This window comes from Canis lupus, chromosome 6, assembly GCF_003254725.2.
Source record: "Canis lupus dingo isolate Sandy chromosome 6, ASM325472v2, whole genome shotgun sequence".
NCBI classification, from domain to species: Eukaryota; Metazoa; Chordata; class Mammalia; order Carnivora; family Canidae; genus Canis; species Canis lupus.
The window spans coordinates 22,301,624-22,411,163 of NC_064248.1; the positions used below are offsets into that span (position 1 = coordinate 22,301,624).

At 48.3% G+C, this 109,540-nt stretch overlaps 1 protein-coding gene, 2 long non-coding RNA genes and 1 other non-coding gene across 6 annotated transcripts; 2 read left to right on the forward strand and 2 right to left on the reverse strand.

The window, feature by feature from the left end:
* Positions 1–2,281: 2,281 nt before the first annotated feature.
* Positions 2,282–62,731, reverse strand: SCNN1B (sodium channel epithelial 1 subunit beta). Its single transcript, XM_025416188.3, has 13 exons — positions 62,677–62,731; positions 25,476–25,794; positions 22,514–22,790; positions 19,809–19,999; positions 11,726–11,829; positions 9,281–9,444; positions 8,914–9,021; positions 6,692–6,809; positions 5,644–5,719; positions 5,227–5,284; positions 4,537–4,598; positions 3,438–3,513; positions 2,282–3,201 (listed from the first exon to the last, which is right to left on the reverse strand). The coding sequence occupies exons 2-13, from the start codon at positions 25,784–25,786 to the stop codon at positions 2,821–2,823; spliced, it is 1,926 nt and encodes a 641-aa protein (XP_025271973.1). The 5' UTR covers positions 25,787–25,794; positions 62,677–62,731; the 3' UTR covers positions 2,282–2,820.
* LOC112640244 (uncharacterized) lies at positions 25,642–27,998 on the forward strand. Its single transcript, XR_003123927.3, has 3 exons — positions 25,642–25,817; positions 26,311–26,464; positions 27,423–27,998. It is a non-coding gene; the product is annotated as an uncharacterized LOC112640244 (long non-coding RNA).
* A 19,309-nt stretch (positions 62,732–82,040) lies between the features above and the next one.
* Positions 82,041–95,507, forward strand: LOC112679068 (uncharacterized). 3 transcript variants are annotated; one of them, XR_004816742.2, is made up of 4 exons: positions 82,041–82,259; positions 82,356–82,421; positions 86,097–86,236; positions 94,170–95,507. It is a non-coding gene; the product is annotated as an uncharacterized LOC112679068 (long non-coding RNA). The 3 variants fall into 3 exon arrangements; XR_004816743.2 differs by lacking the exon at positions 94,170–95,507 and adding an exon at positions 86,567–87,027; XR_007411238.1 differs by lacking the exon at positions 94,170–95,507 and having other exon boundaries at positions 86,097–87,027.
* Positions 95,508–104,450: 8,943 nt separating this feature from the next.
* Positions 104,451–104,557, reverse strand: LOC125755348 (U6 spliceosomal RNA). The gene has a single exon (XR_007411636.1). It is a non-coding gene; the product is annotated as a U6 spliceosomal RNA (small nuclear RNA).
* Positions 104,558–109,540: the final 4,983 nt, after the last annotated feature.

Here is a 109,540-nt window from a genome sequence, read left to right on the forward strand (position 1 = left end):
ATATCTGTCTGACTCAGAGCCTGCTTTCAGAGAGCTTCACATGCTCTGAAATGTTCCCCTGAGAGCAGGGAGGGCAGCCGATGCCTACTGTTGGCCTGGAACCGGTCTCACACATCCACACACAGCTCTGGCAGCAGGGAGCACCCTTCCCACTCCTGCTTCAAAATGTCTCTGACCAGAAGCTCTCAGAGCTCAGGATGACTATGTGGCCCAGGCTGATTCAGTGACCCTCATTCTCGGGGCTTTTGCGGGGACACTATGAGGGAGGAGCTTCCTTCCTGCTATTTAGTTGCTGAGCTGAGGAGATAGAGCCTGGAACGGTGCAGGGAAGAGCAGCACAGGAGAGAACTTATTTGAGGGGGACAGCAACGTGGAAGAAAAGAAAGCCGGGGAGATGGAGAAATCACCATATCTAGGTGAACCCCTGGATAAAGCCATACATGAAATCCTTCGACTCTTATTACAAGGACCAATGGATTCCCTTTTCTTAGTTTAAGTCAGCTTGAATTAGTGTGACCGAAGAGCTGGTAAAGGGAGCTCAATAATAATCATTGCTTTGCCTGCCCCACAGCGTCAGATGAGACTGCAAATACGAAAGCTCTGGGCTCCTATAAGGGACTAGTGTTCTCATGACTACTGGCCGCGAGGGGCTGAGGCTGGAATTTTGCCTTCGCCTCTTACTGGAAGAGCGATCTGGGGCATCCGACTTTACCCCTCGGAGTCTCCATCTACGTATGCATACGATGGGATGGCAATACTTCTCAGTCATGAGAATTAATTGGAAAAAGACCTACTAAGTACTTGGCCTGGCGCCTTGCCTGTGGTAAGTGTCTGATACAATGTTGCCATTGTTTGATAACGACAACAAATAATAGTGTGATGACAACTATCACTCATATAAAAGTAGTAGTCATGGGAGTCAGCGTGGTAACCACCAAGAGCTGGCCTCCAGCCTGCAGACCTGCCTGGCCCCAAGCTGGGAAACACTCTTCCTCCAGGCCCTCCCCACACCGTCGCTCACAGCGCTGCCTTTGGCTGGAGTGGCTCCAAGTCTGTGGCACCACCTTCCCCCACAGGTGCCACTGTGGGCACTTAATGGGAGGCCTGCTTGTTTGCCTTCCCCGCCAAGGACACAGGTGTTTGGGACCAGCAGGGTTGGGCCCTCTGATGCCCAGGCTCTAAAGCCAGAGCTCCTCATTACTGGGGCTGGCACTGGTCAGCTGTGCCAGACCCCGTTCTTCTTTGGCAATGGCTCCCTGATCTCTCTTTGGAGAGCCATCCGGGTTCCCTTCTTGAACAGTTAAAAATACAGGACACTCAGTTAAATCTGAATTTCAGAAAAACAACAAATGATTTTATTTGATTTTTAATATGTCCGAAATATCTTTTTTTTTTTAATTTTTAAAACATTTTTATTAAAACAGCAAGAAAGCAAGTGTGTGTGCACATGCACGAGTGGGGGAGGGGCAGATGGAGGAGAGAGAATCTGAAGCAGGCCCCACACTGAGCACAGAGCCTCACATGGGGCTCTATCTCACCCCCTGAGATCATGACCTAAGCAGAAATCGAGTCAGAGGCCAAACCTACTGAGCTTCCCAGGCACCCCTGTCCCAAATATTACATGGATGTATTTATACTAAGAAATCAATTCGTTGTTTATCTGAAATTCAGATTTACCGTGGGGGTCTGTATTTTATCTGGCAATCCTTGGAGCCATGTCCCCACCATCCGGGACCACATGATTCTGCTGGGGACCACCTGGCCTCAGGTATGGGCAGGGTCTGCCCAACCCAAGCAGCCTATCCAGCCGGTCACACAGATTGTTCAGAGATGAGCATGTGACCCAGTCAGTTACCAACGACAGTCAGCCTGAGACCTTGCTGAGACAATTGAGAACGAGGTATTCTCCTAGCTGTTGGCTGAGCTGGAGAGAGGGTGAGTTTGGACTTGCCCATGGGCTTTCAATGTGAGGGGAGCCCGCCTGGGACAGACTGGGTGACCGGGAGACATCATTTGAGCTGGTTGAGGTTCTTTCACTTGAAAGAATCTTGGGTATTACTCTCTTTCTCTCTTTCCTTGCAACCCAAAGAAGTATGGTGGATGGCATTAAGTCCTAAGACCACTGCTTTGGGGACAACTCGAAAGGGACTTTAAAAATCACCTGCTTGGGAGCCTTTCCTTGGCCAGGCCCTGGCTTTCAAGCCAGTAGGAATGCTGTCCCACCCCTGGAGATGCATCAGGGCACTCCAGCTGCCCAGTCCGACAAAGAACAAAGCTCAGCTGCATGTTTTCTACTTTTATTTTCTAGAACAAAATATATGCCACCTGGTAGCAGCCCCCCTCCTCCACCCCACCCCTGGGCCTCATGCTCTTTCTGCTTTCCACAATTGCTGCCCTTACCAAACCCATTCGCAGAGGTCAGCCAAGGCCAGGACAGAAAAGATTCTGGGGACAGGCAGCACAGCATGTCTGCCTGTTTTTCCCTGGAGCAGATGGTGGTGGCACTGGGAAGAAACTAGCCAGCCTGCAGGTGAGGGTATTCTAGGGTCTCTGGAGCCTGGCTGCGGACATCCCGGCCAAGGATTGGGTCAGGTTGGAGGTGTGAGCAGGAAACCAAAGGAGTATGCACTTCCCACATCTATACCAGCACCATGACCCTACAGAGCCCTCTACCTGGGACTGGCCAGGAGCTGCTGGTCTCTCTGTAGAGGGAAACAAGACTCTGGCCTCAGATCCTGGCTGTTTGGAGAGAGCACCCAGAAGGGAAGCCTTCGGGCAACGATCTCAGCTTCTCGGGTTTGAGTTCTGAGCTCCCTGGGTCTAGATGGCATCGCCCTCACTGTCAGACTCGATGACATCCAGTGGCTGCAGACGGAGGGAGTCATAGTTGGGGGGTGGGGTGCCTGGGATGGGCAGAGTCTGCTCATCAGGGTAAGTCCCAGGATCGGGGCCAGGCCTGGCCACATCAGGCTGGAAGCCAAAGTTGGTGTGAGCCTCCACCAGCTCAGCCACGGTGGGCGGCGGGCCAGCATAGCGAGCCTGGGCTCGCTTCTGCCGCAGACTCTTGGCGAAGGCCACCAGCTTGATGATGGTGATCCACACAAAGTCGATGAGAATCTCTCCAAATTCAATGAGGCACAGCACTGAGCCTCCCATCCAGAAGCCAAACTGGCCACCCAGGTTTGAGAGCAACCAAACGATCTGTAGGGAGCAGGGGTTTGACAGCCTGGTGGGGTTAGGGGTCAGGCTGCACATTCCTGCCCTAAGCCTCCCCTTACAGCTTCCTGTGAGGTGGGCTATTGGCCAGGAAGGGGGATGGGGTGACCATCTCGGCACAGGGAAACCAGTTGGGACTCCTTTAGGGACTCCCCACCCTCAGGATGCAGGGGGGAGGGGCAGCAGAACAGGGTTGAAGCGTTGGGAGCCCCCAGACTCACATTATTGGCTGCCGACTCCTCAATGGTGCGATAGTTGAATTCTTGGAAGTAGATGTTGAGCTTGACAACTCCCTTCCTGTAGGGGCAGCAAGAAGGGCTGGTGCCCCCTCTCCAAGACACACAAACACACATATACAAGCACCCACGCTCACAGGAAAGGCAGCCAAGGGGCTGCCCCAGTCCTCTGGCTGGGCTTCTTGCATGTCCACAACCAGGGGCGGTGAGGTCCAAGCAAGAACCCAAAGTGCTGCCCCTCCTGGGCCCTCTGGACCTTGGAGGGCCACAAAGAGCATCTCTGCCCAGCATCCTTCCTGTGGGCCCCAAGGAACAGCTCTGAGCTCCCCTCTCCCACCTCAGGGGGCCCCAGCCTGTACTCAGTAGGCTCTGCATAGAGTCCTAAGCCTTGCTCTTTATCAGGGGACAAATAGCTCCTTCCCTGCTGTGCTCCCCAAGGAAGGGTCTTCTGCAGACTCTCATCACTGCTGGCATACTCCTGTCCTCTACACTGGAGCTTCCCGAGGGTATGAACCTGTGTCTTTCCTGTGCTCAATTTGTGTTTGTGTTTGATGGATGAAAAGATGGAGAAATGGGTGAAGGATAAGTGGGTGGATGGATGAGTGGAAGAATGGATGACTGGATGATGGGGGGATGAATGGCTGGATAGATGAATGGGAGAAAGATTAGATGGATGAATGAATGATGGATGGGTGGAAGACTGGAAGGATAGGTGGATGGGGGAATGAGTAGGATAGATAGGTGGGTAGAGGAGCAAATGGATAGATGGATGGATGGATAATGGAGGGATGAATGGATGGGTGGGTGGATGGATGTATGAGTGGGTGGATGGATGGATGGATGGATGGGTGGATGAACAGGTGACCTAAGGAGGAACAGCCTCTCCTTTGGGAGGTGGTAGACCCTGAATTCCATTGGCTGGCTTCTCTCTCATTCCCCAGTCCTCCTCCTCCAGGGTTCCTCCTGGATCTGACCAGTTTGAGAAGGTGTCTGAGTAGCTGCCCTATATCCCAACCCCTCCCCTGAGGCTCAGGTTCCTCCCATTTTCTGCATTTCCCCAGCCCCACCCAGACTCTAGGCTCACCTGCTCAAGGTGATATTGGTGCTTTGGTCCCGCTCCTGAGACAGGACGTGGAAAATCCAATCCTGGGATCCAAGAGGGCAGCTGAAAACTATGGCACCTGCAGCATCCCCTCCCAACCAGGGGCCCTGCTGTGGGTCAGGGGCCTGTAGACCACAGCCCCGAAGCTTCCGAAGGCCCCCTGGGACCATGTGTTGGCACCAAGAGGAGGAAGGTAAGAGTGCACGCTGGCTGCTGTTACAGGGAGGAAGCTCTCTGGGTTCCAGAAGCTTTCCCCAGAGGCCTTGCCATCCTGCACCGGCTCTTTCCCACCTGGGGCCCTGGCATGGGCTGTTCCTCTGCCCAGGCTGCCTCAGCCCCTCTAGCTTTAACTCAAATGCCACCTTTGCAGGGAGGTCTTCCCCGACCCCTCTGTCTAAAGCGCTTTCCCCTGGTTACTCTGCACGCATCCTCTTTACCTGCTCCCATGATCACACTTGGAAATGGTCTGATTTCTGTACGTTGTCTATCTCCCCCACTAGAACGCAAGCTCCCTAAGAGCAAAGGACTGTGCCCTTCTCGTTCAGTGCTGTGTCCCCGGCACAGTGCCTTGGGGGACCCTGGTGGAAGGACCAATAGCCTACAGACCTAGGCCCAGACCTGTCCCCAGCCCAAAGATGGGTGGCCAGGAGCCGGGCCACCCCAGTGCCTCACCTCAGAGGCCTCAGAAGGCCAGTCGGCCATGGAGATGGTCATCTTGTACTGGGTGTCACTGGAAGAGAGAAGGCAGCTCCGTGGCTGTCGCTGTCCCTGCCAGCACCACCCCTCCCCCAGGCTCCCCAATCTCCGTGCCCCCACCCCTAGCCCCTGGTCTCTGTGCCCCCCACCCCCGCCCCCCTAGTCTCTGTACCCCTATCCCTGTCCCCCAGTCTTTGCACCCCCATCCCTGCCCCCCGAGTCTCTGTGTCCTCCCCCTGGTCTCCATGCCTCCCACCCCTGCCTGCCCTGGTCTCTATACCCCCAACCCTGCCCTCCAAGTCTCCACGGCGCCTATCGCTGCCCCCTGAGTCTCTGCACCCCTCACCCTTGCCCCACCATGCCTTCCCCTCAGGTCTCTGCATCCACACTTACTTGCAGGACTCCTTGCACATGTTGATGCACGTCTCCCTCTGGGCCACGCTCATGCGCAGGTGTGAGTAACAATAGGCTGAGCAGGACGGGGTGGGGGGTGAGAGACTTAGATGAGGGTTTCTAGAGGTCTTCCTCTCTCCCTTTGAGCCTCTGGTTCCCCCTGCCCTCCTGGCCATGGCCCCCAAGGCCCATGATTTGGTGGTAGGCGGGGAGCTGTCTGTCCAAGTTCTCCTGCCATAGAGGGTCAGCCCTTCCCTCCCTGTCTCCATGTCCAGCTGTTTCACCCCAGTCTGGCCTGGAGGAGCCTCTCCCCAAACATCCCAGACTCAGCCCAGCAGGGTGTGAGCAGCTTCCCCTCTGCCGGGGGGCTGGGTGCTGGGGTCCTGCACCTTGTGCATGAAGAGATGGGAGGTTGAAACGGAGAGGCTCCCACTCTTGGCTGCATATTTCATTGGTTTTAAGCGGGGCTGGGCCTCTCTCTGCCTCTGACAACATCCATTATATTTGGACAACACCAGGGCTCCTGCTTCTGTGGCTTAGGGCCTCAAACTCTTGGGGGCCACTTCAGTCTCCCTTCCCACCCAGCACCCCACGGAGAGACCCGGTGAGCCCACAAAGACACAGACAGCATGCTGTGGCCATGTGGGTGCATGCACGCACACATCTGTGTGGGCACACGAACCAGCATACACAGATGCAAACGCTGGAAACAATCCATACACGAGCATGAACACACGTACAAATGCATTGCAGTCCCGAGTGCTCCTGTGCATTAAGACTCAAACATACAGATGCCCTCTCCTGTGTGCATGAGGAAATGTCAACACACACACGTGCCCTCGCCAGCAGCTGCACACCCAGCTCACGTGTGTGTAGGCATTTACGTGGCACACATAAAGCAGGAGGGAGGGGGGCTGCGGGCCATGGAGGCTCAGGCCTGGCCACACCCCTGGCCCCGCTGAGGACACACAGCTCTGTCCCCTGCTCTGTGGTCACAGCCCGGGCAAGCAGGGGCACAGCTGGCCAGCTGCCCTGGCCCCCAACTCACCCCAGTCTGGAAACTCCCGGTTGTTGCAGTATCTCTCCCCACGGGGCAGCGGGTATAGGTAGTGGGCACAGCTGCAGTTCTGGATCATGTGGTCTTGGAAGCAGGAGCGAATACAGGCCTGTGGTGGGAGGGCGGGAGAGCACGGATGTGACTTGATGTCCCCAACCTAGCCCCAGGGGGAGGGCGTCCCTGGAGCCAAGGAGCCAGGGGAGGGGTCCCTCTGGCTGAGGAGCTGCACCACCTGACCCTCCCACCCTCAGGATGTCGCTGTCCCTCTCATTCCCTGGTCCCCGCAGAGGGACTCAGGCCAGACCCAGCTCTCAGAGGATGGCCCCGCCACCTTTCAGAGCTGGGGTCTGCACGTGACATGGAGAGGGGCAGCTTGTTCCAAATCCTACAGCCAACACTCTGATGGTTCTTATTAACAGGGCTGCCAGCCTTGATGGGAGAGGAAGTGAGCAGAATGTCCCCTGGTAGGGATAGGGGGAGGAAGAGTGGGGATGGCACCCTGGGGACTTTGTGGGCCGAGTCTCTACTCGTGCTGGGATTTCAGGTCACCCCGACCTGGTTCCAGTGCACTCAGAGCCCAACTATATGTCCTGCGGTCACTTGTGGGTGGAGCAGGGTGACAGTTGCACCTGTGGGCTAAGCCAGAGGGTCCTGGCGCCGCCTGGGGATGGAAGTGGCTGTTACTCATGTGTCTCTGCTTGTCCAGTTTCCCAGGTCCTGCATGTGGTGGATCCCTCGCCCCAACCCTTGATATCTCCTGCTCCTGGCTCTGCTTCGGGCTTTTCCCCTCGCAGCCCAGCACATCTGCTGCGGGCTTCTTCCTTCGCAGCCCAGAACAGCCCACAGGTCTGTTCTCCCCAACAGACCTGTGGCCTCCCTGCGGGCACAGCCAGGAGGAACAGAGCTGGGGCGAGGGGGCCAGTGGGGTCGGACAGGGAGCTCTGACTTTGGGCAAGGGTCTTGCATTCTTCCAGACTTCACTGTCTCGCCTGGAAAGGAGGAGTCCTCTCCAGGCCCCATGACAGAGGCTGGTGGAGGGGCTGGGGGTAGGGGTGAGGGATGCAAGCAGAGCACGCGACCAGGGTCTGGGTCTTTCCCAAGGTCTCTGGCCAGAGGGGTGGCTGCCCTGGATAAAGCAAGAGCTGAGCTTTTTCTGGAATGAGGTCTCTATAAGGCTGGACCTGCTTGATGCCTCTGTGGCCTCCCTCTGTGCTGCCTGTCTGTCTATCCCTTCATTATCCCTTGGAAGGTTCCCCCAAGTTCCCCATTGCAGGCAGAAGCCCCTCCAGATAGAAGGCTGCCACACTGGCTGGGTCAGGGTGTGGAGCGCACAGGTCAGCTGGACAGGGTGGGCAGGAGGGTAGGCGGGTGGGGGGCGCGTGGATTTCCAGGGCCCACTGGCAGAGAGGCAGGCCTCAGTTTTCTTATCTGCAAAGGCAGCCTGGGCTGGGAGAGAAGTATACACCAGTGATCGCATTCATCACCTGTGCAGAGATTTTAGATTGTCCTTTCCACTGGGGTTGGGTCTTGGGACAGGCCTCTCGGTGGAAGGAGAAGGGATGGAGGCCGGATACCAAGAGGGACTTCCCAGGTAAGTTGATGAGGCCTTTGTACTGGAGCCTATACACCCTAATTTCCTCATTCCTAATAATATTATCTACATCTTAGCATCATTGTGAGGATTAAGTAAATCTATGTATGTAAAGCACCCAGAACAGTGCCCGCCTAGCACATGATGAGCCTGCTACTCTCTGTATATTAATACTTACATCAAATAAATTATATATATATATATATAAAATAAATGCCATTACTAGTATGTTAATAAATGCTATTACTCCCCTGTGGGGCATAGAAAGGACCAAAGGATGACATAACACATGTGAGCCCCTTAGCACAGCATCTCTCCCACACCAGAGTTCTTCCAGGGAGACCCCAGAGTGAGATCCCTGTGTTCTGGGCATCCCCAAGGGCACAGAGGGGTGGGGACGAGCAGTGGCCAGCAGCCCTGGGCCCTGGTGAGCACCCAGGGATGGGACTGGTTCCATAACCCCAAAGGCCACAAAACCCGCCAAACCACCCTGTGGTCACCAACAAAAATCTAGTAGAGCCAGCCCTGCCAGGACCAGCTCCCCCAGAGCCCTGAGGCCTCGGGCCTGGTCGATGTGGACGACCATGGTCCCAGGGTCCTGAGGCCTGCCCTGTCTTCCCACCTGGATTGAGTAGGTCGTGTTGTAGTCACTGTAGAGGTTTCGCACAGGGACGTCGGAGCCGTTCACGGTGCACTGGCTGTAGGGCTCCCCTTTGCGCTCCAGCCTGTCCTGTGTCCAGAGAGGTTGCCTGGAGGTCTCAGTCACCCCTAGGAAGCCCCCATTGTACCTCCCTCCCATCAAGCATGGGGGTCAGTGGGGATGCCAAAAGGGGATGGAGAGCCACAGGCCCTGGGAGGTGCCAGAGGATGCCCATCTTCCCCCCAGCATGGCTGCCCTGGCAGGGGGGCTCCAGCCAGAAGACAAGGCAAGAACAGACCCCAAGGGAGGTGGGCTTCCACCCTTAGCTCCCCTAGGGCTGCGGCCATACCACCAGCACTCCGATGGATGTCTCTGTCCCCGACATGGCATAGATGCCCTCATCTTTGATGAAGGGGTACGATCTCTGCTCATGGAGCATCAGCCGGGCACCGGCCGTGGACGTGAGGAAGGGCACATAGTCTTCCTGGCCTATGTCCAGGATCAGCTTCAGGCCTGTGGGAAGGGGCTACTGAATTCGCATCCCAAGGCTGAAGGGAGACCCACCATCCACCTGTCCAGGTCCCCTCCCCACCCAGCCAAGGCGACCTCCAGGGTCCACCTAGGAAGCTAGCTCTATCTTGAGAAATTGAGACTTCTTGCCTTCTCCGAGGCCCCCATCCTAGCTCAAGCTACTATGTCTCTTCCCAGCCCCATAATCTCTTTTCCATATGGCAGGTAAGTCTGGGGGTGCAGCACTGTACCACCCTACCTCAGATCACATGGGTCCTTGCTCTCCTCCCTCAATCTCTATTGGCTTCCAAGCTCCTTCTTGCTGCTGGGACTTCACAAATGCTGTTCCCTCAAGAATGCTCTTCCCTTACTCTGGAATTATGTCCCTGCCTTCACCCTTCACCCTTCACCTAGAAACCCCTGCTCTTCCTTTGGATCTCAGCCGAAGTGTCACTTCCTCCAGAAGCCTTCCCTGATTACTAAGACTAGATCTCCTAGCTCTGGAAATTTCCTCCCAAGTACGTGCCTCAATTATATGATTCTTTTACTGTTTGTTTTCCCCACTGGATGGTTCCCTTCTTGAGGGCAAAGATTAGACTGCATATTTGATGCACCACAGGGCTGTGTTGAGTGGGTAGGACAACAGGCTAGCATGTATCGAGCACTTGCTAGGTGCTGAGTGCTGGGCCAAGTGATTTACCATACATCACTGGTGCTCACAAGAGCAAAGGTATTATCATAATCCCGATTTTACGGGGAGCAAATGGAGACACAGAGAGGTGAAAGGACTTGTCCCGGGTCACCCAGCAAGGAAGGGGAGTGGTTGGGGCTCTAACATAGGCAGCTGAGCTCCTTGGTCTTAATCATCTGCCCCCATGAAGTGAGTTGACCGATGTTTCTGATACATGGTGATCTTAGGGACATGCGGCTGGATGAAGGGAGGTCAGCACCCCCACCCACGTGCCCTCTTGACCAACAGCCTTGATCCTGAGAATAACAACCTGCCTCCTGGAAGCCCGAGAAGTTAGAAGCTGATGGGGTAGGGGAGGGAGGATCACTCCCACTTGTGCTTCGCTCACAGCCAGGCTGCCAAAGCCATCCTGAGGCCACCGTGAGTCTTTTCCCAGAGACAGGCCAACGGTGTGGCCTCTGTCATCAGCCATTTCCTGCTTCCCTGCTTCTCTTTACTCCGTCACCCTTTCTCTGTCTCACTTAAGAACCACGTAGCAATGAGGCTAAGAGTGTGGGCTCTGCCAAGTGTCCACTGTGTGCTGCTGCTGGGCAAGTTCCTTAAGCCTTCAAAGAATATCCTGCATGTACTGAGCACTTCCTACTTTGCCAGGCACCGTGCGAGGCGAGTGACTGCCTTATGCCGCAATGACACAGGGAGGTGTATGTGATAGGCTTTCCTGTGCTACCTGTCTTTGAATGGGGAAACCAAGACTTCAAGATGTTCAGTCCTGAGCTCAGGATCACCTGGGGGGGTGGGGAATCAGTGGTGGAACCGCAGTTCCCCCCAGGTACAGGAGCTTGAGCTCTGATCCCTGAGCTATACTGCTTCTGAATCCTCACCTTCCTCATCAGCAAAATGGGAGCACTGGTCCCTACCCCGGACGTTTAGAGGAGTTCTGTGAGGCTGATAAAGAAAATTTGCAACTTTTAATATTTGTGAGCCCTGCTCCTAGGCTCCCAGGGAAACTATAACATTTACCAAGGTCAACTGACTTCGTCAAAACCTCAAAGCATGGGCCCTATTTCTGCCCCCAACAGCACACATTGTATATCTACTTTGTTAAAACAACCAAAAAGGAGCATTCCAAACATAAAAAGAAAAAGAAAAAAGCCCTGGTTCCCATAAGGTAAAAGCCATACAGCCTCGCACATACTAGATATAAGATAAAGTCTGTAACTTTCTAGAATGTCCTGATTATGATTATTTGCAACCCTTTAGGTAAAAAACATATGTAATGCTGCTCCAAACGTTCCCTTCCCAGGCACTCTCCTCCTTGTGAAGACTGTATCCTAGGCAGCTCTCCTAACTTGGGCTCAATTTAAACCCTTCCTTTGTTTTTTAAATTTGTAAAACGTTTTGTTCATTTTGCATGGACAAGGGAACGGCTCCCTGCACACAGAAGAGGCCCAACCATGACCACTTCCCCTTGTGCCGCCTCCTGCCTGACCCAGGCCCTCCCCCTCCGCAGCTTGTGGTCACTTGGTCTTTTAGGCCCACTTGGTGGGGATGCCAAGCCCCACGGCTCCGGCTCCAGGATGAACCAAGACTCACCGAACTCAGCTCCAGGGTTGGCCGAAGGGAGCGCCTTTTCCGTCATGCCCCAGTTGAAGATGTAACAGTTGCCATAATCAGGGTGGAAGATGGACGTGAAGTTCCTAAAAGAAACACCATCAGCCAGAGAGCGGGGCTCACCCTAGCAGGTGTCTCCTTGATGGTCTGCTGCTCAGGACTCACGACCTGCAGGGAGCCACAGCATCCAGCCAGATGCGATGGGCAAACTGGAAACTCTCGCACGGAGGGAAGTGCTGACGTGGTGGGTCAGAGAGGGGATGAATCAGGAGAGGGCCCAACAGAGCTCAGGAAAGACTGAGCTTTACCACGAGGTGTGCGGGACCCTATACAGGGTCCTCTCCTATGTCCCAGGAATGTTTCCTCAGGAAATAAGTCAACAGCAACAAGAAATGTTTCCATAAATTAGCTCACGGCAGTAGCAATGGTATAACATGTTTCAAAGAATTCAGTTTAAAAAAGACTTTTTGGGATACGGAACATTTCAAACACAAAAAAGTCTAGACCGTGAAGACCAGCTTCAAGAATCATCACAGCATAGCTACTAATGCTTCATCTCCACCCCCATCACCCTTCCATATTATTTTCAAGCAAATCTCAGACAGCATGATTTTATTTGTAAACATTTCCAGATGTATCTTGGAAAGTAAGAACTCTTTAAATTTTTAAAAAATATTTTTAAAATTTATTTGACAGAGAGAAAGAGAGCACAAGCAGGGGGAGCTGCACCCAAAGGGAGAGGAAGAAGCAGCCTCCCCACAGAGCAGGGAGCCTGATGCGGGTCTTTTTTTTTTTTTTAAGATTTTATTTATTTATTCATGAGAGATAGGAAGAGAGAGGCAGAGACACAGGCAGAGGGAGGAGCAGGCTCCACGCAGGGAGCCCAATGTGGGACTCGATCCCAGGTCCCCAGGATCACGCCCAGAAGGCAGCGCTAAACCGCTAAACCGCCAAGCCACCCAAGCTGCCCCTGATGCGGGTCTTAACCCCAGGACTTTGGGATCATGACCTCAGTTGAAGGCAGATGCTTAACCCACTGAGCCACATAGGTGTCCCAGTAAGAACTCTTATAAAAATACTGCTATTACCAATGTTAAACGTAACTAACAAAAAGTCCTTAATATTATTAAATATTTAGTTCAAACTTCTAATCATCTCATACATGTTGATTTTGTTTTTACAATTTATTTGTTTAAACTGGGATCTAAATGAAGCTAATATGTGATTGGTTGATGTCTTTCAAGTTTCTTCTAATCTAAAGCTCCTTCCATCTGACTTTTTTTTTTTTCTTTTAATATAGCTATTAAAACAGTTCTGGTTTGACCCAGCTAATGCTTGGAGAGGCAGTGAATTGATCACTGTTTCACAGCCCGGATAAATCCCGGATAAATGAATGGCCTTGGGGAATGCACACTGGTGGTGGCCAGTGCTGCCCGTCTCCTGATGGAAGTGCAAAGGCTGCCAAAGAGTTGGTATTGCTAGTAAAACATAAAAATCTTCCCCGGACAGGACCGAGCATCTGTCTTGAACCACCATTTACAGGAAGTACTGGAGACAGAGGAACACGTTCAAAGACACCAAAGAAAGTCAACCTGCAAAATCCAGACCTTGGGGAATGCAACAGGAGAAATAACCCAATTGTGAGGGAAGAAAAGAGAGACAACCTACTAAAGAATAGAAACTTTAAAGATCTGGGTCGCAATCACAATGTGCTGTCTTTAATTGGATCCTGATTCGCACACACCAACAAGCAAAAAGATATGACATTTGTGAGTGAACATGACCGGATAGCTAAGGGTACTGAGGAATTATTGTTTTCTTTTCAGGTGGGATAATGGCTTGGCGGTTTGGTTGGGGGGAAAACAGTCTTTCTCTTTGGCAGATATGTTCTGAGCTCTTTACAGGTGAAAAGACCCTGGAGTCTGGGCTTTGCTGCAGAACGGACAGGAGGGGAAGTGAGTCGTGGCTGTGGGATGTGGATGGCGCATCGCGCTCTCTGCTGTCTGTAGGTGTGTCCTCGAGGCTCTGTAAGGAAGAGCTTTAAAAAGTCTTTGCATATTTTTTTTTCTTGCAGAAATAGCCACTGAAATGTGATATTGTCTTCTAAGCCCCATATTTTGAAATACTGCCTGCCACTTTTAGGAGCCAGCCCCATCCGTGCTGCACAGTTCTGCATACATCCTCTCATTCAATCCTCAGAGTAACCCTGTGAGGTCAGCTGTTATTTGCTGCATGCTGAGATTAGGAAGCCATGCCCTGCACCTTTGGCGCCCCTGCCCCCCCTTCGCTGGCAGAACAAGATGGGTCCCACGCCGGCTGGGACATCTAAGCCGCGAACTGACCCTGGGCAGGTATGAGCAGCTTACTCCACCTCTGGGCTCCGGTGTCCTCAGGAGTGAAAGGGAAATCAGGAAGAAACCACATTTCTCCATTCAGCAAGTGTTTCCTGAGGCAGGTGCTGGGTTGGGGACAGCTGAGGTGAACCAGAGAGTCCTGCCCTGGAAGTTCACCGTGTGGCCAGAGGGGAGGGGACCCAGCAGGGCGGGGGACTCGAGCAGGTTCTGTCAATGCTCCCCTTCCAGAATGTGCCTCTGGCTTGTCCTCCTCTCTCCATCGCAGGCTCCCTCTGCAACCACAAGCCACCAGCACCCGGTCCTGTGTTCCTCCTGCAGGAGCCTCTGCTTCCCCTCTTGTTCTCAATGTTCCTCTGCGCAGTGGTCAGGGCGGTTGTTTGAACTGTGAATTGGACCAGGGTGCACCCCTGCTTGGGACCCTCTGGAGGCCCCTTGTTGCTCGCAGAAGGAAATGCAAACGCCCTACGTTGGTTCTTCTCTCCCTTGTGTGTTACACTTCAGCAAGATTCTGAGATATTTCCAAATTCAGGGTCCCTGTGGCCACTGCCCCATGTGCCCAGAATATTCTCTGGCCAGCTGGCCAAATAAGCGGCTTCTCCTTATCCTTCAGGATTCAGCTGCTCTGAGCGAGACACCCCCACCCCCACCCTCCTGCCAGCTCCTGCAATCCCCATGCAAAGCCACTTCCCTACCCAGTTACTTGATCATTTCTACCTGCTTATTCCCTGATGGCATGTGTCAAAATGTCAGAACTGGAAATTATGTTCTTTAGTTAACTGCTTGCTTGTCAGCTGCCTCATGCTTTGGAAGGTAGGCCCAGGGAGGCCAGTTGTCTTGTCTTGAGGGAGGAAGCATTTAGAGGCCAAGATCCCAGGCCTGGGGGCCTCCCTGCCAGGATTCAAATTTTGGCTTTGTCACTGAGTAGCTGGTGAGCTTGGGCTCTCTGAGCCTCGCCTGCCCCACCTGTAACGCCGCCAGGACAGTAATAGTATGTACCCGAAAGGACGAAGGCGAGGGTTGGATGGCGAGTACGCTGAAATGCTCAGCGAGCGCTGGCTGCCGCTCCCCGCTCTGTCTGCAGAGCCTGGCCCACGGTAGACCGACGCTCAGTAAATATTTGTTGGGTAAATTATAATATGTGATAAGTGGATCGCCAGAGATAAGCACGGAGGAGTGATACTCATTCTCCCTGGGGTGTGTGGGGAGTGTGTGGGTCATGGAAGGGTTCTTGGGGGAGGGGAGGCCTGAGCTGAGACTTTTAAGGATGGGGAAGAGGTAGCCGAGCCACCCAGGGAGCACAGGGGAGAAAGGGCACATCAGGCAAAGGCCCAGAGGGAAGCAATAGCTTTGGGAGGGTGGAGCACACATCTGTGTGGGATCAGGGCTGTGGCCACAGGAGGAACAGAGCAGGGCAAACCAGCTGAAGCCGGGCACTGTTCTGGAGGGAGAGCCCCCGCCCCAGGGGCGTGAGGACACAGTGTTCCCGAGAAACCGTCTCAGACATCTGCAGCCCAAGAGCAGGAGGCCGCTCCGGGTGTGGCCGGATCCCCTCCTGCCCAGGCTGTGCTCTCCATCCCCGATGCTGTCTGTGCCAACTGTTTGCTTGTTGATAATGCTCTTTGCCTGGAGAGGCTGCTCCCAGCACCGGGCGACTCTTGTTCCAGGGCCGGGCACGTTCCCAAAAACACCTTGCCCGGGCCAGGCGTAAGGCGTGCAGATCCAGACGGGTGCAAACCTCCAGAAAAGTCTGGAAGCAGTGGAACAGCAGTGGTACCATGTGGTGGGCATCAGGAAAGGCTTCCCAGGGCAGAAGCCAGGGAGCCGATCCCTGAAGCAGAATAATAAGCTGCTGCTGCTGCTTCTCTATGCCTAGATCTTGGCTTCTAAATACCATCCTCCAATGAAAGGAAGCAGAGCTCCCCGGAGCAATGGTTGAGTCTCGAGCTGGGGTGTCTTGCAGTGCCAGAATGTAGGGAAGCACCCACCAAATAAAAGAGAGATGGGGACGTGTCAGAGAGACACAGGAGCCCAACACGAGGAGCTGCTACTGGTCAGAGCTGGAAGGATTTGAGTAGAATAAAGAATGTGGTATGGATCACAACGCAAATACACACGAAGTCCCTCCTGGTATAAATGACGGGATGACATGAACGAGCGGTGGAGAGGGAAACCTTCCCCACGGAGGAATTCCAAATAGTCTATATTCCCATCTCCAGGAGGCCAGGAGCTGAGACCCCCCTGTCTCCCTGCCACGCTGTCCCCCTCTCAGAGTGTGGGCTCAACTTAGTGACTAGTTGCACATGGACATGGAAGGGAAAGTGGTCACCTGGGGCCCTGTCCATGCTTTGACCACATGAGGAAGGTCAACATCCTAGGCGGTGTCATGTGGCCAATGTGTCCCTCCCGGCGCATGATGTGATGAGGGGGGCACTTTACTCTGTGCTCTTCTTCCCCCAAAGCCATATTTTTTAAATATTTTATTTATTTATTTGAGACAGACAGAGAGAGAGAGAGAGAGAGCAAGTCCAAGCAGAGGGAGGGGCAGAGGGAGAAGCAGACTGAACAGGGAGCCCGATGTGGGACTTGATCCCAGGACCCCGGGATCATGACCTGAGCCGATGGCAGGTGCTTAACCAACTGAGCCACCCAGGGACCCTTGACCAAACCTGTCTTATCTGTATAAACCCAGGTCAAGGACCTGCTGTAATGCAGCTGACCAGTACTTTGAAACAGTCCTGGTCACCCGAAACAAGGAAGTCTGAGCAATTGTCACAGTTTCTAAACGAAATGTGGTCTCCTAGATGGAATTCTGGAATCCCAGAGCAGGAAAAGGTCACCGGGAAGCACTGTGGGAATCTCAGTAATGTGTTACATTTAGTTAATAGCAACAGGCTGATTATTGGTTTCTTAGTTTTGACAAATTACCGTGATGACACAGGATGTTAACAACGGGGGTTACAAGGGAATTGTGTGTGATGTCTTTGCAACATTTCTGTATATCTAAGGCTATTCCACAATAAAAAGTTTATTTAAAAAAATGCTCAGTGGCAGCCCGGGTGGCTCAGCGGTTTAGCACCTGCCTTCGGCCCAGGGCGTGGTCCTAGAGACCCAGGATCGAGTCCCACATCGGGCTCCCTGTGTGGAGCCTGTTTCTCCCTCTGCCTGTGTCTCTGCCTCTCTCTCTCTATGTCTCTCATGAATGGGTAAGATCTTTAAAAAAATAAAATAAAATAATGCTCATATAGGGGCGCCTAGCACACAGGCTAGCATTCACATCCAGGCAGTTTGGCATCAGAGTCGACCTGGATGCGAACGTGGCTCCTTTTGTCCTAATTACAGCTGCTGCTTCTTGAGCATTTGCCACGTTCGAGGGAGAGAGGTCGGAGTCAGAAGGACAGTGAGGCAGCAGGGACATAGCGTTTGGAGCCCAGCGTCGGGAGGACAGAGAGAGGCACGTGTCCTCTGGCACCGCGTCTGAGGCTGACTCAGGAAGGCAGGTGACAAAGCACAGGCTTGGGAGAGGTGGGTGGGGAGGGAAGATGATGCTCTGGTTTTCTGATGGGCGAGTACGGTGATGCGGGGCGGCCCAGGCTGCCAGCTCTGCCACTCACCGGCTGTGTGACCTCGGAGACGTTGCTTAACCTCTCTGGGCCATGGTTGCATCATACAAAATGGGGTGACATAATAGCACCTTTCTCATGGGCTTGTGGCCAGGGTTAAAATAAGTTTATACCTGTGAAGTGCTAAGAATAGCATCTGGCACATCAGAAGTGCTCCATGAACTTTAGCATCATTACTGAATAATGAGTTCTTTGTCAAATGTGGGTTTAATGACAATAATAACTATTACGTATCGGGGCCAGCCCTACTGTCGGCATATTAACTTTAATGCTCAAAATAACCCCCCAGAGTAGGCATGTTATTACCCCACGTTACGGAAGAGGAAAACTGAGGCCCATCACGGTGAACCTTGTTTAAGCTTGTAAGATGGAGCGAGGATGTGAACCCAGGGCTCTGACCGCCCAGCCCGGCCTTGACCCCTTCACCAGAGTCCCTCCCCAGCCGCAGCCACACCACACAAGTTGCGTGGCCGATGCTGGCTGCTTTGCCTGCCCCGAAGCTATCCGTTCCTCCGTCTCTGGGAACAGCTCAGCTTCTCTTTGGGGGACCACCTGTTGCTCAGTCTCAGTCCCCGTAACCCAATGGGACCTGCTTTGCTTTTTGGAGGGTGCCACGTTGGCAGCAAGTGTGCATCCCCAGTGCTGGGGCTGCCCGCAACGGAGCCATGCCGTAGGCACAATGGGTATCTTCCCACACCGAGACCCCCCGGTGGCAGGGGTGCACACTCCAGGCATCGGGGACCTGAGAGTAGATCCCTGGAGACCCTAGCGGACCCACTTCCGCACCTCGCCCCCAGGCCAGGGCCACTCTCCCTGGGCAGGTGGGCCATATACTTGGAGTCAGAGCCTGACATCTCTCACTCACTGAGAGGGCAAAGGTGACCGTGCGGATGTGACACACCAGTCCACTCAGGACTGCCGCCCGATGGGAGGGTTGCCAGGAGCCGCCGGGCAGGGGTGCGCTGAGCAAAGGCCACCGGCTGAGAGCGAGGGGTTGGAACCCAGCCAGCGAGGAGCCAGCCAAGCTGCCGCCGTGGGCACGCCACGTCCTGTCGGCAGGGACAGTGTGCCATACTTTTCCGCCCGCCGGTCACACCTTTCCAGTTCACACCATGCGGCCAGGGCTGCAGCTCTGCGGGCTCCACAGCCCTGGGGTCCTTGGCACTGCCTGCACAATGCCTGCTCCTGTGCGCTTGCGGGAACCGAGGGTCCCCCAGCGATCAGCAGACGCTCATTAGAGCTTCCTGGGGGCTGGTGGGTGGAGAGAGCTGGGCTCAGGCACAGTCCCTGGAGGGTGACACCAGAAGTGGCAGGACTCTGTGGACTTCTCCAGAGGCCTGGAGCGCGAGACCATGAAGCCCCAGACCACCTGGGCCCCGCACACCTGGGCCCCACACACCTGGAGGTCTGGCCTGAGGCCTGGGGGGCCCTGCGGCCACAGCAGCTGTGCCCGGGCCCAGGCTCCAGGCCTGATCCTGCTCTGGAGATGCCGGGGCGCAGGGGAGGCAAAGGACGCGGGGGCCTGGGGACCCACTCTACGAGCCGCAGGCTTTTGGGGTGAATGCTGTTTTCACTCTGCCATCCTCTCAACCTTGGGGGCTGCCAGGGATGACCGCGAAGGCTCCCAGGGCCCTGTTCTAATGCTGACCTGGGCCCACTCCGCTGTCCTCCTGGGGGGCTTCAGAGGTGGACGGTCAGGGATGGGACTCAGGGCTGTAGGTGCCAGGGGGCCCACCCAGACCCCTCAGCCGCCGGGTGCTGGAGGCTAGGCCCCTACAGCTGCCCCCTCTGCAGCCCTCCAGCCTGGGAATTTAGGGGGCCCCACCCCATCCTTCTGGGGTGGCACATGGCCCGTGAGGGACCGACGCAAGGGGGACAAAAGGCTGGCCCCTCAGGAGTTCAATCCCGTGGTGCAGCTCATGCTCCAGATGCCCCACGGATGGAGCCGACGGCCCCTGAGCCCATGGCCGCACTTAGCTCTTTCCCCCTTCCTCCTCCTTTCCTTCCAGATGTGTCCTGAAGCGATTCCCTCGTCCTCACGGGCCTCCCCCGTCCCCGCCTCATCGCCCGGGCTGTGGGGGCAGCTCTCACCTGTAGCTGCAGGGCTCGGCCCCGAACAGGCAGGCCAGGATCAGCCGCTCGGCGGGGTAGCTCATCTCCACCAGCTCGCGCTGTGGCACCTGCGAGAAGATGTTGGTGGCCTGCAGGAGGTACCACTCCGTCACGGCCTGGGTGGCGCTGGTGAAGTTCCGGAAGGTGCACACAGTCCCGTTGAGGCTGCACTGCAGAAGTCAACGGGGGTCCTTGTGGGTGCAGGGTCCCCCCCACCCTGGCTCTGCCCCTAAGGCCAGGTCCCCCAGCTGTCCTTCCCCAGGCTGCACAGCTGTGAGCCGGTGGGCAGTGTGCTCACACTCACGCTCGCAGTGCTTGGGGCTGTCCCCTCCCGCGGGGTCGCCGGGGACCCCCACACGTAGCTGTATGCATGAGCGATGACACGCATGCACACATGCACATGCGCACACATGTACACGCAGACAGATGCCCATGTCCTGATAACCACAGCCACGTGATCTCATGGCCACAGCTACACATGCCCATATCCAAACTTTCTCCCGGCCCACACCTAGATGATCCCCATTCATGCTCCTGTGGGCACAGAGACAGACGCACCCGGGCCCTCCTCCTTCCCTGACTCCTTTCCTGGCCTCCTCGAGACTTCCAGAGGCAGCTCTCTGGAGGCCGTGTGGCCCATGAAGGACTCGAGGCTCCAGGCTCCCTCTCTCTCACTGGGGGAAGGACATGGGTCTTGTGCAGGACCCCCCCTCCCTGTCACCACAGCTGGCCCACCATGATGCCCAGGTCGCTGTGCAGATGCAGCACGGACACAGGCCCAGGACTCTGGCCTCAACTACTCTGCCTCTATCTGCCCTCACAGTAGGCCTTCCTTCTGGAACCCAGGAGGCTGGGAGGAGCTTCTCAATGTTCTGAGATGACTGCCCTCCCCAGGGCCAGCCAGGGTCACCACCCTCAGGCCCGCTCTTGGAGGTCTCCTTGTCTCTCCTTAGGGAGATGACCATAATACTTTTAAATTTTTTTAAAATTGTTATTTATTTATGATAGTCAGAGAGAGAGAGCAAGAGAGAGAGGCAGAGACACAGGCAGAGGGAGAAGCAGGCTCCATGCACCGTGAGCCCGATGTGGGATTCGATCCCGGGTCTCCAGGATTGCGCCCTGGGCCAAAGGCAGGTGCCAAACCGCTGCGCCACCCAGGGATCCCTGACCATAATACTTAGTACTCACTATCCCAGGCTCTGTGCTGAGGGCTTGCTTGTTTTTTTGTTTTTTTTTCTTAGATTTATTTATTTATTTATTTATTTATTTATTTATTTATTTATGACAGAGAGAGAGAGAGAGAGAGAGAGAGAGAGAGGCAGAGACATAGGCAGAGGGAGAAGCAGGGATCCCGATGCAGGACTCAAACCCAGGACCCCAGGACCATGACCTGAGCCAAAGGCAGATGCTCAACCACTGAGCCACCCAGGTGCCCCTGCTGAGAGCTTTCTATTACCGCATTTGATTTGTACAGCAACCCTACTCCATCATCATGAGGGAACAAGGCCAGCAGACCCCCCTCCCCGCTACACATGCATACGCATGCACACACCGCATGCACCCCGCGTGCACACACACAGAGCCTGACCCTGACAGCTGGTGCGGCCAGCGGGAACAAGCCTGCTTCACAGGTGAGGAGCCAGACACAGAAAGCCAAGTAACTGCACCAAAAAAATAGCAGAATGCTGGGTCAGAGCTGGCATGGGGACTCTGGAGTCTTGCACTGTCTGCTGGTTTTAGGGGGACGCAGGTGGAGTCCCATCCCAGTGGAGGTCAGGAGCCTCCTTCTGGGGAGTGTATGGTCACAGCCTGGGTCCCCAACCAAGGGGACCATCAGAATCACCAGGGAGTCTGTTAACAATACAGATTCCTAGCCCCGTTCAGATTCTCCGGGAGTGGGGACCAGGGGTCTGTACAGTTAGGGAGCTCCATAGACCTAGAGGCACAGACAAGGAACCTTCTCACTTGCGGGCTTGCAGGCATCCCTGCATCAGACTGTACTGCGTGGCTGTGGGTTTTTACCTGCCCCACATGTATGTCCCTGTCTTTTGATAGTTAAGACTTAATTCCTTCTTCTGTGAAGCTCCCTTTCCCCCTCACTGGGTCCATGGGGTCGAGGCTGACATCACCTCAGCCCCAGGACACAGACCTGTGACTGGCAGATCAGGAAAGCCCATTCTCCGGCCCACGGGGACTGGTTGAGGAGTGAACATGTGACCCGATGAGACAGTCCCAGGACTTTTGCTGGCACAGTAGGGGAAGAGGAGTTCTGTTTCTGGGGTGAGTGCTGAGCCGATGGGGTGTATGTCTGGCGTTGCCAAGACCCCCCACATGGAGAGAGCCTGCCAGGGAGTGGGGTCAACTGGGAGAAACCTGAACAAAAATGGAGAGGTAGAGTCCTGATGGCAGCATGTGAATGCCTGGATCCAGCCAGACCTGAACCCAACTTCTCAGCATATGAGCCAGTGAATTCTCTGTTTTGCTTGAACTAGTTAGACCTGGGTTACTGGCATCCAATAGGATCTTGACTAACATACTAGCTACTTCTATTAAAAAAAAAGAATAAGAGCTTTGTAAACATACAAAATAGGCCCTGGCTTCCAGCCTGCCTTACCCCCCGCAAGACCCAGATTACAAAAGGAAAGACACTCCCACCCGCCCCCCTGGGTCCAGGGCCCACTTACTAGTCTCATGGCCACTTTGCACCCGTGCACAGTGCAGGACCTTGCTGGTGCTGGGCTGCTGCTCGCTGAGCCATTGTGGATGTCCCCAAAGAGGTCAAGGACCACCGGGCGGTGGGGGTTCTGCTCGTTGATAAGAACCAGCGGCGTGTAGTTCCACATGGTGACGTTCAGGGTCCTAGTGGCATTGGCATCGCTGTGCTCGGGAGCCAGGATCCTTTCCAGGACAGCTTCCATGAGTTCATCCAGATCCCTCAGCAAATGCTTGACTTTGGAATACCTGGGTGGGGAGGGGGCCGGTCAGGGGGCAGGGGCCTCTGGGACTCCCCCCTCGCTCCAGCCTGGCTGCCCCCGAGCCCCTGCCTCTCTGCCCACCCGCCGGCCCAGGCGTCCATGTCTCCTTCCACCCACCTGCTCACCTAGTCATTCACCGAGTACGCACTGAGCACCTACTATGTGCCGGGCACCGTGCAGAGCACAGAGATACAACAGTGAACAAGACACATGGGGTCCCTTTCCTTATGTGTGTGTGTGTTTTTTTTTAAAGATTTTATTTATTTACTCATGAGAGGCAGAGAGAGAGAGGCAGAGACATAGGGAGCCCGATGTGGGACTCGATCCCCAGACCTGGGATCACGCCCTGAGCCGAAGGCAGGTGCTCAACCGCTGAGCCACCCAGGTGTCCCGGTCCCCTTCCTTCCGAAGGTCACATTCTAATGAGAACAACTCGAAACAGCCCATGGTCAGCGATTGCTTGCCGTGTGCCAGCGCTAGGTGCTTCGGACGCTTTATTTGATCTTCCCCACAATTCTGTGATGCTCCCCAGGGAAGGATCAGGAAACCCTGCAAGTCGCTGTGATCTCCCGAGCCCACCCCGCTGTAGAGCGGTAGAGCTGAGGAGGGAACCTGGGTTTGGAGCAGCAGGCGTGCTGCTGTTCCTGCCCAGAGGTTCTCGAGCTCCCTCCCAGGAGGACACAAAAAAATGTAGGGAGGAGGGACAGGTCTGTGATCCCGAGGTCCCAATTCTCCAGCAGTGACTTTGGGAAGAGGATCCAGTTTCAGGAGGCAGGAGGTGGTTGGGAGCGTGGGGCTGGGCTCCCCCCATGTTGCAAAGGGTGACCGGTCAGTCTGGAAGAAATGTGTCCACGCCAGGGAGTGACCCCTCCGGATCTATCCCAGCCTCTGCCACACAGTGTGGTCACCAGGGCAGTGTGAAGACATTAGCAGGAGTGAGTGTTAGACCCGGGCCACAGGCTCACGTCCTGGTACAAAGGGGCAGAGCACCCCGAGCTGGCATCAGCTTCAGCTGTGGACACCTCCTGTCCCCTGATCATTAAACCAGCCTCCTGTGTATGCACAGGACGAGGAGGACTGGGGAGGGTGGCGGGCGGTGGGGATGCGGCTGCTATTAGGGCCTGGATGTCCACAGCTGCTGTCAAGCGTGGTGGGGCCTGGCAGGAGGTCTGGGTTCGAATCCTGACATGCCACTCAATATCTCTGTGACCTTGGGCAAGTTAGCACCTCTGAGGCTCCGATCTCTGTCTACAGAATGAGGGGGATTAGAGAGTATTTACCCTGGAGGGCTGTTAGGAGGATTCAGTGAGGTGATGCTTATAAAGCGTCCAGAACAGGCGCTGGACAGGGTGGGGTTGGTACTATGATTACTCCGGGTTCTCTTGAGCAGCCCCAGGGATCCACCCCAGTAGGCAGGAGCCCGATTACTAGAAAGAAGGGACTTGCTGATAACTAGAGACAGAATCAGGAAGTATGAATTCGCTTCCAGGACCTTCTTTTGGACAAGAATGTTCTCTCTGACTCAGCCATGCTGGCCCTTCCTTCGGTTCCTTGAAAGCACCAACTCTGTCCCATTCCAGGGCCTCTGCAGGTGTCCTTCGCGTGGGGCCCTCTTCATTCCACCTTGCTAACTGCTACTCATCCCTTGGGGGGTGTTCTCTGACTGACCCCCTGCCTCTCCTCAACCCTGGCCAGGTTGGGCCGCTCCGTGTGTCCCTTTCAGAGGCCTTGCCATCAAGTGCTTGAACAGTGGCACCTCTGCAGTCACATCAGGCCTGGGCTCCAATTCCACAGTTGTTCGTTGTGTGTCCCTGGGCAAGTTCCCTCACCTCTCTGAATCTCCATTTTGCGGACCTCTAAGCTGGGGCTATCACGGTAGCGCCCACCCCCTAGGTGGTTGTGTGGGTGAGAATTCCACAAATCAACCAAAAAACACTCAGCACGCTGCCTGACAACTCATAAGCCCTTGATGTAGCGTTGCTATATATTGTTTATCATCATAATTGGAATTAATTCAATATTTATGGGGCAAAAAACATTAATGTCCTTTTGCTCTGGGAGGCTGGGAAGAGGGTGGGAACCTCGTTTTATCCATTGCTGCGGTCCTCCTGCCCTGGCACAGCCTGGGGCACGCAGCAGGTGCTCAGAAATCCACACTGGTTGATTCAGTCCCGGGCACCGGTGAGCCTGACGGCAGAGGCCACCAGGTATATTTTTAGGTTCCCTTTAAAGACTTTATGTTTAAGTCACCTTTACACTCAACATGCGGCTCCAACTCACAACCCCCAGATCAAGAGTCTGCACGCTCTACCCACTGAGCCGGCCAGACGCCCCTAGGTTCTCTTAAAGCCCAGGACGAGCAGGGATTTTGCAGGGATTTTGCGAGGTGCTTGCTGCAAAGGGCTGAAGCAAAGAGGGAGAGAGAGAGAGAAAGAGCACAAGGAGGGGAAGGGGAGGGAGGACGGAAAGAAAAGGAATCTGGAGGGAAGAGAAGGAAGGAGAGGGAAGGGCGGGAGAAGAGAGGGGATGGAGACAGGGAGGTGGATGAGGAGGGCCAGAGGGAGGGGGAGAGAAAGGAAGGGGGGCAAGGAAAGAGAGAGGGAGGGAGGGGGAGGAGGTGGGGGGAGAAGGGGGGAGGGAGGGAGGCGGAGAGCTCCCCGGGAGCACCTACTGGAAGGGGCTGGCGTTGCAGATGGTGACGGCGGGGAAGTCCATGGTCTTGAAGCCGAGGGAGAGGGACACGCTGACCTCCCAGCTCAGGTAGGTCCTGATGAAGACGCCCCACTGCCAGCAGACCAGGGAGGTGAAGAGCAGCGTGATCAGGAACCACATGGCCTTCTTCTTGGGCCCCTCGCAGATGATGCGCTTGGGGCCGTGGGTGTTGGTGTTGTTACAGTACCACACCAGCAGCTCCTTGTACGAGTAGCCCGGGCCCTTCTGCAGCCGGTGCAGGCCCTTCAGCAGGTACTTCTTCAGGTGCATCGTGGCCCCTGCACGGAGACACCAAGGCCAGGTGTGTGTGGGGGGTGCTGCGCAGGGGCAGCCACATCCCAGCCCTCCGTCCCCCTTTCTCCCTGCCCCCTCTCCATCCCGCCCCTCCCCTCCCTCCACTCCTTCCCTCTCTCCTTCCCGGCCATCTTTCCTCCACGCATCCAACCAAAAAAAAAAAAAAAAGAGCATGTATTGAATGCCTGCTGTATGCCAGATACTGAATTAGTCCCTCTGGATTCAACAATGGGCAAAACAAGCAAGGTTTCTGCCTCCTGGGAATTTTCAGCCTAGTGGACAAGTTACTTAAACTCTCAACTCCTTAGGAACCCTGTCTGTAAAATGGGGTGATTGTACCTAATGTACAGAATTGCTGACAGGGTGAAACGAGGTGATGCATAAAATGGGCTAATACAGTGCCCGGCTCAGACTAAGTGCCCAATGTGCTGGCTACCTTTATTTATGTATGTATGTATTTAATTTATTCAATTCGTTTTATTATTTATTTATTTCTTTAGAGAGAGTATGGGAGAGTGGGGGCAGAGTGTGGGTCGTGGGGCTCGATCTCACGACCCTGCCATCATGACCTGAGCTGAAATCAGGAGTCCGAAGCTTAATCGACAGAGCCACCCAGGCACCCCATCAGCTACCTTTATTACAAGCTGTAAGCAGGTGGGTGAGACAGATGTTCGTCAAATAATCCATCCAAAGTGTGTAGCTATGAAATATGGTAGGAAGGCTTGGGACCCTGTGCTCTGAGGTCCCAGAGGCAGTAAGGGGTGGTGGTGAAGAACCAGCTGAAATGTGTGCTTTGAATCTCAGCTCCACCACTTTCTAGCTGGGTGACTTGGGGCCAATCACTTTCCCAGTGCCTCTGGGTCCTCATCTGTAAATGCGGATAATAATGCCTCTCCTGGGACCCTGGGTGGCTCAGTGGTTGAGCGTCTGCCTTTGGCTCAGGGCATGATCCTGGGGTCCTGGGATGGAGTCCCAGGTCGGGCTCCCTGCAGGGAGCCTGCTTCTCCCTCTGCCTGTGTCTCTCTGCCTCTCTCTCTGCATCTCTCATGAATAAATAAATAAAAATCATTAAAAAAAATGCCTCTCCCTCATGGGTTGTTGTGAAGATTGAATGAAAATATGTAGCGTGTGGATGGCTACCTGGCACCCGTCAGCTATCCTTCTTACAGAAGCACCCTCCACCCCAACCCGTCAGCTGAGAGTCCCCCGAGAAGCTGAGTTAACTAGGTGAAGAGGAGTGGAGGGGGTCACTCAGGTGGCAGGGACGGCAGGAGCAAAGGCTCTGAGGCGGAGGGAGCCTGGAGAGGTGAGCAGGACCTTGTGGGCCACGTTTAGGATTTGGAGGCGTGGAGGCGTGATGCCCTCAAACCCGCCATCTGGAAAGACACGGACAGGAAGGTGGGGGGGGTGTGTGAGGGTGGGCCCAGGAGCAGCATCAGGGCTAGCTGTGGGTTGTTGAGAAGGATCTACTCTTTCTTTCTGAGACTCTGATCCTCACCTGCATGAGGAGACAGCGTTCTTGTGAAGATGAACCAAGATACTTGTCACAGAGCCTTGCACCTGATGGCTTCTCAGGTAGTTTTAACCTGTTTCCTCCCTCCTTCTCCCGCAGACAAAGAAGGAACCTGCTTCTGGAGCACCCCAGCTCTATCCCTGGAGCCCCAATTGGTCAAAGGCCACCTCCTGCCTGCAGCTGTCCTGACTCCCTGGCTGGAGTGACTCTCTCCCTCTTCTCAGAGCTGCTGCCTCTTGTGGGGCGGGGGGGCACTGTGGTGGGCGGTGCAGTGTCTGCTGGTCCAGCGTCCTTTCCCCCTGGCTCTGTGTGTCCTCAGGGGAACCGCCCCTCCCCCAGCCTCAGCTGCTGTGAGCTGCCAGGTTGACTCCGCCCCTAATCTGAGGGTACTCATATTAACCCGTTTGGATGTTGAGACTCAATTTTATTACTTTATGCCATTATAACTGAGGCAGAGACTCCTTTTATGCTATCTCTCTTTTTTTTTAAAGCTATTTGGTACCACAAACAGGGAGACTGCCTGAGAATACAGCCAACACAGGGGAAAACAGAGCCACACGATGGAGAGAGTGATTTCTGACATTTGAACACCTGGATCCAGCCACTCCTGAAACCATTTATTTTTAGACTCAGCAGATACAAGAACCAATACATTTTCTTTCTTACTTATGCTGATGCAGACTGGGTGTCTATCATTTGTAACCACTAAAATCTTAACAAAGAAAGAACTTCACCTCATTCTACCCTGTATCATACTTCTGCCTGTGGCATCTCATTCCTATGAGATAATAAGTCCTGTGAGAATAGCAGCTCTGTATTCCTGATAAGCCCAGCACGGTCCCTGGAACTTCACCAAACAGCAAATGGGTAATGCCAGACCTTCATATCTAAACAGAGATCTTAAACTTGCTCAAGCATGTTCACTGCTGACCTACCTTTCTGACACATTAATATCCCCCACTTTCCTGGCCAAAGCATTAAAGGCTTTCCCCTCCAATGCCTCTGCTCTCTGATGGAAATCAAGCTCCGTGTGCCTGCTCAGGCCATCATGGCTCTAACAGGGACGTTCGCAGATTAACCCACCCCCCATCTTTCCCTAGAGGGCCCATTCCCTGCTCTGGGAAAATGAAGTTATAGTGATCACAGTAGTAACAACTCCAAGGGCCCTGTCAAGTACACGTGTTTATAATGACCCGGGTACTGCAAGATGGTGCGTGCATTATTTAATTCTTAGACATTATTATCCACAACTATAAATTTGGGAAGAACTGGAGCTTTGTCTGTCTTCATAGTCTGGCACCCCAAGGGCTAATAGGTGAATAGCACGTGAGGCTCCAATAAACTGCCATGGGAGAACCAGACAAAGGGCCTCTCTGATGTCTCCCTTTGCCATTCTCAGTTAATCATTCTGGTTCATCCAAGGAGAAAGTCGGTTTGGTATGAACAGGCCCTTAGCATCTATTTAACCCCCAATAATCTCCCGGATTAACAATGAGGCCTCAGGCTCAGAACTTTACAGGTGACAGTATCTAGTTGGAATTAACATCATTCTGTTTTCACCAGGTTTCTTTTTAAGAGAGGGATCTCCTATTCATGGCAAGATCTCTTGTCACAAGAACACTTCAGTTAAAAAAAAAAAGTGGGGCGGGGGGAATGTGTTTAAAGAAAAATAATCAGGGGGGGATCCCTGGGTGGCGCAGCGGTTTGGCGCCTGCCTTTGGCCCAGGGCACGATCCTGGAGGCCCAGGATCGAATCCCACGTCAGGCTCCTGGTGCATGGAGCCTGCATGGAGCCTGCTTCTCCTTCTGCCTATGTCTCTGCCTCTCTCTCTCTCTGTGACTATCATAAATAAATAAAAATTAAAAAAAAAAAAAAGAAAAATAATCAGGGGGTGCCTGGGTGGCTCAGTCGGTTAAGTCTGTGCCTTCAGCTCAGGTCATGATCCTGGGGTCCTGGGATCAAGCCCCAGGTCAGGCTCCCCACTCAGTGGAGAGCCTGCTTCTCCCTCTCCCTCCCCACCTGTGCTCTCTCTCACTATCTCTCTCTCAGATAAATAAATAAAATCTTCGGAAAAAATACAGAAAAATATTCAGTAAACAATTGCATGCCATGTAGCAAAAGCTGTGGCAGTGGTAGAGGAATAACAGAGGTTTGTGGAGTGCCGGCTTCTCTCCTACCTCGTTTGGTCCCGTGGGCCATCAACTAAGTAAAAATCAATGAATGCTACAAACAGCTTTATGTTGTTCCCATCAGATTTACCCCCAAGGGAGGAGATGGTCTGTGTTTGGAATGTATACACAGCTTGTGTAGGAAGGTTTAAATCAGCTTACAGCTGAAACCAACCCAAACAAGCCAAGGGGAGACTGCGTCCACTTATGGACTCGGGCACAGTGGACACGGTCACACTTCAGAGAATCCCAGACTGGGTTAGCATCTTGGCCCCAAACTGGGTTAGCATCTTGCTCAACGTTCCTGGCCACAAATACAACAGTAAGTGTTGTGTGCCCCGAATTCTTGTAAGAGGAAACACACACTTGCTTTCAGAGACAAATCTGTCCTGAGGTTTTTTTTTTTTTTTTTTTTTTTTTTTTTAAAGATTTTATTTATTTACTCATGAGAGACACAGAGAGAGAGAGGCAGAGACACAGGCAGAGGGAGAAGCAGGCTCCCTGTGGGGAACCCGATGTGGGACTCGATCCCAGGACCTCGGGATCACGTCCTGAGCCAAAGGCAGATGCTCAACCACTGAACCACCCAGGTGCCCCTGTCCTGAGATTTGACTCAGTGTCCTGGTGGCAGGACAACGGGGAACACAGTGCATATCTCTACCCATTACCTTGACAAGGGACACGGGAATGCTCGTCCTACGGTCAGTTCTTCCAAACCTTCTGAATGAGAGGTTGCAGATCGTGACCTAGGAGCTGTACTGGGTTTGCAAAAGTGGTTTCTGTTGTTGGCACGGTATTCATTTTTATAATTCTCATTTAAAAATAATGGCTTGGGGACGCCTGGGTGGTTCAGCAGTTGAGTGTCTGCCTTCGGCCCCAGGGTGTGATCCTGGGGTCCTGGGATCGAGTCCTGCATCGGGCTCTCTGCATGGAGCCTGCTTCTCCTTCTCCCTGTGTTTCTGCCTCTCTCTGTCTCCCTCTGTCTCTCATGAATAAATAAATAAAATCTTTAAATTAAAAATAACAGCTTTATCCACATATAATTCCAGTACCACATAACTCATCCATTTAAAGTGTAGAATTCAGTGGGGTTTAGTATATTCACAGAGTTGCTCAACCATCCAAATAAATTTTCAAACATTTTCATCTCCCCTCACAGAAACTCTGTATCCACTAGGGTCTCTCCTCATTTCTCCCTCCACCCTTCAGCCCCAGGGTCTGTCTCTATAGATTTGCCTATCTTGGACATTTCATATAAAGGGAACCATACCTAATGTGGTCTTTTATGACTTTTTTTTTTTCATTTAGCATAATGTCTTCAGGGTTCCTCCATGTAGCATGGATCAGTATTTCATTTTTTTTATTGCCAAATAATATTCCATATTATGGATGGTGAATGGATAAATAAAATGTGCCTCTCTCTCGGTGTCTCTCATGAATGAATAAATAAAATCTTAAAAAAATAATAAAGTGGCTGTACTATTTTAAAATTCCACTAGCAGTGCATGAGGATTCCATTTGCCCACATCCTCTTCCAACGCTTGTTATTATTCAATAAAAAAATTATTCTAGCCATCCTAATGGGGGTTTCATTTTTATTTGCATTTTCCTAAGAGCTAGTGATACTGTCCGTCTTTTCATGTACTTTTGGCCAATATATCCCACTATACGGTCAACATATCTTTGGAAAAATGTCTTTTCAGGTCCTTTGCTCATATTTTAATTGGGTTGTCTTTTTATTATTAGGTTGTAAGAGTTATTTATGTATTCTGTGTAAGTCCTTTGTCAGATATAAGATTTGCAAAAATATTCTGTTCTGGGGTTATGAAAAACTTTTGATGATGCCCAATTTGTCTATGTTTCTTTGGTTGCTTGTGCTTTGGTGTCACAGCTAAGAATCCATTGCATAATCCAAGGTCATAAAAATTTATTCCTTTGATTTATTTATTTTTTTTAAATATTTTATTTATTTATTCATGATAGTCACACACACAGAGAGAGAGAGAGAGAGAGAGAGGCAGAGACACAGGCAGAGGGAGAAGCAGGCTCCATGTACCGGGAGCCCGACATGGGATTCGATCCCAGATCTCCAGGATCGCGCCCTGGGCCAAAGGCAGGCGCCAAACCACTGCGCCACCCAGGGATCCCTATTCCTTTGATTTATTCTAAGGGCTTCATAATTTTATCTCATATTTAGATCTTTGGATCCAATTTGAGTTAATTTTTTAAAGACTTATTTAAGTAATCTCTACACCCAATGTGGGGCTCAAACTCACAACCCCCCCAAAAAAAAACCAAACTCACAACCCCGAGATCAAGAGTCACACACTCCTCGGACTGAGTCAGCCATGTGACTCTAATTTGCATTAGTTTTTTGTCTGTGGAGTGAGGTAGGGGTTCAAATTCGTTTTTTTGCATGTGGATACCCGCTCATTCCATCACCAAGACTGTTCTTTGCCCATTTAATTGTCTTGGCACCCTTAGTGGTTTTTTAAAAAAATATTACTCAAATTAAGGGCACCTGAGGGGCTCAGTTGGTTGAGTGTCTGACTCTTGATTTCTGCTCAGGTCATGATCTCAGGGTTGTGAGATCAAGCCCCATGTCAGGCTCCGAGCTGAGTATGGAGAATGCTTAAGATTCTCTTTCTCTCCCTCTGCTCCTCCCCACCACCTCTCTAAAAACAAAAGAAAAAAAGAAAAAATTTAAGGAAAGCCTAGTGAAAAGATATGCCACACTCATGGGTCATAAGACTCAATATTGTTAAGACCTCCATTAACCCTAAATTTACCTCTGGAGTTGATTTAATTCTAATCACTAAAATAGAAAAAAACAACAACTATCCAGTTTTGAAAAGGAAGAACAATCTATAGGGTACCAAGGCGATTCAGTGCAGAAAAGATTGTCTTTTCAAGAAGAGATGCTGACATGAATGCATATCCATGTAAGAAAAAATGAATCTAAACTCCTACTTCACACTACATACAAAAATTAACTTGAATTAGAGACTTAAACATGAGAGCTAAAACTATAAAACATTCAGAAGAAGCGTAGGAGAAAATCTGTGCAATCTTAGGTAGGCAAATGTCTTTTAGATAGGACACTAAAATCATGAATCATGAAAGGAAAAACAACCCCTATAAATTATACTTTATTAAAATACTAAAATTAAAACCTGCTCTTCAAAACACACTGTTAAGAAAGAGCAGGACACTAGGAGAAAATACTTGCAATAATATGTCTGAAAAAGCATTTGTATGCAGAATAAAGAATTCTTACAACTGAGGAAGGAGACAACCTAACAAAATAATGGGCAAAAAATTAGAAAAGATGCCTCATACAAGAAGATATATGAATGGCCCATAAGCACATGAAAAGATGCTTAACATCATTAGTCATTGGGGGAAATGCAAATCAAAACCGCAGTGGGACACCATTTCCCACCCCCTAGAAGGATGGACAATACTCAATGTCAGCGAGGATGTGGAGCAATTAGAACTCTCCCGCCCACCCCTGTTGGCTGGGATGCAAAATGGCACAGTTGGGCAGTTCCTCAGAAAGCTAAGTGGACACTTATGACGTACCAATTGCACTTTTAATTATCCAAGAGAATGGAAACATGTTCACGCAAAGACTTGTATAAATTCACAGCAGGCTTATTCATTAATAACCCCAAATTGGAAACAAGCCAAGTATCCACCAGCAGGTGAATAAATAAATTGTGGCACATTCATACAATGGGATACTATTCAGCAATAGAAAGGAACCAACTATTGAAAAATAGAACAAAATAGGTGGGTAGGAGAAAAAGGAAACATGCTAGTTTTAAAAGCTAGATGTAGAAGAGTACATAGTACCTGATTCCATTATACGAAGCCCTAGAAAAGACATACTAATCTATAGGAACAGAAAGCAGATCAGTGATTCCCTGACCCTGGATTGACTAAAAGAGCATACAAGAGAATTTTTGGGAGGTGATCTTGGCTGAGACGGTGGCTAACTGGATGTATACATTTGTCAAAACTCATCAAATGCTATTATTTATTTATTTTCAAACACAATATTTAAAATGGAAGTAATGTATGTAACTTATATTTAAAGTTCTAGGGCCAGCCCAGTGGCTCAGTGGGTTAGTGCTGCCTTTGGCCCAGGGCGTGATTCTGGAGACCCAGGTTTGAATCCCACATCGGCTCCCTGCATGGAGCCTGCTTCTCTCTCTGCCTGTGTCTCTGCCTCTCTCTGTGTGTCTCTCATGAATAACTGAATAAAATCTTTAAAAAAAACCCCATAAAATTACAAGAGTTCACATCTTAAAAATCTAGACTTTTATGTTTTGAAAACTAACAAATATCTGACAGTTGTCTCCATGTGGCAACTTTCTGCCAGAAATGAAAAGTGGCAGCGCCCTCATTAAGATGGAACGTGTGCTCCCCCCACCCCAAATCCCCTGGGTCCCTATTTTCTTATACTCAGCTCATCTTACTCCCTTTTTTAAATTCTCTGCTTTGGCTCCTATGGACATCTGACTTTGTGAATCCTGTAAATTGTAGGTCAGATGCTTTCATTAAAATCCCCTGTACTTATTTTTGCAGTAAAACCTCAATTATCTAAGGTTATGAGGGAATAAGAGTTCTGGGTAGCGGGATTTTTATGGTTAATTGAAGGTTAGCCTGAAAATGGATTGGACTCTGGTTATTGGAAAATCTCTCATGTTTCTGCCTCTGCCAGGGCAGGCAGCATCAGAACATGACTGACTCACTGTTTCCAAGCCAGGCTGAGATTCCTGGCCAGGATCCGAGTCATGGATGGGGATCAGCACGGCAGGCTGGAGATGGTGAAGAGGGATTTTTTAGAGGGGGGGTCGGAATCTCTCCAGGGACCAGGACATACCCTGGGCATCATTTCTATTTATATGTGCAAATATTACATGCATTCTAGGCACCTAGATTTTGGTCTCTAAATATCATTCCCAACTAAAAGGAACCAGGGCTTCTTGGAAAAATGGCTGATAACAGTTTTTTTTTTTAAGATTTTATTTATTTATTCATGATAGTCACAGAGAGAGAGAGAGAGAGAGAGAGAGAGAGGCAGAAACACAGGCAGAGGGAGAAGCAGGCTCCATGCACCGGGAGCCCGACGTGGGATTCGATCCTGGGTCTCCAGGATCGTGCCCTGGGCCAAAGGCAGGCGCCAAACTGCTGCGCCACCCAGGGATCCCCTGATATCAGTTTTGGTGCAGGAAATGTAGAGGCTAAGCCTGGGATATCGTGTCATACCCAAAGCAAAGGAAGGCATCAAAGACTGGGGTCAGTTGAGGACTCTTGAAGGGGTCCTCACTGGCAATGATGGGAGAATTTGAGCATCTTTAAAAAACTATGCAATTAATTGAAACATATTAAATGCATAAAAATCCATGAGTTCATTACAACACTGGAAAGGCAGGGAAATAAGTAGAACATTAACGTTATTAATAGATAAAGGTCTGGGTGCCTGGTTGGCTCAGTTGGTTAAGCGTCTGACTTTGGCTCAGGTCATGATCTCAGGTTCCTGGGATGGAGCCCCAGGGTCACGCTCTGTGCTCAGCAGGGAGTCTGCTTGGCCCTCTGCCCCTCCCCTCGCTCATGTTCTCTCTCTCAAATAAATAAATAAAATCCTAAAATAAATAAATAAGGGGTGTCTGGGTGGCTCAGATGGTTAAGCCTCTGCCTTTGGCTTAGGTCATGATCTCAGGGTCCTGGGATCCAGCCCTGCATCGGACTCCTGACTCAGCAAGGAGTCTGCTTCTCCCTTTCCCTCTGCATCTCCCCCCTGCTCATGCTCTCTCTCTCTCTCTCTGCCTCAAATGAATAAATTTAAAAATTTTAAATAAATAAATAAGAATCATTAATACATGGATCCCATTCAGGTTGTTTTACCTGTATTGGGGGCACTAGCAGCTACTATGTTCCATAAGCTCCTTAATTTACTACAAGAACCTACAAATCTCAGCTCAAAATCTAGCCCAAGGCCTGTTTTTGTGTGAAACCAGAGGCTAAGAAAGATTTTTACATTTTTAAAGAATTGTTAAAAAAAAAAAAAGGAATATGCTGCAAATGGGGCCAGTAAAACCTAAACTATTAATAAAGTTTATTGACATCTGATTGAAGACATCCTTAAAATGGGTTTCAGATAAGTATTTTTTTACAGGATTTTCTTTATTTGTTCATGAGAGATACACAGAGAGAAAAGAGGCAGAGACACAGGCAGAGGGAGAAGCAGGCTTCTCACAGGGAGCCCGATGAGGGACTCGATCCCCAGACCCCAGGATCACACCCTGAGCTGCTGAAGGCAGAGGCTCAACCGCTGAGCCACCCAGGCATCCCTCAGATAAGTATTTGTAAGTTTGATTTTACTTTCCTCCCACTTGTTAATTCAATGTTTCCCAAACACCAGTCCTTTGCATAATCACAATTTTCACTGACTTGCTGGAGCACCTGTATCATTATTCATTTAATGTATAACACCACCGAACTCCCTTTTTTTTTCCTTAAAAACATTCAGCTTTGTCCTAAGCAATACTATGAGCCCTCAGCAACACCATATCTGTGAAATATGGTTGATGTGTTAGCCATATTTTCCTAATGCCTAGTAAAATAATTTAATTATTTAAAAAAGAGTATTTATTTATTTATTTATTTATTTATTTATTTATTTATTTATCCCTCTTTAAAAAAGGAACTTAAAATCATCTTGCTTTGGGGAATCCCGGGGTGGCTCAGTGGTTTAGCGCTTGCCTTCGGCCCAGGGCATGATCCTAGGGTCCCAGGATTGAGTCCCACATTGGGCTCCTTGCATGGAACCTGTGTCTCCCTCTGTCTATGTCTCTGTGCCTCTTTCTCTCTCTCTCTTTCATGAATAAATAAATAAAATATTTTTAAAAAATCATCTTGCTTATCACCCTTTAGAAAATTCTCTGTAGGTTTCTTACCTAGCTGAACCATTTTGTCATGTATCCTCATGCCCTCCTTTTAAGTAGGTTGGGGTAGTTGTAATTATGCCCATTTCACAGAGAGGGCTTAACTAGAGCCAGAGGGACTTATCCACCGTCAGAGTGAGTCAGAGGCAGATCTGGATATAGAAACCAGGTCGCCTGGCTTCCAGCCACTTCTACCAACAGACTTGATGGGACACCTGACTTCTTGACCCCACTCTGGTGGGTGTTGGGGAAGTTTGCAGTGTAGCAATCAATGGGCACAGCCGCCTCCTCCACGAGTACACACACACCTCATTTGCCCAAGGCTACGGCACACCAACATCTAGGGGTCCTCCCATAAAGTTACACTCAGTGTGACTAATGGAGAGGATAAGTAAGTGGCTCCTCCAGGAGGGGAGACACGGTCGTCTTATTTGAGATCACTGAATAGTCTGATCAGAGACAGAGAATGCTCCCAAGGTATACCAGTTAGAGAAAATAGAGGGAATTAGAGTATATAACGCCCATGCGCATTTGTGTAAAAAAAAGAAAAAAAAAAGAGGAAATAGAAGTATAAAGGCATTTACTTGTGGGCACAGAGCCTATCCTGGAGAGGCTGCCTAGGAAAGCAGTAACATGAATTGCCTTCGAGAAGGAGACCTGGGTGGCTGGGGGCACAGGCAGGGAAGGAGGCTTTTGAAATGTGTTACTCCTTCTGTACCTTCTGTATTTGGGATCGTGTCAATGTTTCATCTATTCACTTATAAATATTTACTAAACCCCTACTGTATGCTCAGCACTGTTTAGGCACCGAGCATGCCGCAATAAACAAAGAGTAAAGAAATAAATCAAGCCCAGCCTTTATATAGATAGCCTACATGCCCACAGGAGACAGAAGCAAAAAGTTAAAAAGAGCCATTAGATTTGAGAATTTATGCAGGTGGGAGTTTGATCAAAAAACTCTGTATGGCAGCCATTAGATGCACAGGGATTAAAATGTTTTGTAACACCAGGCATACTGGCCAAGCTTTGGGAAAAAGCAAAGCTTTGTGGTGGGGCCATGGAGGGGGTCACTCCCCTCTCCCTCTATGCATCTATCCCTCTATCCCAACTCCTGCACTGTGTGGAGATGTCCTTGGGGGTCACTGCTCCACATTGAGGGGTGGCATCTGGGGGTGGCATGGGGTATGTGGGTAGGTGTCCCAAAGCTTCACTCTGTGGTGGGGTGATGGTGGATTCCATGGGGCACGGAGCACCCTCAAAGGGCAGTCAGGAATTCCCATCCGTGGCACAGATAAGCGCATCCCATAGCCCTGGCTAGGTCAGCAAATGCTGGATGTTTCCATCAGGGGGTGGATGGCATAGGGTTTGGCCTATGTTAGGGCAGTCAGACCCCCAGTTAGGGCCTGGCTCTGCTGTCTCCCCAGGGGAGGGCCCCCATTCTTGACAACAATATGTTGGCCTTCCAAGTCTTAATTTTCTCTTCTGTCAAATGGGACTAACAGTACCTATGCCCCCTAGGTTGTTGGCAGGATTCAATGAGATAATGTGTGGGAAGCACTTTGCACAGTGCCCGTCACATAGTAGGTCTTGAAACATGGTAGCTGCGATTACTATCACCGTCATTATTATTTTAAGGAGCAGAATTATTCAAAATGACCCTGGGTATTCACCCTAGGTTACTGGGATTGTCATTCGTGGAGAAATGACCCACTGGAAAAGTGGCACCCCGACTACTTCTTGTGGGACTGGGTCCTTCCCTGGCAGGGAAATCCCATGGTCTCCATCAGCTGGCAACTGGCTTTCCAGACTTCTATAAATAGCTGCACCTAAACCCAGCCTGGTGGGCACCAGCAGCCATGTACACAGCCACTGAGAAGGTCACTTGCCACACTTGTCCCATATGAAGGAAGACCCAGGGGGTTGGGGGTCCCTCCTCTGGAATGGAGCCCTCACCACTTCAGCAGGTGCCCTGGCCCCAGCATGCCTCCCTGCAGGATGATGGGGAGCCTCAGAGATCAAAAACATCTCTGTGCTGCTGACTCTGGCCTTTGGGTTTTCCTATAAAGCTCTTCGCTTATCCCAGATCTTGTGGTGGTGGATTCATCCCAACCCTCACGCAGCCAGTGGCATCATCCAGTCAAGGATGTAGGTGGAGAGGCCAAACCCAGACCTGCAATACGGAATCCCTTCCTGCTGTGCTAATTCTAAGCCATCTTGGGAAAGCACAGCTGTGAGCTCCCTGCGGAAGGCTGGCTGCGTCCGGCTGCGGGACTGGGGACCCCAGCCCAGCCCATGCACTCTTCTCCCCACACCTCCTGGGACATCCTGCAGATGACTCACGTGCCAGCACTCTCCCTTTGTCCCCAAGCAAGATGAAACCAGCTTTCCTGAAGAGGCCAATTAGAACATGAACCTTGTGATCTGGGGTGTTGGGAAGAGCAGAGCCCACTGGAGCCAACGTTGCAGGCACTGAACAGAGCCCAGGAGGGCGCAGAACAGAGCAGTGACCCCCAGAGAAGCCGGCGTGGGGGTGGGCAAAGCATGTGGGGCCAGGGCCCGCCGCCACCTCCACCCTAACCTGGTGCCAGGCTCCATCCTGTCCACCTGGCAGCTCCAAGCGGCCTTGCTGTGCCAGTCTGGCTGGTCCTGGGATGAAAGATGAGTAATGGTGTCAGATAAGTGCTCAGAGCTGCTGCTGCTGCTGCTGCTGCTGCTGGAAAGAACCCCGGCCACACCTTGCAGGGACCGTGCACTGGAGTCCTTGGAAAACCCGGTCTGGTCTCCAGATGTGATGCCGTAACTGGGGTCCTCCTCACCCCACCCCGCCACCCCCAGCCAGCTCCATGGAGGCCTGGGGCCCTGCAGACCCCTCTGCTCAGAGCTCTCACACCACATGCCCTTGCCTCTCAGCACCGCAGAAAAGCAATCACAGCATCCGAAAGAGAGAGGCATTTGGGAGGGAACGCTTCGTGCACACTCATGGTGAACTGCGGCTCTTGGTGCTAACAAGGCATCCATGGCCCCAAGAACGGCTGCTTACACCTACTTTCCTCCCTCCCCACCCGCAATAATGGTCAGGAGAGCCCTGGGGCCCCTTCGTATGCTAACGTGACAATGCAGAGGCTAAAGAAAATCTCAGATACACAGATCTATTTAAAAATCTCACTTCAGGGGCACGTGGGCGGCTCAGTGGTTGAGCATCTGCCTTTGGCTCAGGGTGTGATCCCGGGGTCCCAGGATCGAGTCCCGCATCAGGCTACCAGTGGCGAGGCTGCTTCTCCCTCGCCTATGTCTCTGCCTCTCTCTCTGGGTCTCTAATGAATAAATTTAAAAAATCTTTTTTAAAAAATCTAAAAAAATTAAAAAATCTTACTTCAAAAATAGATGCCTGACTTAGGGTGCAGGTGCAAAGCCATCAGAGGCATTTACCGTGTTGCAGGACAGGACTCCCATGTTCAAAGGTGACCAGACCAGAGCAGCTTGCAGGTTTTAGGAACTCAGATGATGCACCTGTGCTGACTGTTTGTTTCCAGTACCTTCTAGGTTCTCCATCCAGCTTACGCTGCAGGAATGAAGAAGGTCTGAAAAGCCGTCTCTGGAGACAGAAGCCTCTGGTAGCAAAGGCAGGTCAAGAACTGGACCTGAGGATGGCCGGCTGGCTTTCGTTCCCGGGGATGAACTGCTCACTGCCCAAGGGCCCACGTTGAGTGGTGCCTTCACGGTGTGGGCTGTATCTGGGTACCCATCTTTCTTTCTGTTGACTCACTCTTGTTTTTACTTAAACACCTACTTTAGCTTTGTCCTAAGCCAGAGTGTCCCCAAAATCACAGGTTCGATGTCACCAATTATATGTGTTCTAATACACCTCAACATAAACAATTACTGATGAGATGAAAGATGTTTGTTTGCACAACATCTAAAAACCATCTCCACACGCCACACTGCACAGGGAGACAGACTCAGCGAGGCAAGACTCCCTTGCCTCAGAAACTCACCAGATTAGATAAAACACCTCACCATCTGCAACCCAAAGACAGCCCCCCAGCAATGTGCATGGCGTGCATGGCACGTGGCGGTGGGTGTTCTTACCAAACCTGTTCTGTCCGTCGGTTCCTTCACTACCAGACCTAGGTCTCTACCCCAGGAGAAGCTTACCCCTTGTCCTGCCATCCCAGCCCGAAAGCCCACGAGCCCCAAGACCGTAGACGTGGCTACAGCTGCAGAAAAACCCGCTTTCTTTTTGAATGGCCTTTTAAAGGAGAAACAAGCATTCATCTGGCCTTTGGCCAATATGCTGAACCTTGGAGGACCTGAGTGCTCCTGGTTTGTCATTTCCTTGCTCACCTGGGGATCTAGTACCACAGGTGGGCTTGAAAGGGGACCACCCTTTATAGCAACAAAACCCTCACTGCCTGGCTTCTCTGCACGGACACAGATGCCCACAGCAAGAAAACCTAAATGTACAACAGGCCAGAAGCATGGGACAGACCACCATACAGGCACACAATAAAAGGCTGCAGAGCTGTTAAGAAGGATGGTGAATTATTTCTGTTTAAAACAAACTATGGGGATCCCTGGGTGGCGCAGCGGTTTGGCGCCTGCCTTTGGCCCAGGGCGCGATCCTGGAGACCCGGGATCGAATCCCACGTCGGGCTTCCGGTGCATGGAGCCTGCTTCTCCCTCTGCCTGTGTCTCTGCCTCTCTCTCTCTCTCTCTCTCTGTGACTATCATAAATAAAAAAAACAAAAACAAAACAAAAAACAAAAAACAAACTATGGATGTATAGGTAACCATGTGCATAGAAAAAAAGTTTGGATAAGATTAACCAAAGTATTTAAAGTGATTATGTTTGGGTGGAAGGATCTTGGGGCATTAAAAAAACATTTTTAGTTTAAACTGTATATTGTAATGTTTTTGCAAGGAACAGATACTGCTTGTATAACAAATGAGGAAATGATTTTTTATGGCAACATGGAAAAAAGAGGATTTTTTTATGAGAGAATATTACTCAATAAAAGCAATATCATACCTACAGATCTTTCTCAACTTACAGTGGGTTACGTCCTGATAACCCCGTGGTAAGTTGAAAATATTCTTTTTTTTTTAACTTTATTTATTCACGAGAGACAGAGAGAGAGGCAGAGACACAGGCAGAGGGAGAAGCAGGCTCCATGCAGGGAGCCCGACGTGGGACTCGATCCCGGGTCTCCAGGATCAGGCCCTGGGTCAAAGGCAGACGCTCAAGCACTGAGCCACCCAGGTGTCCCAGTTGAAAATATTCTAAGTCAAAAATGCATTGAATACAGCTAACCTCCTGAATATCACAGCCTCTCCTAACCTGCCTTAAAGGTATTCAGAACACTGACATTAGCCTACAATTTAGCAAAATCGTTTAACACAGAGCATGTTTTATAAAAAAAGTGTTGAATATGTCATGTAACTGATGAGGTACTATACTGAAATCGAGAACAGACTGTCGTACGGGTATAGAATGGTTTGAGCGTATTGACTGTTGACTCTCAAGATGCCACTGCCCAGCATCATGAGAGAGGATCATACTATGTGTCACCAGCCTGGGAAAAGATCCAAATTCAAAATTCCAAGTATGGTTTCTACTGAACATGTATCACCTTTGCACCATGGTAAAGGCAAATAATCATAAGCCGGACCCCATGTGTATGTGGAAAAATCGATTGTCAGGAAAAATGCTAATTAGGGCATTGGCTAATGCTAATTAGGGCAGCCCTGGTGGCTCAGCGGTTTAGCGCCGCCTTCAGCCCAGGATGTGATCCTGGAGACCCGGGATCGAGTCCCACATCAGGCTCCCGGCATGGAGCCTGCTTCTCCCTCTGCCTGTGTCTCTGCCTCTCTTTCTATGTCTCTCATGAATAAATAAATAAAATCTTTTTTTAAAAAAATTAGGGCATTGGGAATTATGGAATAATTTTTTTTAAAGATTTTATCCATTCATTCATGAAAGACACACACACACAGAGACTGAGGCAGAGACACAGGGAGAGACAGAAGCAGGAGAAAGCCTGATGCAGGACTCGTGATCCCAGGATCACACCCTGGGCTGAAGGCAGATGTTCAACCGCTGAGCCACCCAGGCGTCCCTGGAAAAAAAATGTAAATAAGATTTTATTTATTCATTAGAAAGAGAGAGAGAGAGAGAGAGAGAGCATGAGCAGGGGGAGGGGCAGAGGGAGAGGGAGAAGCAGACTCCTGGCTGAGCTGGAAGCCTGACATGGGCTTGATCCCAGGACCTGGAGATCATGACCTGAGCTGAAGGTCATGCTTAACCAACTGAGCCACCCAAGTGCCCCAGAATTTTTTTTTTATGTAGGCTTCCTAGAATGTAGATGGACCTCTGGGGGGTGGGTGGATTCTGGACTGGTTGGGATGAGTGTAGGCTTGAGAGAAGTACACTTGCTGGATGCACACTTCAGCTTGTGCTCTAATATTTGTAACTGCTTTCCAAAAATTTCTGTTATTTAGAGTTTGTTGTTGTTATTGTTTTTTGTAAATTCAGAATGTTGAATGAACCCCCAAAGGGAAGGCTATTCTATCCACTAGGCAAATTTGCCTGGGGTTTCTGGCATCTTGACAATTCCTGCCACAGTGTCTGCAGGAGGACCTTTCCTTTCCTCTCGGGGAGGGGGTGAGCCGAAGATGGGTTTCAGAGGGGGTGGCAGGCTCAGAACTTGTATGCCCTGGATGGCTCCTACCTTCCAAACCCTTGTTGACAGAGTCTTAATGCTATGTTTGCTTTCCTTCTTGCTGAGGACTTGGCTACACCAGGCTTTATCTCGTACGATCAGAGTTACATGAGAAAACACCTCACCCACCAGGCCCGCTGCCAGGAGCTGTGTCACCTCGTCCGAAGGGGCAGATGACTTGGGGGTGCCAATGGTGAGGACACGGGCCCTCAGCCCCGCCCCTCCGCAGCCCCGCAGGTGGCCACTTGCCCAGGGTGGATGATGTGTGTTGACAGCCGGCAGGGAAGAATGTGGTCAGCTTCATGTGCTCCCTACTTCTCTCCCTGCCAAGGCTGGAGGTGACTAGGAGTGGGGAGCTCAGCCCAGCCCTGGACGATGCCAGGGGTGCTGGGGGTGGAGGTGGAGGTGGGGGTTTGTTATTCCACTAGGAATAAAATGCTGTGCTCCTGTACAGTCCGAAAGGTAATGTCAACCTGAAAATATTTTGAGGATCCCATAGCAGGTCCAGCTCTACAGCCTCTCTCTCTGTTTCCTGCTGGGACACACAAATTATTCTATTATTATCAGAATGGTGCACTTTGGAATGAGCCCACTTTGGACTTGGGTGGCACCTGGACCCATCCTATTACCTCTCTGAACCTCTATTGTCTCATCTGTGAATGGGGTCAGCAGTAGGGCTGCCCTCACTGGGCTTTTATTTTCAGGGGGGATTACAATGAGATAATGCTCATAAAGCCCTTGGTACAGCGTTGACTGACTGCTGGCTATCATTAGGGGAAAGAGGAAAACATGGGGGTGGCTGCTAAGGTTACATTCTTACCTGCGAGGCTGCTTTAGGAAGGACAGGTGCTGCAAGGGGAGTTTCCCGGCTTGGTAAAGGAATGATTCCGTTTTGGGGACTGTACTTCCCAGAGGCTCAGCTGCCTGTGTCACATTCCTTTCAGACACTTTCAATGGCTCCAGATGTCTGCAGAATGAAGGCCAAACCCTCCGCTGGCTTTGAAGACGCCTTACATTCGGCCCCAACCTACATGTCTCCTTTTATTCCCCTCACTTCCCTTCAACGTGGGGTAGTGGCTAAGAGCCTGAGTTCGAATCACAGCTCTGTCACTTTCTCGCTGTGTGACCCTGCAGAATTGACTTATCCTCTCTGTGCACCTGATTTTCCCATCTGTGAAACAAGTGGAGAATATTGCCTACATCATTGTAGGTTGGTGTGGAGATTAAATTGCAAATATGAAGCCTCTTGCGAAGTGTCTGGCACATGTAGAGGGGGATGTGTGTCTGTGAGCAACTTCTCTTGTGCTTCTCATACCCGTGTCCAATAGGACCACTTGCTGAATGCCAGGGATACTCCGGATATTCCCATCAGCACACGTTTACTCATGCTGCTTCTCCCCTGGGGTGCCTTTCCCCCAGGCCCTGCTCTGATGCCATGTCTTTTTTTTTTTTAACATTTTATTCTATTTATTCATGAGAGACATGCAGAGAGATGCAGAAACACAGGCAGAGGGAGAAGCAGGCTCCCTGCGGGGAGCCGAAGCGGGACTCGATCCCAGGACTCTGGGATCATGACCCAAGCCTAGGGGAGATGCTCAACCAGTGAGCCACCCAGGTGTCTCTCTAATGCATGTCTTCAAAGAAATGGCCAGCTCCCCACTGAATGGAAGTGATCTTCCTGCCTCCATAACCCAGTATATTCTGTGAACCAACCCCCCTCCTATTTTATTTGGTCCCATCTGCTTTGTATCATGGCTCTATACATCATTCTCTAATCTATCCTACTGGGTATGGAGGTCCCTGGACAGATTTCCCCAAGAACTTGGAACTTTGCCTACAGTAGGTGCTCAATAAATATGCCTGGACTTCAGGGCTGGGGGACAGGGTTGACAATCAGCTGCTATGCCTTGGTTGGTTTGCAAGGGTTGTTTATGGCTGAAGACCTTTCCAACTGGAAGGTAGCTTTCACCTAAACATTCCAAATATCACCATTGCTTGTAGCCAAAAGGTGAGGTGGGAAGCACCTGGTCCCCCTCTGTCCACCTGCCACTTTGAGCTATGTTATAGGTTGACTTGTGTTCTCACAAAATTCCTATGTGGAAGCCCCGATCCCCAGTAGCTCAGCATGGGACTGTATTTGGAGATATGGTCTCTAAGGAAGTGATTAAGTTAAAATGAAGCCAGGAGGGCGGACCCTAAGCCAATCTGACCGGCCTCCTTATCTGGACACCTCAAAAAACACCAGGGATGTGTATACTCCCAGAGGAAAGACCACATGAGGACACAGCGAGAAGGCGATCATCTGCCAGCCAAGGCTTCGGGGAAACCAACCTTGATTTTGGACTTCCTGCTTCCAAAAACCATGAGAAAATAATTTTTTTGTTAAGCCACAAAAATCTGTGGTATTTCGTCATAGCAGCCCTAGAAGCCCAATATATGTCATAAGAGGAGAAGTAAGCAGTAGGCATGAGGGTGAGTAGGGGTGAGGAGTGAGCATACTGGGAGACCCCCTCCTGAATCTGGGCCTGGGGATGACCAGGTCTGTAAGTTCACCCTGCTGCCCCCAAGTAGGAATGGTTTATGCTTATGCATGAAGCTAATCTTTTCCTCCCCAACCAAGGGATGCTTTAGAAATCCTTCTTTCCAGGTGAAGGGCAAAAGGTGGTACTGTGGTACCTTAAACTTTTTTTTTTTTTTTTAATAAGGCAGAGAAAAAAGTGAGCGTTCAGCACTTTTGGCAAAAAGACCTTCTAGTTTTCCTTCTACCAGCCTAGCAATGGCTTCCTGTCACATTTAGAATAAAACCCAGGGGCACCTGGGTGGCTCAGTGGTTGAGCGTCTGCCTTTGGCTCAGGTCATGATCCTGGGGTCCTGGGATCGCATCCCACATCGGGCTCCCCGCAGGAAGGCTGCCTCTCCCTCTACCTATGTCTCTTCCTTTCTCTGTGTGTGTCTCTCATGAATAAAGAAATAAAATTTAAAAAAGAATAAAACCCAAAGTTCTAGCATGGGCTCAAGGGCCTGTGAACCTGGCCCCTGCCCCCTCCAGATTCACCCCCTACTCCTTTCTCCTGTCCTCATTTCTGTTCTTCCAATATGCTGGGGTCATTCCACCTCAGGGCCTTTGCACTTGCTGCTCCTGCTGAGTGGAACAGGAAAGCTGGCCATGCATCAGGTCATTCGCCAAGCACTTAGAAGACATAATGCCAGGGCCTTATGCACAGTGCCTATGGCTCTGCAGGTGGAGGCAGGGCCTGGCATCTGTACATTTAAAATTTTTTTTTAATTTAAAATTTCTGCACAGAGTCTGATACACAGGCAGAGTTGAGGACTATCACCCTGGATCTGTCTTCATGGGGCTAGCTTCTTCTTTGAAGCTTCAGCTCCAACACCACCTATCAGAGGTGACCTGACCCCCCAACCCCTCCAGAATGCTCCAGCCCACGGCCCTATTTACTTTCTCCATAGAACCTAATGCCCTGGGAGACTATCTAATCTATTCATTCATTTCATTCATTTGCTGTCTCTGACCACTGGAGTTTTAAACTCCCTGTGGGTACACACTACACTTCTCTTGTTTCCAGTTTCACCCCAGTAATGGAGCTGGTCTGTCCAGTACAGAAGCCACTACCACGCTCGGCAACTAGTGAGTGCTGGAAACTCCACTAGTCCAGCTGAGAACACAATTCGGATTTCAAAGAAACCATACGAAAAGTAGAGACATAACATATTAAAATTGTGCAGGATGAAAAGAGTTCTCGAGACTGGGTGCGCAATGTGAGTGTCCTTAATGCTGCTGTAACACACACTTAGACATGGAGAAGGGGGTAAGCTTCGTGGTCTATGTTTTTAGCACAATTAAACATTTTTAAATGATGTGTGGAATACTTAAAAAATCTCATTAGTAATTCTAAACGCAGATAATGTTGATAATACTTTGAATGTGTGGGTTCGGTGAAATATATTATTAAATGAATTTCCCCTGTGTCTTATTTCGTTTTCAAAAAAAAAAAAATAATACGGCTATCAGAAAATTTTAAGTTGCTTAGGTGGCTCATATTTGTGGCTTGTTCTATTTATACTGGGCCGCATTGACCTAGAATCATGGCTGGCACACAGGAGGCACTTAAATATGAATTGAAAAAAAAAAAAAAGAAAAAAAGAAAAAAAAAGAAAAAAAAAAGAAAGAAAAAAAAGAAAGAAAAAAAAAAGAAAAAAAAATATGAACTGAATATAAAAATGAATACAGCTGCTGCCAAATACGTGCTTTTTTTTTGAGCATAAGCAAGGTTCTGTCTGCCAGTCTGCAGGAAAATGGGAGGGAGACTGCGGCAGAACAGTTTACATAACTAAATAATCATAACTAATATCTACTGTTACGCTGATAACAGCGGCTACCGTCTGCTGAGCACCTAACATGTGCTGGGAATGGTCACGGCACTTTACCCACACCTTCTCGTTTCACCCTCGAGTCAATCCTGCGAGGAGTCACGGCAGCCAGAGCACAGCTGACTGCCCAAGGTCGCCCAGCTGGTGAGAGGAGAGTTAGAGTTTGCACAAGGGTTGTCCGAGGCTCCCCAATGCACCTGCCCGCTGGGGGGCCACTGGGGGGCCATCCTGATGAGTTGGACATGAAGGCTGTGCTGGACTGGCTGCAGGCAGGGGTTTCTGGCTTCTGGATGCAAAGAGCTTCTGAAATCGGTGAGTCCCTGCTCTCCAGGGTCCAGGAAGCGAGTTAAATAATTCATAATCTCTGATCTGCCTAAGCTCACCCATCCAGATCTGGCTGCCAGCCCTCTCAAGTTCAAGGACTTCAGGGAACTGGCCCTGGCCTGGGTGGTCATTCTTGTTCGAGGCAGTTGTGGTGGATGGCGCAGGGCCCGGCCTGATCAGAGAGAGGGCCCTGCCCATGTCCCTGAAGCTACAGCAGCCACAGCCTGGGGCTGGAAGCCGGGAGCTGAGGGCCCAGGCCCACCCAATACCCCACATCTGGGGCCCGGATCTGCTTGAGCAGGGCCCCCCTGCAGTATCTAATGCAAGACCTCCCTGCAGGTGGCCTGTGTTGTGAGATGCACAGATCAGAACTCCTTGGAATGGGGAAGAGGTTTGCAACACAAGGACAGAACGTTCTCCAGGCCTCCCGCTACGTCTTTAAATAGTGGGTTTGAACTTGGGTCTGCTCAAAGAGACAATTGCCCCAAGAAGTCAACAAAAAACTTTATTCCCTTGGCAACAGCTGAGTGTCAAGGAGTCTGACCTCAGAGGGAAAAAACATCCGGCCATCTGGGGGACCTCGGAGCACCCTCACCCCAGGTGAGGGCCAATGGGTCAAGTGCACAGCACATAGTTGAGAACAATGGCTCCTGGAGTCTGCTCCCAGCCCCATGGCAGCCAAAACACCTGGGAACTGGTCAGAAAGGCAAATCCTCGGGCCCTACCCCAGACCTCCTGAATTGGAAACTCTGGGTTTGAACAGCACCCCCAGGAGACTCTGGGCCACGCAAAAGTTTGAGAATGGAGGCCTTCGGCTTACTACTCAAAGTACAGCACCAAGGACCCCCCAGATCAGCATCCTCTCGCAGCCTCTTAGAGACACAACATTCAGGCCCCACTTGCGCTACTGGATCAGAATCTGCACTTGCCAAGACTCCAGGGCATGCGTGTGCATGTTAAAATTCAAGATGCCCTGGCCTGGACTCCCCTACCATCACGTCAAGGAGTCTCATACTCAAATGCTTTCAGGGGCCAAGCAGGTGATGCACCAAAAAATGAAGCCACATCAGATCCAGCTGATTATTGCCATTGGGAAATGTGAGCTCAGGAGGGCCAGATCTTCCCATTTTCCAAGAGAATCTGGAAACCCGGATGCCAAAATGAAATTTCCTAATTTAAACATGACTCTGTGGGTAAGACCCGTGGTGCGCCAGCCTGCAAACGTGCTCAGAGGCCTCGGGGCAGGAGAAGTGCCTTAAGCTCTGGGCAAGCTTTCTGAGCTTGGGCACAGCCCTCCCAGACATGGCCATAGGCACACAGTAGGGACCCAAGAATGGCTGACAAAGGTTCTCAAACTCGGTTGCATAACAGAATCATCTGTAGATCTTTAAAAAATACTGACACCCGACTCCTACCCCCAGACAGCCTGATATCCTTGGTCTGGGGAATGAGCCCAGCGCTTTGGGAAAGCTCCCCAGGAAAGTCCAATGTGCAGTAGAGTTTGGGAACCTTCAGGCTACAGCAGGAGTCTGCAAACTTTCTCAGTAAAGGGCCAGACGGTCCTAGCTTAAACTCTGCGGGTCACACAGTCTGTCGCAGCTCCCCAGTGCTCCGTGGTACTGCAAAAGCAGCCCCAGCTAAGGGGAAATGGTTGAGCGTGGCAGTGTTTCAACAGCAATTTGTGAATGCTACATTTTCAATTTCATTTAATTTGCATGTTAATAGAATATTACTTTTCTCTTGATTTTTTTCTTTTTTTAAAGATTTTATTTATTTATTCATGAGAGACACACAGAGAGGGGCAGAGATATAGGCAGAGGGAGAAGCAGGCTCCATGCAGGGAGCCCGATGCCGGACTCGATCCCGAGACCCTAGGATCATGATCTGAGCCAAAGGCTCAACCACTGAGCCACTCAGGTGCTCCTGATTTTTTCTTTTTTAAAGATATTATTTCTTTGCTTTTGAGAGAGAGACAGCGTGCGAGCAAGTGAGGAAGAGAGAGAGAGAGAGAGAGAGAGAGAGAGAGAGCTGACTCCCTGCTGAGTGCAGAGCCCACTGCAGGGTTCAATCCCAGGACTCTGAGTTCATGAACTGAGTCAAGATCAAGGGTCAGCCACTTAACCAACTGAGCCAGCCTGGGAGCCCCTCTTGATTTTTTTCAATCATGATAAAACCATTTTTAGCTCATGGGCTGTGGTGGGCCGAGCTTGGTCCTGGAGCCATAGGGTGCTGACCCCTGGGCTACAGGACTGAATGGAGGGCATGAAGGCTGGGAATGCAGGCCTTTCTCCTTCCTGGTATTTGCCCACACAACCTCCCCTACACAATCCCCGAAACCTTAGTAGCACTTGATTCTGAAAAGGTGGTGTTGACAAGGCCTGGTCAAGTATTGGCTTGATCTGGCTCTGGGCCACAGACTTTCAGATTGGGCCCCCAATCCTTCATCACCCAGGCAGGATTTCAGGGAGCTGCCTTCCAATGGGCGACTCCAAGCCCCACCCTCCGGGCTGGTGCCATCACTGAGCTTTAGCATGTAGTGACCATTTTAACTGCATGGCAGGTCCTGTGCTTAAAGCTTACCCTGCATCGTCTCATGACCTCACAGCAGCTCTGCGAGAGAGTAGATACATAGTACATACCCATGTATGTTATTAGATACCTGTTTTTAAATTTTTTACATACCCATTTTTTAGATGAGGAGACTGAGAGACAGATGTCAGATGACTTGCCCAAAGTCACACAGCAAGAGTAGTAGAGCAGAACTGAATGCATGTCTGTCTGACTGTAGAGCCTGCTTTGTCTATGTTAAGGACAATCAATAATCCATCACAATCTTCTCAAGGACAAGCCTTAGGCAGCATGCCTGGTCTCTCTGTATCTCAGATGGCATCTAGACACCACTCAATCTTTTCTGCCTTGAGTTGCAGCCAGACCTGACTCACCCAAGATAGATTCTGCACCCTTTCCAGGAAGGAGGCTCAGAGAGCTGCCCTATACAGCTGTGAAGGTTGTGTACTGCACAACTCTAGGTGGCATCATTCACAGTGTAGTCTATGTGAATGACACCCATGGAGTTGTGGAGCACACAGCCCACACAGCTGCTCACAGCAGCCTCAGAGGCTGGCAGTGAAATGTTCACAGTTGCTTGGATGCTCGCTATTACTGCTGCTTGGGACTATATTATCAAAGGGGGAGAAGGGCCCAGCAGGATCTGCCACCATGGATGGTAGGGAAGCCTGTGAGTCAGAAACAGAAGTGGCTGGTGCCTCCTAGGACCTCCTTCCTCCACCCTCCTCCAGTCCTGTCTCCAACTTGCCCCGAGGTGGCCCTCCAGTGCCGTTCTCACACTGGGCAGCTCCTGCCCCTCAGCAGCCCAGGGGTGCTGGGAACTCCTAACCAAACACTCTCCCCTTACCAAAGTGTGACCCTATGTTTGCTTTGCTGTTATGACCTGATCCAGGCCCTGTGCCAAGGCTTATCTGCACCACCTCATGTGACCTACATCACAACCCCATGAGGCAGGAACTGTGCTCACCCCCATTTTACAGACAAGGACTCTGAGGCTCAGGGAGGTTAGATTACTTGCTCAAAGTCACACAACTAGAAAGTGTCAGAACTAGGAACCAAATTTGGGTCTGTCAGACTTTAGAGCCCAAACTCTTAACCATCTTCCTAGGGGATGGATGGGTCATGTCTTCTGGGTCTGTTTCCCCATCTGCAATGTTAGGTCTTGGGTCTGGGAAGCCATGCGGGTGGCCATGATGTTGCTGCTGGTGATGACAGGGATGATGGCGATGATGATGATGGAATAACATGAGGATGATGGTGATGAAGGTGTTGAAGGTGTTGAAAGTGATGATGGACATGATGGGGATGATGATGATGGAGATGAAGGTGTTGAGAGTGTTGAAGGTGATGATGGAGATGATGGGGATGCTGATAGTGTCGAAGGTGATGATGATGATGGGGGCAGGGATGACAACGAAGGAGGTGATGACGGTGATGAGAATGGTTGTGATGGTGGAGAGGGTTACTGTGCAGATTAAATGAGCTAAATCAGGCCAAACATGGCTCACTATGCTGGTCCTATGTCAGTGCTCTGTAAGTGCTGGGGCAGCTGGGCTTCCCGGGCCCTGGATCCACAAAGTGAGTTCCACTGGAATTTATGAAGTAAACACCTTCTTCCTCAAACACTAGGTGAAAGGCATGAATCAAAGACAAGAATGGGGGAAAGTGGGCAGCCTGGGTGGCTCAGCGGTTTGGCGCCCGCCTTCAGCCCAGGGCGTGATCCTGGAGTCCCAGGATCGAGTCCCACATTGGGGTCCCTGCATGGAGCCTGCTTCTCCCTCTGCCTGTGTCTCTGCCTCTTTCTGTGTCTCTCATTAATAAATAAAAATCGTAAAAAAAAAAAAAATGGGGGAAAGTGGCCCTCTTCTTCCACCTATGTCTTCATTTCCTGCCAACCTCTAAAATCTAGTATGGTGTTCTGGGCCTTGAGCCCAAATTTGGGAACTGAGTTGGTGGGAGGCAGACCCAGCCCCTGTGGGCTTCCTGGATCCCTGGGTGGCCGACTGGCAGGAGGAAGTCAGGCTTCCAGGGAAATTCAGAGGCTGCGAATCAGGTGCCCAGGAAGGTGAGGGGCTACTGCCCCAAGAGTCAGAGCCACACGCAGGCTGGGCTCTGGGCTGCCCCTCTCTGTTGGGGGCTTCTGGAATCGTTACCCACACAGTGACCCAGGGTAGTTCCTGGGAAGCAAACAGCTGAAACCTTATACTTGGCTGCAGGTGAGCCAAGGGCTTCAAGAACCATGTCATGGAGTAAAAATTTCCACTCTTCCTCCGCACCCACTTCTCAAATAACACCTGGAAGCCAAGGAGAGGCAGGATGGGGAGAGCAAAGTGGGCTCTGTGGTCAGAACGGTTGCTTGGGTTTGAACCCCAGCCGCACCACTTGCTCGTTCTGTGTGACCTTGGGCAAGTGACTCAACTTCTCTGAGCCCATTTTCTTATCTGCAAAACAATTACACCTCCTGTTTCACTGGATTGTTGGAAAGCTGCAATGAGATCATGCAGTGAGTGAGAGAGCTGGGCTTCTCCAGGGGTCAAATGGGAAGAATATTTGTACCAACCCTTTATGGTTGCTGAAAGATCTCTGTGAAATAATGCGCGAGCCTGGCATGTAATGTAGGCTTAAAACACACTGTTTTTATCATTATTACTGTAGAGGAGAAAGCCACGCGGGCCTCAACAGCGTTTACTTGACAACCCATCCCACAGGTTGAAAGAGAAACAGTTCGTGTCCCTGCGTGTAAGGTGAGCAAAGCAACATGGTTCCCTTTTAGAGGGGTCACACCTCCTGGAGGGAATGACAAGCTTCGGGGAACTGTCCGCCTTCGGGGAGCAGTCTCTAGCCTGGGGTCCTCAGCCAACTAGATCATAAGGTCCAGCAAGAGGTCAGCCCCACCCGTCCAGACGGAGGAGGGCCCCAGTGGGAGTTCAGGAGTGGGAATGAGGCTGGAGAGGGGGTCTCAGGGCAGGGACCGCAGAGTTTCCTGGGGGCCCGGAGACGTGGCTTGCTCCCTGCTGCATCTCCAGTACCTGGCCCCTTGCTGCAGGGGCAAAGCAGCCAACAAAACACCTTTAAATCCCTGTGGACTAGCATCGTCCCATTCAGGAAACACCCCCTAAATGCTGGAAAATGTCATCCCCTGGCCCCCAACCCCCACCCTACTCCTCAAGGTTCTGTCTTCTGTATGTGTGTTGGGGGGCCAGTGATGGGGGGAGAGGTCTGCTCACTGGGCCCATCATCCCGTGGCTGGGCTGTCACTCGTGTCATCTCCTGTTAGAGGCGTCAGACCAGCTCCTGTTCCAACAGCCTGAGAGGTTGCAGCCAGCCAGGGTGCTCTCCAGCGGAACACCACCCCTCCCTGGACACACACAGAGCCAGGCCCAGATTCTGATCGTTCAACTTTCGCTGAGTTCTTCAGGGGGAGGTGTTCTGGGCCTTTCTACACAGGCCTCTCCTCCCATGGCCCCGCCCTCCTCCCTTCTCGAAGCCCGGCAAGAACATTTCTGGAGTTAACCGGGGCAGTGAGAAGGATGGGGCCAGTGACTGGGGGGCCTGAGCAGGCCCTGAGCAGGGAGCGGGGGTTGCTACTGACCCCAGTCCTCAGGCTAGTACTGGGGCTCCGAGGCTAAGTATCAAGGCCAAGGTCACACAGAGCTGAGCTCCAACGCCAGACTGTCTGACCCCCAAACTCAACCATTAGACAAACTGCCTCTCGAGGACTCTGGGTAAACCTGGGTGCTTCCAGGTCCTCTGAGGACAGGTCTCCCGGAGCAGCCTGCCTCGAACCGGGACTCCCCTGGTCCAGTACATGGCCCCTCCTTCCAGGAGGGAGCACCTCCCATGGGCCAAGCACACTTCTAAACATTTTACACGCTCCCCCCTCCTCCCTGCACCGCTAAAGCTTTCAAAGGCAGCCGCCCCAAGGCCACAGCCACAGACCCCCTTGTGGTCTCTCTCACCAAACTCAGCATAAGCCCCCACGCAGCCCCTCATTGCAGCACAAACCCCATAGGAAGGACAAAGGTGATCCTCCCTGGGGTGGGAGGTGGTGACTTTCAACCAGGAAAATCAACAAACTCCACACAGAGACAGAGGTGAGGGACCCACAGTGGAATTTCAGGAATCAGCCTGCAGAGGGCGGGGGAGCTTGTCTGGGGAGGTTGCCTTGCAGCACCCCACCCACACACACACCCCGAGTCATCTTCTGTAGGGGCCAGACCTCCAGCAGCTCCTGAAAGAGGGTGCACCAGACTTCCCAGATCTTAGTCTTCCTTCCAGATCTGGGCTCGAGAATGAGCTCCCTGGTACCTCGAGAGGGAGCAAGGCTGTCTGGGCTGTTCTAGAAGTCTGCAAGGCAAGGGCTCTGTTTGTCGTAGGGACACCAGTGCCTCACACACACCCCTCCCCCATGCCCTCCGCCCCCACAATCCTCAAGACTCTCCCTGCCAGGGATGCACAGTGGAGGAGGAGCAAGTTGGAGCTGAGTTCAAATTCTGCTGTTATCACTGTGTGGCCTCTTGTGCAAATTCTTGAACCTCTCTGAGCCTGTCTCCACCCCTCATCTGCTGGGCAACGTCCCCCCCCCCCCCCCACCCCTGCCATCTCCCAGCAAACCCACGAGGTTTGCTTCAGGTTCAGCTCAGCTCCATGACTGTAGCTTGGCCAGGACCCCATTTCCTTAGTGTAAAAAAAGAAATTCTTCATTTCAAAACAGAAGTGCTAACAACTTCCAGGCTTCTTTCAAGTTACTCATTTAACAAGCGTTTATTTAGGACTTCCTGCGTGCCAGGGACCGTTCTAAGCACTTGACACGTTTAATCTTCATAATATCCCTACTGAGGTGAGACTTCTTATCATCTCCAGTTTACAGATGAGAAAACTGAAGCACAGAGAGGTTAAGTAACTTGCCCGAAGTCACACAGTGGGTAAGCGCAGAGCCAGGATTCTGATCTCTGGAGCTTAGCAGGCCCGGGTTAAGAATCACTGTATCTTTTGGATATTCCTACCAGCTAGGAATATTTCTTCTGAATTTATATCTTGTAATTCAGATGATGGAAACATAATTTTTTTTAACTTTGCAAATACAAAGCAAAATAAAAATACAGATGATGCTTTTGAAAACTCCTTAGGCCCTGTCCCCATCTGAACCTGCTGGTCTTGATATTTGGTCCAGGGGCTGATTCTAGCTCCTTATTCTCCTCATCCTGACCTTTTAGAATAGTCCCAGAGATTCAGAGCAACAAGCACTTTGTGTGGACAAAGTCATTTAAGCCTTGCAGGATTCCTGTGAGCCAGGTACTCTTGGGCAGCCCCATGTGCAGGTAGGAAAACAGAGGCTCAGAGAAGAATACACACTTGATCAAGCAGTCACGGCTCAGAAGTGGTGGAACCAAGGACTGGAACCCAAGCAGTCTGATATCAGAGCCCCGACGTTTTTGTGTTTTTTGTATTTGAATCGTCTAGAAATTTTTTTATTGTGGCGAACTGTACAACCTAAAGTTTACCACTTTAATCATTTTCTCTTAAGTGTTTATTTATTTAAGTCATCTCTACACCCAGCACGGGGCTTGAACTCAAGATCCCGAGAACCAGAGTCACACACTCTTCCAACTGAACCAGTCAGGCGCCCCTGCCATTTTAATCATTTTTAAGTGTACGTTCCGGTGGCATTAAGTGGGTTGACGCTGTCATGCAACCATCACCACCATCCATCGCCAGAACTTTTGCATCCTCCCAGAGAGAAGGAAACTGTGAACACTAGCGCCCACTCCCCCAACCACCACGCTCCCACCCCTCAGCCCCTGGTAAGCTCTATTCTACTTGGTCTCCATGAATTTGCCTATTCTAGGTATCGCATGTAAGTGCAATCATACAATATTTGCTCTTTTGTGATCAAAGGCTCTATTTTTAAAAACAGTAACTCATTTTTATTTGGAAACATATAATTTGAATAGTGGTCAAAAAGGGAGTTCACCTTCTCTCTCACGCTATGCTTGTTTCAAATAAGGAAGATGTGTGTGGCTGGAATTTATCACTGTACTGTAATGAATGTACGGGGCGGGGGGACTTCTAAAGAATACCAAATGTGTGCAGTGAAAAGTTAGGTCTTTCTTCCCTCCCCAAAGCCATCCACTAGCACAGGCTTCCCGAGTGTGCCCCAGGGTTTTTTATTTTTTATTTATTTTTTATTTTTATTTTTTTTGCCCCAGGGTTTAATGTGCATATACAAATATCTACATATATATGCTTATCTTGTCCTTTTTTAAAATTTTAAAAATATTTTATTTATTTATTTATTTATGAGAGAGAGAGAGAGAGAGAGAGAGAGAGAGAGAGAGAGAGACTCAGGCAGAGGGAGAAGCAGGCTCCATGCAGGGAACCCGATGTGGGACTCTAACCCGGGTTTCTAGGATCAGGCCCTGGGCTGAAGGCGGCGCTAAACCGCTGAGCCACCCGGGCTGCCCTCTTGTCCTTTTTTTTAAAGGGGCTCTAGGCACACAGATGGTTAGACTACTGTATACTGTTCCATAGCATTTTTCTTTTAACAATACATCTGGGAAAGGGTCCCCCCTCCATTCATAAAGAGCTACTGCTTTCTTCTGAATGGCTACATCATATTCTCGTGTGTGGCTGTTCCCACACGTCCAGTACTTGCACCTTTCTGATGGGTGTTTACTCTGCAATTGTTTGCTCTTATGCACAAGGCTGACTATCTTTGCTCTAACACGCTGTGCCCAAGGCAGAGATACCCACAGGGTAAACTCCTGCAGGTGAGATTGCAGAGCCCTGGGGTATGGGCCTCATAAATATTGACAATTTTCCCGACTCCCCAATTTGTGCTCCCACCAGTAGAGCTGGAGCGTGCTGGTTTCCCCAGCCCCCACTTCCGACACTGAGTGTTACCCCGGGATCTGGGAGGTGGAAAGCAGAATTCACTGGGGTTTTGCAATGCAATTCTTTTTTTTTTTTTTGAAGAGTGGTTGAGCATCTTTTCGTCTGTTTGAATTTATGCTTCCTTTTATGTACTTCTTTTTATGCGAACAGCTAAATCATATCCTTTACTCTTTTCTTTTTTCCTTTTTTGGAGGGGGTGCTTGGTCTTTGATTTGCAAGAGCTCTTTGCCCATGAAATTAACTCTTTGTCACAGAAGTGACAAATATTTTTATGAGTTTGATATGCAGGTTCATGGGTGCTTTTGGTTTTGGCCATACAGGAAATATTAATTTTTATGTAGGCAGACCTAGCAACTTCGATATTTTTTTTTAATTTTTTATTTATTTATGACAGTCACACACACACACAGAGAGAGAGAGAGAGAGAGAGGCAGAGACACAGGCAGAGGGAGAGGGAGAAGCAGGCTCCATGCACCGGGAGCCCGACGTGGGATTCGATCCCAGGTCTCCAGGATCGTGCCCTGGGCCAAAGGCAGGCGCCAAACCGCTGCACCACCCAGGGATCCGCAACTTCGATATTTAAAGCAAGGCCATGCTTCCACCCATTAGGCTGTACTGCCTCCCACTCTTTCTCCTTTTTTAAAAAAGATTTTGTTTACTTGAGAAAGAGTATGCATGAGTGAGGGGAGAGGCAGAGGGAGAGGGAGAAGCAGACTTCCCCGCTGAGCAGAGAGCCTGCCATGGGGCTCTTTCACAGGACCCCGGGATCATGACCTGAGCCGAAAGCAGATACTTAACCAACTGTGCCACCCAGGCGCCCCTGTACTGCTTCCCACTCTTGATCAGTGCTTCAAAGAGGACACATGGAGGGGACCTACGTCTCCACTTGGAGGTCCTCTGCAGTTAGGTTATTATCTCCAGCCTGTACTTAACTCCTTGTCACTTGACCTGAGACCTCCTTAATGGTTTTTCCTGCAGAGTCTTGAGATCATTCCCCACTGCTCAGGACTCATGGCTGGACATATGTTCTCATGGGGGTCCAGGGGGGAAGGCACAACCCACCAAGGCCCCTAGGCACAGAAGGGTCTCTAATAACAGCTTCTTATGGGGAGGAGGTGGGTCCTCAGCTGCCTGGGGCATCCCTCGCTTTCAGCATCTCTGAAAGTCAAATCTTGCCCAGACCTTTCAGGTGGGCAGACTAGAGGCTGCAAGTTCTCTAGGCCAGTGATCCTGAAATTTTTCAGCACACTTAGAACCACTTGCAGGGCTTGTTAAAACAAAGGTTGCTGGGCCCCATCCCCAGTCTCTGACTCAGTAGGTCTAGGGTGGGTGTGAGAATCTGCACTTCTAACCAGCTCCAGGTGAGGCTGCTTCCGTGCTGCTGGTCCACAGACCACACTTTGAGATCCGCTGGCCCAGCTCATTCATTCACTCCCTGGGCTCCCCCATCTGGTGTGAGTGAGGCTGAGAGGTCTGGAGAAATACGGGCTTTGTTCCAATGAAAATAACAGAGCAACTGCTCTGTGCCAGGTCCCGTGCTGTGAGATCTGTGCAAGAATTTTCTCATCTAATCCTTGCCACAAACCTGTGCAGTAGGTTTTGGAAGTACTATCTCCACTTTACGAGGAGAAACCAGGCTCAGAGAGGGTGCACGGGCTTTAGAATCTGGGGCCTGACCCCAGCTCTGCCACTGACCCACTGTGCAAGCTCTTGGGCAAGTGCTCATCCGCCCTGAGCCTCTGACTCATCAGTAAATGGGGATCACAGACCTGGTTTTCAGGGGGCATTATGAAGCCCACAGGGGAGGCGATTATAAGGGCACCTGCACCTAGTAGGTATGCAAAAAATGTTCATCCCCTTTCCTGCCATAAGCCCCATCATGATCTCAGGGTCCTTTTGTCTCCTCTCTGTAGGGCAATGCCCTTTTCACTTTAGTGATCCAGAGAAACTCCTATCTATCCTTCAAAACCCAGCTTAGAATCCCCTCCTCTTTGTATCTTTCCCTGAAAAGTGGTCCTCTTCTGTCTTTGGGAAATAAAAATACCTCGGATGGCAGCATCTTATCTGAAAAAAAACGGCTCAAAGCATTCCTTTCCGTTCTTTCTTCCTCCCTCACTTGTGTTTCCACAGCTTTTATATCAAGTACAATTTGCACACTGTGCTACCACGGGGACCCAGCGGCTAACATCAACATTGTCAGCATCAGCACCAGCATCATCAACACTGAGTGTGTATCACACACCAGACGCTGTTTTAAGAGGCTTAAGTTGCTGACTCCTTTAATGCCTAAAATAACCTTTTGAGGCAAGTGCTGCTTATTATCCCCATTTTCCTTTTGAGGAAATTGAGTCACAAAAATGCTAAATACTTTGCCTGAGATCACATAACTCATCTGTGGCCAAGCAGAGATATAGAAGCTGCTGGTGAGTCTAGGTTATTAAGTTTTGTGTTCTGCTGTTCTTTATGAATGAGGGGTGGCCCAGGTGGGGGCTGTGGCACCCCGGAGGGTGCCCGTCCCATCTAAGGGGACAGCCAAATGTTAGGGCCAAAGGTGTCTGATTTTCTGATTTCTCAAGAGGATCCAGAGATAAAGAGTTTTATGTGACATCTCCCGTTTTTTAAAATCAGAGAGTAATCTAGGGCGTCTGAGTGGCTCCTTTGGTTAAGCATCTGCCTTTGGCTCAGGTCCTGATTTCAGGGCCCTGGGATGGAACCCTCCCTCCTCATCCCGGGAGTCTGCCTCTCCCTCTCCTCTGCTTTGCAACCCCCTCTGTCGCCCACGTGTGTTCATTCTCTTTCTGAAATAAATACATAAAATCTTTTAAAAAATTTTTTGAGAGTAATCTGAAATGTAAAAAAAAAGCTCACAAAAGCTGCCCATGGGCCTCCTCAACTTTTGCTGCCTCTCAGATCTCAAAGCTGGGGACCTCAACTCACTTCATGACTGCACCTTCAATTATGGCCAGGAGCACAGGTCACTTGTTGCAGATGCTGTGAAGCTTCTGAACTCCTCTGAGCTGAGCCTGGCCCTCAACAACCAGGAAACTCATCCTCCAGCCCACTCAGCACTCAGGATTCTCCAGCCTGGATATAGGGTGTGCACAAGAAATGATGGGCCAAGTGGTGACTCTGAGCGTCACCTCCACCCAGGGGCCACCTCTAGGTCTCCCCAGTTCAGGACAAGACTTCCTGTTCACCAAGGGCTGACAATGCTCTGAGTGAGTGTTTTGTTTCATCACCCCATCGATGCACTCCACAGTTTGGGGAGGCTGCCACAGGCCTCACCCCCGTGGTGCAGATGAGAAAGCTGTGGCCCACACAGGGGAAGGGAACTACCCCAGTTAGGAAGTGGAGGACCTGAGACGGTAATGCAAGCGCCACCTGATTCCGGATTCTCCCCACTGGCTGTTTTCAGGCATTCCACCAAAGTCTTGATGGTCTTGGCCCACGTTCCAGCACACACACACACTCTCATCCCCCAGCCTGGACCCGGGGAGTGTGTGGAACACATAGGACCCAGGACACTCCCATCTGCCAGCCATGCTTTCTAATGACCCTGTCTCCTATTAGAAGGTGGGGGCGGCACTAGGGGCATCCAGAGAGGACCCCTGGATGCTGTCCCTTTTGGGAACTCTGCCCACCGGTGCCTGGACAGGCAGAGAGTGTGCCCTGGCTCAGGCCCAAGCCTTTGGGCTCAGTGGAGAGTGAAGCTAGAGGGGGCACCATGTTTGTCCTTGCCCACAGACAGAAGTGTGCAAGGCACACAGACACACCTGTGCATGTGTGTATGTATATGTGTGTGCTTGTGTCTGTAGCGCACACATTTGTGCACACGTACATGCGTATATATGCAGACCTGTACTGAAGCATGTGTACACGCACATGCATGTACATGATGTGTGCACACGTGTGCATACATGCACATGTGCAACAGAGAAGAGAGGACACCTTATCCCACAAATTCAGATCCTGTGAAATTAGTTTAGAACAAAGAACAAAATCTTTAACCCAAAGATGTCAATTTACAGAAGAAGCTGAAATAAAACACAGCCCCCGGAGGCACCTGCGTGGTGCAGTGATTAAGCATCAGACCCTTGTTTTTGGCTGGGGGTGAGATCAGGCCCCCCGCTTCTGAGCTGCGGCTCAGCGCTGAGTCTGCTACAGTTTCTCCCCTGCCCCTCCCCCTGGCACCCCCACCCTTCTCTCAAATAAATAAATCTTTTAAAAAGCAGCACCCAAATTCCTATGACTAAGTCAGTTTTATACGCACAACATGGGTAATTCTAAAAGAAATGATGAGAGGGGGCAAGTTGCAGAATAGGCTGGATTACACCATTTCTGTTAAAATATCTGTCCACAGCGTCATGATGCACTTTACATGTTCTCTTTACATATATATGACTGCATAGGTGAAGGAAAAGTCTAGAAGGAATACCCCAAGTTATGAAAGTGGCTACCTTCTGGGAGCAGGGAGGGAATGGGGAGTGGATGGATCCCTGTGTCCCTCCTGGAATCACACAGTTCAGTGGGCAGGTGGGTGGAGTGAGTCAGCGGTGGAAGCCGCGTGGGGGGCCCAGGGGGGCCCAGGCCTCAGGGGAGCATTTCCAGAAGTCCCCCAGGGACTCTTGGAGGGCTCTGCTGCCAGGAACAAACGCCAGCCCGGGCTGTCCCGACCTGGCTCAGGTGAGGGAGCTGCAGGGGTGGGGAAGCTCTGCTGCTTCCTGCCTAAACTTGTCCATGCCTCAGTTTCTCCTTCCACGCTGCGGCGGGAAGGGCTTGCTCCGGGCCGCCGGACACACCCGCTGTTCCCCACCGTCCCCTGCCCGGGGCCCAGCGAAAAGTTAGGGCTCCGCGAGCTCGGGCCAGCCCCCTCTGTGGAGCAGGGCGCCGGGCCCGGCCTCCCCAGCAGGGGGCCACCCGAGCCGCGGGTTCCCGGTCCCCGGGAGCGCCTGGCAGGAGAGGCCAGGAGACGGGCTCTGGGCTCGGTCACCGTCACCGCGGCGCACGACGCTCCGCCACCCTCTGCCTCTCAGTGTCCCCGTCTGTGAAATGGGAACCGCGCGGAGGCGCCCCGGCGCGGGGGGCGGCGTCGCCCGGGGGGGGCCGTGTCACCACCCCCGCCGCCCCCCCCGCACCCCCTGCCGGTCACAGGCCACACACACGCTAACGCTCAGGGCTCTCGCCGGGGTCACCCTTCCCGGCGGCAGCTCACCCCGCCCCCCGCGCCCCGGACTCGCCGGGGGCCCCCCGCCGCCCTCCCCCTGCGCCCCGAGGCCCGGCCCCGCGGGGAAACTGAGGCAGGGCTGCCCCTGCGCTCGCCCGGGGTCGCTGTCCTACCTGTTTCCGCGGCGGCGGGGGCGGCGGGGGCGGCGGCGGGGAGGCTGCGGCGCGGGGCCCGGGAGCGCGCGGCCGCGGGGACGGGGAGGGAGCTCCGACGGGGCGGGAGGCCGGGAGGCCGGGAGGCCGGGAGCGCCCGCGGGCGGAGCTGGGCGGCGCCGGGACCGCGGGCCGCCGCACCTCCCCGCCCCGGCCGCCCGGCCCCCGCCCCGCCCCGCCCCGCACCCCCGCCGAGGCGCGCCCCGACCCCCACGGCCCCCCGCGTGCCCCCAGGCAGACCACTGTGTCACCCCCCCCAGCACCCCCTGCCTGCCGGACCCCCACGGCCCCCCCGTGTCACCCCCCAGCACCCCCTGCCCGTCTGCTCCCCCCGCGTGCCCCCAGGCAGACCACTGTGTCACCCCCCCAGCACCCCCTGCCTGCCGGACCCCCACGGCCCCCCCCGTGTCACCCCCCAGCACCCCCTGCCCGTCTGCCCCTCCACGTGCCCCCAGGCAGACCACTGTGTCACCCCCCCAGCACCCCCTGCCTGCCGGACCCCCACGGCCCCCCCCCGTGTCACCCCCCAGCACCCCCTGCCCGTCTGCTCCCCCCGCGTGCCCCCAGGCAGACCACTGTGTCACCCCCCAGCACCCCCTGCCCGTCTGCCCCTCCACGTGCCCCCAGGCAGACCACTGTGTCACCCCCCCCAGCACCCCCTGCCTGCCGGACCCCCACGGCCCCCCCGTGTCACCCCCCAGCACCCCCTGCCCGTCTGCCCCTCCACGTGCCCCCAGGCAGACCACTGTGTCACCCCCCCAGCACCCCCTGCCTGCCGGACCCCCACGGCCCCCCACCCCGTGTCACCCCCCAGCACCCCCTGCCCGTCTGCTCCCCCCGCGTGCCCCCAGGCAGACCACTGTGTCACCCCCCAGCACCCCCTGCCCGTCTGCCCCTCCACGTGCCCCCAGGCAGACCACTGTGTCACCCCCCCCAGCACCCCCTGCCTGCCGGACCCCCACGGCCCCCCCGTGTCACCCCCCAGCACCCCCTGCCCGTCTGCCCCTCCACGTGCCCCCAGGCAGACCACTGTGTCACCCTCCTCCCCGCACCCCCTACCCGCCAGACACCCATGGCCCCCCATGTGCTCCCAGGTAGATTACTGTGTCACCACCCCCCGCCCCCCCCCCCCCCCCCCCCCCCGCACCCCCTGCCGGTCACAGGCCACACACACACACACACACACGCTAACCACGCCATCCTACCCCGGGGTGTGCAAAGCAACACACGCGTGCAACACACACATGTGACTGCACCCCTGTCACTTCCACACCCTCTTGGCTGCAGACTGCCGCCTGGGCAAGGTGGGGATTTCAAGCAGTTTGCAGGACAGGCTCCTACAGTAGATTTCCCCCCAAAGGTCTGTGAACCTCAGCTGACCTATGAGATGGAATTAGCTCACCTCTTCTTCTTCTTTGAGATTTTATTTATTTATGTGTGAGAGACACACAGAGAGAGGCAGAGACACAGGCAGAGGGAGAAGCAGCCTCCCTGTGGGGAGCCTAATGGGGGACTCGATCCCAGGACCCGGGATCACCGCCTGAGCCAAAGGCAGATGCTCAACCCCTGAGCCACCCAGGGGCCCCTAGCTCACCTCTGCTTTCCCAGTGACCTTCTCCCTCTCTGACTCAGCCCCCTCCAAGGTCACTCCTAGGTCCCTGATGGCCCTGCCTCTGCATTAGAAATTCAAAGAGCCTACGGAGCAGGTGGGGCCTGGGGGCTTCCTCAGTGACTCCCACTGCACTCCGGCTTTGCTCACTGCCAGGCCCTCCCCCTGACTCCAGTCCTCACTTCTTTTCCTCTTCTCTTCAGCAGATTGAGGTTCCAAGGACATCATTTCAGCCACTTTCTCGCCAATATCTTCAACACATGGCTTTTCATTTCAGGTGCCCCTGGCAAAGCCCCAGAGTCAGCCTTCTCCATGTCTCTTGAGACACTGGATTCCTTTGCTGTCATTGCTGTAACAAATGACTACAAATGTATTAGCTTAGTAAACACGAATTTATTAACTTACAGTTCTGGAAGTCAGAGATCCAACACCCCTAAAATCAAGAGGTGAGAGGACTGCGTTCCTTCTAGAGGCTCTAGGGGAGAATCTATTTCTTTGCCTTTTCTAGCTTATAAATACTGCCTGCATTCCTTGGCTTGTGGCCCCTTCCTCTATCTTAAGAATTAGCAATATGGGGCCGAGTCTTTCTCCTGTACCATCTATCTAGTTCTCTCTTCTCTTTTTTAAAAATTTTATTTATTTATTTATTTATTTATTTATTTATTTATTTATTTGAGAGAGAGAGAGTACAGAGGGAGAGGGAGAAGCAGACTCCTCATTGAGCAGAGAGCTTGCCACAGGGCTCGGTCCCAAGATCCTGAGATCATGACATGAGCCAAAGGCAGATTCTTAACCAACTGAACCACCCAGGGGCTCCCAGTTCTCTTCTTTCTGTATCCCTTTGCTACTTCTAGAGACCCTTGCGATTGCATTTGGCTTTCCCCCATAACCCAGGATAATCTCTCCATTTCTACACCAGCTGATTGCCAAACCTAATTCTATCTGCAATCTTAATTCCTCTTTGCTCTGTAACTTAACAGATATATAGGTTCTGGAAATGAGGACACAGGCATCTTTGGGAGGGCTTTGTTCTGTCTACCAGAGAGGCTGAGCTTTCTAGAGGCTCCGGCCTCTGCTGGAGAAAATTAGTCAGCCAAGAAGATTTTTGGCACTATAAATCTATGGACCTCTACAAGCAAAAAGAAGTTTTATTATTGTCATTATTTGTAGTAGAAAAATAATAAAATGTGACATGTTTAGTTGATGGAATATTATACAGCACTTAACAAGAACATAGTCTATGTATATGGATGTCCATAGACTTCAAAATCATGAGTGAAAAATAGCAATAAAATTGGAATAACAGGGGATCCCTGGGTGGCTCAGCGGTTTAGCACCTACCTTCGGCCCAGGGCGTGATCCTGGAGTCCCAGGATCGAGTCCCACATTAGGCTCCCTGCATGGAGCCTGCTTCTCCCTCTGCCTGGGTCTCTGTCTCTGTCTCTCTCTCTCTCATGATTAAATAAATAAAATATTTAAAAAATAAATAAATAAAATTGGAATAACAGAGAGCAAACACTTTTATAGTGTTAATTCTGTACCAGATACTGTCCAAGCACTTACATTAAAACTCACAACAACCTCATGGGGTACATACGAGTATTATCTCTATTTTTACAGATGAGGAAACTGGCACAGACAGGTAGAAAAATTACTCCAGGTCACGCAACCAGGAAATGTCAGAGTTGGGCTTTGAACCCCGGTAGTCCTAATCCAGAGCCTGCCTGCAGACTTAACTGCTGCAGATTAATTTGTACAGTATGAGTTACTTTGAGTAAAATTTTTAAACTGCCATAAGGAATTTACAATTGTATACACTGGAAGGAGATCAAAGTGGTTCCTGCAGAGTTCAGAAATGGGATGGGGACCAAAGGAATTCTAACCTTAGCTGGGAAGTTAAATTAATTAATTAGTAGATTAATTAATTAATTATTTTTAAAAGGCCCAGAGCAAGTAGTACAAAATGTTAACTTTTAGTTATAGGTGGTGAGACCCTGGGATAACTGTTTCATTATTCTTTGTAATTTTCTGTATGAAAAAAAAAAATGAGCTCTCTAACAAATACTGTGTGTCTGTGAACCCAGTGTTCTCTCCATGTTTTTATATAATTTTTTTATTGTGCTGATTATTTCCACTTCATATCTTGCATGTTTTTCTGTAAATTATCCTAATACAGGAATTCTCAAAATTTACAGTCTCAAGAATCCTTTGCACTTTTAAAAATTATTTAGACCCCATAGAGCTTTTGATCACAAGGTTTATATCTATTGGTACTTACCACATTAGAAATTAAAACAGATACTTAAAAAATATTTTTAATCAGGGGCGTCTGGGTGACACAGTCGGTTGAGCCACTGACTCTTGGTTTCTGCTCAGATCGTGGTCTCACAGGTCATGGGATTAAGGCCCTCATAGGGCTCTGCACTCAGCAGACAGTCTGATTGAGAGTCTCTCCCTCTCCTTTTCCCTCTTCTCCTCCCCCGGCTCTTTCCCTCAGATAAATAAATGAATCTTAAATAAATATTTTAATCATTAAAATATAAAAATAATAAACCTGCTACATGTTAACATGATTAAAATGCCTTTATGAAAAATAATTTCCATAACAAAAGAAAATATTAATGGGAGGAATGGCATTGGTTAGCAATTCTTTTTTTTTAAGATTTTATTTATTTATTCATGATAGGCACAGAGAGAGAGAGGCAGAGACACAGGCAGAGGGCGAAGCAGGCTCCACCCAGGTAGCCCGACGTGGGACTCGATCCCGGGACTCCAGGATCAGGCCCTGGGCCGAAGGTGATGCTAAACCGCTGGGCCACCTGGGCTGCCCTGGTTAGCAATTCTTAAAATCTCTTAATATCTAGCTGGATTCTGGCATCTGCTTTTGCATTTGGTCTGTTGCATTATGTTCTCTAGTTGAAATAAATGAAGGAAATATAGTTTCATATCATTTTACTCACTGCTGCTTTTGTCAACCACTGCTTTTGTCAGTGCAAATGTCAACCTGGAGAAAAAGGCAAACAACACCTTAGTATTATTATGAAAATAGTTGTGACCTCTTGATAGGTCTTTGCCCCAACCCCATAAGCCTGTGGACCACACTTTGAAAACCATTACCATAATATAGTCAGTTGTGACAATCTGAAATTGTTAGCCTTTCACTATCATTGGCCTATAAAATGCAATTTCCTATGGTTCAACCCAATCCATGTTATCTGGGAGGGTTTCCCTTTTGGCTCACACACTGTGTTTTCCTGGCCAGTCTCTAGTGTTGGACATTTTTGGGGTGTCTCTTCTCCAGGACTGTATTTCTCTGAGCAGCTTTGTACAGATGACATGTCTTTCTTTGAGTCATGATGTCCAGTATGGGGGTAGCTAGCATTGGGGGTGTCTAGGAACTATGGACCAGTTGATGTTAGGCTAACACATTTTAAGATATATATGTTAAGCAGTTGGGAATAAAGAGAGTCATGTTCCCTCAGAGTTGGCTTGAGCTGGTGAAGACTGAACTTGCTTTTTTTCCCTTTTTTGATTGGGGCTCTGGTCTCAAGGATGCCAGAGAAATCCATGTGGACTTTCGTCAGGTGTTTAGAACTATGGATCATTTGGCCAAATTAAAAACAACAACAATAACTTTTACTAAACACCTGTGGGCACAGTTAGATGAATTCATGTCTGGAGGGATTCATGACTGGTTTGGGACATCTCTAAGTATCAACCCCATTCCCCCCCAATTATATCAAGTATTTATATACTATTGTGGAAGGACAGTCTTCCTCCTTTCTTTAATCAGGTTCATGCACTTCTAGGAGATGATATGGTGGGAAAGGGGATCCAGGATCAGCCAAACTAGCCCTGGTGATCAATGGGGTGTTAGATACTGCACTTTATAACCACTATTTAAACAGTACTTTGCATAAAAAATAGGGTAAAAAATTTTGTTTTTCTTTTCGGGAGTGAGGTGCTAAGCATCAAGACATTCTACTTCAGGCAACTGTGCCTAATTTGGCTCTAGTGTCATCATCCCTTCCTCATCCCTACTCCATACTTTGAGATATTTTGAGATATTCATTTCATTCATCACAACCCCATTCAGGATTGATATAGCCCCAGCCTAGTGGTCAGCGCAGCATTATATTCCTCTTTGGAAACTGATTGTTTCAAGGGAGGGAACGTGGCCCAAGTCAGATTAACCATAGTCAGTGACACTCTTTATGGAGACTTTCCTTTGGAACACCACTGGCTTCTGAGTTGTTTAGATGCAGAGCTGCAGCAGTGGAGAGGCTGAATAAGAATGAATCCCACTGGGTCCTGCTTTCATCATGTGACCCACGTCAAGCATAGTCTGAAGCCAGCACACTACCCTTGGATGTTGCAGGGGCCTGAAGCTGTAAATTCCCTCCCCCCCTTTTTTTTTTCCTCAAGCCATCTTGGGTTGGGGTTTCTGTTGCTTGCAACCAAAGACTCCTGATTCTGGTGAAAATGTTATCCAAATGACAAAAGGAATCAGGAGGAACAGTTAATACATCTGTTTTTTTTTTTTTTTTTAACAGAATCTTGACAGTCTGGAATTTCCAGCCCCAAACTAAGAAGATAAGCTAAAAGAAGGACAGATGTAAAGTCCTACAGTTAGGCTCAGACAGAAAAGTGTGTTTAATGAGGAAGAATGGGAAGTGGTGGCTTGGGACCTGGATGGTTGACACTGAGAACTTCTTAAAGATGCAGTGCCACCTGCAGGTCTGGAGGCCCTGAGCGCTGGAGCTCTGGCTTGACTGACCGCATCTTTGAGCAAAGACCTGTCTCTGGATCTCCAGGCTCATTCCCACAGGCCAGAGCACGCCTCCGACCACAACACACAGCTGATGCCATGCTGTCCTTTTTTGTCATTCTTCTTTCTCTCCCCAATATTCCCCAGGCCATCTGTCCCCCCAACCCCAGTTAGTGCTCCTAGCACTGTCGAACTTCGGTACTACTGGCCAGGCACATGTATGCTCCTTCATCCTTCCAAACAATCTTATGAGATAGGTTCTATTTTCATTCCCATTTTACAGATAAACAGACTTGCAGATATTGAAGAATTTGGCCAAACTGTGGAAAAACCAGGCCCCTCTGAAACCCAACTCTGCATTCTCATACCTTTGGCTAAACCATAGAGTTTTAAACTGGTAGTCCTAGAATGGGGTGTGTGGGGGAATGGGGGAGATCCAGTTTTCAAACATGTTTTGTCAGACCACATGGCATTAAAACAATTTTGAGCCAATGTTTCAAAGTCAGGAAATAACACATAAAAATCAACTTCCTGATTCTCTGGAAAAAAGCAGTCAGGAGGATTGGTGACCCAGGCCTTCCATTCCTGCTTGGCCTGGGCCACCTGGGGCTGTTTGGCAGCCGAATGGGCCCTGGTTCCCCATGACCCTCACTCCCGTGGTGCCCCAGTGTTGGCACAGATGGCCTGCCCACTTGTCTCTGCCCTGTGGACATTTGAGTGCCGCTGTCCCTGCTTGGCCTCCCCCTCCAACCAGCCTCAAAACCTCTGGTCACTGCCAAGCCTGGCAGTTTTCACTTTGTTCTCGGAAATCTAACCACAGAGCCCAGATCCCACAGGGCACAGCCAGGCTGGCGCTCAGGGCTCACCTGGTCACTTGGAGCACATACCTTTCCATTTTTCTCGCTGTACCTGCCCAGAGAAAAAATTTAATCAGCTCCTGAGAGGCCTTGACCTAGGCAAGAAGATCTGAGAGCAAACTTCACAACTTCACTATTGAGGTTTTCAGTTGCATCCGGGAATCCTGAGAAAGGTCAGGTCAGGCTTGGAGACTTGAAAATGCTTTAACACTCTTACATTCTCGTGAGGGAAGACGGACTATAAATAAGATAAAGTATTTTCTATGTGGTAATAACTGCTTTGGGGGAAAGAAAAAAATGCAGGCCAAAGGAGACTGGCTGGAGTTTGAATTTTAAATAGGATGGTCTGCCTACAGGAGGTGAAAAAGCTCACCCTGCAGATATCTGGGAGAATGTACCAGGCAGAAGGAACAGCAAGTGCAAAGGCCCTGAGGCAGAGAGCAAGACTGGTGTGTTTGAGGAGCAGTAAGGAGGCCAGCGTGTTTGGAGTAGAAGTGAACTAGGAGAAGAGGGGGCTTCAGGAAGCTGGGGGGAGGAGACAAAACATGCAGGAGGGCCAGTATAAGGACTTTAGTCTTGAGTCCTTGAGGTGGAGGGCTTTGGAGGGCTTGGGGTGATGTAACTTGATTGAAAATTTTTAATGTATTTTTTTCATTGTGATAATATGTATATAACATAAAATTTGCCACTTTAAGCATTTTTTTAAAAGATTTTATTTATTTATTCATGAGAGACAGAGGCAGAGGGAGACGCGGGCTCCACGGGGAACCTAATGCAGGACTCAGTCCTAGGACCCCGGGATCACAACCTGAGCTAAAGGCAGACGCTCAACCACCCAGCCAGCCACCCATGTGCCCCCACTTTAAGCATTTTTTTTTAATTTTCATTTATTTATGATAGTCACAGAGAGAGAGAGAGAGAGAGAGAGAGAGGCAAAGACACAGGCAGAGGGAGAAGCAGGCTCCATGCACCGGGAGCCGGATGTGGGATTCGATCCTGGGTCTCCAGGATCACGCCCTGGTAAGCATTTTTAAGTGTACAGTTCAGTGGCACTAAATACATTCACATTGTTGTTTGACCATTATCTCTACCCACCTCCAGAATTTTTTCATCTTCCAAAACTTAAAACTCATTAAACAATAATGTACCCATTAAACAATACCCATTAAACCATAATGAGCCAGGCCCCTCTCCCTCCAGCCCTGGTAACCAATATTCTACTGTCTCTATGAATTGGACTACTCAAAGTACTACGTGTAAGTGGGATTATACACTATTTGTTCTTTATGTCTGACTTGTTTCACATAGCATGTCTTCAGGGTTCATCCATGCTGTAGCACATGACAGAAATTTCTTCTTTTCTTTTCTTTTTTTTTTTTTTTTTTAAGATTTTTATTTATTGGGATCCCTGGGTGGCGCAGCGGTTTGGCGCCTGCCTTTGGCCCAGGGCGCGATCCTGGAGACCCGGGATCGAATCCCACGTCGGGCTCCCGGTGCATGGAGCCTGCTTCTCCCTCTGCCTGTGTCTCTGCCTCTCTCTCTCTCTCCCTGTGTGACTATCATAGATAAATAAAAATTAAAAAAAAAAAAGATTTTTATTTATTTACCTAAGAGAGAGAGAGTGAGAGTAGGGGAAGAAGCAGAGGGAGACAGAGAAGCAGACTGTCACTGAGCGTAAAGCCGGCCCTAGGGCTCAATACTATGTCCCTGAGATCATGACCTGAGCTAAAATCAAGTCGGCCACTTAAAGGTGCTCCAGAACTTTCTTCCTTTTTAAGACTGAGTAATATTCCATTGCATGTATATGCATATGTATATGCATATATGTATATGTATAAGCAGACATATTCTGCTTATCTATTCATCTGCTGATGGACATTTGGATTGTGTCCACATTTTGGTGATTGTGAATAATGCTGTAATGAATAATGCTGTAATGTGGGTGTACAAATATCTGCTCAAATCCCTGCTTTGGGTTATTTTGGGCATACCTGACCAGAAGTTGAGAAGATCCACCCCATGAGAATTGTTGAGAATAGGAAGCCAAGAGCTGAAACAAGGACCAGGGTGAGTGAAATGGAGGTAGGGAGAAGTAGTTAGATTCTGAGTGGATTTTTCAGGGGTAGCTGACATAACGTGCTGGGACATTGGATGTGGGGTGAGAGAGAATTTAGGACTAAGTCTTCCCAAACGATTAGTGTTTAATGAGTCATACTCTTTTTTTTGTTGTTGTTATATGCCCTTTTTCTTTTTCTTTCTTTCTTTCTTTCTTTCTTTCTTTCTTTCTTTCTTTCTTTCTTTCTTTCAGATTTTATTTATTTACTAATGAGAGACACACACACACAGAGAGAGAGAGAGAGACAGAGACACAGGCAGAGGGAGAAGCAGGCTCCATGCGGGGACCCTGATGCAGACCTCAATCCCAGACCCCAGGATCATGCCCTGAGCCCAAGGCAGATGCTCAAATGCTGAGCCACCCAGGCGTCCCCTTTCTTTATTTTTTAAATTAATATTATTTTTTTCTTGAACTATAGTTGACACACAATGTTACATTAGTTTCAGGTATACAACATAGCAATTCGAAAACCCTATACATTTTGCTGTGCTCACCTCTACTGTTGGTCACCATACAATGCTATTCCAGTATCATTGATTTATATTTCCTGTGCTGGGTCTTTCCTACCTGGTCATATTCACTTTTGAAGATACTGAAGCAAGTTGTAGAACAGTGCCTGCAATATAACATTATTTGCATAAGAACCATATAAAACAACAGAATTCATTTTAACAAGTACATATGTTTATGTAAAGGCAGAGACAAAGTCCTACAAGGTAACATAATCATAGTTATCTCTAGAAGGAAAGGGAGGAAACAGAGGTAGGGGTGCTCTAGCCTAATTTTATCTTTAGCTCTATTACATTTTTTAAAAAACAAGTATTTCATAGGGGCATTGAGTGGCCCAGTCAATTGAGCATCCAGTTCTTGGTTTTTGGCTCAGGTCACGACCTTAGGGTCACAGGATTGAGCCCCGCTTTGGGCACAGAGTCTATTTGAGGTTCTTCCTTCCTCTCTCTCTCTCAAATGAATAAATCTTTTTTTAAAAAAATATTTTATTTATTTATTCACGATAGAACATAGAGAGAGAGAGAGGCATAGACACTGGCAGAGGGAGAAGCAGGCTCCATGCAGGGAGCCCGACGCAGGGACTCGATCCCAGGACTCCAGGATTGTGCCCTGGGCCAAAGACAGGCACCAAACCGCTGAGCCACCCAGGGATCCCCTTAAAAAGTAGCATTTCATATATCACATATGTAATTAAAAACTTGAAAAGCCCTAATAAACACCGTTTACACTTTTAAAAAGAATAGGAGGGGCCGATTTAATTTAGGACCAGGTCCCCATGCTTGCTTCGGCAGCACATATACTAAAATAGGACCAGGTCCCCTCAGACAACTGAGTGTTTATTGAGCCAGAATTACTTTTGAAGCTACTTAATTGCTACCGAAGTGGCCTGAAATCACTAGTTCATGCTGGGAAGGAGGGGACCTTCATTCGGGTCAGTCTACGGAGAGGTAAAACCCTTCTGGCTAGTGTGGGGTCATTGCTGGGCAGCCTTTAAAAAGTCAGCAATTATGCAGCTTTAAAAATTAGAGTTTAAGGGCCTGGGTGGCCCAGGTCATGATCCCAGAGTCCTGGGATGGAGCCCCGCATCAGGCTCCTGCTCAGTGGGAAGTCTGCTGCTCCCCCCTGCTTGTGCTCTCTGTCAAATGCATTAATTTTTAAAATCTTTTTTAAAAATTAGAGTTTGGGGCATCCCAGGTGGCTCAGAAGTTTAGTGCTGCCTTCGGCCCAGGGTCTGGCCTGATCCTGGAGTCCTGGGATCGAGTCCCACATCGGGCTCCCTGCATGGAGCCTGCTTCTCCCTCTGCCTGTGTCTCTGCCTCTCTCTTCTCTGTGTGTGTGTGTCTCTCATGAATAAATAAATAAAATCTTAAAAAACAAACTAGAGTTTAATCACATATGTAACAATAACCATCTCAGCAACAATTAAATGGCAGCAGCCAACTGTCTTCTCTTACAGAGAACTGTTAACTAGAGTCAGATTTGGGGGGCCCCACAATGACAGAAATGAGGCCAGACCCCCAAATCAAAGGCACAGGCTTTACTGGGGCTCCAGCACCAGCTGAAAGAAGACACAGCACCAACAGAATGGTCAGGCTAGTTTGTGGAACAGGACAGAGCCTCCACTTATTCAGAGAAAGTTCCAGCTCACAATCCCACTCCCTGCCAATATGCATACAGGTTGTGCTCTGTAGGAGATGCAGTTTTACAATAAAGGCAAACAGAAAGTGCTACAGGTGCATAACGTTTTTCATTTGGGGCTTGTTCCTACAGTCTCTGTCTCATTATGGTGTTTAAGTCATATTACTTAATATTAAGGTAGCAAATGATGAGGCTGTGGGGATGCTTACAGCATATTCCCCTGCCCTATAGTTTCCACATAGCAACCAGGAATAATCCTTTTATGTTTTAATAATCTGGGTCATACTGGGGCGCCTGGCTGGCTCAGTCAGTAGAGCATGAGACTCTTGACCTCAGGGTCGTGAGTTCAAGTCCCATGTTGGGCGTGGAGCCTACTTAAAAAAAAAAGATCTAAATAATCCAAGTCATACTAAGCAAACAAATAAATGAAACTCAGCAGTCACCTCCAGAGGATGCTGGGTGTGGCAGGACAACTGTAGGGTGGCCCCCAAAGGTTGCCTCTTAGTGTTAACACCCTTGTGTAATCCCCTCCCCAACCATGAGAGTGAGCTCAGAACCAAATCTTTCCCCAGTCAAGCCTTGCTATGAGACCACGGTGCCCACCAACATCTTCACTACAGCCTGGTGAGAGACCGCAGCAGAGGACCCAGCTAACCAGGCTGTTTTAAGCCACTATACTGGTAATTTGTCACACGGCAATAGAAAAGGAATGGACTAGGGAATTAATTCAGTGTTTTGAAAATTTGTAAAGGAAAAAAATATATATATACTTTCAAAGTTTCAAAACTTCTAAAGAATTAACAGATCTAGGTAAAAATCATTTGTGGCTGCTTATACAATGACATGAGGGATAGTCAAACATTATGTATCTTCTAACAAAAGTGCCCAACTTTATCAATGAAATAATCTTGCCAAAAAAAAGTAAATTTGAATCTGATCAGGTCTCTGGATATAACTACCAACTTAAAAAAAAAAAATCTAGAGGAACTTGTTAAATAATACCATAGGGATATAAGTGGCAAAATTCAGATGGTGGGAAACTCTATGGGACAAATGACCCATTTTTGTCAATAGAAAAATAAAACAAAAATAAATATGAGAATAGGAGAATCCTGGATCCTTAAACAATTAAAAGTAGAACTACCATGTGATCCAGAAATTGCACTACTGGGTATAAATCCAAAGGAAATGTGGGATGCACGGGTGGCTCAGCGGTTTAGCGCCTGCCTTCCGCCCAGGGTGTGATCCTGGGGTCCTGGGATCGAGGCCTGCACCGGGCTCCCTGCATGGAGCCTGCTTCTCCCTCTGCCTGTGTCTCTGCCTCTCTCACTCTCTGTGTCTCTCATGAATAAATAAATAAAATCTTTAAAAAGAATCCAAAGGAAATGAAATTACTATATCAAAGAGATATCTACACTCCTATATTCCTATATTCATTGTAGCATTACTTACAAAGCCAGGACTCGGAAACAACCTAAGTGTCCATTGACAGATGAATGGATAAAGAAGTTGTGGTATATAAATAAATAAATAAATAAATAAATAAATAAATAAATAAATATTTAATATAGCCTTTAAAAAAAAGGAAATCTTGCCATTTGCAACAACAAGATGGATCTTGAGAGCATTAGGCTAAGTAAATAAGCCAGAGAGAAAAAGACAAAAACTGTATGATTTCACTTATATCTGGAATCTTAAATAAAAAACAAACCAAACTCATAGAAAAAGAGATCAGATTTGTGGTTACAGGGCAGGGGGTGGAGGGTAGGGGAAATAGAAGAAGGTGGTCAAGAGGTACAAACTTCCAATTATAAGATAAATAAATACCGAGGATGTAATGTACAACATGATGATTATAGTTACCACTGCTGTGGGTATATTTGAAAGGTCCTAAGAGAGTAGATCTTAAAAGTTCTTATCACAAAAAAAAAAATTCCTTCTTTTCTTTTCTTTCTTTCTTTCTTTTCTCTCCTCTCTCTCTCTCTCTCTCTCTTTTTTTTTAATCTATATGAGGTGGTGGATGTTAATTAAATTCATTGTGGTAATTAGTTCACAATTTATGTAAGTCAAATCACTATGCTGTGCATAGTGAATTTACACTTTGTGTAAATTCAAAGTGTCCTATATGTCAGTTGTATCTCAATAAAAGTGAAAGAGAAAAAGGAGAATCCTAGAGAGTAAAATAGATTTAAGAGCTCTTTTAACAATTGTGAATCTTTATTCTTATTTGGATGCTGATTCATATAAACTCTATGAAAATTATTGATTAGACAACTGGGACAACTGGACACTAAATGATTTACAATATTCAGGATTTATTGTTCCTTTTTATAGGTGTGATGATGGTTTTTTTGTGGGTTTTCTAAAAGGAACCTTATGTTTTAAAGATATAAACATATGGATAGATGAAAAGATAAGATGCCTGGGATTTACTTCAAAATAATCTGTTCAGGTGGTGAGAAAGATATGGATGACTCAGCATGAATCAGTGATGAAGCTTGTGATGGGTATGTGAGTGTTCATATACTATTCTCTCTACCTTTATATGTTAAGATATCCCATTAAAAAATAATAAAAACTCCTAGGTCCAATCATGTCCCTCCTTTAATGTTTTCTGTCTTACTCAGAGTAAGAGCTGGAATGGCCTGTAGGTTTCCCCATAATCTCTGATCCTCCTTCCTCTTCACTACCTTCTCTGAGCTCATCTCCTACCATTCTCCCTCCTGTCATTCCATGTGACCCTCATTGGCCTCCTTGTTGCTTCCTGAATACCCTGAAGCTTACTCCTACCTCAGGGCCCTTCCACTTGCCGTTCCTTCGGCTTTATTGCTCCTCTACCAAGTATCCCAATGGCTGTTTTTCTCACTTCTTTTAGGTCTCTGCTCAAATGTCAACCCTTCAGAAAGGTCTTCCTAGATTATCCCACATGAAATAGCAATATCTACCCAATATAGATTTTCTTCTTGTCCTTATTTTTTTGCCCTTGTTTTTCTCTGTAGCACTTGTCATACATTATACTTGCTTGTCTTTCTTCTCCAACTGGATGTAATTCCAGGAAGGCAGACAAGGACTTAAAAATTCTTCAATCTAGCCCCACTGCTTAGATCAGTGCCTGGTACATAGTAGGTGCTCAATAAATATTTGTGAGAAAAATGAATGCTTGTTCAGCCTGCGCTTGTATTTTGTTGTTTATTATGAATAATTTCAAACACACCAAAAAGTAGAGAGAATCATATAATGAACATCCATACATGCATCATTTAGATAAAACAGTTGTGTACATTTTGCCATATTGGCTTTATCTGCTTTTTCTTTTTTGGCTGAAGTATTTTATTAAAGTATTTATAGTCAATGTGCCATTTCATCCCTAAATACTTCAGTCTGCATCCTTTAAGAAAAATCAGATCCTTCTTTACTTAGCCACGGTACCATTGTAACATCTAACCAAATGAACCCCAAATCTGTGTTCCCATCGAATTTTCCATATCCACATTTCCCCCCAAACGTTTTGTACACTTGATTCGAACCAGGACCCAGTCAAGGTCCACAAATTGTGTTTGATCATACCTCATAAATCTCTTTAAGTCTAGAATGGCCTCTCCTCTCTCTTCTCCTCCCTTTTTTTCTAGGTCACTGACTTGTTGGAGAGCCGAAGCCCATTGTCTTACTAGTAGAATGCCCTCCCTTCTTGGCTTGGTCTGATGGCTTACTTGCGATGTACTTAACTTGACCCTTTTGCTCCTGTGTTTCCGGTACACCAGAAGCTGGATCTGAAGGTCTGATCAGATTTTGGTCAGACATTTTTGGCAAGAATCCTTTCTAGGTGGTGCTATGAGTGTCCTGTTGCGTCACACCAGAAGGCTCCGAGTCACTGGCTGTCTCATTAGAGAAGCTAAGATTGATTAGTGGGTTCAGGCGGTGAAAAGCCGATCCCTTACATTGTAGGGTTATTTCTTCACTTGCAACCAGTAAGAGCTCTGTGGGCCGATGATTTGGTACCACGTGACTACTCAACCTTCCTTGACCCTTTCACCTCATGGTTTCAGCATCCAATGGTGATGTTGCCTGAGTCAATTATTTCATCTGGGGTTGTAAAATTCTAGTGCTATCCTTCCTTCATCATTTATTCATCATTTGTTCTGTAAAGAAGAGCTTCCTCCCCTTGTTGACGAGGGCGGAATAAAGTCTTTGGGTGGCTCTGTCAGCGGAGCTTCCGACTCTTGATCTCAGGTCTTGATCTCAGGGCTGTGTGTTCAAGCCCCATGTTGGGCGTGGAGCCTACTTAAAAAAAAAAAAATCTTTCCCTTCAATGACTGTTTTTCAGAGTAAGGATTTCATCCAATAGCCACTTCCCATGGTGACAAATTCTTATTCTCTCTCTCTTAGTATCATTATGAACTCAGTGATTTTTGAAATTACTATCAAGGTGTTTCATTCAGTCATATTCATTATTTTTTTAAATAACCTTTGAATTCTGGAATAATTTGATTCATAGAAAATAGCAAAGATAGTACAGACAGCACCCATATGCTCTTACCCAGGTACCCTAACAATAACATCTTACATTACCGTGGTTCCTTTGAAAAAACTGAGAAATCAATATTGATATATTACTATTATCTTTTTAAAGAGATTTACTTATTTATTTGAGAGAGAAAGAGAGAGAGAGGAGTGAAGAGGAGGGGCAGAGGGAGAAGCAGACTCCCCAGTGAGCAAGGAGCCTGACAAAGCGTTCGATTCCAGGACCCCGGGATCATGACCCAAGCCAAAGGCAGACAATAAACCGACTGAGCCACCCAGGCACCCCACTATTATCTTTTTTTTTTAAAGATTTTATTTTTGAGTAATTTCTACTTCCAATTTGGGGCTCAAACTCACAACCCTGAGATCAAGAGTCACACACTTTATTGACTGAGCCAGCCAGGTGCCCTGATACATTACTATTATCTTAACACCAGAGTTTTATTTAGACTTCAGTTTTTCCACTAATGTCCTTTTTCTCTTCCAGGATCCATTCTAGGATCTCTCATTCATTCTTTCTTTTTGATGCTTCAAAATGACGTCATTGTATCAGGTGGGAGCCCTGTCAGTCTGGCTCTGTGTCCTCTTGACTTGATCATGATCCTGAATAGTCTTTGATAAGCTCCTTTGCTTTCTGGGCCAGTAAGTTGTCCCAGGATCACCTGGATTTGATTTCTTTGCCAACATTTAGAAAATGGTAGATTTAACTGGCAAATGAAGATACTCAGTTTTTCCTGAGAAGTCAGCCGATCTGGGAAAGCAGCATCTATGTTCCAGGTTGGCAGAAATTGGCTGCAGCCTAGTAGGCCTACCCCATATTGAAAGGGCGTGCACAGTCCTCCAGTTTGACACAATCCTCACCACTCCCTGCAACCAGTTTGCGCCATGCCTTTATGTAAGCTGCCTGGATTCTGTAGGCATTTGAGGTTGCTCCGTCCAGGAGCAGAACAGCCTGCTGTCCTCCCCTCCTTCTGTCTTTCCTTCATATTTATGAAACGTCTCCTATGCACTGCCCATTATGTGGGCTGCTGGGGTTTCAATGGTAAATAAAACAATATGTGGAGCATTGGCCTGTTTGATCTTAGATTCATTCCTCGATCTTTTAAAAAAAAATTTTATTTATTTGTTCATGAGAGACAGAGAGAGAGAGAGCACGGAGAGAGAGAGGCAGAGACATAGGCAGAGGCAGTGTCCCCATGGGGAGCCTGATGAGAGACTCGATCTGGGAACTCCGGTATCAAGACCTGAGGCACCCAGAGGGCCCCATTGCCTGATCTTTTGCAAATGACATTTCTGCGGTGTCACTGCCAGCTGGCCAGCTGACTTCCAGCTAAATTGAGGCAAAAAGAGGGACTGGCAGGAGATTGGGTGGTGGGACAAAGGGAGGAACTAGGATTAGCCACCACATTGCAACGTTCCCCTCTTCTCAATTTAGGAGAGCATTTTTCAGCAGAGGCTGAGTCTCCTCTCTGGTGTAGCTTTTCACCTGTCCCCCCAGAGAGGGACACCACCTGCTACCTGTGCCCCGGCCATGATGGCACCTTCCCGCTCTTGCTCTTACTAAGCCCAGGGTTGCTCCACCATCCCCTCCTTGCCTTCTCAGCGGCTGGCTCATTTGTGTAATCCATTCCGTGTGTGAACTTCCCTCTTCTCGAAAGCCCCAGAATAGTTTCTGTTTTTCTTATACAATACGCCAGGCTCCTAACCTCCCAGAGCATGGACTGATTCCTATCTGCATTCACCTGCTTTGTGACTCGTAGCAAATTATTTCATCTCTCTCAACCCCCACCTTCCTTATCAGGAATATAGAATAATAATAGTACCCATCTCATGTTATTGGTGCAAGGATTAAATGCAATGATACCTATCAGGTGCTTAGCTCAGTCCCTGGAACTTAACACACCTTTAAAAATACTACTTATTCTAGGCTACGGGGCTCAAACGGTACCTGACCCCACCAGGGAACAACCAGGGACTTCTTTCTGTCTGGTTCCATAGACACACAGCCGGTGTTTTTTGAGCATCTTACTATTTAAGATATTTAATCTCAAACTTGTTTAATCTTGATAAATTTCGAGGTACCTGGATGGCTCAGTGGTTGAGCATCTGCCTTTGGCTCAGGACGTGATCCTGGGGTCCTGGGATCGAGTCCCGCATTGGGTTCCCTGCAGCATGGAGCCTGCCTCTCCCTCTGCCTGTGTCTCTGCCTCTGTGTGTGTGTGTCTCTCATGAATAAATAAATAAAATCTTAATATATATCATTATGGTATAGGTATTATTATTCTCCCCATTTTTCAGAGGACGAAGTAAAAGCACGGATAGTTTGAATAACTTGCTCAGGGTCAAAGAGGCATGGCCGGAACCTGAGCGAGGTGCCTTCAGAGCCTATGACCTTTAACCTGTATCTAAACTCCCAATATGTTAGACTCCATTTGTTATAATAGGTAAAAATGTGTCTCTCCCCTCTGGTAGCTCACAGCTTAGCTGGAGAGACAGGCTTGCTAATTGCTAAGCACGTTGCAATGTGGTGGCTAATCATTCTTTCTGTGTGCTTGTTCATTCGATCATTCATTCATCCAGCAAGCTCTGGACACCAGTTGTATGCTGATCGCTGATCACTGTGCTAAGGGCTGGGGAGAGGCTGGTGTTGGCCTGGGGACCCAGACCTGCACACCTTCTATAGCCACCAAGTGCAGAGTGGTGGAATGGGAGTCTTCTGACATTTCCTGGTTTTATTCCTCCAAAGCACAGGACTTTGGAGTCGGACACATTTGTGTTTGCCTCCTCCTTGAATTACTTGCTGTGTGACCTCCTGCAAATCACTTACCCTCTCTGTGCTTATTTACACATGAAAACCTGGGGATAGTAAGAATACTTCACAGGCCCCAGGGTGTGGTCTTGGAGTCCCGGGATCGAGTCCCACATTGAGTCCCACATCGAGTCCCACATGGAGTCCCACATGGAGTCCCACATCGAGCTCCCTGCATGGAGCCTGCTTCTCTCTCTGCCTGTGTCTCTGCCTCTTTCTCTCTCTGTGTCTCCCATGAGTAAATTAAAAAAAAAAAAAATCTTCAAAGCTCTTAGCACTGGGCACCCAGGAAGGGGCTTCATTATTAGTTGTTAGTGCCATTTGTTGATAACGTGGTTCATTACCCATGACCCCTCAATTCTAAATACTTTGTCCCCCCCCCAAAAAAAAACCAATTCAAATAAATAAATAAATAAATAAATAAATCCTGTGTGCCTTAGTTTGGCAATGTTTTGCTCCTCTAACAACCAGATGCGCTCCTTCTGGATTTTCAACCGACAAGCCTCAGCAGGGCAAGAACCACGCTAGCAGGCACGACAGCCCAATTAAAGACGCCGGTCGGCGGCTGTTGATTCGCAGGCGCTGCGCAGAAGCCCTGGAGAGGGCTGGAAGCTCTGCAGCCTTCCTGGACCCCCCAGCAAGCCCAACCCTGCCTGGCTCCGGATCTGTCATGCCTGGATGGGTTTAAAGAACCGCGACCCATTCTAATGGAACAGGTATGAATTTCATTCCACAAACTTGGATGGGAAACACCTAAGATTGTTTGCTTTTCTGCTAACAATGTGATTTCTTTCTCTGGCTTCTTCTTCCAGGAAGCAGAAACTTCATCGCCAGTTGCAAGTCTAAAGATCAGCTGTAGGCTGAAGACTCCCAAACAGGTATCTCCAGCATCCTCCCTGAAATCCTAGCGCACATCTGTCTTCTTGACAGATGTTCAATAGGCATCTCCAAATGAATAATCACCCAAAACCGAACGCCAGCATTTTCTTCCCAACCCTGCTCTTGTGTCTTCTCCGTCACCGGAATTTCCCAGCGGTGATGTGGTAAGAGGAGCGGGTGCTGGTTTTTTGTTTTCTTTCTTATTCATAATTAGCCTTTTCCAACCAGACCTGAGTTTATGCTAATGAGGTGACTCTTGGTGGGCTCCTAGGTAGCTTCAGACTACTGGTTGCCAGGAAAACCAACCCTGGGATTAGAGGATTGGAACTTCCTGCCCTACTGCGAAGAGACAAGGGATGGAGATAAGGTTAACCTCCATTGGCCAATGATTTAATAAATCGTGCCTAAAAAATGTGAGCAAATGTGGGGTTTGGAGAGCTTCTGGGATGGTGAACACATAGAGGTGCTGGGGGAGGGGTGCAGTTAGCACATTCTTTTTTTTTTTTTTTAAGTTTTTATTTATTTCTTCATGAGAGACACACAGAGAGAGGCAGAGACACAGGCAGAGGGAGAAGCAGGATCCCTGCGGGGAGCCTGTTGTGGGACTCGATCCCAGGACCCTGGGACCAGGACCTGAGCCAAAGGCAGATGCTCAACCACTGAGCCACCCAGGCGCCCCTGCCGTTAGCACCTTCTGAGAGGATATGGAAGCTCCAAGTGTTCTCCCCCAATGCCTTGCCCTATGCATTTCTTCCTTTCATCTGTTTCAGAGTTGTATGCTTTATAATAAACCAGTAAATGGACAGAAAATGTTTCCCTGAGTTTTGTGAGCTCTTCCAGGACATTATCAAACCTGACAGGTGGTTGTACGAATTCCCCAACTTTGTAGTCAAGTTGGACAGAAATGTGAGCACCGTGGGCACCCATCACTTATGGTGCCTGATGTGGGGCAGCCTTGTGGGAGTGAGTCCTTAACCTGTGGGGTCTATGCTGATTCCAGATAGCTTATGGCTAAATTGAATGAAATCATAGGACAGCCAGTTGGTGTCCAGAGACTCAGAAAATGGGTTGATGTGGGGAAAAAAACTCCCACGCACTTGGTGTCAGAAGTACTGGGAGTAGAAACAGATCTTAGAAGTACTGCCCTGGGGGATCCCTGGGTGGCTCGGGTATTCACATTTGCCTAATCCCCCGCAGGTGCTTGCTTGTCACATAGTAAGTGCTTAATAAATATTTGTTACATTAATGAAGTTGGGGTTCACCACTCTTTTTCCCCAGGATAGTGTTTTAGTTCCAAAGAACTTAAAAAGCACCAAGATATCAAGGAAAGGTGTATTCCTTCCTTCCTTCTGAAAGTGAAGAATGCCTTCTGCTGACATCTCAAAGTGGCCCTCTGATGCTGTCCTGGACCCCTTCTCCCCTTCACAGCGCCCTTCTGCCTCCAGCTCCCCTCCTTCTCATCAGTCCTCTGGCTGTCATGAATGGCACCAGCTTCCCTGATGGATGGATGGCTTTCAGCTCTTTACTTTTGTGCTATGAACCCGGCTGTTTCTTGTCAGATGCCTGTGTGAGTTCCACTTCTGCTCGCTCCTGAAATGTTGGCACCTCACAGGGGTTCCTGCCAAGCCTCCTTCTTCTCTCTTCTCCTCCCCTCCCCTCTCCTCTCCTCTCTTCTTCTCCCCTCTTCTCTCCTTCCCTCTCCTCCCCTCCCCTCCCCACCTCCTCTCCTTCCTCTCCTTCTCTTTTCTCTTCTCTTCTCTTCTCTTCTCTTCTCTTCTCTTCTCTTCTCTTCTCTTCTCTTCTCTCTTCTCTTCTCTTCTTTCTCTTCTTTCTCTTCTCTTCTCCTCTCCTCTCCTCTCCTCTCCTCTTCTCTTCTCTTCTCTTCTCCTCTCTTCTCTTCCTCTTTCTCCTCCCTCTTCCCCTAAAGTGAGTTCATTGACTTCCATGACTACCTCCTCAGCCCAAATCCTTCCCTTAGTCTGCAGACCCAATTATAATTGCCTGCAGGGGATCCCTCTCTATCTGTCCCCTAGGCACCAAAATTCAACAAATCCAATGTTTAAGAACAGCCAGGGGAACGCCTGGATGGCTCAGCCGTTGAACATCTGCCTTCAGCTCGGGGCATGATCCTGGAGACCCGGGATCGAGTCCCGTCTCGGGCTCCCTGCATGGAGCCTGCTTCTCCTTCTTCCTGTGTCTCTGCCTCTCTCTGTGTGTCTCTCATGAATAAATAAATAAAATCTTAAAAAAAAAAAAAAAGAACAGCCAGGGTTGCCCTTCCTGGCAAATGGAATCATGGAATCATCAACCATTCACTCATCCAAGATAGAAACCCAGCCTTTGTCCTCAACTCCTGTCTTTTGCTTAGTTGTACATCTAATCCATCACAAATTCTAGAAATCCCACTTCTTCCTACAGACACTCCCGTGGCTCACATTGCCATCTTTTCTCAGACCGCTGCTCTTATGGCATCTTTTCTGGTCCCCTTCCGATCTCTTCTCCACACAGAAACCAGAGAGATTTTTCTAGAATGCAAACTTGATCCTCACTTGAAAAACCTTCCATGGCTTTGATTACTCATGTGATAAATTCCTTAACCCTACCTATGGTGGCCAACCTGATCCAGCCCCAGCAGCTCCTCTGCCACCACAGCTTGCCTTTTCCCCTCTAGATAAGCAGACCTTTCTTTCCTTCAACCTGCCATGATTGTCAATGCTATACATTCTTTTTTTTTTAAGATTTTATTGATTTATCTATTCATGAGAGACACAGAGAGAGGCAGAGACATAGGCAGAGGGAGAAGCAGGCTGCCTGCAGGGAGCCTGATGTGGGACTCGATCCTAGGACTCTGAGATCACGCCCTGAGCTGAAGGCAGATGCTCAACCACTGAGCCACCCAGATGCCCCAATGCTATATATTCTTAAAAGAAGATAAGACTTATGTCTTTCATCCTTCCTTCCTTCTTTTCTTCTTTTTCTTTTAAAAGTTCTTTTATGGGCAGCCCAGGTGGCTCAGCAGTTTAGCACCACCTTCAGTCCAGGGTGTGATCCTGGGGACCTGGGATCAAGTCCCACATCAGGCTCCCTGAATGGAGCCTGCTTCTCCCTCTGCCTGTGTCTCTGCCTCTCTCTCTCTCTCTCTGTGTCTCTCATGAATAAATAAATAAATAAAATATTAAAAAAATAAAAATAAATAAAAGTTCATTCATTTATTTATTTTTAATAATTTTGACACCCAATGTGGGGCTTGAACTCATGATCCTGAGATCAAGAGTTACATGCTCCTGACTTAGCCAACCAGGCTCTGCATTTTGCTGACAGTGATACTTGTCTGCAACATTGCCCTTCTTGATTTCTCCTTCATCTCCTTCATTTCTTCCCTTCACTTGCTAGCACTTAGGTACTCACCAGATATCAGCTTGCAAACCAGCCCTCCAGGAAGTTTACCCCATCTTCCCAGGTCTGGCGCAGCACAGACTGCTACATATTCACTCAACTGGGGTGTTTTTACTTCTTGGGCTCATAGCTGGACTCTACCTCCCAGGCTCCCATGCAGATGGTGGGGCCATGTGACTCATGGCCATGGCTTGAACACCTATTCAAATCCTAATCAATAAAAACCTCCTATGTCACCTTCCCCTCTTCAGTCTCTCTTTTCTTCCTCTGCCTGGCAGATGCAGGGGGACCCCATGGAGAACTCTGACACCTCACAGGAGCGTGATGAAACCATGAGATAAAAGGAGCCTGGATCCCTGAATGACTGTGTGGAGCAGAGCCTCACCTGCTGTCTCTCCAACCAGCATTTAATTGTAATGTGAGTGAGAAATAAGCCCGATTGTATTGAGGTATGATGTAAGTCACTGAGACTTAGGGGTATTACAGCAGTTAGCCTACCCTGATAAATGCAGCTGGATGCATTGTTCTTTCCTCCTCACCCCCATTCTCTCATAGACTTCTTAACCTCCCACCATAGCACTTAGCAGATTGAATAGCAACAGCCTCTCACCTGGCTGTCTCTTCACCTGACCACGAGCTGTGGGAAGGGATGGACCATGCCTGTCTCATCCTCGGTATGAGCTGCCATTCAGTTCAGCACCTGGCTTGTTGCAGCCACTAAGTCAATATTTGTGGAATTGCTTTATAGTTGTTGAGTCCTCTGTTCCTGAATGCCTATTTTGGTAAGTTGCCCAGGACTGGGATTCCTCCTGCATCTTGCCAGTCTCCTCTCCTGACACCTGGGACCTGCCTCTGAACCAGTCCAGTAGCTGGGGCTCCCAGATGACACAGGCCCTGAAGCTGGCCCGCCTCCTGGAATTCCCCATGTTGCCACCGTTCCCAGGCCTGGGCCTCCGCCCACCTGTCAGGATCCCTGACACTGCCTGGTTTTCTCATGCCTACTGTCTGCCTTGTGGAAGTCACATTCCTTTCTGCTGGACTGGATTTCCTCTCAGGTCCTGTAACTTTCCTAGTTGCATACTGAGGCGCTGGCAATGAGGCAATCACCGAGATATGTTGTTGGACAAAAGAAATCGGGGTATGAAAAGGGGTGGGTATATAATATACAATCATTTGTGAAAAAAATAAAATGGATAAAGTATATTGGAATTTGCATAAGATATCTTCAGAAGAACACATCAGAAAACTGGAAACAGTGCAGGGGTGGAGGGGTAGGGAGTAGAGACCTGGCAGTTGGGAAGCAGGGGGATTTAGCTTTTACTGGTTTATACCATGTGGTGGGCTGAATAATGGCTCCCCCTCCCCCAAGATATCCACATCCTAATTCCCAGAATCTGTTACCTTACACAGCAAAAAGGACTTTAGAGATGTAATTCAGTTAAGGATCTTGACAGGAGAGATTATCTTGGATTATTGGGGCGGGAGGGGGGGTGTTCAATGTTAGCACCAGAATCCTTATAAGAGAGGGGTGGGAGAGTCAAGATGAGAGAAGTAGAGGTGCTATTGCAAGGAGAAGCAGGGTGGAGGGAGAGAGGGGTGTGTGTGTGTGTGTGTGTGTGTGTGTGTGTGTGTGTGCCCATGCATGGAGAGAGAGAAAAAGAGAGAGAGAGAGAGGATTATTTGAGAATGAAGAAAACAGTAGAAGGTCACACAACTGGTTTTCATAGGTTACCAGGGAAGGACCTGAAGGAAGAGGAGAATTAGAGAGGATAAGAGCACCAAGAAAAATAACAGAAAAGATGCACCAAAAATGCACAACATGATTCCATTTATGACTCCATGTAAAATCACGCTCTGAACATGGGTAGACACCCAAGGGGAGACAGTTCTTCAAGAGAACCTACCAAGCATAAGACCACAACAATCACAAAAGGTTTACCAGGGGTGAAAGACAAGGAAAAACACAAAAGACCACAAATGTATGAAAATTCGGGGCTCCAGGGAACTGATCTGGATAATTGTCCTGGCTCTACCCCTTTCCTACCGTGAGACTCTGGACAAGTTCCCTAATCCCTTTGAACCTCAACTTCTTCCTCTGGAAAATGTGGGTAATTAACAGTATGTTCCTCAAGGGGTCGCTGTGAGGAGTGAATGTGGGACGAGGTCATGTCCAGGAAGCATCTCGCCCCCTTGCCTGGCCATAATGCTTTCATAAATGGAGGTCACAAACATTCCAGGGCCAGCTGGCCACGAAGCTCTGGAGGTCCTGTAGTTTTCCCAGGCTTTGAGTCTGGCCAAGAGCAGTGGCCCAGATGTGCTCCCGATGAAGAGAGACCTCTCAGTCTCAACACCACCTCTTGGGGTAGGAAGTACAGACTTTGGGGCAAGACTGCTGCCCCAATTACTAGCCATGGGAACTTGGATCAGGTTTCCTTCTTTCTCATGGCTGAATAATATTCCACTGCATATATATCACATAGTCTTGTCCTCTGATTCTTCACCTCCTCTTGATCATATAATACCTTCCTAAATCTACCTGTGTCTGTTTCTGGGCCACCCGCTCTGTTACAATGAATTTTATTTCGGTACTAAAGCACACCATTGAATTATCGTGGTTAATATTAGGTTTTTTACTAAAGGGCAAAGACCCTTTCACAACTTTTATTTTCTAGAGTGTTCTAGTTCATGCTGATCATTTTGGTCTTCCAAATGAACTTTGAATTCTTGGTCAAATACGAATCCTTATGGCTCTGAAATAAGCATTCTTTTTGAGTTTTATTTGGCATAACTTTGTTTGTACAGTGTGGATGTTTTGAGAATTCTTGTGTTCCTATTCTCAAGACGGACTGTTTCTCCATCAAGCATTATTTGATTCTTCTCAGAGGTGCCTGGCTGGCTGGCTCAGTTGGTAGAGCATGTGACTCTTGATCTCAGGGTTGTGAATTCGAGCCCCATGTTGGGCATAGAGATTACTTTAAAAAAATATCTTGCGGCCCCTGGGTGGCTCAGTGGTTGAGCATCTGCCTTTGGCTCAGGTCATGATCTCGGGGTCCTGGGATGGAGTCCCACATCAGGGTCCCTGCAGGGAGCCTGCTTCTCCCTCTGCCTATGTCTCTGCCTCTCTCTGTGTCTTTAATGAATAAATAAATAAAATCTTTAAAAACAAAAATCTTGATCCTTCTCCATAAAATTTCTTAGTTTAAAAAAAAGATTTCCTGTACATTTTTGCTAGTAAGCCATAAAAAATTTGTGTGTGGACATTTGTGGGAAATACTGATAGATTTGTCTTCATAAAAATTACAAACCCCTCACAGGGAAAAAGTACCACTATCACAACTAAGGAGCTATTGAAAAACTGGGGTAAATATTTCTAGCATAAATGATATAAAAAAGGTTAATATCTTTCCATTACTCTTTGTAAGGGCTCTTTTTCTTTTTCTTTTTTTTTTTTTAAGATTTATTTATTTATTTTGAAAGACACAGAGAGAGAGGCAAAGACACAGGCAGAGGGAGAAGGAGGCTCCTCACAGGGAGCCCGGTGTGGGACTCAATCCCAGGACCCCAGGATCTTGCCCTGAGCCGAAGGCAGATGCTCAACAGCTGAGACACCCAGGCGTCCCTGTATGGGCTCTGATAAATAAGAGAAGAGGCATTTTCTGGCAGAAAAATGAGAAAAGTATATGAACTGGTAACTCACAAAGGTAATTCACAAAGCAGGCAAAAAACACATGAAGAAAAATCTACCTCAAAAGTGTAAATTAAAGCATCAGAAACACATTTTTAATTTAGCATGGATTTTAAAGAATGATGCCACCTTCTATTGTCAAGTATTTGGGAAAAAATACACACAGAAACTAGTGGGATTGTTCAGACTTTCTGGGTGGCAGTTTGGCAAGATAACAGAAAGCTTTAAAGATATTCATGCTTTAGTAAAGGAAATGATAGGTGTGTCCAAACATTAATCTAGAAGGATATTTATCTATCATAACAATACATTGGAAACAACCTATTTGTCAAATAGCAGAGTATTGTTTAAATGGACTCTGGCGCATACTGAAATGCAATGTCACCAGGGAAAATTATGAGGTAGAAGTATCTGACCTGGAAAGATATTGAGCATGTGTCATTAAATCAGTGGCTCTCAGTCCTGGCTGTATATTAGAATCACTTGAAAAACTTTAAAAAAGTCAATGCCTAGGAACCATAGCTGGAGATTCTAATTCCACTGGTTTGAGCTAGGACCCAGGTACTAGTATTTCTTTAAGTTAAATTAAAATTTTAACTTGAAGGGATGCCTGGGTGGCACAGCTGTTGAGCATCTGCCTTCAGCTCAGAGCATGATCCCAGAGCCCTGGGATCAAGTCCCACATTGGGCTCCCTGCATAGAGCCTGCTTTTCCTTCAGCCTGTGTCTCTGCCTCTCTTTCTCTGTGTGTCTCTCATGAATAAATAAATAAAATATTAAAAAAATAAAATTTTAACTTGAAGATCATTGTATATTCACATGTAGCTGTAATAAATAATACAGAGGGATCCCTGTGTGGCGCAGCGGTTTGGCGCCTGCCTTTGGCCCAGGGCGCGATCCTGGAGACCCGGGATCGAATCCCACGTCGGGCTCCCGGTGCATGGAGCCTGCTTCTCCCTCTGCCTATATCTCTGCCTCTCTCTCTCTCTCTCTCTCTCTCTGTGATTATCATAAATAAATAAAAATAAAAAAAATAAAATAATAATACAGAGAAACTCTGTTTTCCCCTTGATGGTAATATCTTACAAAACTATATTACAATATCTCAACTAAGATATTGACATTGATGCCATCAAGATAAAGAATACCCCCCGCCAAAAAAAAGATAAAGAATATTCCCATCACCACAAGAATCCCTTGTGTCCCCTTTAGAGATGTTATTTCCTTTTCTTGCCTTATTGCACTATCTAGAACTTACTATGTTGAATGACACTGGTGATTCTGAATCTTTGTCTTATTCTTGGTCTCAGGGGAAAGCATTCAGCCTTTCACCATCAAGTTTAATGACAGCTATGGGTTTTTGTAGATGTCTTTTATCAAGTTGGGAAATTTCCCCTGTATTTCTAGTTTTCTGAGATTTTATCATGAATGGGTGTTGAATTTTACAAATGCTTTTTTTGTTATCAATTGACATAATCACATGATCTTTCCTTCTTTAGCCTGTTTATATGGTAGATTACATTGATTTTTAAATATTGAATCACTACTGCATCTCTGAAACAAACCCCATTTGTTCATAGTGCATACCTATTTTTATATATTGCTGATCTTTTTTGCTATTATTTTGTTAAAGATTTTTGAATCTATATTCATGAGGGATAATAGTATGAAGTTCTCTTTCATTGTGGTGTCTCTCTGGTTTTGGTATCAGGGTAATACTAGCTTCATAAAATAAATTGGGAAACCTTCCTTCCTCCTATACTTTTTAGAAGAGATTATGTAGAATTGGTATTAATTCTCCTTCAAGTGCTGAAGATCTTTTTTTTTTTTTCAGTTTATTTTCTCTCGATCAGATTGGATAATTTCTCTCTTTTGTTTATCTGAAACATCACCTGTATAACAACAAATATATATTTTTAAAATGTCCCTCTAAACTGTCTCCCCTCTGCCTCCTGAGGTCTTTCCCATGTATTTACTTCTGATTCCATTTCTCCACCCAGATCATAAATACCCTCCACAGGATAGCCATGGGAAGGAATTTACATGGATTAGACCTTTTACTGTCCTGGAAATGCATTCATTTAACACATATTTTTTGCATGCCTACTATGAGCCAGGAATCAATGAAGAGTAACCCCAATACAGCTTTGTATGCTTTATATATTTTTTTTTTTTTGGTAAATTATGATGTTTTGGTATCTTTTTTTTTTTTTAATGTTTTGATATCTTAAAAGCCTTTCTGTTTGCGGATAAACTGTCTTTCCTGGATCTAGACAATTCTTGCAGATAGCAGAGGGCCCAGCCCAAAGCATGCCTTTGAGATGCAAACTAATGAATCCAAAGCCATACCTGCTATATCTGGCCCATAGACTCCAGGAAGCAATATTCCTTGGCCTTAGTCACCTCAGGGCCGGATACCATGCAACTAGGAGCCAGGCCCATAGCTAAGAGCCCACCCAAATTGTTTAGCCAATCCTGGCCAGACTTGGCCTTGCTCCTGTCTCTGTTCTGACCAAGGCGAGGTTTCCCCGTTTAGCCTGGCGTGCCATGGCATGGCTGCTATTTCTAGGACTTGGGACAGAATAAAACCTGTTTTCCCAAGCCTCTCCTGTGTTCCCTCTCGTGGCCACACCGGGCTACCCATCCATCACATAAGAGCTTCCTCCATGGGAATGTGTACTCTAGTGCATGAGACAGACGTGGATAAGATCTGCTATGTCCGCAAATGATGCAAGGGAGACTTGGCTTGGGTGGATCAGAGAGGGTCTCCTTGGGGAGATGATACGAGGGGGAGATCTGAAAGGATGATCGGTGGAAATGAACCAGAGACGTGGAGGAAGTTTTCTCAGGCAGAGGGAACAGCATGTGCAGAGGCGTCACAACGGGAGACAGTGGGTAGCGTTACCAGCCGGCCCGCTAGTCTGAGGCTGAGTGGGCGGCTGAGGGGGGTTGCAGGCACCAGATTTTCAGTTTGGAGAGTGGGACAGTTCTGGACAAAGCATTCCAGTTCCCCAGGGATAGAGTGTCGAGGGCGGGGGGAGAGGTAGTTCCTGGGACACAGGACCCTCATAACTAATACTGGGAAACCCATGGGCAAACTGGGATGGGTTGGTCGCCTTGCATGGCACCTTTAGGATACTGAAGGAGGTTCTTAGGGTGAGTGCCCTCAGAAGCAGACCCTGGGAAGAGGATTCAGGTGCAAGTAGTTTATCTGGGAGGTGGAAGAGTAGGGGAATGGGGTAATGAGACAGACAAGGGAAGGCAAGAGTGTACCAATCAAGGGTATACTCTTATATCAGTATTTTCCAGAGAAATACAACCCATAGGGGATAGAGAGATAGATGATAGATAGATGGATAGATAGATAGATAGATAGACAGATAGATGATAGATAGGGCGATGGATATAAAAATAAAAATATTCCTATAAAGGAATGAACTCATGAATATGGACCTAGCAAGTCCTAAATCTATAGGGCACACTGGCAGGCTGGAGACTCAGGCAGGAGTTCTGTAGTCTCGAGGCAGTTTCTACTTTGGGAAACCTCAGTTTTTGCTTTTTAGACCTTGAACTGATTGAAGCCCATCTATGTCATCAAGAATAATTCCCTTACTTAAAATGAATTGATTGTAGATGTTAATCACATCTATCAAATACCTTCACAGCCCCGCTCTGATGCTTAATTGATTAACTGGGCACTGCTGTCTGGCCAAGCAGACACATGAAATTAATCATCACAACTCTCAAGCCGGGAACCACTGAGGGCAACAGGGTTAATCCTGCTGGGGCACATACACTTCAGAATGATCCACCCGAGTGAGGATCCTGGGCATTTACCCACCCCTCCACCCCCAGCTCTTATCAGCCATTGTCTGAGGGCTGCTAGGGGTGGGAGACCAGTAGGCAAGCAGCTTCAAAGACCAGAGGAGGCACTCAGGCAAAAGAACAAGTCAGGGGGACGCCTGGGTGGCTCAGTGGTTGAGCATCTGCCGTCGGCTCAGGTCGTGATCCCGGGGTCCTGGGATCGAGTCCCACATCGGGCTCCCTGCAAGGAGCCTGCTTCTCCCTCTGCCTATGTCTCTGTCTCTCTCTGTGTCTCTCATGAACAAATAAATAAAATCTTTGGGGGTGGGGAGAGCAAGCCGGTAGTTGGAAGTCAGCAGATGCACACTGGAGTGGGGAGGGTGAGGGGAAGGGTGGGGTGTGTGCCACAAGATGGCATCCACAAATGAAGCACAGAACACAAAGGAGAGAGAGACTCAACCATAAAGGGTCTTGCAAGCCATGTGAACCCTGAAATCTTAGATTAAGAACAGTGGAAAGGCATTATATTGGGGGAGTGGGGGACCTATGAGCACTTTGTATGTTCAAAAGACCTTTAGGCTGCTGTGAAAACAACGGGTCAGAAAGGGGCAGAGAGGATGCGGAGCCACTGGCCTGGAGGATCTTGTTGGAGCCCAGGTAGGTTGGCAGCATCTGGGAGTAGACAGTAATAGGGAGGCTGGAGAGAAGACAGCTGCTAGGGCCATTTAGGGAACTAAAGCAGCAGGTCTTGGTTACGGATCTGGGGTACTGGCAGTGGGGTAAAGGAGTGTATCAAAGTCACCCCCGCTCTAGTTTTTTTTTTTTTCATTTAAAAATTTTTATTTGTTTATTTATTTTGATAGCTGGGGCCCCAGTGTGGACCAAACAGCCCAGAAGTTGCCTACAACCAGTTTAATTATGAAAATGACCTTAAGCTGACCTTACCTGCTGCCTGACCTGTTTCTACATCCTAAGATGCTTATTGCACAACCAGAAACCCTCCTGTTGAAAATACAGCTGGAAGCCAAGTGTAAATGGAGGGTGACCGTGGAAAACATTCCTCTGGTCCCTCAGCGTGAGGGCACATCTCATGCGGTGGCATGAGGATGAGAAATCAGATGCCCAGAGCCCGTCACCTTGAAACAGGCACCTCCAACCCTCTTACTTTAGTTGTCCCAAACATTGGATGTTCCTTAAAAACCACCTGTTTTCTGTGTCCTATTTTGTTTTGTCCACTGTGCAAAACAAAGGACGGATTTACCCACTCTATGAGAGGGAAGGATGGGAAGAGCAATGTCACATTAGGACTTTCCCAGTTGTCCTTGGTTTTAAGAAGCCAGGTGTAATGAGAAAACACCAGATGGTGGTGGTATAGTTGCCTGAAACCAGAACGTCCCCACCCTTATGCCCAGCACCACGAGAATCTTCCTCTGGACGGGACCTTGGCCTAGCTGGCAAAAAAAGAAGATGGGAACAGAGCATTGTGAGAAGACCATACAAATGGCTAGAAAACCAAAGAGAGCTTTAATTTCCATTGGCATGTGAGCCGAGGCTGTAGCGTTTCTCCTATCAACTCCAAGGGGCTCAAGCTAGGAATCTAAGGGTGTGTGTGCCAAAAGCCCTCTATGATCCACACCTTCTAGTATTTATGCCCTTGGGTAGTCCCCTTCCAGGTTGTACCATGATTAGTCTGTGTGATAGAATTATGGCTTCCAAAGATTTCACGTCTTAATCCCTGGGACCTGTGAATACATTATGTTGCCTGACAAGAGGGAATTAAGGTTGAGAATGGAACTAAGGTTGCTGCCCAATTGACCCTGAGATGGGGAGAGATTATCCTGGGTTATGTGGGTGGGTCCAGTGTAATTATGAGAGATCTTAAATGGCAAAGAGGGAAACAGAAGAGATCATCAGATCCAGAGAGATCACCTCATTAGAAAGACTCTACTGGGCATTGTTGGCTTTGAACAAGGAATTCAGACAGCCTCTGTCTAGAAGCTGGAGACAAGAAAATGAATTCTCCTCTATACCTCCAGAATGATGAACGTAGTCCTGCCTACACCTTGGCTTTAGCCCATTGAAAGCCACTTTAGATTTCTGACATCCAGAACTGTAAAATGATCAATCTATGTTGTTTCGAGCCATCAAGCTTGTGGTCGTTTGTTACAGGAGCAACAGAACACTTGGGATAAAGAATAATAATACAGGATGCATTTAATAAATATTTGTGAAATTGAATGAATGCAAGTTTTCTCTGCTCCAATAAACTCCTGCTTTGTTTCACCTTAAAGTGAGTCAAAACCCCTTGAAGACCCTCACAACCATCAGCCCGCCATTCTCGCCTCGTTGTCTCCCCCACTCCTGGAAGAATCTATTTGGATGTCTTGCTTCACCCCAACTTAGCCATGCTCTTCTGTGCCTGTGTGCATTTTCACATGCTGTTCCCTCTTCTAGGAACCTCTCTTGTCTTCCCCCAACTCCACTTGGGAACACCTCCTCAATCTTCAAGAGTCAGCTCAAATATCACCTCCAGATGACCTTCCCTAGTTACCCTGGTAGTAACCTTCTGTACTCCTCTATGTCCTGAATCTCATTACCTTGTACTGTATTAAGGTGTCTGCCTCCCTGTCTCCTCACCTCACGGAGACCTTCACAGGTGGGGCAGGTACCCTAGTCACCCTTGCATGTACTTGGGATAAGGAATCTGGGAGAGGAAACGTACTCCCAAAGACTACAAACTACCCCAAGCATTCTGGTTTTTTTCCTTCTTTGAACTCTCCTTCAGAGACTCAGTTCATCTCTGAGTCACCTCTTTAAAAAAAAAAAAACAAAAAAGACAAATATAAGTAACATTTTCTTGATTATAATAGTAATCCTCATTATGTTCTAGTGCTCAGAAATCACAGAAATCTATCCAGAAGAAAATAAATTCCCACCCAGACCACCACCATCATCCACAAACCCATCTGTCACCCATCAAAATGAAGAGCTAACACTTCTCTAGTTCTTAGCCTGCTGCCGGGTACCAGGCCGAGCAGGTTCATCACCAACCCCGTGTGCAGATGGACAAACTGAGGCTGGGGATGTGCAGTGGGAGAGCCCCATTATACACACTTTAATTCTCTTGGGTCCGTGCCTGATGTCATTAACAACAGCAGGGGTGGGCAGCCTGGGTGGCTCAGGGATTTAGCACCACCTTCAGCCCAGGGTGTGATCTTGGAGACCCCAGATCCGGTCCCGCATCAGACTCCCTGCAAGGAGTCTGCTTCTCCCTGTGCCTGTGTCTCTGCCTCTCTGTGTGTGTGTGTGTCTCTCATGAATAAATAAATAAAATCTTAAAAACAAAAACAAAAACAAAAACCATGCAGGGGTGTCTCCCTTTGTACTCCATACTACATTTGGGGTTTTCCTCCCTAATTATCATGAGCTCCTAATGTCTCTGCATTGTAGGGCTCCTAATGTCTCAACGTTAGGAGCTTGAAGAGCAAAGATAAAGACTTGAAAGGAAGATTTACACCACAGGAAGCAAACTCAGAGGCCTCTAGGGGCCAGGCACAGTCCATCATTGGTGACATGGCCTTGGGGAGGTAGTTTTTCCCAGTTTACAGCTGAGCTTTTAATAACATTATGTTGTTGGTGGTGTTTTAACCATACATAAGTTTGAACTGTTATGTCACCAAATCCATTGCTCTTTTTCCTCTTTTATGTTTTCTGGGTTTCCTTCTAGGCTTTGTAAGCTCTTCTTCCCTCCCAGGTCACAAGACTGCCCTCCCTTGTTGTTCTCTGCTTCCATGTTTTTATTTTTCCTGTGTAAAAATTTAAAAGCTAATTGATTTTTTTAACTGATTTTTTTTAGGTTTATTTATTTATGAGAGACAGAGAGAAAGAGAGAGAGAGAGAGAGAGAGAGAGAGAGCAGGAGGGGCAGAGGGAGAGAGAGAGAGAATCCTAAGCAGACTCAATGCCAAGGGCAGAGCCAAGTGCAAGGCTCTACACGGGGCTGGATCCCACAACCCCAAGACCACTGCCTAAGCCGAAACCAAGAACCCGAAACTTAACAAACTGCACCACCCAGGCAACCCAAAAGCTAACACCTCTTTGAGGTGAGATCTTATTTTTCCTAAACAAAAAGTCAGTGTCTCCATGCTTTTGTTAGCATTTCACCACCATTCTGAAAAGCCATGTTTTGTTTTGTTTTTAAAGATTCTATTTATTTATTCATGAGACACACACACAGAGAGAGAGAGAGAGAGAGAGAGAGGCAGAGGGAGAAGCAGGCTCCATGCAGGGAGCCCGACGTGGGATCGATCCTGGGTCTCCAGGATCACGCTTGAGCCAAAGGCAGCGCTAAACCGCTGAGCCACCCAGGCTGCCCAAAAGCCATATTTTTAAAGAAAAAAATTTTTATTGGGGAAAATGTCAATTATAAACAAAAGTATTATAATGGTATCATGATCCCGCAAATACCTATCTCCTGACTTCAACACTTAACAACATAAAGCCACTTAAAACAAATCGTGGCAGAATACATAATATCTATCATCTTGACCATTCTAAAGTATACAGTTCAGTCATGCTAAGCGTATTCACACTGTTATGCAAACCACCTCCCGGGAAGCTGTATTTTTGTATTTTAACTGCCTTATGTATATGGTCTGGTTCTGGTCTCATTTATCTCTTTGTTGAGAACTGCACTACACACCATACTGCTTTGCTTATTTATTAAATTATCATATAAGTAAAATTTATAAAAAGGGACTCTTGGGTGGCTCAGCCAGTTGGACATCTGACTCTTGGTTTTGGGTCATGATCTTGAGGTCATGGGATCAAGCCCCGTGTTGGGCTCCAAGTTCAGTGGGGAGTCTGCTTGGGATTCTCTCTTTCCCTCTCCCTCTGCCCTTTCCCCTGTACATGCTCTAATTCTCTTTCTCTCTAAAAATTAATGAATAAATCTTTAAAAAATTATTAAAAAGTTAAAAATGTACACCTCTTCAGACGTACAGACCTATGCATTTTTTTGAATTTTTAATTTTTTAAAAGATTTTATTTATTCATGAGAGACACACAGAGAGAGGCAGAGACATAGGCAGAGGGATAAGCAGGCTCCATGCAGGGAGCCTAATGTGGGACTTGATCCTAGGACCCCGGGATCATGACCTGAGCCACCCTGGCATCCCAGTAGAAGTGATCCTTAAGGAGTTGTTGGCATAATTAAAATCCCCTTCCTGCCTCTTCCACAAGATGGAAGGAAAGGGTGGAATAGTCTTTCCAAATGACTTTGTCCTACCAAGAACGTTTCTGGAACATGCAGCTGTTCTAAGACCAGCCATGTGATCCTCCAGACATATTCAGATTACAGTAAGGCAAGCTAAAAAGAAGAAAATACAAAACACAGCATCTGGGAAGAGAAAAGAAACAGGAACCATGATGGGGAGGAGATTAACACAATATTTTTAAAATCACTTGTTTTATACCATTAACTTGAAAACAGTGATGAAAAAGATGGAAATCTGTTAAAGCTACAAAATATCTGTTAAGTTGGAGAGAATGGGTACCTTTTCAATATTTGAGTCTTCACACCCAGAAATGTGTCTTGCATGTGTTAAAGTCTTTCTTCAGATCTGTCTGTGTTGTTTTACAGTTTTCTTCAGAAGGGTTATGCACAGTTTTTAAGTTTGCTCCTGGGATATCTCTGAGTTTTCCAGTTTGGATAATGGAATGGCTGAAGTTATCACAATAGCAAACAAAACCACAGGAGACCTAGGAATTAATATGTAGAATAGCCAAGACAGGGGCACCTGGGTGGCTCAGTGGTTGAGCACCTGCCTTCGGCTCAGGGCGTGATCCCGGGGTCCTGGGATTGAGTCCTGCATCGGGCTCTTCCCACAGGGAGCCTGCTTCTCCCTCTGCCTGTGTCTCTGCCTCTGTCTCCCTCTCTGTGGGTCTCTCAGGAATAAATAAATAAAATATTTAAAAAAAATAAATAAGATCACTGCTACCTCCAGGGTCTCCAATGCCCTCCAACCAGCTGAGCGGATAGTCCAGTCCTGCACCTTGTTACTCTCCACCCCCTCCCCATACCTTGCTTTCTTCCAATGTCGCACCATAAGAGTGGTTATAATAATGACATTAGCTATCATATTCCTAGAATGTAATGGGGAGAGGAAGGAGCAAAACAGGAAATACATCAAGATAGGATTTTTAGGGGATCCCTGGGTGGCTCAGCGGTTTAGCACCACCTTCAGCCCAGGATGTGATCCTGGAGTCCCGGGATCGAGTCCCATGTCTGGCTCCCTATAAGGAGCCTGCTTCTCCCTCTGCCTGTGTCTCTGCCTCTCTCTCTCTCTCTCTCTCTGTGTGTGTGTGTGTGTGTGTCTGTCATGAATAAGTAAATAAAATCTTAAAAAAAAAAGATAGGATTTTTAAATTTTTTTTTTTTTTTTTTATGATAGTCACAGAGAGAGAGAGAGAGAGAGGCAGAGACACAGGCAGAGGGAGAAGCAGGCTCCATGCACCGGGAGCCTGATGTGGGATTCGATCCCGGGTCTCCAGGATCGCGCCCTGGGCCAAAGGCAGGCGCCAAACCGCTACGCCACCCAGGGATCCCTAGGATTTTTAAAAGTAGGTCAGAAAGAAGGAATTTGTGCACGCACATACTCACATCATTTTATTGACTAGTCCTTTCAAATAAACAGCTCTTCTGATTTTGTGAATTCTGTTCGATTTCCTTCCCTTTCCACAACTTCTCTTTGTAATTTTGTACATTTTCTCTCTCTGCTTTCTTTTGATTTTTATTTTACTTTCCCCAATTTTTTGAGTTGAATGCACAGCTCACTTATTTCAATTGCTTGTTTATCAATAAAAGCATTTAAGGCTAGGTGGCTTCCTCTGAATACCACCTTATTGACACTGTTGAAGCTGTTGTTGGCTTCATGGGCATTCAGATGGCAAAGCCCTCTGTACTTAGAAAACCATCTGGGGCCGCCTGGGTGGTTTAGTTGGTTCAGCCCCCAACTCTTTTTACTATTTTTTAAAGATTTTATTTACTTTTTTTTAGAGAGCAAGAGAAAGAAAGAGAGACAGTGAGCAGGTGGGAAGGGCAGAGTGAGGGGGAGGAAGTCTGATGCAGGGCTTGAACCCAGGACCCTGAGATCAGGACCTTGAGCTGAAACCAAGAGTCAGCTGCTTAACTGACTGAGCCACCCAGGTGCCCCAATCCAACTTGATCTAAGCTCAGGTCTTCATCTCAGTGTCACAAGTTCAAGCCCTGCATTGGGCTCCTCACTGGGTGTGGAGCCTGGAGTCCACTTAAAAAAAAAAAAAAAAGGAAAGGAAAAAGAAAACCATCTGTGCCATGTGAAGTCTGCCAGCGAACGAGAGCCCTGCAGGGTGACTCATGTTCCTGAGGTCCCCAAGGTGCTACTCTGCTCCCTTTCAGGGAGATTTGGGGTAGCAGACATGGAACAGCTTTGTGGGGACTCCCTCTTCTGATCCAAACAGCTCTGCTGAATCAGTATCACAGGGACCAGATATAGTGTGATGTCTCCTGTCCTCCCAAAGCCTCTCTGAGCATCCACCCTCTCCCCCAACAAGCAAGTGACAAGCAAGGTCCTTTGAGCATTATTCAGTTTATGGGGAGCTCAGGAGGGGGCAGATGGGCTGTGTGTGGCATTCCTTCCAACTTGGTCCAAACTATTCAATATTTTCCAGCGTCTTATGTAATGAGGTTGAGACCTTTATAAGTTCAACATAATCGGTAGAATTTTTTCCCCCTCTATTACAAAGTTCTTCTGGTTGTGTATCTGGAAGGGTTTTTTTGTTGTTGGTATTTTGGATTTAAAACATACATTCTGTATATTAGTAGGGACTCCTCATGTGACTCAAACTGGCTTAAGCCAGAAAAAGGGAATTTACTGAAATTAACCATCAGTCATAAACAGAGAATATTCGTATTTACGTGTCCTGCCGGATTAGGTGTTGAATTCCTCAGAAACCCTTCTCTGTGTCTCTGTGTCTTCATATCTTGGCTCTTTCTGGTGCGTCCGTAGCTCGGGTCCCGCCCCCCCGCCCCTCCGCCGCCGCCCCAACATGCAGCTCCAGACCCGATTCATTCACCTGCCTGGGCTTGTGTGGCTCGTCCTGGACCTATTACGATATGGAATCCTCTGCTTGGGGTCACAGATGCTGGGCTGTTGGAATATCCAGCGTCCAGTGTGTGGTTTATGCGTCCACTCTCTTCCTAAAACACCTCTCTGATCATAGTCAGATGTCCTAAAAAAATCTTACTGTCCACCTAGCAGGGTGGAAAAACTTTCCCCTCGATTTGGCTCTCTTTAACAACCTGAGCTCCCAGAGTGCTCCCTTTCTCCCACACCCTATGTTCCAGCCACAGCAAACTACTCCCCATTTCTAAACAAACGTGTACTTTTGCTGCTCTGCTTTGGACACGCTATTTCTTTTGCTAAGAATACCGTCTTCCCCCCCCTTACTCATTCTTTAAGATCTAAGTCATATCTGGGAATCCCCGGGATAGTTTACCCACCTCCTCCCTGGGATCCTGCCTGCCTCTTCATTCACACTTCTCCAGAACCTGGAAGGATGGAATCATGTGCGACATTCACCCCTTCAAGACTTCAGGACCAGACCCAGACCAGAGGGCTAAGGCTTTGCCTCACCAATTTCCATACGGTGTCTAGAGTGTATATAGGTGTTTTGCTGGAAGAATGTGTGGATGGGGTCAGCGGTCTGTGCCCTTTTGATGATTTCAGGTTTGGGGGCACCATAGGTTCCTATGCATTTCCAAACTCAACAGCCAGTACCTTCATCTCTTTGTTGGAGGGCTGCCCTGAGGCTGCCAGAACCTGCTTTTCCTGCATGTTCTAGAGAACCAGAAATGCTTAAAAGTTTTCATGCCCTGGGGACAGTCCTTAAATCAAAGACGATGGGGTGGGGAGGGAGGGGAAGATACTCCAGCTCCTTTGTCCTGAACTGACAATTGTAGGTAGGGCCCACACTGTCCCCAAAGCTCCCCTGGAGGGTGAGCCACTTTTCAGCTCTGTTCCACTTAATTGCCCTCCCCTTCCCACTCCTCCACTCCCCTATTCTTCCCCTCCTCCACCCCCCCACCACAAGGCCTGATAAATCACCTTCACAGAAATCCTGGTCTCAGGTCCCAAGATCTGGGGACCCAGACTAAAACAGATTTGATGATTCAATGAAAAGAAGGAGAAGAATAATGAATTCAAAAGTCAATGACTATTTCCTTTTTTTTTTTTTAAGATTTTTTAAAATTTATTTATTCATGATAGACAGAGAGAGGCAGAGACACAGGCAGAGGGAGAAGCAGGCTTCATGCCGGGAGCCTGATGTGGGACTCGATCCCGGGACTCCAGGATCATGCCCTGGGCCAAAGGCAGGCACTAAACCACTGAGCCACCCAGGGATCCCTTGATGACTATTTCTTGATCACCAGCTGTGTGGAAGGAATGGAAGCAGGAGAAGAACCTCCGCCCCCCACCCCGGGATGTGTCTACTCAAGGAGACAAGATTTACATGTAGAGAGAAAAAACCAGGACATAAGATGAGTGTGATGAAGAAGCAGGAATCCAGCTCAAAGAAGGAGGGATGGCTCTAGGCATGGGGCCGGGGTGGGGGTGGGGGTGTCTGAGGATGGGCTGACTTTACAGGGAGAAGTGGGACTCCATCTAAACCTTGAGAGAAGACTAAGACTGTGCAGGAAGGACCCAGTGAATACAGTAGATTGGCAAGAAGAAAAGGATGAGACTTTAAAGCCAGGATATGAAGACTTGGAATCCATTCAAATGAGTCTGAACTTTATCTCCTAAGGTGAATGGGAAGGGGGGCGGTCAACATTAATTTATTCATTCAATAAACATTTATTGAGTGTAACATGTGGCACACCCAGACAGGAATGAGGTGTACTCTAGGAGGGGTGTTCTTTGACTGAACTGTCTGTTCTGGCTACCAGAATCATGACTCTATTTATTAGTTGGATCCACCTATCATTTCTGGATAGGTTTGTTTTTTGCTTCTGTAATTTTGTCACATGTGTATATGTTTTTCTGATCGTAAAGCAAAACATTATCATCATAAAAGAATTAAGGATTTGTAGGACTGCACATGGCAGGAAAAAAAATCTTCTGTTCAAGAGGGAGGAGGGGCAATCTTGCTTGAAGGGGGCTGGGCAGCGCCTCACCCCCATGGAAGCTTGTTGGAAGTAGAAAGACCCTATGTTGGGCTGGGTTTGGGCTTGGGGTCCCCAGGAACAATCACACGGAGGGGCCATGTCAGGCAATTTCTAGGCTATGTTTTCTGCAAGCATTTGGTTAAATTTGATTCAAACATCTTTGTTATGCTTTTTTTTTTTTTTTAAGATTTTATTTATTTATTCATGAGAGACGGAGAAAGAGAGAGAGGCAGAGACACAGGCAGAGGGAGAAGCAGGCTCCATGCAGGGAGCCCGATGTGGGACTCAGTCCCAGGACCCTGGGATCACAACCTGAGCCAAAAGCAGACACTCAACCGCTGAGCCACCCAGGCACCACTCTTTGTTATATTTTGAAAGGAGATTCAAGTGAAGGTTAAGCCTGTGTCTGTAATTAAATGGTTTGGGGACCACAGAACAGACAGCTAAAGATGAACTGGAAAGTCTTGAGTGGGCAGCAGTTCAGAGCAAGAGATGACAGGGGACCTGGAAGAGAAGCTTCAAAGCATTCCTTGGACAGCCCAGGATGGGAGTGGGGGAAGACTGCACTTCCTGGGAGAGTTGGGGATTGCAGTTATCATATTATGAACATTTAAAAAAATGTGATTTTATTTGGTAGGCATGGGCTGGGGAGGTCTGAAGCGGTCTTCCTGGCATCATATGTTTTGTATTTTGTTAGAGAATGTGAAGAGCTGTCCACAAAAGTCGTGCCCATTTATACCTACAGCCAATCAGACTGCTCGTCCTCCACATCCTCACAAACACTGGTTTTACCTGATTTTATTCTTTGCCAATTCAATAGATGAGATTGAGCAAAAATGATCATTTGTTTTCACTTAAACTTACTCATCAATAAGGTTGAACATCTTTGGTATATTTTTTAGCCATTTTAATTTTTTCTGGAATGTCCTCGTTTGTTTATATTTCTTATTGATTTGTAAGAACTCTTTGTCATCCTTGCGCAGGGGCCATGCTAATCTTCTCTGTATCGTTCCAATTTTAGTATATGTGCTGCCGAAGCGAGCACGAACTCTTTGTATATAAACAATATTATCTGTTTTGTTTGACATATCTTTTAAGTGATATTCCCAGTTGAATACAGTTAAACAATTACCATGAGGATGTTTCTTTCAGTATTTTTAACAATTACTCCACTTTCTATGTTAGCTAGAATTATTAACTTCTTACCTTTAATTCTCTTTAGACTTTATTCTACATTCATTGGCATATAGTACTATGCCAGTCCTTTCACGCTAGATATTCTCATGCATTTGTTCTTCATTTTGGTTTATCTTCCAGTTGACTGCATTATACATCCTCAAGTAAATTCTTCCAGAATGAGTCACAGTGTTCTAATAACTGAGTTCTTCCATATTTGAAAATGTCTCTTGAATCTCTTTACACATAAATAATATTCCAATGGGATATAGAATTTAGCACTCTATTAATGTTGGCATCGGGACTAGGGAATATGGGATTGAGTAAAGAGAATGAAAAATGGAAAGAGTGAATTGTATGAATCAGAGATGAACGGAGAGTGCCTGAATGGCTCAGTCGATTAAGCATCTGCCTTTGGCTGGGGTCATGATTTCAAGGTCGTAGAACTGAGCCCCATATTGGGCTCCTTGCTTAGTGGGGAGACTGTTTCTCCCTTTCCCTCTGCCTCTCCCCTCACTCATGCTCATTCTCTTTCAAATAAATAAATAAATAAATAAATAAATAAATAAATAAATAAATAAATTTTTAAAAAAAGAAATGAGCAGAAGACAGAGTTTTAGACAAAAGCTGTGGTCAGCTTTTGAAGGCCCTTGAAAGCCAGGATAGAGGGCACTGAAAGCATCTGATTGCAGGGAGAACACTCACACAGCCAGATTTTAAAAAGATTAGCTGGAGGGGCACCTGGGTTGCTCAGTGGTTGAGCATCTGCCTTCGGCTCAGGGCATGATCCTGGGGTCCTAGGATAGAGTCCCACATCAGGTTCCCTGTAGGGATCCTGCTTCTCCCTCTGCTTATGTCTCTGCCTGTGTCTCTCTCTGTGTCTCTCATGAATAAATAATTAAAATCTTAAAAAAAAAAAGGATTAGCTGGGCAGAGGGGGAGATAGAGGACTGTTTTGTTATCAGTTAGGAAAAAAATGTGGCTGCAAGTCCCAGAAAGTGATTAGAAGCTTATTTATATGCTATAACAAGAGGTCCAGAAAAGCAGGGACTAGTGTTGGTTTAGCCTCATTTATGTTGGGCTGATGTCATTACAGTTCTCTTGGCCTTTTCCTCATGGAGGCAAGATGGCTGCTGCAGCTCCATACATTCCATTTGCATTCAAGGCACAAGATGGAGGGGAGGAAAGGTATAATCACTGTTGACTCATTTTATTAGGAGAGCATAAACTTCCCAGAACTCTCCCTCTCCCAGCAGATGTTTATATCTCAGTGGCCAGAGCTGTGTCATTTGTTCATCTCACCTGTAAAGGAGGCAGGGAGCCAGGCTCATTTCAACACTTGATGGGATGACTTGACTTCAGCACTTGACAGGATGAGCACTGGGTGTTATTCTGTATGTTGGCAAATTGAACACCAATAAACTAACTCTGGGAAACGAACTAGGGGTGGTAGAAGGGGAGGAGGGCGGGGGGTGGGAGTGAATGGGTGACGGGCACTGGGTATTATTCTGTATGTTAGTAAATTGAACACCAATAAAAAAAAAAAATAGAAAAAAAAAAAAAAATTTATATATATATATAAAAACCTGACATATTTGCATATTTAAATAAATTATCTGCATAGTCAAACATGTTTGCATATTTAAATTATGTGCTTACACATTTAAATCACATGCATGTTTAAACAACACAATTACATATTTAAGTAACATGCTCACATATTTAAAAGACATGTTTGCATATTTAAATAACACATGCATATATTTAAATAACATGTTAACATTTTATTTTTATTTTATTTTATTTTATTTATTTATTCATGATAGACACAGAGAGAGAGGGAAAGAGAGGCAGAGACAGGCAGAGAGAGAAGCAGGCTCCATGCTGGGAGCCCGACAACGCAGGACTTGGGCCCAAGTCCCCAGGATCACGCCCTGGGCCAAAAAGGTAGGCGTGAGCCACTGAGCCACCCAGGGATCCCATGTTAACATATTTTAAAATGGATATTTACAGTCAACTGAAAGCTTCTATCAGAACACAAAAAGTACCACCACCACTTCAAAATTTAAAAAGCCAAATAAATAATTCGAACTACATTAAAACTAAAAAGGTTTTTGTCTGTTCATCAAATAACACCATAAAGAAAGTGAAAAGGCAAACAGCACCAGGGGGAGAGGAGATGCTGACAAAGGAATTGTAGGTGCAATACACTAAGATCTACAAATCAATAAGAAAAAGACAGACAACCCAATAGAGAAAATAAGGCAATAGAAAAACAGTCACTCCACAAAAGACAGTATCTGAATGGACTATGAACATGTAAAAATGTGCTCATGACATGAGCCATCAGAGAAATATCCATTAAAACCACCGTGAGTTACCATCATACAGCCACCAGCATGGCTTAAATGAAAGATACAAATTACCCTCCAGTTCCATCCACGGTGGAAGCAAATGGTGGGTATTTGTTGTTTCTAAAGGCTGAGTAATATTCCATTGTATACACAGACCACATCTTCTTTATCCATTCATCTGTCAATGGACACCGAGGTATTATGCTGAGTGAAAGAAGTCAATCGGAGAAGGACAAACATTATATGGTCTCATTCATTTGGGGAATATAAAAAATAGTGAAAGGGGATAAAGGGGAAAGGAGAGAAAATGAGTGGGAAATATCAGAGAGGGAGACAGAACATGAGAGACTCCTAACTCTGGGAAACGAACAAGAAATAGTGGAAAGGGAGGTAAGCAGGGGGTGGGGGTGACTGGGTGACGGGCACTGAGAGGGGCACTTGATGGGATGAGCACTGGGTGTTATGCTATATGTTGGCAAATTGAACACCAATAAAAAATAAATTAAAAAAAAAAAGAAAGATACAAATTACCAATAGTGGATGAGGATGTGGAGCAGCGAGGGCTCTCGTATACCCTGCTGGCAGGAGTAAAAATTGCTGCAGTCACTTGGAAAAATCACTGTAGTCTACTGGACTTATGCATACTCTATGACCCAACAATTCCTCCTTCAGCAGAAATATCCAGCAAAGGAAAAAATCTACATGTAAATGGAGGTGGGTAGATTTGTTTGTTTATTTATTTGTTTGTTTGTTTATTTAACGAGTGCCGTGTGCTAGAGTATTCAGAGCGGCACCATCTGTAATTACTCCAGAGTGGAGACTACCGAATGCTTATTTACAGAACACAAAAAAAAATCGTTGTATATTCATTCATCTGTAGAGAACATTATCAACAATGACAATGAACCCCCTACAAATGCATGCCACAACATGCATGACCTTAAACCTAATGTTGAGCAAAGAGGTCATACAGTACATACTGCATGTTTACATATATGTAAAATATAGAAACAGGAGAAACCAGCCTATGCTGTTAAAAGTCAAGATAGTAGTTACTCTCGGTGGAGCAAGGGTGGGGAAGAGGGGGAGTGTTAGTGATGAAAGGGGACAAAAAGGCAGACTTCAGGTGGGTACTGATGACATTCTCTTTCTTGAGCTGGGTGCTGCTCATATAGTTGTGTTCCATCTGTGACAATTTGTCATGTTGCATAGATATGCCGTAAAAGAAAAGATGTGCTTTTCTTTTTCTGTGTGTAGGTGATACTTCAAAGAAGAAAACTAAGATTTTTTATTTTTATTTATTATTAATTAATTAATTAATTAATTAGTTTATAGAGAGGGAGGAGGGAGAGAGATAGAGAATCATCATAGAGCTCCATCACACCACCCTGAGATCATGACCTGAGCCGAAATCAGGAGTTGGATGCTTAACTGACTGAGCCACCCCAGGTGCCCCGAAAACTAAGATTTATTAAAAAGTGACTGCACACCAGGTGTGAGATTAAGGAAATATGTCCTCTTCATTGTCTTCGCTAACAGTGGAAGGCTCTGCCCACAGTACCTGGACTCTTCGGGTCTACGGCACTGATGCTGACATTTGGCAGTCCCAACGCCGCCCCGCCCCAAGTCAACCAAACTGGTGAAAGAGCAGATGTCATTCACTCAATAATTGCTATTTGTTGCGGGGGGTTCCACAGTCAAATGCCAACAGGAGCCAAGTGGGGTACTGAAATAAATGAGATGGTCAGTTACCGCAGTAAGAAGAGGTGGGTCTGTGGGGAACTGGCTTGTAGAGGAAGTAGTTGCCTTGGAGCTCTAGCTGATATGTTCCAGAATGCAGCCCAGTGAAGTCAGGTTTTCCAGAATTTTATTTTTATTTTACTTTAAGATTTTATTTATTTATTTGAGAGAGAGAGAGAGAATGCACAAGCAAGGGGAAGGGCAGAGGCAGAGGGAGAAGCAGACTCCCCACTGAGCGGGGAGCACAATGTGGGGCTTGATCCCAGGACCTCAGGATAATGACCTGAGCTAAAGGCAGTCACTTAACAAACTTAAGACACTCAGGTGCCCCCAGAATTTTTTTAAAAAAAGAAGCCAGAAATCCAGTTTGTTCCATGAAACCTTTCCATTTTCAGTTTGGCAATTTCTTCCAATAAAATGGGCCAATCAAAACGCCCTTGGGCCAGATTTGGCAGACAGTCCTCCTGTTTGCAACCTCTGGGTTATTGGTCGAATGAATCACTCTGGAAGCACTGTCTGCTAGAGCTGTAATAATCAAAAACAATAGCTACTCTCTTTTTGACACTTATTGGGATCTTAACGTATTTCCTTGCTTCTAAGATGTCACCCACGTCATTCATATAACTAACAACTGCTTTCTAGGAGAAAGAGGAAAAAAAGGAAAAGGAAAACATTACCATATTAAACGTATTCACCCATTAAAAGACACACCTAGAAACCCTAAAATGTAAAACAAACAAAACAGAACGAAGGTATGC

Coding starts and splice junctions, on each gene's coding strand:
- SCNN1B (XM_025416188.3), bottom strand. CDS start 25,786: ATGCACCTGAAGAAGTACCTGCTGAAGGGCCTGCACCGGCTGCAGAAG. Junction 9,022..9,280: donor CATCCATCGGAGTGCTGGTG/GTATGGCCGCAG, acceptor CTCTGGACACAG/GACAGGCTGGAGCGCAAAGG. Junction 6,810..8,913: donor ACACGACCTACTCAATCCAG/GTGGGAAGACAG, acceptor CTCCCACCACAG/GCCTGTATTCGCTCCTGCTT.